Below are 104,722 nucleotides of genomic sequence, written 5' to 3'. Positions count from 1 at the left end.
TGAATGTTAACCTGTTTAAAGGTCTTACTCCCATTGACTACGGAGAGTTTGATCACGCAGTTGTCCGGAACAGCTGGTGCTCTGTTGCATGGTTCAGTGTTGCTTAGTAGGATTTGATCTTAGTCCTGTATTGATGCTTTGCCTGTTTTACAGCTCGTCGGAGGTCGTAGCGGGATTTCTTATAGATTTCCGGATTAGTGTCCTGCTCCTTGATAGTGGCAGCTCTAGCCTTTAGCTCAGTGCAAATGTTGCCTGTAATCCATAGTTTCTGGTTGGGATATGTACTTACGGTCACTGTGGGGATGACGTCGATGCACGTATTAATGAATCCGTTGACTGATGTGGTAAACTCCTCAATGCCATTGGATGAATCCCGGGAACATATTCCAGTCTGTGCTAGTGAAACAGTCCTGTAGTTTAGCATCTGCTTCCTCGGACCACTTCCGTATTGAGAGTGTCACTGGTACTTTCTGTTTGAGCAGGAATTAGGATATAGAGTTATGGTCAGATATGCCAAATGGAGGGCGGGAGAGAGCTTTGGTATGCGTGTTAGATTTCCAGATTTCCATGGGGGGGGGGGGGGGGGGGGGGGGGGGTGTAATATTAGAGATTGCGCACCAGCTGTTGTCGTGTGGGTGCTAGCAAGCAAGCAAGCTAGGTAATGCTAGGTACAGTGCCTTGCAAAAGTATTCACCCCCCTTGGCTTTTTACCTATTTTGTTGCGTTACAACCTGTAATTTAAATTGATTTTTATTTGGATTTCATGTAATGGACATACACAAAATAGTCCAAATTGGTGAAGTGAAATGAAAATAATAACTTATTCAAAAATATATATTTTAATTAAAACGATAAAGTGGTGTGTGCATATGTATTCACCCCCTTTGCTATGAAGCCCCCAAATAAGATCTGGTGCAACCAATTACCTTCAGAAGTTACATAATTAGTTAAATAAAGTCCACCTGTGTGCAATCTATGTGTCACATGGTTTGTCACATGATCTACGTGTATATACAGTGCCTTGCGAAAGTATTCGGCCCCCTTGAACTTTGCGACCTTTTGCCACATTTCAGGCTTCAAACATAAAGATATAAAACTGTATTTTTTTGTGAAGAATCAACAACAAGTGGGACACAATCATGAATTGGAACGACATTTATTGGATATTTCAAACTTTTTTAACAAATCAAAAACTGAAAAATTGGGCGTGCAAAATTATTCAGCCCCCTTAAGTTAATACTTTGTAGCGCCACCTTTTGCTGCGATTACAGCTGTAAGTCGCTTGGGGTATGTCTCTATCAGTTTTGCACATCGAGAGACTGAATTTTTTTCCCATTCCTCCTTGCAAAACAGCTCGAGCTCAGTGAGGTTGGATGGAGAGCATTTGTGAACAGCAGTTTTCAGTTCTTTCCACAGATTCTCGATTGGATTCAGGTCTGGACTTTGACTTGGCCATTCTAACACCTGGATATGTTTATTTTTGAACCATTCCATTGTAGATTTTGCTTTATGTTTTGGATCATTGTCTTGTTGGAAGACAAATCTCCGTCCCAGTCTCAGGACTTTTGCAGACTCCATCAGGTTTTCTTCCAGAATGGTCCTGTATTTGGCTCCATCCATCTTCCCATCAATTTTAACCATCTTCCCTGTCCCTGCTGAAGAAAAGCAGGCCCAAACCATGATGCTGCCACCACCATGTTTGACAGTGGGGATGGTGTGTTCAGCTGTGTTGCTTTTACGCCAAACATACCGTTTTGCATTGTTGCCAAAAAGTTCAATTTCGGTTTCATCTGACCAGAGCACCTTCTTCCACATCTTTGGTGTGTCTCCCAGGTGGCTTGTGGCAAACTTTAAACAACACTTTTTATGGATATCTTTAAGAAATGGCTTTCTTCTTGCCACTCTTCCATAAAGGCCAGATTTGTGCAATATACGACTGATTGTTGTCCTATGGACAGAGTCTCCCACCTCAGCTGTAGATCTCTGCAGTTCATCCAGAGTGATCATGGGCCTCTTGGCTGCATCTCTGATCAGTCTTCTCCTTGTATGAGCTGAAAGTTTAGAGGGACGGCCAGGTCTTGGTAAATTTGCAGTGGTCTGATACTCCTTCCATTTCAATATTATCGCTTGCACAGTGCTCCTTGGGATGTTTAAAGCTTGGGAAATCTTTTTGTATCCAAATCCGGCTTTAAACTTCTTCACAACAGTATCTCGGACCTGCCTGGTGTGTTCCTTGTTCTTCATTATGCTCTCTGCGCTTTTAACGGACCTCTGAGACTATCACAGTGCAGGTGCATTTATACGGAGACTTGATTACACACAGGTGGATTGTATTTATCATCATTAGTCATTTAGGTCAACATTGGATCATTCAGAGATCCTCACTGAACTTCTGGAGAGAGTTTACTGCACTGAAAGTAAAGGGGCTGAATAATTTTGCACGCCCAATTTTTCAGTTTTTGATTTGTTAAAAAAGTTTGAAATATCCAATAAATGTCGTTCCACTTCATGATTGTGTCCCACTTGTTGTTGATTCTTCACAAAAAAATACAGTTTTATATCTTTATGTTTGAAGCCTGAAATGTGGCAAAAGGTCGCAAAGTTCAAGGGGGCCGAATACTTTCGCAAGGCACTGTATATGCCTGTTCTGAAAGGCCCCAGTGTCTGCAACACCACTAAGCAAGGGGCACCACCAAGCAAGCGGCAACATGAAGACCAAGAAGCTCTCCAAACAGGTCATGGACAAAGTTGTGGAGAAGTACAGATCAGGGTTGGGTTAGAAAAAAATATCCAAAACTTTGAACATCCTACGGAGCACCATTAAATCCATTATTTAAAAAATGTAAAGAATATGGCACCACAACAAACCTGTCAAGAGGGGGCTGCCCACCAGGCAAGCAGGGCATTAATCAGTGAGGCAACAAAGATACCAAAGATAACCCTGAAGGAGCAGCAAAGCTCCACAGTGGAGATTGGAGTATCTGTCCATAGGACCACATTAAGCTGTGCACTCCACAGAGCTGGGCTTTACGGAAGAGTGGCCAAAAAAAAAGCCATTGCTTAAAGAAAAAAATAAACATATGGAAGAAGGTGCTCTGGTCAGATGAGACTAAAATTTAACTTTTTGGCCATCAAGGAAAATGCTATGTCTGGCGCAAACCCAACACCTCTCATCACCCCAAGAACAACATCCCCACAGTGAAGCATGGTGGTAGCAGCATCATGCTGTGGGTATGTTTTTCGTCGGCAGGGACTGGGAAACTGGTCAGAATTGAAGGATTGATGGATGGCGCTAAATACAGGGTAATTATGGATGGAAACCTGTTTCAGTCTTCCAGAGATTTGAGACTGGGATGGAGGTTCACCTTCCAGCAGGACAATGACCCTAAACATACTGCTAAAGCAACACTCGAGTGTAGAGGTCGACCGATTATGATTTTTCAACACCAATACCGATTATTAGAGGACCAAAAAAAGCCAATACCGATTAATCGGCCGATTTTTATATATATATTTGTAATAATGACAATTACAACAATACTGAATGAACACTTATTTTAACTTAATATAATACATCAATAAAATCCATTTCAGTCCCAAATAAATAATGAAACATGTTCAATTTGGTTTAAATAATGAAAAAACGAAGTGTTGGAGAAGAAAGTAAAAGTGCAATATGTGCCATGTAAAAAAGCTAACGTTTAAGTTCCTTGCTCAGAACATATGAAAGCTGGTGGTTCCTTTAAACATGAGTCTTCAATATTCTCAGGTGAGAAGTTTTAGGTTGTAGTTATTATAGGACTATTTATCTCTATACCATTTGTATTTCATATACCTTTGACTATTGAATGTTCTAATAGGTACTTTAGTATTGCCAGACTAATCTCGGGAGTTGATAGGCTTGAAGTCATAAACAGCGCAACGCTTGAAGCACAGCGAAGAGCTGCTGGCAAATGCAGGAAAGGACAAGCTAGATAAACTAGTAATATCATCAACCATGTGTAGTTAAGTAGTGATTATGTTAAGATTGATTGTTTTTTATAAGATAAGTTTAATGCTAGCTAGCACCTTACCTTGGCTCCTTGCTGCACTCGCATAACAGGTATTCAGCCTGCTACGCATCTCCTCGTGGAGTGCAATGTAGTCGGCCATAATCGGTGTCCAAAAATGCTGATTACCGATTGTTATGAAAACTTGAAATCGGCCCTAATTAATTGGCCATTCGGATTAATCGGTTGACTTCTACTTGAGTGGTTTAAGGGAAACATTTAAATGTCTTGGAATGGCCTAGTCAAAGCCCAGACTTTAATCCAATTGAGAATCTGTGATATGACTTAAAGATTGCTGTACACCAGCGAAACCCATCCAACTTGAAGGAGCTGGAGCAGTTTTGAAGAATGGGCATAAATCCCAGTGGCTAGTTGTGCCAAGCTTACAGAGACATAACCCAAGAGACATGCAGCTGTAATTGTTGCAAAACGTGGCTCTACAAAGTATTGACTTTGGGGGGGTGAGTAGTTATGCATGCTCAAGTTTTCCGTTTTTCTTTTGTCTTATTTCTTCTTTGTTTCACAATAAGAAATATTTTGCATCTTCAACATGGTAGGCATGTGTCAATCAAATGATACAAACCCCCCCAAAAATCCATGTTTAATTCCAGGTTGTAAGGCAACAAAATTGGAAAAATGGCAAGGGCGGTGAATACTTTCGCAAGCCACTATATCAACAGCTATTGTAAGCCAATCCATTAGGGGGCTGGAAGCTATGGTGCGCTTCGATTGGTCATTCATGCTGCAAGATTATGGAGAACTTGCATTAAATTCAGGTTTCCACAACTTTAGTCCCACCCTTTTCAACTCCCTCACAAAGGGGCCAGGGTTCTGGTCTGGAAGCACGCTTTTGACTGCACCTACAGTTTTGCCTGGTACTGCAGTTTAACTGAAGTATGGCCCAGAAAGACAATTCCTTTAGAGAAGACAAATCTGAAAATTCCTAATAAGACAGTTTAGTCCTCCCCTTTGTGCACAAAACATCCATTGAGTTATCCAAAATACATTTTTCCATCACTCACAACTGAAGATATTAACATTTTATATTCATGCTCTACGACATGAGCCCAAGTAGCCTGGGGATGTTCCGTTTGGCTTGTTTAGCTGTCCACGTACTGACAGAGTTGCTGGAGCATGCTTGCCGATACTGCTGTCTGTCCAGTACGCATTGAGTGCTAGTGCGCATGCGCAGTAATCCCAGTCAGAAAAATAAAAGCAACTACGAAACAGTGTATGCGAACATGAGTAGATTACGTTGTTCAATGGTCGGACATCTTGGACACAGTCTCCAAACGGGTTCCTTGGGAGGTCCCAAGTCTGACGTCACCCCATTGAAGTTTAAAACGGTTAAAGTTAGGGTTAGGGTAAGGGTTAGGGTAAATGTCACTTTTAGGTTTTTGCTAGTCAGTTTAAGGGTCAGTTGTGTCCTTATAGTCTCTCCCTAGAGTGGATAATGCTACATCCTGATGTTGCACACAGATTTCAGCCAGGGGTAAACAACAGACTGCTGAAACCTGATTGGCTGAACATCAGGAAGAAGTTTTAGCCACTTTAGCTAGCATGGTGGTGGAAAACGTTGTTTGATTAAGACTGTATGCATACTTTTCCAGCTTATTTTTTTCAGCAGCTTGCCATTTAAGCTAGTTGAGGAGGAAACCTACACCCTTGCAACCTGAATGGAGGATGTTTTATGTATGAGCTGGTTGCCCGGGGACACAAGTGCATAGCCGGCTGCATACATTCCTGTTGGACACAGATGACAAACGACATAAAAGGAATAATAGCGCCTAGAGCTATCTATGAACTAGAGACTGCGTCTAAGATGGATGCCTGTTGTTTTCAATGTAATCTACTCATGTTCGCAAACACTGTTTCGTGGTCGCTATCGGCTTCACAGAGCCTATAACGCCTGCGCACTAGCGCTTACAGTGAGCAATGGAGCAGAGAGAGTGGCAACAACTTCATCATGTCATCCAGAAATATAACAGATATTGGATGAATATAAAATGTTAATATCTGCGGCTGTGTAAAAATCAGCCTTGAGGACAATAACTTAAATAATAATATAGATAGTTTTGGCTCAAAGGTGATAACAAAAGTGTTTAAAAAAAATAATAATTTGACTTCTCTATGGGGCCGTCGATGGGAATTTTCCTTTTGGGCTTGATTTCAGCTAAACTGCAGTACCGAAAGTGCCCTCTGAGCAGAGTGGAAAGTGTGCTTGCAGACCGGAATCCTGGCCCCCTGGTTCATATACAGAGAAATAATAATAATACCCATATAACCTAGCGGTCAAACAGGGAAATGGTTCCAATCGTTTTTCAACCTTTCATTTTTTCCATTGGGGATTTTAGATACACTTCAAATAAGGGCTGTGTTTGGTGTAGGCTTACCCTGGAGTGACGTTTTGATGACCGTGTAAATCTCTCTAGGACAAGGTGAATTTATCAATATATTCGCCTGTATTTATCCCCCAAAATGAAATGCTAATTTGCAGTTTTTGTTTTGATGTCTATTTTAAAGCTAATTAGCATTTTCGAATCTGAGAGTAAATAGAGATGAATATATTGATAAAAGTCACCTTGTCAGAGATGTATGTGGTTATGAAAACATCACGCCAGGGTAAGCATACACAAAACACAGCCCTAATTTTAAGTGTCTCTAAAATCCTCTATGGGAAAAAGGAATTGTGGAAAAACGATTGGAACCATTTCCCTGTTTGACCACCGGGTTTTATGGGTATTACAGTTTTTCTCAGTCGCTTTGGTGCATTTCTTAGATCAAAAGTGCAATTCTTGATACTACTTGTACAAATTCCAAATCATCTAGTCACTTGTGCACATCATTAAAGCAATTTCTTATTCCTTTGAACAAATTGCAATTGATAATGTACAGGTGTCAGCTTTTTTCCACATTATCAATTGTTCATGTCATGTTGATCAAAATATAGTAGATGGTTCTCTGTTGAATAGTCTTACCCCTCAAAACATCTAGGCATTAGTTCCTTGCATAAGCCATTACATGCAAAATTGTTGAACTATTTGTCATAAACTGTCAAGCATAGTTTTACACATTTCTATTAGACCTTTTGTACAAAAACGTGAATTGATGAATCGTGCAGGTGAAATTGACCCTCACTCATGAAGGAATGTAAAGTGTTAGTTCAACCAACAATCAACCAGTTGTCTAAATTGCTCAAAGGTGCATCTCATGAAGAATCAATTGGCAAGCATATATAGACAGAACACATCACAGAGTTGCAATGTTTTACAGTAAAATGTGTGTTCGCATAGTTTTTGTCTATGTGAAAGTGTGCGATGCATCACTTTCCTCACATAAGACTGCAAGATTACCTCAAACCGGTGGCAGAGGACGCCTTTTCACACCTCAACAGGAGGAGGCTATTTGCACCATGGTCCTAGCAAACAATGCCATGAGACTCAGGGAAATACAAAGGACCATTATAGAAGACAACGATGTCTTTGAAAACATCCATACGGTTAGCATCTCAACCATCGACAGGGTGCTGCAATGAAACCAGATGAGTATGAAACAGCTGTACCGTGTACCATTCCAAAGGAATGAGGACAGAGTTAAGGAGCTACGGTACCAGTATGTACAGGTAAAACATATATCTATGTAACTACTTTACAGCAACATTTTATAGTGATACATAGTACAGTAAGCATAAACTGCACACATTTCCATTGCTGTGGAAGGAACATGCAATATATATGTGCATTTTATGTCACTCTTCCTTACCAAAACAAATTCAACTGTCTGTTCTGGGATATAGCGTATAATGGAGTTGGAATCAAGTGAACCCTCTCACAACTTTGTATATGTGGATGAGGCTGGCTTCAACCTGACCAAATGCAGAAGGAATATCGGATTATATCGGAATATCATCGGTCACAGAGCTACTGTGGATTTGCCAGGCCAACGGGGAGGAAATATCACCATGTGTGCTGCTATTTCGGAGCATGGTGTCCTAACTCATATCCCCCTTATAGGGCCATACAACACCCAGCATCTACTCAACTTTTTAGAGACTCTCTACAGGGTTCTCATCCCTGATGATGAGAGGGGTCTGTTTAGAGAGGATTTGCCAAAGTATGTGGTCATTTGTGATAATGTGAGTTTCCATCGATCAAACATCATAAGGCAATGGTTTGTGACCCACCCGAGGATGCTCGTAGAATTCCTCCCACCTTATTCACCATTCCTTAACCCAATTGAGGAGTTATTTTCAGCATGGAGGTGGAAGGTGTACGAGCGTCAGCCACACACACAGATGACCCTGCTGGCTGCAATGGATGCAGCATGTGAGGACACCACAGTAGACGCCTGCAGAGGATGGATAAGGCATTCCAAAATATTCTTTCCACGTTGCATTGGAAGGGAAAATATCCGGTGTGATGTGGATGAGAATATGTGGGCCGACAGACAGGAACGTCTGGATGTGTAGAGACAGCACAAAAGTGCTGCGGGCAAAGTTGTGCCTTAGGGATGGTTTCCTGTGTTTCTTTCTAATTTAGTTTTTTTTTTCCTTTGTGCCACTTGGGTTGTCCAGTCTCTTTCAATCAATAACCCACATACAGTAATATGTAAATAGTACTGTTGAAATTGATATATGCCATAGAAGTGCAGCCTTGTGCATTTTCAATACAGTAACTGTCATCCAAACTGTAGCCTAAGTTTACATCAGGTAATACTGTCAAAGTACACAGTTACATTGACAACATGCCTAAACATTTTGACGACCTTGTTCGTGAACAATGACTCAATGACTTATCATTCTGATGACACTGACATGATCATTGGCATTTACTTTTGAGAGATGTACTAAGGATTTTTAGTGACTGACTAGCTTTAGAAACATATCTATTGTATATTGCAGTTTGTACAAACTGTTCTGAGAAATGCACTTATTATTTTGCAGATGTTAGGGATGATGTGAAAAATGCACCAAAGCGACTGAGAAAAACTGTAAAACACCTCCTCTGTGTGGGTCTATACCCTGCTGCAAACATTCCAGTTGGTTGCAGATGACAACTTCAAAGGAATAATAGCGCCATCTGCCGGCTGGTTGGGCTAATACAACTCAATGATATGAAAATAAAACCGACGGAGTTCCACCTCCGACACCGCCAAAACAACACTGCAAATGTAAATTTGATTGAATGTGTCGTAAAAGGGATCATTACATTCAAGCATACCTGATTACTTTTGTCTTGATGGCTGTACTGTAGGCCTATCCCAATTGAAATAAAGTAGTCTCATCGCTTTGCTTGTATTAACTAAGCTTGTTTGAGAGACAACATGATTAGATAGCCTACACAGCCAACATGACTAGAAAGAAGTCAACCACATTATGTTCATGAGGGTATTACATAGCCCTTCACAGTTTGACTAAACTTATTTCTAAAAAATATAAACGTTTTCTCGCTTTTAAAAGACAAATGATATTGCTATTCAAAGTGCCAAACTTCTCAAATATGACCGTGGGACAGAAATTGGGCATGTTCCTCCTCACCTAACCTAAAGTAGCAGGTTAGGCCTATAAGCTATGGCTTTGCTGTGCTTTTCTCCAAGTGGCCACCACAAGCCGTGAATGTTTGAAGTTCGTATTTGAATGTTCATTGCGCTGTTAATTTCTCAAATGAATAAAAATAATATATATATAGGAATTGCCTGTCAAAGTGGTGCGTGGATAGACATTCGATGGCTTGAATAGTAGCAACTCTATAGCCACCTTAAAACTAACATTACATGATTTCAAAATCACAGTGACAATAAATGTAGAAGCAAAGCAGATGTCTAGCCAATGTTTGGAGTAACAATATTTGTTATAGTTTCATTGTGACCCCTAGTATTTCGGTCCAGCTCATATACTTCATTCCAAGGTAGGGTATGCCTACTTTCAATAGCCTATATTTTCCTTGAATTAATAAAATACTATATCGTATGGAACAATCACTGTTGGTTGATCACATCAGCAGTGCTGAGTAGCCTCAGGGGGATATAAAAAAAATGGCAAATTATTTAAAAAATGACGCAAACTTCTAATAATCAGTGGACAAATGAATTTATTCGTCTCACAAATCAAACAACAGTGAAAATAATCGATTAGCAATATTCAAATAGAAGATAATACAGTAAAACGAGGCATACTGGTAGTATAGCCCTACGTACATTATATTTCAACCAAATTGCTATCTAAAAGCCAAACAGAAAATCAGGTAAGACCTGCAGACAGTTGTTGTCTTTGGTAAAAAATAAAACGTGAATATTAGTAAACGCGTGCTTTCACAGTTCCTTACAAAATCTATTTGTTTGATTATTTACAAGTGCACGTAAAATCGAAAATAATTGCCGATACAGTCAGGCTACCATTAGATTGATAATTTATGACCAATGGTCTGGACAAGAAGAATGAAGGTAGGCCTAGGTTACTGGGTTATTACTCAAAATAGCATGGGTTTAATTAACAAAATGGGCTATCGGGACAAAATAAGACATTTGCTATGCGCACAAGAGTAGGTAGGCTACCTTGGATGAAGAGGGTCATCTATTCTAATACCTACAGCCTATGGTCTTGAAGTTAAACAATAAAATATTGTTCCTCATTTAATTTTAAATAGTCGTTGAAGTATCAAACCCACATCTCAAATAGTTAAAATGTTGGTAGTGAATTGAATTTGAAAGACAAATCCCCACCTTACGTGTACCACTAGGAAATATCGGAAAAACATGAGAGAAAAAAGAGAAACAAAGCAGCTGGAGATGTTGTTAGGGAAATGTTGTCGGCCTAAAAATGCTTTAATATATTAAATAGATTCAAATGATCATTCCAGTGGCAAAAAATCTCGACACATTTGTTCTGCTATGGAGAAAATTGGAGTCAAAAACTATGGAATTAGGCTATGTTTTCTTATTAAGTTTGGAGGAAACCTTCATGCTAGGGTCCTCCTTTATGATTGAGAATTGAGGCTATCATGTCTGAAAAACATCCAAATACATTGTAACCAGAGAGGTAGATGGACCTACATGTTTTTGCTACTTTCTTCCTCGTTCTTATGCAGGCCTACCACCTCGCTATCCCAGCCAGGATTGTCCGATATATATTCATTAATTAGTGTGCCCCTGAATGTATTGCGCAATGGATACTCTATGGTTCATAGTCGCCAGATCATAAGGTGTGTGGCCTTTGGAGTTGCACCTTGTGGCTTCCATCGTACAACCAACAAGGAGCTGGACCACATCAAGATAGCCTTCTCTTGCGGCTAGATGCAATGGAAGATTGCCATCATTGTCCAGGAGATTGACGTCTGCGCCATGATCCATCAGTACGTGTAGGGTGTCTGCATATCCATCCCTTGCAGCGTCATGAGTGATGGTGAGACCTCTGACATGGTCGCGCACGTTTGGATTTGCGTTCGCCCTCAGCAGCGCTTCGGCGATGGCGGGGTTACCAAGTTTCATCACCTGTAAAAAAATGTAAGAAAGAAAGAAAGAAGAAAAAAAAGGGGAAAATATAATCGTATATCAGAGCTGGTTGAGAGCGGAATACTTATATAGTATAGTATATGCAAAGACAGAACATGAAGGCTGTAAGAAGTATACCGTTTTAAGGAAAATATGAATTATTTAAGGCTCTGTTGCCGGGGGAGAGACACGTCTAGATGTACACCTGTTGTTTTCAAAAGGAATGATAAAAAAACGAATCTAAACCACATAACAATGTATTATGTATTCATTGTGTTAGCCTTTTTTCATTCGTCTTTTACCTAAATGATGTAAACCTATTATCTTCTAATAAATCATAGAGCCTTAGTTCGTCGTCATCATTATTAGGCATATAGAATTAATAGCCATGACATATATTTTTCATTTGGAAGAGAGGAGTGATACTAATAGTGTATTACAGTTTGTGCGTGGGGATACATGTCATACTTATATCGTTTTCTTATGTACTAAGGTAAATCTTATAGAGCACTTTGAATTTGAGTATAGGCCTAAATTGGAGTTATACATTCAACAAAAACGTGTGGTTGGGTCAATTAACCACTTTCAGCCCTTTTCATCTGCACCCTGGACCCTATAACATGGTAAGAGATTAGCCTGAAAATCTATCCAGTCTGGTCATGAACTGTCCAAATCAACAGTCTTTCACAATCTGCAATTTGCTAGTTTTACATGAGTTTGATTGTGTAATTTGAGAAAACAGTAAACTTAGTTAAATTTCTAAAGCAAACATTGCATTTGGAGATTCCCCATGTGGTCAAAGGCAGATATTCAGAGGTATGCCAAGGCGGTATAAATATAGCCTAACCAACCAAGTGATCAACCCACATAAATGTGTCATGACATAAAGAGACAGCAAATTAGTGTTTTATCTATAAGCTTAAAATTGAAGAAATAGTATTGTTGAAACCAATTACATGTTTCATAGGCCTATGTGTTTGAGTGTGCATGCTTGTCCAAAGAGTAGTGCATGAGGTCAAGCATCAAGGTCTTGACTATATTATCTTCTTTAATTATCACTATTGAGCAATGATACTTCTTTATAAATATAAACACATAATCATATTATTCAATGATTGACACGTTTTCATAATGTTTGAACCCATCCTTATCAAGATATATTAACCTGCTAAACTTTTTAGTCTACAGAATGTAAAAAATATGAATATATTCAACAACAACAAATATATAATGCATTGCAATTACAATTTCTGGTAAATCACGAATAGGTGTACATCATTATTCTAGTCTACATTGGGGGTTTTAGTGGTTCACATAATGCTACTAAATTAAGGCCTACAAGTCACTTTGCTGCACTCTCCATAAATCATACAATTTAAAATATGACACCCAGCACAGCCTATTCTCTTTATGCTACATTAAACTATTCGTTCAAAATCATTTGGATCAAGTATATATATAGTCCATGTTACAGAAAGTGTATCCTCTGGATAATTGTAACACTTTATTTGTCAATAAAGCACGCAGTTTAGTCCATTTTACATTAGGCTGTACTAACACACACATGCTAAGATGTGGTAGTTTAAGTTCAAATCGATCAAATAGACTGAATCATGAATTTATAGATTTACATGTTTATAAAATCAAATGCAGAACCAACCTGTAACGGTGTCCTGCCGAATACATTGTTTTCATTAACATCTGCTCCGTTCTGTAATAACATCTCGACTTCTGCTAAGTCTCCTCTTGCAGATGCGCTGCTCAGTCTGTTTGCCCCTCCAGCCATTCTTGGTGGACGAAAACCATAAAGAGAATAATGTTATATGATACAGGTTTCACAAGTTGATACTAAGGTATGTGTGAATGATTTTGATGGTATACGTCTTCTTGGTTGTGACGCAAGGCACTGCGAAAATGTAGTAAATAGTCTGTAGCCTGAAAGAAGTTGGTACACTGCCAGGGTCCGCCTCTCTTTTTAATACCATCCCAATGTAACAACTCGCATCAGCACGGAAAACATGGATGTCACGCCATTTCCAACTCAAATGTATGGTCATCACCACCTTCCTTAAAAATGATTTATTTTTTATCACATTGGATTGGAATGTTGGATGTCCACTTGTAGACCTAGATGCACGAAGTTGAAAAACTAAAAACAAATTCCAATCGTCCAGCCTGCAGAGTTGAGGTTTATCTTTATTCATGAACCCCGTTCACGTGAAGTTGATAACGTTTGAGATTCTAAAAGAGTGTTCAGGGATATTTCCCATGGTTAATTTATAGACCCGTGTTATTCTGAAAGATTCTATCCAACTCCACAATTTGGCTATATACTACCCTTCCGGACTGACGATACAGGTTAGCCTACAGGTGCAACTTATCTGCAACTCCAAAATGTTGGTCTGTCTCCTGCTCTCAAAAACGTAGACTATGATGTCCTGCTGCAACTGTATCCATGGAACATTGCCGTTTCGTTAGGGCTTGTAAGTTTGTAGCTTCTGATTGTCGACTTGCTCTCTTACCAGTCCGGGGCTGAGAAAGATAGTTTAGAAAAAAACATTCTGACAACGTTAAGTCATCCAATGACATTTGGAGAGATGCTTGTTCAGAGTTTTATGTACACTTCCCGCCCATTTTCAAATGACGATACACGGTCTGGATATCGTCCTTCTTTGCTTCATTAATAGTAGCCTAAAGTGTTTGTTCGGGACAGTGCGCGGGAACAGTTTAGTCATTTGATATTGACGTTATATTAGCATATTCCGCTGAGCACATTACTGTAGCAGCATTGCCTACCATCTGTTACACTGAACAGATTTACGCTACTAAACTTGTAAAGTTGAGTAAATAAATGAAATCAACCACACCATGGGCTAAGTAGTTTCAAGTTCAGTCTGTAACAGGCATATGCCGGGTAGGTGTAGCCTAATCATGTAGGAATATATCTTAACATAGCCTACACAAATGTCAATGTATAGTCTAGCCTTCATTCATATAACATTCTCCTACATACGACACCTCCTTACCCTTGCCATCATATGTTGAATTAGTTAATTCATTCGACTGGTTGGAAGTCAGTATTTGAGGAAAAAAAGGCTGTTCTTGACATCACTTTTAGCCTATTTTTCAAATACGGAATCCGAACGCATAACAGTCGACAAAAGCGAGAGGGCGGGACTGAAAACAGTGATCATCAAAAAGGCTGCAGTTATGACGATAGCGTCCTAGGCTACTTTCCCGAGTGCAACCACAAGATCACATTTTCATGACCAAAATATGCCACGGAATGTTGTTCCAGAACAGTTCATATTGTTCTCTGGTTAGGTTCGGTTGTCATGTCTCTGGCAAAGGCAACAAGTAAACTTGAGAGCACAGAAGCAGAGCCATTTTCTGCACAAACTAGTCATATCATAGGGCTACCATTGTGAGAGTGTAGGTAAGCCTACCTGTCAAAAACATGATATATTCAATCAGTTATTTTGGATATAACCTAGGCCTATGCATACAAACATTAGCATTGTGATTTTGTTATCAATGAGATCGGCATGCCTAGATTAGGTATTGAAGGCCAAGTCTGCAATTTCACAGCCTGACCCTGTCACTGTGTTTGGTAAAATGAGGGATGGGAAACATTGATCGACAGAGTAGATTGGAAAGACTGATATTCCATGAGATTGATAGTTTGACCATATTTTAAAGCTATACATTGTTAAATGACTAAATTTACAAATAAAAACAACCTAGAATTTGGGTTATGATGGGGGAAAGACAGGTGTAGGGTCTATGCTAGCTAAGTCTACTAAACTCATGCCTATTCAAACATGTTATTATGTAAGATGACCATTGGAAAGAATATTGCTTATCCCTATTTGTAAGCCTTTTATGTCAAATGAATAACTTAGGCTACTTAAATCATTATGTTAAACATTTTTAGAACGAGAGATTTCCGTCTTGTGAGACATGAGAAATGTTGGCTATAGGCCTTCAGTACGCACCGTGTGGGCCATTGGAGCTGTCCATTGGAGTTTGTGTTGTTTTCTCATAGTAGTTTATTAAACATTTGATGTGAAAGCTCAAAAGTAAGGCTAATGTTAAAACAAATGAATCCGTTATGTGGGCTATTTCTGGTTTTGTGGTCTAGTACAATTCAATACAGTAAAATATACAACAATACAGAACTTGCTTTATTGGTCCATTTTCAATTTGAAAAATCAAAAAATAACTGATCTACATTTTCTGTCTCCTTTGATGGGTTGTCCTGATAGGAATGCTTTTATTACCTTGCATATGCTACTGGTATGGAGTACAATGAAATGTATTTATCAAAGAGAATTGTCACTTTAAGAATAACAGCTGAGCTTCCTCACGATGCGACAATTTGGGCATACCGTGAAGGCGAAAGGTTCCAATGTTGCAAATAGAAAATTAAATGCATAGAATCAAATGGATTCTCAAAAAAATAGAGCCCTCCAACTCTTTGTCGACCCATTCGCGCTCTATACATTGAATGTATATGTGTTCAGAACGTTACAGCAAGATGAACCATACCCAACTTTGCGGTTGCCGTAAAGCGAAGACATAGCCGTGAATACTGACGATAACAGAGAATTGAAATTCATATAAGCTGTACAAACCAACCCAAAGTGTGGCATTTGCTCCTTAGACATCTGGCGCATATTGATGTCTTGAGTTTACTTAAGACGATATTTACATGATATCTAGTGACCCTTTGCCTGAGTGAGTGAAGCGAGATAGCAAGCAAGCGATAGAAGAAAAATAGCTTGCTAGCGTTTTAGCCAGTCACTGCGATGGCCTCTGATAGCGAAAACAACATGGACAGAGAAATTATTTTGGCTGACTTTCAGGTGGGTTCCAACTTTCCTCATGTCACAATTACAAAGCTAGCTACTTACTTAGTTTATGTTGAATCGTAACCTACATTAATAGGCAGTGTCAATGTCAACAGTGCTGTCTCGTCAGCTGACAAGGCAAACACATTTCGCTAGCTAGCGTGTTAACGCTTACTTAGCTCACGTTAGCATGCTAACAAGCCAGCTAACGTTAGCAAATTGAGCTGCACCACTGTCCCGCTTATCAATAAGTTGATGCATTTTAACAAAGTGTGTGTAAGTAAACACAGGTGCGTTTGGGGTATTTTAGAATTACATTGTTGCAGAGCATTTCCTAAAGCTGTCAGCCCCCAAAATGAGCTAACGTTCGCTGGCCAACTAATGTGGTATGCCAGTCTAGTAGCTAGATGGCTAGACGTCAGTTGCTAGCTCACTAGCTACTAGTAACAACAAAGCAGAGCACATAACTAACATGGATTTAAATATGATATAGTTAGCTTGGTGTCCTCTTTACATAAATTAGCCATGAATTGTAAATATTCAACTGACAGATGGCTGGCTAACTTGCTTGGTCACTGTTGAGCTAGCTAGTAGAGACTTGAATTTCTTATGCAGTGTGTCCCTGCTCTAGTGTTTGAAAGTATGAGCTGGAATAAGGTTGACTATCTGTAGAGTGGTGATGATTTATTAGCCAGGTAAGTCAGTTGGCTAGCTACCTAACGTTCAAATGAACTTTATATCATCCTGATAACAGGTCGTTGAATAACAAGGCCACAAAAAAGCTGAAGAACACAGTGCACCACGTGACTGAATAAGTGTGTTGTGAATAACATTGGCGTGAGCAACAATAGTGGAATCCGCGGGTCGCCTTCAAAATAAAAGTACCCAATGAAACTGATGCAAACGGATAAAAATAATGACACAATTCGACTAAATAATGTTAAACAAGGTTTGAATGTTATAATTGTCTTTTGTTGTAATTAGTTATTTGGATTTGCTTTAAAGTACATCTGTTTAGATCGCACTCTGGATATCTGAATTATTTTCAGAATTGCATTGGGGGCATACTTATATGCGACTGTACAACCAAACCTATGGATTGTGCACCCATGAAATGGTGTATCAGCCTACTCAGTGACACTCACAGAACACTATGTACAGTTAACCCAAATATTATCATCTAATTGCAGTCTGAATAGTGCTGTGGCATTCATTACATTTTCTCAGCTGGTGATTGAAATGCAAATAACTACCAGTCTCACAGTAATTGACCATTAAATAACAAACACGTTTAGCATCTCCTGGCTTCCACTCATAGCCTACAAGCCACTAATGCGGACCTTTTTAACATCTATATTTTAAGAAGGAGAATAAATCCATTTAATATAACCTACACCATCACAATAAATACATTTTATTTTAGGCTACATTTTCTTCATATGTTTCTTTAGCCTAATTTCAGAAGAACAGAATAGCATATTCTGAGTTGTCCTTATGTTAGCCCCTGATCTGGCAATGACATATGGCTGTGGGCAACACTAGTTCATTTAGCAGACAATATTTGCTTAGAATTCCATGGCATAATTTTGCATTATTTTAATAGTATGAAGAATACAGTTGAACATAGCTGAACAAAATACCATTTTTTCCCCCAAACGATTTCCCGAGGGAGTATGTACATGTGCCTATTCTGTGTTGAGCAGTTAACAAAGAAAGGGGTCCTCTTATCTGCTTAATTTAGTTATTTATGCTATTTATTTACAACTTTAGTTGTAACACAAACGTTAGGCTATATGTTTAGATTTTTTATACATTCTAAGGCTGCATGATGAGCTCTGCTCCACATGTTTCATCAGTCTCTTCACAATTTGACAAGCACTTGATAATATTCTCATCCAGCAGACTATTCTTAATTTTATCTGGTCTTTCATATCGGGGCGGCAGGGTAGCCTATTGGTTAGAGCGTTGGACTAGTAACCGGAAGGTTGCATCATCCTGATAACAAACCCCCGAGCTGACAAGGTACAAATCTGTCGTTCTGCCCCTGAACAGGCAGTTAACCCACTGTTCCTAGGTCGTCATTGAAAATAAGAATTTCTTCTTAACTGACTTGCCTAGTTAAATAAAGGTAAAAAAAAAAATTGCCTACTAATATACAATACATGACCAAAAGTATGTGGACACCTGAGGTTGGGCACAGATTTTAGACGATTAGGCCTGGCTTGCAGTCTGCGTTCATCCAAAAGTGTTCAATGAGGTTTAGGTCAGGGCTCTGTGCAGGCCAGTCAAGTTATTCCACAACGATCTCGACAAACCATTTCTGTATTGACCTCAATTTGTGCACAGGGGCGTTGTCATGCTGGAAAGGGCCATCCTTAAAATGTTACCACAAAGTTGGAAGCAGCACTCGGCGGGCCTGTTCTGTGAACTTGTGTGGCCTACCACTTCCGGGCTAAGCCGTTGTTGCTCCTAGACGTTTCCACTTCACAACAACAGCATATATAGTTGACCAGGGCAGAAATTTGATAAACTGAGTTGTTGGAAAGGTGGCAGCCAATGACAGTGCCTCGTTTAAAGTCACTGAGGTCTTCAATACGGGCCATTCTACTGCCAATGTTTGTCTATAGAGATTGCATGGCTGTGTGCAAAAATGTTATACACCTGTCAGCAATCTAGTGTGTATGTGGAATTATTTGATTTAGAATGGCCCACAAACAAAATAATCCGTAGCTTGCAATCGAATAGGGAATGGAGGTTAAGTGCGTTACGTTTTTTTATATGCAAGCATAGGCGGCGTGTCCATAAGGGGAAGCTTTCCCAAAAGTACATTTAGATTTAAATTGCCAAAATTGTATAGCCTAATTAGCCTCCTCCCGTCTATACATAAATAAATAAAATCATTCAAAATAGTCAACTAAATCATGATTTGGGCACAGAGGATCATTAGCTACTTAAATTGTGGATGGTTTTAAATCACATTGCCTACAGTCGGAAGGGAAGGCAGCGCGTGCAATTTGAGCAGATTATTGTTGATTTTTGACTGAAAAGTAGAGGCCAAGCTTATCGCAATATTTGAAAATACAAGCGCATAATTCTCAACCTAATTGAGCAAATAATAGTATAGCCTATTTTATTGGCGCCAGCGGAGAGCATCGGCAATAACCCAAGGTCGAGTGCACACCGCACATATCTACTATTTTTCATTGTTGGGGCAGTTCTTCTTAAATTCATTTATCGGACCAAAAATTCCTCCAGTTAGATGGACGTCCTATTATTTTTGTCTTCTCGTAGGCATATTGTTATTTTTACTTACAATTTTAAAACAAATGTTTACCCCTTTTTCTCCCAAATTTCATGATATCCAATTAGTAGTTAGGCTTGTCCCATCGCTGCAACTCCTGTACGGTCTCAGGAGAGGCGAAGGTCGAGAGCCGTGCGTCCTCCTAAACACGACCCTGCCAAGCCACAATGTTTCTCGACACTGCTCGCTTAACCCGGAAGCCAGCCGCACCAATGTGTCAGAGGAAACACCGTACACCTGGCGACCGTGTCAGCGTGCATGTGCCTGGCCACAAGGAGTCGCTAGAGCGCGATTGGGCAAGGACATCCCGGCAGGCCAAACCCTTTCCTTGTTGTAAAGTGGATTAATGGGTAAAAAAAATGACGATGAAGTTGAGCAGTGACTAGTGTGGGTGGACTGGAGTTCCGACGTCACAGAAAATTACGTTTTATTTTTTTCTAGATGTAATCGTTGTTTTAACAGGTAAATTGACTGAGAACACATTCTGATTTACAGCAACGACCTGGGTAAAATATGTATGTGTATATATATATGTGTGTGTGTGTGTGTGTGTGTGTGTGTGTGTGTAAATAAACCTATTTCAGCACCCAAAGAATAGCCTGCATTTACACATCACATTGATGCTCTGTGTTCTTCAGCATTTTTGTGGCTGTTATCAGTTTTTGATAACTTAATTTTATGTGATGTAGGAGCTCCAGTCTGCCCACTCTAGTCGCCGCGTCAATCATAAATCGTTAAGACTGCTATCCATGATGACAGAATTGCTTCACAGTACATGCTCTCCTTTTTAGCTCCTCTTTAAACCACATCAGGCTTCATGCAGCTAAATCTGCAGAATCCTTTCAATGTCACATTAATAATAGCTTTAGCATAGGTGGTTAGTGCAATGGAAATAACTAGTTCACTGTAACATGTCTTGATACTGATAATAACCTATTATAACTTGTCAGTCAAACCACCCAGTGATGTACTGAGTGGAGGAGCCTTATTCATTAAGGACTATATACATAGGATAGTTGATAACAGGTAATTACAGTATCATTTAGTGTTATCTACTGATAATGGTAATTTATGCAAGTAGTGTACTTTCCACATGTGTCCATTTTATTGGTGAGGCACATTTGGGAACGTGGAGCAGTTTGTAAATTAGTTAAACTCAATCTCTTAATACAACAAACAAATCTGCTATAATTGTTTGTAATGAGCTGGCATGTAGGCGTTGTGTTTTTAGCAGATGCTTTTATCCAAAGTGACTTGGCTACACAGTACAGGTCATAGTGACACACATTCAGTTGTCAATGCAGGAATCAAACCCATAACCCTGGTGTTGTCAGTTAGCACCATAGCTGCTCAATTACACTTTCTATTGGTCTTTGTTATGTACATGACCTCTGTTTCTGTTTTTCTAACAGGCTTGCACTGGCATTGACGACATTGCAGAGGCAATCACGCTCTTAGAACTCAATAATTGGGATTTAGTGGTAAGTTCAAACATCAGTAGGTCATATGAACAAGACTCAATTTTCTTCTTATAAATTGGAAGTATTTAATCTATTTATTTAGCTGTTAAAATTGTTGAACTACAGCCTTTAGTGGTGCACATACCTTTGAGTAATGTGAGTTATAGGTTTATATTTCAGTATGTGCTTTACAGTGATACTACTGTTATATGTGGTAATTTCTGGAATATAATGCCAGCATTTTTGTTGTTCAATCAACATTCAATCAATTAAATGTACTTTATTAGTTTTGCAGTTGGGAAAACTATGTAGGCTCATGTCTAGTGATGGTCCATTTACTCTGTGCTAACATACATTTATTAAATGAAGACCTATTTATATAAAATGATGGCCTAGGTAGGCTTAATTCACAATTCTCTACTCATATCCACAAAGGCTTAGTCTATATGGTGAACCTGACAAAATCAAACCATGCTACAGTACAACTGGGCACTGGTGCGTTCTAGTTACTGCAACTTTTAAGCCAGTTCAATTGACCAAATAAGCAAAAAGCATAGCCACTAAAAGCACACAGTGTGATTTTGTTACCTATTTCAGTTTGTTTTCTATTTTAACAGAAATGGTACACTTATTACTGAGATGTTTCAGCCCCTTGATTGTGACGTTTCAGTCAACATTGCCCCATCATTACCATGTCTATCCAGTTGTCAGAGACAACGTAATTTATTTTTTATTATTATTATATATTTTTTTTACAATGTAACCCTTTATCATAAAGTTTTTGTTTTTTAATGGGGGCGTGCTATATTTAGCAGAGTGCTGTTCTTGTGCTGGCAGCTATTCAGAGCAAGCAAGCAGGGCGTAAGTAGTCTGGGTACCAGTCTCTTCAGCTAATCCACTCCATGTTATGTGCCAAAGAGACTGGCTTTTATGCCGTCTTCAAATATGAACATTCTATCATTAATGAGCTCAAGGAGAACAGAGGATTTGATCACCCTCACAGCTATCCTCCAATCACAATTATTATGCAAATATATATTTTTTTTGTCCAGACGAAAGCAGTGTGTCAAGTTGCTAGCGCATGTCTAAATTCTCAAAATAATATATTCTGCAATTCCAACCACAAAATGTGTTAGACTTTGTTATAACTAATTCTATTTTTAGGCGCCACATGTTATGGAAAATGTGTTATTTCCAACAACCAATGAGCAACTCCTCCGTATATCCAGCGCATATTAAATGTTGAGATGGCCGAAAGGCCAGGCTCTTTGGCAATTGTTCCCTGTTCTAGAGCTCTCACCTCCAATAGGTTCCTAACAGTGGGTCAAAACTACTCGCTGCTAGCATTGTCCTCTTGCTGCTCTCTCAATCCTCTACAGTTCCCTAAAATGAGTTTCACAATAAATCATTTTTCTGAGGCCTACAGTCTGACACAAAAAATGAATGATCTGTTCTCCTGTGATTTGTCTTCTCTATATTTTCATATCATCCTATCTACATTGCCTTCAGCAATAATTCACACCCCTTGACTTTTTCCACATTTTGCTGTTTTACTGCCTAAACACACTACCCCAAAATGTCAAAGTGGGATTATATTTTTACAAATGAAAAGCTGAAATGTCTTAGGTCAAGAATTCAACCCCTTTCGTATGGCCAGCCTACATAAGTTCAGGAGTGAACATTTGCTTAAGTCACATAAGTTGCATGGACTCTGTGTGCAAAAATAGTTTTATTTAAACATGTATCCTGTTTGCAACTAGGCACTAACATAATACTGCAAAAAATGTGGCAAAGCAATTAACTTTTTGTCCACAATACAAAGTGTTATGTTTTTGAGCAAGTCCAAAAACGCATTACTGAGTAACACTCTTCATGTCTTCAAGCATAGTGGTGGCTGCATTATGTTTTGGGTATGCTTGTAATTGTTAAGTACTGCATAGTTTTTCAGTATAACATTTTTTTACGTAATGGAGCTAAGCACAGGCAAAATCCTAGAGAAACTTGGTTGTCTTCTTCCCCCCAGACACTGGGAGATGAATTCTCCTTTCAGCAGGACAATAACTTAAAACACAAGTCCAAATCTATGCTAGTTGCTTACCAAGAAGTCGGTGAATGTTCCTGAGTGTCCGAGTTAGAGGTCGACCGATTCATCTGAATTTGCTGATTTAATTAGGGCTGATTTCAAGTTTTCATATCAATCAGTAATCGCCATTTTTGGACACCAATCATGGCCGATTACATTGCACTCCACTAGGAGACTGCGTGGCAGGCTGACTACCTGTTATGTGAGTGCAGCAAGGAGCCAAGGTAAGGTGCTAGCTAGCATTAAACATATCTTTATAAAAAACAATCATACTTAACTAGTGATTATGTTAACTACACATGGTTGATATTACTAGTTTATCTAGCTTGTCCCGGCTTGCATATAATCGATGCGGTGCCTGTTAATTTATCATTGAGTCGTAGCCTACTTCGCCAAATGGGTGATTTAACAAGCGCATTCGCGAAAAAAGCACTGTCGTTGCACCAATGTGTACCGAACCATAAACATCAACGCCTTTCTTAAAATCAATACGCAAGTATATATTTTTTAACCTACATATTTAGTTAATATTGTCTGCTAACATGAATTTCCTTTAACTAGGGAAATTGTGTCACTTCTCTTGCGTTCTGTGCAACAGAGTCAGGGTATATGCAGCAGTTTGGGCCGCCTGGCTCGTTGCGAACTAATTTGCCAGAATTGTACGTAATTATGACATAACATTGAAGGTTGTGCAATGTAACAGGAATATTTAGACTTATGGATGCCACCTGTTAGATAAAATACGGAACAGTTTCGTATTTCACTGAAAGAATAAACATTTTGTTTTCGGAATGATAGTTTCCGGATTTGACCATATTAATGACCTGAGGCTTGTATTTCTGTGTGTTATTATGTTATAATTAAGTCTATGATTTGATAGAGCAGTCTGACTGAGCGGTGGTAGGCAGCAGCAGGCTCGTAAGCATTCATTCAAACAGCACTTTTGTGCGTTTGCCAGCAGCTCTTTGCTTCAAGCATAGCACTGTTTATGACTTCAAGCCTATCAACTCCCGAGATTAGGCTGGTGTAACCGCTGTGAAATGGCTAGCTAGTTAGCGGGGTGCGCGCTAATAGCGTTTCAAATGTCACTCGCTCTGAGACTTGGAGTAGTTGTTCCCCTTGCTCTGTAAGGGCCGCTGCTTTTGTGGAGCGATGGTTTACGATGCTTCAAGGGTGGCTGTTGTCGACGTGTTCCTGGTTCGAGCCCAGGCAGGGGCGAGCAGATGGACGGAAGCTATAATGTTACACTGGCAATACTAAAGTTCCTATAAGAACATCCAATAATCAAAGGTATATGAAATACAAATGGTATAGAGAGAAATAGACCTAAAATAACCTTAACCTAAAACTTCTTACCTGGGAATATTGAAGACTCATGTTAAAAGGAACCACCAGCTTTCATATGTTCTCATGTTCTGAGCAAGGAACTTAAAAGTTAGCGACAATGTAATTTGGGTTAGGGTTAACCCTAACCCTTAAAAATTAGCTTTTTTACATGGCACATATTGCACTTTTTCTTCCTTCTCCAACACTTTGTTTTTGCATTATTTAAACCACATGTTTCATTATTGAGTTGAGGCTAAATTGATTTTATTGATGTATTATATTAAGTTAAAATAAGTGTTCATTCAGTATTGTTGTATTTGTCATTATTACAAATAAATAAATCAAATAAAAAAATTGGCCGATTTTAATCGGTATCTGCTTTTTTTGGTCCTCCAGTTATCGTTATCGGTATTGAAAAATCATAATTGGTCGACCTCTAGTCCGAGTTACAATTTTAACTTCAATCTGCGCAAGGCTCTTACCCAGAAAGACTCCCAGCTGTGATTGCTGCCAAAAGTGAGTCGAACATGTATTGACTTAGGGGTGTGAATACTTATGGAAATGAGATATTTCTGTGTTTAATTTCCAATACATTTGCAAAAAAATTATCAAATTGCTTTGAAAATATAAAATAAAAAATCTGACCCAATTACACCCAATACCCAATAATGACAGTGTAAGCATGTTTTTAGAAATTTGAATTCAGGCTATAACCACAAATGTGGAATTAGTCAAGGGGTATGAATGCTTTCTGAAGTAATTACTGTAACGCTTAATTTGGGGATTTTCATTTTGAAATATATTAGCGGTTAGTGACTCCGCTTCTCGCATGACTGATTTCAAATGCAACCTTTTGCAGTCATTCTATTAGCAGGAACTGGCAGTAGAAAGTTATGGGGACATTTACCTACAGTAATCAGGATTTGATGTTGGAACATGCATGCTTTCAGGAATGTATTAAGTTGCAACACAACATTTTCCATGGTCTTTTCTCTCTTTACAGGCGGCCATCAATGGTGTGATACCACAAGAGAATGGGATCTTGCAAAGGTAATATGCCAGAAAAGCCTGGCTCTTCAGAAGAGTCAATCAAGTGTTCACTGTGCAAATTTTGTCAGTTGGCTTTGTTCAGATATGTGAGGGAACGGATAATAAAATGTAGCCTGTTTCCTAAACATCCAGTCCAATAATGTTGCCCATATTGCATGAAGTCCCGTAAAGCTACGGCAAAATAGAAACACCCTTTACACAGGAGGCATGCATCACCACATTCAAATCCATACTTAAAAACTGTGAGCAACAAGTCCGGTATTGCTCATGCCTCAACATTTCAATACTGCCTCAACATTTCAATATTTCCCAAGCTGTGTCCTGTTCTTACTCACTTGAAATATGTGTGTAAATGGAAATCGAGGCCAGTGGCTTAAAACTACCATTGCACACGCTCTTCATGTACTTTCTGTAAGCACAGGTGCGGGCAATGCCCTGAACATTTTGCTGACCTGAATATAGAACAATAATTTGTATGAAATTATGCGAGAGATTATAGAAATGTCATAGTATCTTATATCACCCACAGTGAAAGCACATTTTAGAGAAGAGATGGTTACTTTTTCATGCTCTTGTAAAATAAAATTGGCCTTCTCAAAAAAGCAAACAGTACCAGTCAAGTTTGGACACACCTACTCATTCAAGTTTTTTTACATTTGTTATTTTTTACTATTTTCTACACTGTAGAATAATAGTGAAGACATCAAAACTATGAAATAACAAACTCGGCAACAACAACAAACGTCCCTTTTTTAGGACCCTTTCTTTCAAAGACCATTTGTAAAAGTCCAAATAACTTCACAGATCTTCATTGTAAAGGGTTTAAACACTTTCCCATACTTGTTCAATGAACCATAAACAACTAATGAACATGCACCTGTGGAACGTTCGTTAAGACACGAACAGCTTACAGACGGTAAGCAATTAAGGTCACAGTTATGAAAACTTAGGACACTAAAGAGACCTTTCTGACTCTGAAAAACACCATAAGAAAGATGCCCAGGGTCCCTGCTCATCTGGGTGAACGTGCATTAGGCATGTTGCAAGGAGGCATGAGGACTGCAGATGTGGCCAGGACAATAAATTGTATTGTCCGTACTGTGAGACGCCTAAGACAGCGCTACAGGGAGACAGGACGGACAGCTGATCATCCTCGCAGGGGCAGACCACATGTAACAACACCTGAACAGGATTGGTACATCCGAACATCACACCTGCGTGACAGGCAATGGATGGCAACAGCAACTTCCCGAGTTACACCAGGAACGCACAATCACTCCATTAGTGCTCAGACTGTCCGCAATAGGCTGAGAGAGACTGGACTGAGGGCTTGTAGGCCTGTTGTTAGGCAGGTCCTCACCAGATATCACCAGCAAAATCACCACCTATGGGCACAAACCCACCATCGCTGGACCAGACAGGACTGGCAAAAAGTGCTCTCCACTGACAAGTCGTGGTTTTGTCTCACCAGGGGTGCTGGTCGGATTTGCTTTTATCGTCGAAGGAATGAGCGTTGCACCGAGGCCTGTACTCTGGAGCGGGATCGATTTGGAGGGGGAGGGGGGCGGTGTGTCACAGCATCATCGGACTGAGCTTGTTGTCATTACAGGCAATCTCAACATTATGCGTTACAGGAAAGACCTCCCTCATGTTGTACCCTTCCTGCATTCTCATCCTGACATGACCCTCCAGCATGACAATGCCACCACGCACAGAACGAGCAGTATGGCTGATTTCCTGCAAGACAGGAATGTCAGTGTTCTGCCCTGGCCAGCGAAGAGCCCGGATCTCAATCCCATTGAGCACGTCTGGGACCTGTTGGATCGGAGGGTGAGGGCTAGGGCCATTCCTCCCCAGAAATGTCCGGGAACTTGCAGGTGCCTTGGTGGAAGAGTGGGATAACGTCTCACAACAAGAACTGGCAAATCTGGTGGAGTCCATGACGAGGAGATGCACTGCAGTACTTAGTATCTGGTGTGGCCACCAGCTGCATTGACTGTTACTTTTGATTTTTATGCCACCCCCCCCAATTGTTACATTTCTGTTAGTCACATGCCTGTGGAACTTGTTCAGTTTGTCTGTTGAATCTTATGTTCATACAAATATTTACACGTTAAGTTTTCTGAAAATAAACGAAGTTGACATTGAGGTGATGTTTAGAGTTTAGAATCATGTAACCAAAAATAGTGTTTAACAAATCAAAATATATTTGAGATTCTTCAAAGTAGCCACCCTTTGCCTTGATGACAGCTTTGCATACTCTTGGCATTCTCTCAACCAGCTTCACCTGGAATGCTTTTCCAACAGTCTTGAAGGAGTTCCCACATATGCTGAGCAGTTGTTGGTTGCTTTTCCTTCACTCTGCAGTCCAACTCATCCCAATCCATCTCAATTGTGTTGAGGTTGAGTGATTGTGGAGGCCAGGTCATCTGATGCAGCACTCCATCACTTTCCTTCTTGGTCGACTAACCCTTACTCAGACTGGAGGTGTGTTGGGCCATTGTCCTGTTTAAAAACAAATGACAGTCCCACTAAGCGCAAACCAGATGGGATGGTGTTTATCTGCAGAATGCTGTGGTAGCCATGCTGGTTAAGTGTGCCTTGAATTCTAAATAAGTCACTGTCACCAGCAAAGTACCCCCACGTCCAAGCAGAGATCATCCGTTCACCTACTCTGCGTCTCACAAATACATGGCGGTTGGAACCAAAAAATTGCAAAATTGGACTCATCAGAACTAAGGACAGATTTCCACCGGTCTAATGCCCATTGCTCAAGTTTCTTGGCCTAAGCAAGTCTCTTCTTATTGGTGTCCTTTTAGTTGTGGTTTCTTTGCAGCAATTTGACCATGAAGGACTGATTCACCCATTCTCCTCTGAACAGTTGATGTTGTGAAGGATTTATTTGGGCTGCAATTTCTGAGGCTGGAAACTCTAATAAACTTATCCTCGACAGCAGAGGTTACTCTTGGTTTTCCTTTCCTGTGGCCGTCCTCATGAGAGCCAGTTTCATCAGCGCTTGATGAGTTTTTGCGACTGCACTTGAAGAAACTTCAAAAGTTATTGAAATATCCGGGGTGACTGACCTTCATGTCTTAAAGTAATGATGGACTGTCGTTTCTCCCTGTTTATTTGAGCTGTTCTTGCCATAATATGGACTTGGTCTTTTACCAAATAGGGCTGTCTTCTGTATACCACCCCATACCTTGTCACAACACAACTGATTGGCTCAAACGCATTATGGCGGAAAGACATTCCACAGATGAACTTTTAACAAGGCAAAGCTGTCAACAAGGCAAAGGGATTATTCTACTTTGAAGAATCTCAAATATTTGGATTTTAACACACTTGGTTGCTACATGATTCCATATGTGTTATTTCATGGTTTTGATGTCTTCACAATTCTATAGTGGAGAAAATAGTAAAAACAAAGAGAAACCCTGGAATGTTAACTTTTGACTAGTACTGTACATTTTCATAGCTGTGTGGAGCTTTAGTCCATTGTCTGTGTAGGCCTAGATGTTTTAAAGTCATTTTTTTTGTAAAGCTGCAGTAGGCCTAAACTTTGTGGCTTGATGAGGATTTCTGAGTGATGTAGCTTTGGGACAGTAAGTACCGCAACATCAGTTTTTAATGATTGTTTTCACAAGCGCACTTGACCTCTTGAAGATGTAGCTCTGTTTCTTGTACCGAGCTTGAGTAGGTACAACCTGTGACAGATGGGGAAACAATCCTGATCATCATCAGTGCAGGACATTTAGGCTTTGGATCTCATTTTCTTTAGGAAGCTCACTTTTTCAAGTTTACTCTGTTGAGAATTCAACACCAATGTAGCCCGTAAATCATGCAACCAGATTTCTAGCTCAAAGCTAGGCAATATCAGGTGAAATACTAGTATTTTTGGCGGTGGTTATAGTTTGAGGTGATTTTCAAGGTAGAGATTGTAGGTGTCATTGCATTTGAATTACTGAATTTCAATGGTAGGGAGAAAATGGAACAGACTAAGCTGTGATAGTATTTGATATGTTCTTTGAGTATACAGTAGTAGCTATCAACAGAAGCAAAATAGTGTTTTGGGAAAGAGGATAAATCCAGAAAAACAGATCTTGCCAAAAGCTGGAATTAAGAGTGTTACTAACTGAGAAAAGCCTCTAAGAGGCATTGTGGACAACGTTTTTGCTCAACGGTCAGTCAGCACTCATGAATACACTGAGCTCAAGAACAAATACATTCAGGCTGGGCACATTCTGTTAAACGGTTTATTTTGTAAGTTTCTTAAGACTTTGGGGCATGAGAACATGGTTTTCTTAAGGGCACACATAATTATGAATGGAGCCTGGCAGCGTGACTTGCAGCTAGCCCGTATACTAAATAGCTGGCACCAGGCTGCTCTCGTAGGATGGCACTCCTCCACAGTAAACGGCTCCATTGAGGTGACCAGAGCCAGCTGGAGGCTTGCTCTCAGCCACAAAGCCATGTCCTGCATCACATTGAATAGGTGGAGAGTGCCATCTACATGTATGCCATGGAACCGCCGTTTTATTTGAAACTCTCCTGACTTAACGATCCTTAGTATCAATGTGCCAAGTTTGTAGTTAAGTGTAACTACGATACTTGTTGTTATCTGAAACCTTCCATCACATTCCAAGCCTTCTGTCCATGGTGAATTTTCACCTCCATTTTTGTCACGCCATATTTATTTGGTTGTGTTGCCTGTGTGTGGGGTCAAGTTAGAAGCGTCACAATGGATTAGGTGACAGATGGGCCGGTCTCAACAACACCAACATATTCTCTGATGGATATGTATGATAAGTTGTCAGTTATGCACCAAGGTTGAAACTGAACTATCTGTGCACTCTACAGGAAGTGTAATTTGCCGTGCTTCTAGTTTCACTCTTAAACATTTACTAGGTAAGGGTGGATTACCTCAAACTGGCAATTTTGTTTTCTGAACCATTTTGTGGAGCCCAACGTTTTTAGAGAATGTGGCAGTAATTCTAATCGACCTCACAACCGCAGATGACGGGGTGTTTCTCGATATGCATACTAACGTGTGGCACACCAAGTGTATTATCCATGTATGGTGTTATGTGGGTGAATGGTTTTCTGTTGTAGGGCTGGGCAATAAATCGAATGCATGTTTTTCCTGTATTGCAGGAATTGAGATTTTGTTAATTTCCATTTTTATGATCCTTTGTCCGCTTGTTCTCATGTTGTATTTTTGGTCTCTTCTCCTTCGCTCCTTCTGTGCTGTGTGCACTGTCCCATTTACACCAGAGATCTGTAAATAATGACGAAATGCACGTCTCCGCCCAAATGATAGTCAGGAAGGGAGGCGACAAGCTTAGGTCCAAAATAAGCCCATAGAAATGCATCATGAATCGGAAACGCTGCATGAGGCAAATTGTGGTAACAGCAGATGCTGACTGGTTTTCTGATTCACGCCCCTACCTTTTTTTTGACTGATTTCCTTATATGAACTGTAACTTATTGCATTTTGTGCCTTTAAAAAAAATGTTGTTTAGTATACAAGGTCAGTTGTGCAGGTATCTGGAATACAGGTGTTTGGCCACGTGCCCTTTGAGGGTTTGACCCTTGATTATTGCCAACAGCCTCTGCTCTTCTTGAACACAATTTTCTACCTGCCCATCTGTTTCTATCTCTCCCTCTCTCTCTGCCCTTCCACCTATGATGGTATGCCTAATTTCTGGCTGTGGGTGTATCCAAGCCTGACCTATGTCTTCTGTTTACGGTATGATGACTGTTTGTAACAGTTTTCAACGTGGCCTCAGAATCCCAACGTCTTTAACCTTTTGGTATTGTAATCAGGTGGGATAAATGCACTCTTTGTGCAAGGCCTTGGCACCCTGCTCCCCCTCCCAGTGCGATATGTGCTGACCCCAGAGGAAAAGAGAAGCTTCTTTGTCTGGGTTGGGAGAGAGAAAATACATTATTTACTGCCATGTGGGACTAGGGCTCAGGGGAATTCAGGCCCTAGTCAGAGAGGGAGAGAAAGGCGTTTTGTGTCTCTGGTCTCTGCAACAAAAAAAAGACTGATTTTGCTCAGTGGAAGACAATTCAGCGTCTATAGGACCCTGCCCATATTATCCCGGGTGTGAAGCCTGTTTACACTGACTCTGAGACTATTTTTGTTGCGGCTGAGCGACCCTTATTGCCTTAGAAGGGGGTTGTGGGTATTCTTATTTTTTTGGCACGCTCCAGTTTTTGGGGTATTTTTTGTGGTTTAGGCTACTTAAAATGAAATGTGATGCTTTCCTTCAACATTTCCATGCATTGTGATACCAAGTTTTTAATCATCACGTTCCATATGTGGAATAAGAATAACGGTGTATTTTGGTGGTTGAAACGAAACAAAAGACTCCGTGATGTTCTATGTTGGTCTACATCAGTGGTATTCAAAGTTGTGGTCGAGACCTCACTAGGGAATGGCAGTGGAGTTTTACTACACATTTTTTTTAAGACTACATATTCTTATGAAATGGGATACAAATGTTATTGAAAAATAATTAGAACCATTTTATTGAGTAAATGTAGGTATTGGTTCTCTTAGAGTTGAATGTGTAATGAATTTAAAGTTATTTGTTGTTGTGGATATCAAAATGTACAGCTTTGAAGGTTGTCATTATTTATATATATTTTTAATCTCACCTTTATTTAACCAGGTAGGCCAGTTGAGAGCAAGTTCTCATTTATAACTGCGACCTGGCCAAGATAAAGCAAAGCAGTGTGACAAAAAACAACAGAGTTACACATAGGATAAACAGAAGTACAGTTAATAACACAATAGAAAATCTGTATACAGTATGTGTAAATGGAGTAAGGAGGTAAGGCAATAAATAGGCAGTAGTAGCGAAGTAATTACAATTTAGCAAATTAACACTGAGGTAATAGATGTGCAGATGATGTGCAAGTAGAAATACAGGTGTGCAAAAAAGTAAATTAAAAACAATATGGGGATGAGGTAGGTAGATGGGCTGTGTTCAGCTGCAACTATCGGTAAGCTGCTCAGATAGCTGATGCTTAAAGATGGGGAGGGAGATGAGTCTCCAACTTCAGTGATTTTTGCAATTCGTTCCAAATCATTGGCAGCAGAGAACTGTAAGGAAAGGTGGCCAAAGTGGGTGTTGACTTTGGGGATGACCAGTGAGGGATACCTGCTAGAGTGTGTGCTACGAGTGGGTGGTGTTATGGTGACCAATGAGCTGAGATAAGGCGGAGCTTTACCTAGCAGGGATGGGATGGGGTCCCCGCTGATCAATTATTAATACTACTGCTCTACATGATGCTTCGTCTGACCCTTTGCCAACTGTCTGAACCCACAGTAACTTATCCAGCGTGGCATCCCAGGCCAACATCTATGGAACTCGCAGCCAAGCAGCACCAGCGGCTCCACCAGCGGCTCCAGCAGCATCCTCCTCGTCTTCCTCGTCTTCCTCAGCCTTCTGCCCCGCCCTCCCCTCCCGACACATTGTGGAGCGGCAGCCACGCATGCTCAACTTCCGGGTGGAGTACCGTCAGCGCACTGTGGAAGTGGTCATAGAGGAGGGCAGCGTAATCGGTGAGGCGACCCTCTCACCATAGACTACTCATACTATGGTTCCTACACTAACATTCCACTATGGGCCTACACATCACATACCCTTTCTGCTTGCTTACTCTGAGACAATGTGGTGTTACTAAGAACTGAAAATATTGTCAGTTCCTGGTAAAAGGAGTGATGTTGGTCAAATTAACTTCACACTAATGTATAGTGCATTAGTTTTTAGACTTTAATCCCTTTCTCAGAATCTAGACACTTGTAACCAGTATTGGAACAGTTTCTGTTGTGAATATAATAGTATTAAGAAGTCTGTTTTTACCCAAATTAATACGTTGCTTGTAAGGGGAAAATTGTCTAAAAATTATTAATTAAGCATATATTTGCGCCCTCATGACAGAAAATACACATAATGAATTCGGTAATTTGACTGCATTAAAAACTTATTTAGGTTATTTTGTGTAACCTGTATTTTACTGCCATCTAATGGTGAACTGCTGTTGCAATTACATTAGGTATTTCTTCCTTTATTTTATCTTTGTAGGGGAAATTAAACAGATTCTTGAGACAGAGCTTCAGGTCCCCGTATCAAAAATGCAGTTGAAGGGTTGGAAGAGTGGAGACCTATCTGACAGTGTGAGTATTGCCCTCAAAATAAGATTTCTTTCGATAATGGAATGCCTCTTCAAATGAGCATGTTTAAACCCTCTCTTTGCACCATTTTTAGCTTGATCTTAATTTATTTTTCACACACCGGAGTAGTTTTCACAAATGTCACCCACACCCATCTAGGGGGGATAGATGCAGTACTGCTGTGCTTTATTCATTTGTCCCTATGTCCTCAGATCATTCTGCAAAGTTTACACTTGCCAAAGAACAACAGCCTGTATGTGCTGACCCCAGAGATCACCCCCACTGCAAGCACCAGCCAAAACAGGTAACTAACTTCACTCACTTTCACTCACTCTTTGTTTTCAGTCATGTAATCTGTAGCAGGATTGTTGTAGAATAGGCCTACCCTCACTGTTGGAGATACCATCCCAGCAAAAGCATTATTGCCTCTTTAAAAAATAAAATAAAAATAGACACTGCCACTTTTTCTGATATGGAAATATGCAGTAGCATTGCCTGTTAGTGTTGCCCACATCTAAAGGACTGGTTTATCAACAGGATTGCAACACTTTGCCAACCAGAGGCGTTTACATACATGTTGAACACTAGATGGCACTATACACCTAATAATGGTAAAATTGTTTCTGGACTATATACCATCCATTAATATTATACCATAGATTTCAATGTGATTGGAATATTTTACGAATATATTTTACATTTGTGCACAGAAGGTTTCTGTCATTTATTTTGACATTTAAAATGAAAGGCTACTGCAATAGTCTCTGTAGTGTAAATAATGATTTTCATAGCTGTATTTGTAACCATTTCAGAGCTTTTATTGAGTTATTTTCCTATATCAATAGTAAAGCAGTCTTTCACTTATGTAATATCAAGAGACATTTGAGATTCATTGCGGGGGAACCATTAAGCCACTCTAGAAGGTCATTCTACCAAGCTGTATGAATCCAAGGAGGTTTTAACAACCTTTCCATCTGAAATGTCAAACTACTCATCATTGAGCTGTAATCCCATCACAAAGGCTGGTTTTGTGTCCGATCTGATTTCTCATCTGTATCAGCCAGGTAAAGTTCATACTAATAAGGAAATCCCACCCGTGGTCATAATGCTCTCTGGTGCACCTGCTTGCCAGCGTGGCACCAACCAATAAGGATGGTCAGGATTTGGTTGAACACTTATACAATCTTTATCTGAGCATACTTTAACAACATCAGATTTAACCAAATGTAGAGAGAGAAGCGTGTGAAAGGCAAGGTACTATAGTATTGCTTCTGTAATTGTTGATGAGATGTAGTGCTGTTGGTGTTTGTCAGTGGTCTGTTGTAACAGGAGGGGATGGATCTGTGTAATTATCTTTGCTGATTAGGGAGGCAGTCGGGGCCTAGTGGGGTTGCTGAGGAGATGGACACCTGGCACTGCCATGCATTATGAAGAGCCAGTCCGGCTCTACAGCAGTCACTGTGCACCGACTTGTGTCGGACAGGAGGACAACAGTCAAATTACAACTGGTCTCATGTTTCTTCCTCCTGTGTTTCTCTCCGAACACGTTGAATCAGACGCAGAGAGACTGGCAGATACTGGCATGGGTCAAGTATTGCAATGCCTTGTTTGGATACAGTTTTGTAATATCTCTCAGATATTTAGGGGGTTGATATCCAGAAAGAAAGAATGCTGCTGCTGCTGCTGCCGTTGGCTGTGCTGCTTTGATAACCAGTAAGTAGAGGTTTGACTGTGTAGGATGCAGCTAATGGCCATTTTTTGGATAACTGCGCAAACTGCTGTGTCTCTTAGTGGCACAATTTCCAATTTTCTGAGTGCTATAGCTATAATGTTCAGTGTTAGGAGCTCATTATCTTCCATAAACTATTTTGGTGGTGTGTTGGGGAGTTAGCGGGGGTGTGTGGCGACCCTGTTGTCATCTTTGCTGCTGCGAGAGGATGACGATCACACTTCTCAAAGGAGCAGGCCTCCTGCAGGGAGGGCAGGCAAGCCGTTAGCACAGCAGCATTAAAAATAACCTTCGCAGCGCAGTCACCGAGTTGCTAGTCTGCTGCTGTCAGAGAGCTGCCATTCCCACCTCTGCCAAACCCTGTATTAGGCCTAATACTGTACCTGCTGAAACGGGAGACTGACTAGGCTGATATGGCACTACTAGCAGAGCTACCTTGGTACTTCCTTTTTTATATCACACAGTGAACAAACAAGACATACACTTATACTGAGGAGGGTACATTCAAGCCTGTGTAACTCTAATTGAAATTAGACTTTGTGGTAGGTAGCACGCTGGAAAGCCAATGAAAGAAAGTAGAAGTTGGAATAAATTGCGTGCTTTTTTTTTGGCATTAACACTTTATTTTTTTTATATTACAACTTAACTGTTTTAAGTTGTGGAAGGCAATTAGATTTGGTGGTTTATTTATTCATTAATAATCAAATTGTCTACATAATGGAATAGACCATCTAGTATTTAGTACTTCACTAATATGAACGTATGTCCATATTTAATCTACTCATTGCTTGAGTTTAAAACCTAACATTTTACTTCTGATTAAGTTCCTAGCCCTTTGTAATAATTGGGTGCGGTTTCTGAAAATGAGACATAACTTAACAAATACAAGCCACAGTAGGCAATTACTTCTAAGCCGATCTCTGCACACATTAACCAAACAAACCAGTCAAATAGTTATCCATATCATCAGGCCCACTCATTTGAATCCTGTGTTTGATAATAAATAAATTGGAGATTTCAGTCAAGCTCTCACTCAAAGGTAGTTACAAATATCTACTCCTGAGCCAAACAAACGTTTTCCGGTGTTTCCCGGTGTCTGTTGACTGACTGAATATAGGAGGGTTTCTAGATGGAGCTAATCTCTTGCATAAATAATGTAGGGTGATGAATATTTTAATGTGACTCATCTATTTCTGTTGCTTCCAGGAAGTGTGTTTATTGAAGGTTATTTTAATTTGAACTCAATGTGAAATACAAATGCATCATTAGACATTTGGTATTTATTTGCCAGGTCCCTCCCTCCCCAGTCTGTTAACCCCTCAGAGATACTCATGCCTCAGATGCTGGCTGGCCAAAAGCATTGGAAACTATTAACAATTGGTATGCTGATTAGTCTTGAGACAAAATGGCAGACCAAGACATGCCAGATAATGGGAGATTGCGTATTTCCCTTTTTGTGGAGGTAGGATGGTAATGCATGTCTGTCTGCCTGTAGTTTTGACCTCTTTAGCTCATATGTTACAGATGAGATGGTCAGTGTGTGTATTGTGATGTTCTGAAGTGAAGGAAAAAGTGTGTGTGTGTCTGCCAGGGTTAGTTTAATAAGTTCTGTGTGTCTGCTCTGTGCCTAGGGACCCTCAATGAATCAGGGAGGCTTATCTCAAAATGAAACCAATCTGTTGAGACTCCTCCTCTTCCAAAACGGTTTATTTTCTGTCTATAAATCTAAGTGACATTTTACTCAGCGCACCTCATGCCATGTCAAGTACTCCTGAGAGGACGGAGCCTGGCCCGGTGTATCCATGTATAGAGTGCACTGACTGCTGAAGCAAACACTTACGTAACCCTTAAGCCCTCACAGCAGGACGGCCTGATGGGAGTCAAGTGTAGAGAAAACAGAGCTGAAAGCACTTTGTTGAGTCGGTAGTATGACCCCAGATGCAAAGATATTAATTCTCCACCGTAGGTTCCATAGATATTTTATCTCAATACGACCGACTTGCAGGAAGCCAAATAGCTAAATTAGAGGAGACAAATTCCTCACAGTATGGACCACATAGTCTGCTCATGTTTACTGTGTAAAGCCATTAGTCACTATTATTTTTTATATTTTTTATTGCGGTCTTCACAACGGCTTATGATAACGCTACAACCCAGCTACCCACTTTTCTCTTTCGCGTTTTAGTCTGCCAGCAACAATCAGGACTGTGTCCAAACAAATCATGCCGATATTAGTTCGATCCCCTGTGTGAGTCTCTCTCTCCCTCTCTTCTCGCCCCCTCTCTCTCTCTCCCTCTCTCTGCTCAACTCATTACATATGCATCCAGTCCTTCCACACCACACATTTTCAATCTTCCCGGTTAGCTACAACAAACATAACATTTACATATTGATATCGTAGTTTTAGTCAATGTAAATATGCCGTCATTATAGTACATTTGAGCTTCTGTTAACATAAGCTGGTCCAGATCTGCGCAGATTAAGGCAGTGCTTGCATAATTAATGTGTGCTACATATTAATTCTGACTCTCCTCTTCCTCCTCACTTGGATTTGAGCTCTGATTAACTGCCTGGCTTGAACTAAGCTCCCAATTCATATTCACGAACACAGACTGAGCGTTTGCTCAAACCGCTACTTAACCTCAACATTTATTATTAGGGAAGCTTCCAAAACTTGAAGCTCTCTGTGAAGCACACAAAGTATCTCCCTCTTATGCTGCACATATCCTCAGTCATTGCTCAAAACTGCTGTTTGCCCTTAAAACCCACTGGCCAATGTATAGGTGCAGAGAAAAGACCCTCTGACAAATCAATACATGCTCTTGACTTCCAGACCAGCCATGTGTTGTTGGGGCTGTGAACAGGCTGTGTGTGGGATGTCACTGCTGTGGCCCTGTGTCCTGGCCACCCCATGCTGGGTCAGGGAGCAGTCTAGCAGGCTGCTGGGGTCTGTTGAGCAGCAGAGGAACCCAGCACCAGGCAAGGCCTGCCTGGACAGAGACCGAGGAGTGGGCACGAGCCCCAGGGGAGACGCAGGGAGCCACGTCACTGCAGGGATAAGTGTCTGACAAGTCTTTGCTTGTTCTCTGCTTGACTCTGTTTAAAAAAAATAAAAAAATGTATTCCTCCCTCTCCAGCGTCCTCCAGGAGTCGTTAAATCAGAACTTCCTGCTCGTCATCAGCCACCGTGAAGCCCAGAGAGACTACAACCTCAACTTCCCCGGCAGTCGAACCATACAGGAGGTGGGTCTCCCTCTCTCTACACATAATGTCCTGTCAGTACTAGACGGGCCTCAAGATATGGCCTACCAGTAGGATAGTTGTAAGGTTTCATAATATTACACTTCTTAGAAAACATAACTGCCATCACTGAGTAGGAACATTTTAATATTTGAATTTACTCTACAATTGCGATTGCAGTTATCGTTTATTACCAAGTTTTGCTCAGACATGTTGCTACAATAGGAATGAATATCAATATTTGTCAAGAATGCTGAAGTTTACACAATTGTTCTAACAGCTGTGGTGCATTGCGTGCTTGCGGCGGCACCTCAACAGAGGACAGGTAGAGAGAGAATTTTTTTCTAGATCTATCCATCAGGTCCACAGTGCTAGAGACTGTCTAAATGGCTTAACGCTGTTTGATCTGAGGACAAATTGGCATTTGCAGGCAACTTTGTGGGAAATGTGTTTGTGTAGTGGGGGCAGGGAATGGGGCCTGCTCATTTTCTCTATCTGAAACCAAACACTGGATTTGGTAGCAGATGATGAAATATTCATACTAGGACCACCAGCTGCGTATTTGCCCTTTCTCTTATGACAGTCTTAGCTACAGCTCGGTTTGAGGGTTGAAGGGGGTTGGGTGGGTGGACTGCCATGTAGACAACACCATCATCAGTGCATCAGTTGCTCTCTTCATCCGTTGCAGCTTTATCCTCAAGTGTTTTCACTTAAAGTGAGCTCAGAGAACCAAAACCGTGTTCTATTATGAGGATGCACCTCTTCCTCCTGTTTTAATAGCGTATACAGATAGAGATGAAATGCCTCCATGAATTATTAATGGCAGGAAGTCTCGTCCACGTTAAGTGTAACAAGCTCCCCATGGACTGATGGTGTCACTGAAATCCCTCCTCTCCAATGCGATCGATGCTGGGGTACATGGCATACTCAAGGAGTAGCCTCCTTTTGAAGTTTGAATCGGATCATACTCAAGTACAACTGTATCACCATTGTGGTAGAGTTATTTTCATGTTGTTCTGCACATGTCAATGGCAGCATTTTGCTGCTGGTGACTCTAGCGATGCCAAAGTGCCAGTGATTGGTTATTGTTTCTGTCTCTCATAATTAGCCAAACTGCAGACAGACAGTATTGTTGTGTGGTGCTGGTGCATCAGTTAGATTGGTTTCCTAGGTCCCAGCATCCCCTGCTCTCAGTGCTGCCGCCTGTATGGCGCTGGTGACCATTACTGTAATCAGCCTACTTTACGGGTTTGTAATGGTGCTAATTGAAGAGATTAATACAGCAGTGGCGGAGTGGGGGCGGCCTCTCCCCTTCCTCAGGCAGATGGTTTTGATGAGCGCCCACTGTGAACCTTAAGTGTTTCTGCTGGGATTACAAACACTGAGGAGGGGTCCCTGTTGTGAAGAGGGGTGTGAGGGGGAAAAGAAAGGAGGAAGAGGGCTGGTAGCTTGGTGGGGGAGCTGGAAAGGGGACAAAGCGAATTCAAACAGGCCTCCATGTCCTCATGCAAGCTTGTCTTTAGGCATTCTGTTGCCTCAAAAGAGAAAATGAGGCCCAGCACCTTTACCCCTGTACCACTATCTGTGGTTCACTGCTTGTTGGGCACTTATTTACTGTTTGGTCAATGTTTTTTTTTTTTTTTTTTTTTTGCATCAAAATTTGTAGAACATAAGGCAGAATGCAGGTGATGGTTACAGGTGGAAAGCTGCTATTTGTATCGACAAGTGCCAGGCCTAAATAACATCAAAGGGTTTTGGAATACTTTATAAAATTCAATTATTAAAGTAAGTAGTTCAGGGAATGATGTAGTTTTGTTCGTCTATATTAATTTACTTGCCAAGTGAAAGTACTAAGGGATTGTATTGCGGTTATGATGGAGATCTGAAACACCAAATAAGAACGCAACAAAGAAGCAACACCATATTCAAAGATGCTGGCCACTCCCATTTGCCCATTCAGTCCCCAACACCGCCACATATGGAGTCCACTGCAAACCATCTCCCCCCATCCACTTTTGTCTTAGTTGAAGATCAGCCAATGGTGTCTGCTTGTGCATATTAATGGGGAGAGAGTCCTGTCCTCTTGTTTGTCTTTTCCAAAAGCTCTGGCTTTGCCTTGTGGCTCCCAGGGAACAGCTCCCCTCGCTCGCCACAGTTCGGCCTCGGGGCTTGGGCTCTGATTGGCATTCCCAGCCAAAATGTGGGGGTACGCTAAGCTGGAGAGCAAATGTTTGCCAGGAAAGTGGCGGGTAGAATAGGGGTGGCCGACGGGTCTGGAGTGTCCGTGACCAGACGAGTTGTCCGGGGGATTTCTCCAGCCCCTGCCGTTTCTACTTTGCAGCTGGAGAGATGAACGGAGGACAAAAAAGAAAGAGGGAGAGATGGAGAGGGAGAGACTGAAAGAAAGGCATCTGGTGCTGGAGAGCTTGTGACTGTTTAACGGCAACCTTTTCTTCTCTTTGATTTTGCTCCAGCCAAGGATTACTAGTACTTGGCATTAAGAATGATTAGATCATTAATGTTTCTGTGTATATCGCCCCAAGCACTGTGATATCGAGGACATGCTGGTCTCAGCCTTAACAGCAGGGAAGGGACATTCTTTGTTATGTTATTAACACTTTATTTTTAAGATATGTGTAATTACAGTGGATAATTCATTTTCATTCTGTCCTGACAAAGTAGGCTATGTAAAATGACACAGCCGCAAAGCATTTGTGACATGAAACAATTTTTTTGCATTGTCTGCCGGTCTTTTACTGCTATTAACTTTTTATAGGAACAGCTCTCTGGTTATTACTCATACATAAAGGAGTTTAGGCTATTAGGCTATATGTTGAAGGTGCAATATGCAGAAGTCGCTCAGCCATTCCCTGGTTGCTAGAATTCTAATAGTTTGCCTAATTTCTGTTTGTGACAAAACAAGAAATGTTTATGTAGAGAATCATTGTACCATTTTAATACTGCTGTGAAATATCTTGTCAATAACCAAAAATACTGTATTTTCAGCTGTTTGACACTGGTGTCCAAAACTGAAAGTACAAGAGGCAAAAACAAACTAAAGAACGGGAAGCATAGAAATGGCGCACACAGAATAGATCTACCGCTTCTTAGACTTGCTTTCAATGCGAGTGACAGATCTATAACTCACTTTTCTAAGTGACTTTGGTCGTCAACCAAAAAGTTAAATATTGCAGCTTTTAAGAAATAGTACAACTTGTCTGTTATATTATGAAGTATAATCTGTAACAATTAACCGATATGCATCGGTCCCCGATTCAAATGTTTAAGATACAACCCCATCGGTCCCCAGATGTTTAACATTTCCAAATGTAGCATCAGTCATAAAATTAATTCAAATGTTAAGAATCGCTGATTCACTTAAATCTTCAGCTCATACTACTTTCTGCCTTCTGAAAATACCTTTTTTTTTTATTGTAATTTTTTACAACTGATGCATCCTCTACTTGAGTCGAATTTAGCATGTAACTGTGACAGTCATTGATCTACAAGTCATTTTGCATGCCGAACAACACGAGAACATGTAGCTTGGTCAAACTGTGCACTGTGCCCAGCTTTGCGAGCTGAGCAACGCGAGGTAGGCGGCCTGTGCCTGATCTTGCACATCTGCGTAGCACATTCAGCATTCAAATGGTGAAATGGCTTGCGCGATATTAGGCTTTATTAGTTGAGTGACAACCTATGCAATTTGCTAGGTTTTTGTTATATATGCACAGTTGAACATTTTTATTTTACCAGAATAAAAGTAAGCTACCGGAGACAAAACTCTTATCTGGTTTGACCTGCTGAACTGGGTTTACAATGATTTTTATTTCCATTGTTCAGGTGGGGGGGACATAAAACAGGCTACATTGCCACCCGAATGAATGTGTTGGACACCATCCCACTCCAGCCATTCCCACGAGCTCGTCCTCTCCAGTTAACGTGCCGCAAACCTTGTGTGCTAATAATCTGGTCAAATCAGACCCGAATCAAACTGCTCTTGAAAGTGAATACAATTCTCTGAAAGACAGGGGGCAGCATTAGACAGCACTGTTATCAGTGTGTTAATATCACTGGCCCAACTAGTAACGGGATGGACTTGATTTGAAAACTTGATTGTTATTCAGTGTTGGTCAGCAGTAGTAATAGTAGAATGCTTTGGTGAAAGTACAACTTTTTTTTACTGAGTTGGGTGGGGGGGTTTGTTAATGATCTCTAATTGGAATGCCCAGCAAAAGACTAGTGTATATAGAGGTCACATGGGGAATTGTGAAAGGCCCAGTGGAGTCAATTGTTTTGTATTCTATTGTACAACAGCTGATGAAACCAACACTAAAACTGTTTTATTTTTTTATCTGGGTTATTTCCTGATTGTATTTTCAACTAGCAACTAATCTACACAGGTCCTTCTAATCAGCAGGTTTGCATGGCTGGGTGTTTCGGTTTAGGCAGTAAATTGGTTAATTAACCAATAACAAAGCGTTACAAACCTTTCTGCCAAAAACAGTTTTCAGTTTTCCACTCCCCACTCAGACCACTCCGAGACAGTCTTACCAAAATTGTGGCTTAAATGTCTTAGCAAAAAACTGTCATTTTTTAAATGGACAACTGTTACAGTAAGGTATGTATGTTACCCAGAAATGATTTGATATTGATATAAAAAAATTGAATTGAATTGGTTCTTATTTTAATGTTGGTTCTATTTAGCCAGATATCAATAGTAGAGCCCGACCGATATATATTGACCGACATTATCGGCCGATATTAGCCTTTTACAGAAATATTTGTCAGTCTTTATTCCACAGATAAAGCACCAATATTCTATACATAGAATGAAGAAATGTCTACTCATTTGCGGTCATTTTGAATCTTTCAATGGCTGCCTGAAGAGGGCGCTCTACGAGCAGCCCATTGAACATCATTCAGCCCATAAGTCACAACATGAGAATGCGTGGGCATGGTGGTTTGACTGATTAGCTTGCCAGCGACAGTGTATTTGAATAAGTAAATAATCAATAGTACACTTCACAAAGTAAGCAGGCCTGTCCTCATCACATGCTCGCTGGGTTACAGTTAGCTGGCTAGCTAGCCAGCAATCTACTGTAGTTAGGCTTTTTCTAGCCAGCAAAGTAGTTAGCCTAGCTAGTAAGCAATCAATCTGTGCTACTTATATGCGACCGCTGGACTGGCGCCAATGTAAACACAGACTCATCCTTGATACAAAAATAACACTGTTACTGTCTGGGACTATTATGTTAGTGGGCTTATTTAGTTTGTTTTCTGAAACATGCAATCTGCAAAAAGCTAGACTAATCTGCGCCAATTATCTTTTAGGCCATGTGCTTGCATTCATGTGTTAAGATTGTTAGCTAGCAGGCTGGCAAGCTCAATTAGAATATGTGACTAAAACCAGTGCAGTGAGCATTTTTGTGCATGAATGTTTTCAGTTATCAGCTAATTACTTTTGCAGTTGACTTGAAATACAGTGCCTTCGGAAAGTATTGAGACCCCTTGACTTTTTCCACATTTTGTTACGTTACAGCCTTATTCTAAAATGAATTTTAAAAATATTCCCTCAATCTACACACAATACCCCATAATGACAAAGCAAAAACTGTTTTTTAGATATTGTTGCTAATTTATCAAAAACAAAAATATCAGATTTACATAAGTATTCAGACCCTTTACTCAGTACTTTGTTGAAGCACCTTTGGCAGCAATTACAACCTCGAGTCTTCTTGGGTATGACGCTACAAGCTTGGCACACCTGAATTTGAGGAGTTTCTCCCATACTTCTCAGCAGATCCTCTCAAGCTCTCGGGTTGGATCGGGAGCATTGCTGCACAACTATTTTCATGTCTCTGCAGAGATGTTTGATTATGTTCAAGTCCGGGCTCTGGCTGGGCCACTCAAGGACATTCAGAGACTTGTCCCAAAGCCACTCCTGCGTTGTCATGGCTGTGTGCTTAGGGTTGTTGTCCTGTTGGAAGGTGAACTTTCACCCCATCCCGAGGTCCTGAGCGCTTTGGAGCAGGTTTTCATGAAGGATCTCTCTGTACTTTGCCCCGTTCATCTTTCCCTCGATCCTAACTAGTCTCCCAGTCCCTGCCGCTGAAAAACACCCCACGGCATGATTCTGCCACCACCATGCTTCACCGTAGGGATGGTGCCTGGTTTCCTCCAGACGTGATGCTTGGAATTCAGGCCAAGGAGTTGAATCATGGTTTCATCAGACCAGAGATTCTTATTTGTCATGGTCTGAGAGTCCTTGAGGTGTCTTTTGGCAAACTCCAAGCGGGCTATCAAGTGCCTTTTACTGAGGGGCATCTGTCTGGCCACTCTACCATAAAGGCCTGATTGGTGGAGTGCTGCAGAGATGGCTGTCCTTCTGGAAGGTTCTCCCATTTCCACAGAGGAACTTTGGAGCTCTGTCAGAGTGACCATCGGATTCTTGATCACCTCCCTGCCCAAGGCCCTTCCAGGATTGCGCAGTTTGGCTGGGCGGCCAGCTCTAGGATGAGTCTTGGTGGTTCCAAACTTCTTCCATTTAAGAATGATGGAGGCCACTGTGTTCTTGAGGACCTTCAATGCTGCAGAAATGTTTTGGTACCCTTCCCCAGATCTGTGCCTCGACACAATCCTGTTTTGGAGATCTACGGACAATTCCTTCAACCTCATGGCTTTGTTTTTACTCTGACATGCACTGTCAACTGTGGGACCTTATATAGGTGGACCTTTTACCACAGGTGGCGTCCAAGTTGTAGAAACATCTCAAGGATGATCAATGGAAACAGGATGCAGCAGAGCTCAATTTAAAATCTCACAGCAAAAAGTCTGAATACTTTAAAATATATATATATATATTTTTTTATACATTTGTAGAAATGTCAAACCTTTTCGCTTTGTCATTATGGGGTATTGTGTGTAGATTGCTGAGAATGTTTTATTTAATACATTTTAGAATAAGGCTGTAACGTAACAATGTGGAAAAAGTGTTCACTGCCATAGATTGATACTTCTAAGTTGTACCTAAGAAGGTAAATTGAACAAGTGTTTTGTTTTATAGAGGATATAGTTCGTAACATAACAATTTTTCTAAATCTCAATTCTTCTATTTAGTTAAGATGTCATAGTTTAGAGCAGTGGTCACCAACCTTTTCTGAGTCCATATCACTTTCACAGTCAAAAAGCATGTCAATCTACTGCCCAGAAAAATATTTTTTAAAGTGTCTTAAAAAATGTAACATTAACCCAATGAAAACAGTTCTGCACGCATGAGGTTTGACCAGTAGGCTTAATACATTAGCACAGCATATTGGCTATATGCCTGGCCTGCCAGTATTGTTCTTCGCAGACCATAATATATTTCAAAATTTGCGCTTTGACAACAAAAGAGAAGGTGCTATAGCACTTGCGAGGCACACCTTAGCATAAATTGAAATAATTTGCTAATTTGACTTTTTATTTTACTGGATTAATGGCACCTGCATCCGATTGTCATTGTGCTTTCGAGGCAACAGGGATCTTGGAAAAAACGGATAAATCATGACATCAATGAACTTCAAGTCGAAGTTGGATGACCTTCCAAAACAATTTTTCCCATCTTGTTTTTTTTCCCAGTTCCCAATTGTCTGGAATGCACTAATGTCAGATTTCCAAGTCCACAGTTGTTTGCAACACGGCATTAGTCTCAGCGGAGGGAGAGAGATCGCAGCAGAGGATCCGCTTCTCACGGTCCATGCTCTCTCCTTCCTTTGGTGAGACTGACCGGAGAGAAGGGATACAGTCTTCCTCTTGATGGTGAAACTCGAGTCGCACCACATCTGCCTTAGGCACAAATTCATGTTGTTCCTATGACCAGAGAATGTGAAATACTCATTGATATTAAAATACGATGGCCTGCTCATAATAATAAAAACACAGGTCTATTGACAGGCCTAAATTAACACCTGCCACCTGCGAGTTGATTTTGTTATTGGCTGGTAAAATGTCTATTACCAGCCACTTTGGCGGGTGGTCAGGGCTCCACAGTGCGAATACATTTATAATAAAATGTTTCAGTAGCTGTTTTCAAAGTACTTGTGCTGTTTTGTTTCATAGCGGGTAAATGAATAGCACAAGTCAAAAGAACTACGAATCCTTTGTAGCCTATTGCGCTGCGCACAGGCATAACAGTTTGTCTAATTTACTTGAAACAAACGTCTGCTGAAGTGAGAATTGTTTTTATTGGCTATTTACATTGTTTTGTTCTCAAGGTTGCTTGTTTTTCTATGTTTGAGTTTCAACTGCTATGAAAGAGAAGACAACGCTTCTAGTCAGACTCAATCTCACAGGCACCAATATGACTCGAGTGTAGTGATGGGTTGTGAACGTTGGGAGCCGGCTCACATATCAGAAGAGCCAAATCTATTTATAAAAATATTTGTTAAAAAAAATATATGTAGGAATAATTTAAAATAATTTAAATGAATTGAATTAATTAATTCAAAGTGCGAAAAAAAAAAATATATATATATATATATATATTGGCCTAACTGCTCAAGTGCACGCACACATTTGTTCTGACTGTCTGCTCAGAGTAACAGCCACACGCTTAGCAGCCGAGGAGAGAGAGAGGAAGGACAGCTGTGAAAACAGCTGGAAATAGTCTGAAGCACAGTGGCATTTGGATGCATTTTAATGATGTCGACAATGTTAGAGCACAGTAGAATTTGCCAAAACAAAATCTCATATAAAGCTGGTTCTACGCACAAGCTACACCGGCATATGCGAACTGTGCACCCAACTGTGAAGCTAGCTGTAGCGGAGCTTCGACCAACTAGCGGGCCTGCTAGTGATGGTGGTGGAGCCAGCACCTGCACACGTGGAGATGTATCCACTCAGTCAAGTATGTGTACTCCGCGACCCACAGTAACCCAGTTTTCTATGGACCAGTTTATGCCAAAGTCTGTCTGTAGCAAGACAAGGCCAAATTGATATTGCATTGGCTAAAATGATTGCCACCGATTTCCAGCCATTTTCGATCGTGGAGGACAGAAGTTTTAGGAATTATAGCTATAGTCTAAATCCAATGTACACAATTCCAAGCAGGAAAACCCTTTCAAAATCACTTATTCCACAACTTTTCGAGAGCACACAGGCTTCAGTGTGGGAAAGAGTCCAAAAAGCTACTGCAGTTTGCCTTACCGCTGACTGCTGGACATCAAGGGTAACCACTTCTTAAATGTCAGTTACATGTCACTTCATTGAAGATTTTTCAATGTCTAGCTGTCTTCTGGACTGCTTTGAGTTCAGCGACAGACACACCTCAGAGAACTTGGCAGAGGAACTGTTGAGAGTGGCCAGATAATGGCATGCCTTGCCCACACAATCAACCTGATTTGTAAGATGCTCTGAAGGTGATGAAGCCCACTGTGGACAAAGTGAAAACAGCTGTGGAATACTTCCACAGGAGCACAGTAGGTGCTGAAAAACTAAAGTCTACACAACGCCAGATGGGGATGCCTGAGCTAAGGCCTAAACAAGACTGCACAACAAGATGAAATTCAGCATTTTATATTTTGAAGCGGTTTCTTGAGTCAAAGGATCTCTACCCTGGCCATTGTCAATGCACCTGTTGATGCTCTGACCCAGGAGGAATGGGAGGAGGTGTGCGGAGTCCTGGAACCCTTTGAGCAGGTCACTGTGGAAATCAGTGGAGAGAGCTACAGTAAGCAGCTATTACTACATATGTATATGAGCAGTAGACGAGAATGTAGTATTAGAAGACAAAACATGAACCTGAACTTATAAGTTACTGTTCTCTTTTTTCAGCAATATGACAGCCTCAAAAATGATACTCCTGTGTAAGGGTCTGCAACGAATCACAGCCAGTCGCCGGAGAGAAGCAAATGTAACCACAGGACGTGACCGAGTTGATGGACACCCTATGTTCATCAATGGACAGAAAGTTCCACAGAAGGGAATATAATCATGTGCTATCAGAAACTGTTGCACTTGACCCCAGGTTTAAGAAGTTAGCCTGCAGTGATGCCAGAGCGATTGAGGCTCTTCAAAGAATAACCTCAGCAGCAGGGAGGGACAGTCCCAGCTGGCTCAGGCACCCGGGCAACAGGAAGAAGAGGGATCAGATGGAGCAAAAGCACCAGCAGTAGTGCCACAAACGTCTGCTGTTTGACGAGAGAGCAACTGGGGTTGCAGCATGAAGGAATCCCTCAGCAGATGCCATAATGGATGTCCGATCCTATTTGGCGCCTCCAAATAGGATCTGCAGATCCTCTGAGCTGGTGGAAGAACAAGGCCTCGGTCTACCCGCGGCTTACTAAAGTCCTGACAGGGAGACTGCATAGTGGCCACATCCGTTCCCTCTGAGAGGGTCTTCTCGAAAAAAGGACAAATAATTACTGAGAAGAAACCGCATCAGCCCCTCAAGTGAGGCAGCTTGCATTTCTGAATGCAAATTTCTTATAAAAGCAAAATATGGCCCGCATTGCTGTATGCTGCTGGTTATAACATGGCAATAAAGAAGAGAGAAGCGGGACCAGTTTAATGTTTTAAGTGGGATGCTGCAGTTTTGCAAATGATTTTTCTTTGATATGGTGCAATATTCTATTATGCTGTTCAGATTGTATTAGTTTTGAATGGTTACATTTATAAGCACTTTGTTTATATACATTAAAAAATTATACTTTAAATGCAAATGTTTTGTAACCTTTTTCATAAACCAATACATTTTTAAATTGATAATTGAATTAGAATTGTTTTAATACCAATCAGGCAAACTGTTTGACATGAAAATATACAAAACATATATTTTTTTAAAGAGCTGTTTGGGAGCCAAAAGAGCTGTCTCTTTTTGGTGAGTTGAGCCGGCTCACTGAAAGAGCCGGAATGCCCATCACTACTCAAGTGGCGCAACCACGGTAACCCCCCGCCCTTCTTACGGCTGAAGTCCCGTTAACGGGATCGATTGGACAACAGCCATTGAAAGTGCAGGGCGCCGAATTCAAACAACAGAAATCTCATAATTAAAATTCCTCAAACATACAAGTATTATACACCATTTTAAAGATACACTTGTTGTTAATCCCACCACAGTGTCTGATTTTCAAAAAGGCTCTACGACGAAAGCATACCATGCGATTATGTTAGGTCAGCGCCTAGTCACAGAAAAACAAAGCCATTTTCCAGCCAAAGAGAGGAGTCACAAAAAGCAGAAATAGAGAGAAAATGAATCACTAACCTTTGATGATCTTCATCAGATGACACTCATAGGACTTCATGTTACACAATACATGTATGTTTTGTTCGATAAAGTTCATATTTATATCCAAAAACCTCAGTTTACATTGGCGCGTTATGTTCAGCAATGTTTTGCTTCCAAAACATCTGGTGATTTTCGCAGAGCGCCACATCAATTTACAGAAATACTCATAATAAATGTTGATGAAAATACAAGCGTTATACATGGAATTAAATATATACTTCTCCTTAATGCAACCGCTGTGTCAGATTTCAAAAAAGCTTTATGGAAAAAGCACACCATGCAATAATCTGAGTACAGCGCTCAGAGACCAAAACAAGCCATGCAGATACCCGCCATGTTGTGGAGTCAACAGAAATCAGAAATAGCATTATAAATATTCACTTACCTTTGATCTTCATCTGAATGCACTCCTAGGAATCCCAGTTCCACAATAAATGTTTGTTTTGTTCGATAAAGTCCATTTATGTCCAAATACCTCCTTTTTGTTTGCGCGTTTAGTTCACAAATCCAAATTCACAAGGTCGCAGCCAATTAGTTCAGACGACAGTTCCATTACAGTTTGTAGAAACATGTCAAACGATGTATACATTCAATCTTTAGGATGTTTTATCATAAATCTTCAATAATATTCCAACCGGACAATTTATTTTCCTTTAGAAAGGAACAGAGTTCATGGCATTCTGCCAGACACCTGACTCAAACAGCTCTTATTCGCTCCCCCTTCACAGTAGAAGCCTGAAACAAGGTTCTGTTGACATCTAGTGGAAGCCTTAGGAATTGCAATCGGACAATGTTACACTCTATATTGGATAGGCAAAGACTTGGAAACCTCAGATTTCCCACTTCCTGTTGGATTTTTTCTCCGTTTTTTGTCTGCCATATGAGTTCTGTTATACTCAGACATCATTCAAACAGTTTTAGAAACTTCATAGTGTTTTCTATCCAAATCGACTAATAATATGCATATCTTCGCTTCTGGGCCTGAGTAGCTGGCAGTTTACTCTGGGCACCTTATTCATCCAAGCTACTCAATACTGCCCCCCAGCCATAAGAAGTTAGAGGCAGTGGATTTAAAAAAAGTTTTATCTCATCTGTGATATTTGGTTAAACGACTCCGGTCACAAAAAAAAAAAAATAGCGGGCCAATAATATTTTGGCTGGTAAAAAATCTGCATGGCTGGTAGATTTGTTTCCATTTTCTTTTTTAAAAATCTACCTGCGACAGTGGCTGGTGGACCCAAACGTTAATTTGATGCCTTAGCTATGGATACATTTGGCTACTCATTAAATTGTGGCTGCAGTGTGAGTGGAAGTAGAGAGAAGCGAGTTTTGTTTGGACAACCCCTCAGAAATGTCTGAGGGAGTCAATGGTGGTGACATGGTTTGGCCAGCGCTTCCCACAGTTGTGTCAAGTTGGTCTTTGAGGTGTGGACCATTCTTGATACACACAAGAAACGGTTGCGTGTTGAAAAACCCAGCGGCTTTGAGTTCTTGGTACAAACCGGTGCGCCTGGCACCTATTACCATACCCCGTTCAAAGACACATCTTGTCTTGCCCATTCACCCACTGAATGGCACGCATACACAATCCATTGTCTCAAGGCTTAAAAATCCTTCTTTAACCGTTCTCCTCGCCTTCATCTATACTGATGATGAAGTGGATCTAACATCACTTGGTCAGTCTGTCATGGAAAGAGCATGTGTTCTTAATGTTTTGTACACTGAGTGTATAGGAGTATGAGATTGGGCTGGCCTGATAGAGTAGGTCTGGTTAAGGTGCCATGGCCTGCTTGCAGTCATCAGGACCTCTGTATGGGCATTAGTTTGTTGTTTCTCTAAGGCTGCTTTAAGCTCTGACTGAAGACGCTTCATTACAGGCTGGGCGCTAGTGTTTACGCCTGCCTGACGGTCAGCACTCGGAGGAGAAATCCCTGTAGCCCTCTGGTCAAACATGGATATTACACTCTATAATAACACTGGCCACCTAGCCTGACCCCACTGCATGTGTTTTCGACTTGCGTCCTGCTTCAGAGAAGAGAGAATGAGTTTTGAATATCATGATCCCATGTCAGTTCTTATGTATAAACTTTTACCAATGCAGGTTCAGGATGGTTCTTATCAGTTGACAACCCCAACAAAAACACTTGTCTGCAGTTGAAAAAATTAAGAAAAATAAATATGGAAAAGCACTCTACTGAGGGATGTTTGCTCCGCAATCATTTCTGAAATGGTAGTAGATGTTGGGGCTCTGTCTTATACCTTATTAACTAGCAATTTGCTTTAGATCAACTTGATATTAGCAGATTGGTCTGAAAATGTAATCGAGGCTCATTTTGAACTTGAGAGTTCACACACTCCCCATAGACTAGTGTGAGCGCTGCATGCTTTGCTTGGCATCCTCTGTTTTTGTAACATTCTTGGAGTTTCCACGTCTATGGGCACGAGCCTTCCGTCTCACCAAAGATACATCTCCCTCTGAGTGTTAGAGGGAGGATTTGGCTGTGTGTGGAGGGAGCTTTCCACCACAATGGCCAGTTTGCTCAACATCAGTATCTGCCCCCGCAGGGTAGTGCATTCTGCAGGCGTAATGCGCTAGAATCCAGCGACCAACACGCTCAGACGACGCCTGCTTTGATCACCCTTGGCCACTGCACATCAGGCTGGCGTTGGGCTTTAAACCAACAGGCCAGGGACGGTTGAGCGTGTCGCTCGGGGACGCTGCTAACTGTTTAAAAGCATGGAATGTTATTAAGTGCAAATACACCGCGCATGAATGGGAGAAGAGAAATACTGTTAATTTCAGAGCGTGGTTCTGTTGTTCCTGGGAATTAAGCGAGGCATCCGCAGAATGCAGATAACATGGGGGCTCTTTCTCTGTCCATTGTGCCCTCCCGCCATCTTTGTTATTCCCTGTGATGCTAAAGTGTGTGGCTATCTCTCGGTCTCCTGTGAAGGTGTGGAAGGAACTGTGAAAGCTATGCCGACAGCACACACTGATGTTTTGTCTATTTTTGTCTATTTACTGTTTTTATAGTCTGGTACAGCTTACTTACTGATATTTGCTGTTTAAAATTTGTTTGCTTCACGTTTGATAAACCTGAAATGATTTTCATAATTATTTGCCATTGTCATTTTTTTCAGGTGAAGAGGAATGTTTCAGACCTGATAAACATCCCAGTGCGACACCAACAATGGGAGGGCTGGCCTGCTTCGGCATCTGATTCAGTAAGGAAGAAATACACACCATGTCTCTTGGGAACAACAATTTTGTCTCTGGCCTTTTATAGCTGTTGTTCACCGACAGTCTTGAAATGCATGAGGAAAATGTGTTCCCATGTTTTCATTTCACAATATATCTCGTCAAAGATGGTCTTCCAACAGGCCCATTTGACATGTAGGTCTTTATCTGCTGAGCTGTCATGATTTAAAGGTTCAAGGCCCTGTTAGTTTTTTCCATGAAGGCTAGGCAAAAGCCTATTATTTTACAATATGTAGTGAATCCTAATTGAGAGAAACTGTTCAATGTTTTCAATGCTGAAACCATCTGCCCAGATGTTGAAACTAATGAAGTTGTCAAAGACTGTCCCCCATGTCCTTCTGTCTGTAGACATTAAAGCTCACATCATTGAGTGTCACTGACCTCTCCTGCCCGGGGTCATGGTTCCCAGCCATTCAGCTGAACTTAGTCAAAGTGCTCAGAAGCGGTCCTCACACGAAGACCTGAGGAACCCCAACCCCCCCCCCCCCCCCCCTCGTGCTTTTATTTGACAGCTTAGGCCTATATGTTCCCATGCTAATTGTATGGATGGATATGCAACTGTGCTGTTGTGCACACATTTTGTTGGTGCCTTAAATGTAATCTTTGCTTTTTGAAGTATAAGTTCTTATTACAGTATTTTATGGCATCTTCACTACACCAAACTGGGTTTGCATGATTCAAATATATAATAACATTTCTGTTTTAGATATAGTAGTACAGAGTTCAGTAACCTGTTCTGTAAGTGTCTTTTTGGTTCAGATGGGAACCCTCTCTTTTCCCATCTACACTCAAATTATATTTGACATATTGAATGAAAAATAACTGCACCGTTTTTTAGTTTATAGTGAAGCTTTTAGGACCTGCTTGGTTGCTCTCTTGTGAAAGCAAATAGGCCTACATTGCAACCATGTATTTTCCTGTAAGGCTGAGACAAAAGGTTCTACTTCCTTTTTGTTCCAAATTGTTTGCTCTTTGTGTGTCTTAAAGCTAAACGCAGTGGCCAAAGGCAACCTCTCAAATGACGTTGTAGAAAACATTAGGAACACCTACCTAATATTGAGTTGCACCCCCTTTTTGACCTCGGAACAGCCTGAATTTGTTGGGGTATGGACTCGACAATGTGTCGAAAGCGTTCCACAGGGATGCTGGCCCATGTTGACTCCAATGCTTCCCACAGGTGTGTGGTGGACCATTCTTGAGACGCGGGACACTGTTGAGCACGAAACGCCGTCTGGCACCTACTACCATACCCCTGTTTAAAGGCACTTAAATATTTTGTCTTGCCTATTCACCCAATGACACGCATACACAATCCATGTCTCAAGGCTTAAAATCCTTCTTTAACCTGTCTCCTCCCCTTCACCCACACTGATTTTGAAGTGGAATTAACAAGTGACATCAATACGGGATCACAAGTTTTACCTGGATTCACCTGTTTAGACTATTTCAATGAAAGATCATGTTTTGTACACTGTATATTTTAATTGTTATCCATCTCTTTCATTCGACCGGCACTAATAACTCTTGCTGAGAAATCAAGTCCAATCAGAAACTACAGTAAAGTGTACAATGTCACTTCCCAGAATATGAGTGAGGCTGCTTATCAATGAGCCTGGATTTGACCAAAGTGCTAAGGTAGCTTGGGGATTAATAGAAAGTGGGTGTATGTCATAGCCAGGCTATGGCAAGGCACATGCCTAAGGTGGCTCTCTGCTCCCATGTTTCCTGGGAAGAGATATTAAAAGCCTTGATTGCAATAATGGCCTTCTCCAGACCCTTATTGAACTGTCTCTCTGAGCATTACACAGAAAAGCCCTTGCATGCCAGCCTGGCTGTTTCATTGCAGATCTCATTAACCCCGCCTCATCTCTGGGGATTTGTACCAATAAACATGGCTTCAAATTACATTTTCAAGGAGTCAGAATCGATGACTACTCCTCAGCTCTGCTTTCATTATTCTCAGCGTATGCTTTCACTTATTGTTTTGTGTGTGTGTGTGGGGGGGGGGGCGCAGAATTCCCTTTTAACGTGTAATAATTTTACATTTATTCAATTTGTAGATCAATATTGTTCAAACCAAGAGGTTTTATTACCACCCGGCAGTTTTATAATTAAAGACCCAAGACCCGTTGCAATATCAGAAATTATTGCGCGAGTGTCTACGTTCAAGTGAATGTGGAGGGAAAAAATTCAGTCACAGATAAACGACATCTACATATTTGTTAGATTACAGCCGTTATATTGGTGATGGCATAGTCATGTACTGTACACTGCTGGAGCAGCTCTCTGGAGTTAAAGATCATTTCACAAGCTCCGCTGGGCGCCACCTCTGCCAGCCACTCCAACCCACACAGCCTTTTGGCAACCAATTGCCAAGAGTCACTTTCATTTAGATCCTTGTGAATGTTGAAAATATAAGGCTTTGAATTGTCTAATTATAGATTTAGCAGCTAATTGATTGACTTATTTGACCTACTTCTGTTTTATAATTGTGCTTTACGCTCAAATTGAAATGTTCTAAGATTGTTGGGTTGCTTTTCTTTTTTTTGTACATGAAAGCAAACCGGGTAGGAGCTTACTTTTGGAGAAATTAGTTATTTCTTTCTGTACTCCACGTCCCTGGTACTGTGCCTTCATTGTGTGTAGCGCCACAAAAGGTTAGCCTACATAAAAATGAAATCCGAGCAGGAAGAAACCTCTTGTTTTGGTTGGCAATGTGATTCAGTGAGGTAACTTGATATTTCAAATGGAAAGGAAGTGAAATATAATCACAGAGAGTAAAGGGAAATGCAAGCAACCTGGCCACAGAAATGAGAGGGTGATGCTCATTTGGCAGTATAAGCCTATATCCATGGTGCCTTACATTATGATGAAGCTGATGCTCAAATCAAAAGATGTTTGGGATTGGCTGGGATGAAAAACCAATAAAGGCACATTTATGAGGAAACAGTTGTTCCTTGAGGTAAAGGGCCGTTGACTCCCTTGGTGTGAAAGATGATTGGTCTGTTGTGAGACCTTCTTATTACAATTTCCTTCCTTCACATCTCTGAGAAATCAAGCCGAGCCAGGCGGTAGGCGCTCTGGCCGTTCTGATTGACAGGGCGATCCTGCACCTTTGGGAGTGATTGACAGACAGTGGGACATCCTTATTAGACTCTCTTGTTTTCTCTGCTGCCATAATTGCTGACATTTATCCAGTGTTTCATGGTGTTTGCTAATGTATTAATGCAGCCACTCTCAGAGGGCTCCGCGCCCGTCGCCGAGTCTCCCGGCTTTTAATGGATTCTCTAGTTGACAGGCCCGTGCAGGCTTATTGGGGCCTGCTGGTTGCCGTAGCGACAGGGCTCAGTGATAAGCTGAGAGAGAGCCCCCTGTGATTGCTGTCTTTAGGTGACATTCAGTGGGCCTGGACTCTGTGAGGGGGACATGAGCTCTTTGGAGGAGAGACTGTGTAGGCGGTCTCTATCCATCGCCCTCTAATGACCAAATACATTTGCTAATGCTACTTTGAGTCAGGGCTAAAAGTAAGGCGGTCTGGTACTGTGTCCCAGCAAAATAGATAGTGGGGGGTTAGGCTCATGTTTTACCGGTACGACTATCACTATAATTCAAACAAAATGTCAAAAACTGTAGGCTATTACACAATTATTTCTCATTAGTGTATGTCAGAGGCATGAAAAATGAGCGAATGGACTTGAAAATAGGTGGTATAGCCTATGCTCCACATTTTGCGAAGGCAGAGATGGGTGGCCGACAACACGCTCGCGGACAGCAGTATACGCATACTTTCTGGCCTAATGACATTTGCCAAATGTCATTACACTTTTTGGTGTTTTGTGTAACAGATGTCTTCTATTCACCACTGTTTTAGAGGATGAAATGTGCACGGGTAGCTTAGTAAAAGAGCCCTTTTGAAGTGATTATTTCACATTTGGAAGAGAACATGACTGGTTGTGTTTGCCACAATAAAAGGTAATAAGTTGTAAAAGTTCAATGTAAAATCTTTACGACCTGGCCCACACAGATCCTATGGAATTAATAGTGATTCTATATGTATTTCTATGATAAGGCCCAAATTTTTTGGGGTGCATGTGCGAGCACACACACAGGTCCCGTGCCGGGAAGACATTTAATTTACTTTCACCCCTGCATTGATTGCTCTAATACATAAAAATAAAAAAATCATCCAAAGTGTTCCTCATTATCTTGGCCACTTCTTGGATCCCCTAGTCTGTGAGCATAGTGGTAGGCATGTGACAATTATGGAATTTGGAGTAATGTGGCAAATGGCCACAGTTGCCAATTTTTTGTTTTGAGCTTGAAATGCACCTTCTCCTAAAATGGAATTATTTAGTAGTTTGACGATTTATTTGAGTTCACGGTTATTGTCCACGATTGTCGGTTATACGATAATTGTGCCAGGGCTACATGGTGGTAAAACACCCCGCTGTTGATCCAGCAGCAGACTGGCATTCCTTTCCCACTGTGACTCTCTGTGGAGAAGCCGGTGATCAGAGTTGCCTGTGTGAACCTCACACACTTGGTGCAGGACCCCTGATCCTAATCAGGAGTGACATATCTGCAGCAGCAAGGAGGAACCTGAAAAGGGACCAACAGGTGTTTAGGGTGGGGCTTCTTTATTCTTTTCTTCTCTTCTCCTCCGTCTTTATTTTCTCTTTCTCAGGCTCTGTTGTCCCCCTTCATCAAAGAGTTGTTGAACAAGGTGCTATTGGGTCTCTGGGTGCCGTCAGTGCAGCTGTCAGTGGTAATTATCTCACTCACAGCCAGAGACCTAATCCAAACACTGCCTGAAAAAAAGAAACAGAAAGAGAATAAGAGAAAGAGGGAGAGAGGGAAAGAAAGAGAGCCAGCGAGGGGGGCTGAGAGAATTATTTCCCTGCATCGCTCCCCAATGCTTAGAAGCTTCAATGCAAGTGTTAATTAAAAGAATCCAAAAAAGAGGAGCTTGTTCATTGTGTAAGGATGGAAGAGAAGGTCAGTGTGGGGGGGTTAACCTCTCCCCTATGCCTTGCGGCGTTCCGTCACAGAGCTGTGGAGCTGCACTTGTCCCAAAGCATCAGTGGAAGGCACAGGGTCAAAGCTTGGCTTGGGTGAGCGCTCAACTTTTATTCCTTTTTTTGCGCACACATGTCATCCCTCCCTTCAAGGTCCCCCATTGACTGGGGAAGTGATCAACTTTATTTCTACACATATTAGGGCCTCGGAAGAGGAAAGCCTCTTATTGTCAAGGGGGTCCACTCGGCCGCTGTTAAATTCTCACGTTTGATTGCCACTCGATTGTCGAGGCTAGAGAAAAAGAGCATGGCATTCCTTCACATCTCAAAGCCGTCGTCGCTGTCCTGCTCAATGGGTCAGCCTCTCAAACCCCTGTGTCAATCATTTTCTTTAACAGCACTTTGCTTTCTATGGTCCACTGTTTGGAAATGTGCTATTTCAAACCAACAAAGTGTGTCAACCTAACTCAATTTACAGTCTAGAATATGTCCATCCAATTCCTTTTTATTAATTAATAAAATCAACATGGCTACATAATGTCTCCACCATTTCCTATGACCGAAAACAGCTTCTTGCATCTCCGCCTGATACGGCAACTGGGGCCTAGCTCCCTGCCATCCAGAACCTCCATGCCAGGCACACATTTTCAGACTCCAGCCAACCAGGCCATAGACTGTTCTCTCTGCTACCGCAGGACCCTGAACCAACAGGACCCTGAACAGCTTCTACCCCCAAGCCAAAAGACTGCGAAATAGTTAGCCAGGTGGCTACCTGACAATCTGCATTGACCTTTTTGCAATAACTCACATATGCTGCTGCTACTGTTTATCTATCCTGTTGCCTAGTCACTTTATTCCTAGTTATATGTGCATATTTCCCTCAATTACCTCGTATCCCTGCACATCGACTCGGTACTGGTACCCTATGTATGTAGCAAAGTTATAGTTAAGCATTGTGTACTTATTACTTGTTATGTGTATATACTGTTATTACTTTTCTATTTCTCTAATTACTTTTTTTCTGCATTGTTGGGAAAGGCCTCTAAGTAAGCATGTCACTGTTAGTGTACACTTGTTTACAAATCATGTGATTTAATAAAATAAAATTGTACTTACCCTGGCACCTCCATTACCTTGTACCCCTGCACATCGACTCAGTACTGGTACTCCCTGTAAATAGCTTGTTATTCTTACTTGTTATTGTTATTAGTTATTTACTGTATATTTATTTCTCGTGTCACTGTTTGTATTAAAAAAAATATATAATAATAATCTTTAACTCGTTATTGTTGGAAAAGGACCCGTAAGTAAGCGTTTCAGTGTAAGTCTACACCTGTAGTTTAGGAAGCATGTGACAGAACGTTTTATTTGATTATACAAGGATATTTAACCCGCTAAAGAATTAGTGTGGGTAGATTTTTGTTATATGAACAATGTAAGGTAATTATGGTAAGTTTTCTACCTAGGTGTTCCAGTGCTCTTTAGTTGTCTCAGCCTAGGCCTCTTCTGCAATGTACATTTAGCTTTTAATTAGTTGTGAAAGACGAACACTATCTGCCATGTCAGTATGTGTGGGCCGTGGAACTCACAAGGCCACATAGGAAGGCCATGACTAGAAGATGAATGACTTCGGCTGCTTCTTCTACACGGCTTTTCTGCTTCTTCCCCTGGCCCTGTGCTGCACAGCAGGGAAATGGGTATGGACCACGGCAGGATATTGCTCATGATTTATTTGTCAAAGGAATACTGTGTTTTTTGCTTAGCTGTTTAGCGAGTGGGGATTTGAAGTACAATGGTCAAGAGAGAACCTTATTTCTAGCGCCAGAAGTAATTAACAGTAAATTCTCAAATGACTGATGGCTCTCTCTGATATTTGGGAATGTTGTTTTTATAAGCCAGAAAAGCATGTGGTGACCGAGGATGAGTGGTTACGCTATTTTTCTGGCTGAATCACTTTAAAAGAGATGTGGAAAACTCCAGCAGTCACTCTGCTTTTGAAACTCAATTGATGTTGCATGGAATTGGCTCCTGATTCAACAATTCCCAGCTGGTCTTTGTTGGCTATAGCACCTGACAATAGCAAAGATTTCCACCCCCTGCTGTTGACTGCCAGGGACTCTCCCTTTTATCTGTCAGTGTGTCAATCACAGCATTCTGTTTAAACCTCCAGTTATTGCCACGCGTTTCTCAAGCGGTGAACGAGTAGGTCAATACATTTTTACAGTATTAATGAACTACAGTCGATGAGTGATGACTTGGTTTGCTAATGTTGATTATGAACAGATTAAAACACAGTATTGCTGAGTAGCGATTGTTTGACAATGCTTTTATTCATGATCTTTGATATTGTCAGTGATGGTTTTTCGTTGTGGTCAGATTCAGATCGGCCTTACATGCGCTCACTTCTGTTTTAGACTGTCATACTTAAAAATGAAATAATGAAAGCCTTTTAACACATGCCGTATTGATTTATGGCTGTGATCATCCCTTTCTCGGAGGGCAGGTTAGTGAGCAACACTGAGGTAAAAAGATGGCTGCTAGTGTTGCACAGTATACTGAAACGTTTGTACCTTTTTGATACTTGAACACGAAAAACGATTCAGTATTCCAATTTGTTACTTTTGGTCATGTGTGTCACGTCGTCTACTGATTTTGAGAGAGGATCAAGTAAATCAGCGCAGCCAAATTCCCCTTATTATAACGCACCGTGCCTGCTCCACTTACTGCTAGCTCTATCCTGTCCTGAGAAACCACTGCACTGGGAGTCGGCTGCATAGAAGTTAACACACTTAAATAATGCAACATGGCATGTAGAATTGTTTAAATTGTTAATTACTGTTCACAAAACAATGTCCGTTACCGTCTAGAAACTTTACAATCAGTGCCGTATTAAGAAATCATAGGCCCCGGGGCTTTGTTTTCTTAATAGGTCTCATGCCCCCCTTTCTGGCACACCATCATTTTCGGTAAACAAATATGTGCACCAAGACGCATTTCGATGCGTGGTAAATTTACTGTTGAAGAAGAAGCCCCTTTATAATAAAGCCATCAACGTTTGCTATGTGTCGTAGGCTACAGTTGAGCGGCGGCGTTTTTACAATTTCCACACGTGAGGATGATTTTTTTTTGGGCCTGGTACAAACATTTAACACCTGCTCTTTCCTTGACTTAGACTGACCAGGTGAATTGAACTGACTGTGTGTGAATGACATTGTCTTAATGAGACCGCACACATTTTTATATAGATAATATATACAGTTTATATTGACTTTTTTATAAGGTTTTTGTACTTGTTTTTTTTGTGCTGCCTCTTGGTCCTCCCACGGGCCTGGCCCAGGGGCTTCAGCCCTGGTAAGCCCCTGCTTTAACCCGGCCCTGTTTACATTGCAAGAAGATACCAGGTTGCTTCCAGCTTTGTAGGCTAACTTTCCTTGCTACCTTACAGCTGAAGCTAACATTAATTATTGTTTGTGATATGCAAACCATAACACTAAATGTTGCTTATTGTCACCAAAAAAGTGATTTATTAATTTCCTCTCCCCGCCTCATCTCTGTCAAGATAATCTTTGCTCTAGCCTCGAACTGACTGTGTGTGAATGATGTCATAGGTCTTAGACTGCACACATTTTTATGAAGGGAGAGATGGCTTCTTCTATGCAAATGTTGTTGATCAATACAATAAAAAAAGTCCCAAATGTAGCCCAATGAAATCAGCCAAAACAAGCTCAATAACTCAATGCATGCACACACTCCTATTGAATATACATTCACCTGTATTATGAATAGGCCTCTGCTACATCTTGATTTACCCAGTTTATCAGTAGAGATTTACCATTTAAATAAATTATTACTGTTATGTTTTTAGATTTGCTAACTGTCAATTTACTGTATAATTGATTCATTAATAATGCATCTTGATGCAAAATCTTGATGATATTGAACTCAAGATCTGTCTGGATCAAGTGCCATTCTGTGACTTTGGCTAATATTATTTTTGTGGCCGTGGTATCATTTTGGTATCTCATATCGTGATACTAAACCTGGTTTAGGTATCGAAGTCAAAATTCTTAGATCGGGACAACACATGGGTAGTGGGGTACCATCACTCTCCTTAGCCTCTACCCTATCCCTTGGTCTAGCCGTATAGACCGTCTTTAATGAGTCCCACCTCTGTGGTAGGTGACATTTACAGGGTCTATAGTTAGGTTGTCCATAAACCATGAATATTTATTCCCCATAACAGGCTGGATAAACTTTGCTTTCTTCTAATCATATCAGAAAATCTAAATGATTTTTCTGTGAATGCTGAACTTGGATCTATTTCTCCCTTGACTCCTCCTTTCAGTGGGGTCCGAAATTGACACCCTTGATAAGGATGACCAAATAATTACTGTATGTAATATAAGGTTGAATCGTACTATACCGGCTCCGGCGCTTGTCCGATGTGGCAGGGCTTGCAAATTATTAGACTACAAAGGGAAGCACAGCCGCGATCTGCCCAGTGAATCAAGCCTACCAGACAAGCTAAATTACTTCTATGTTCGCTTCAAGGTAAGCAACAGTGAAGCATGCATGAGATCACCAGCTGTTCCAGACGACTGTGTGATCACGCTCTCCGCAGCCGATGTAAGACCTTTTAAACAGGTCAACATTTGCCAGGCCTCGGGGCCAGACGGATTACCAGGACGTGTACTCCGAGCATGCGCTGACCAACTGGCAGGTGTCGTCACTGACATTTTCAACCTCTCCCTGTCTGAGTCTGCAATGCCAACATGTTTCAAGCAGACCACCGTAGTCCCTGTGCACAAGAAAGCGAAGGTAACCTGCCTAAATAACTACCACGTAGCACTCAGGTTGGTAGTCATGAAGTGCTTTGAGGCTGGTCATGGCTCACGACACCATTATCCCAGAAACCCTAGACCCACTCTAATTTGCATAGCGCCCCAACAGAGCCACAGATGACACAATCTATTTTGCACTCCACTCTTCCTTTTCCCACCTGGACAAAAGAAACACCTCCGTGAGAATACTATTCATTGACTTCAGTGCAGCGTTCAACACCATGGTGCCCGCAAAGCTTATCACTAAGCTAAGGACCCTGGGACTAAACACCTCCCTCTGCAGCTGGATCCTGGACTTCCTGATGGGCTGCCCCCAGGTGGTAAGGGTAGGTAACAAACACATCTGGTAGGCCTGATCACAGTGGTAGGCCTGATCATGACAATGATGTGAGAGCCGGTAGGGAGGAGGTCAGAGACCTGGCCTTGTGGTGCCTGGATTACGACCTCTCCCTAGATGATTGTGGACCACAGGAAAAATGGAGCACCGAGTACATCCCCATTCACATCGACGGAGCTGTCAAGCTTCAAGTTCCTTGGTGTCCACATCACCAACAAACTATCATGGTCCAACACACTAAGACAGTCGTGAAGAGGGCACTACAAAGCCCTTCAGGAGACTGAAAAGATTTTGCATGGGTCCTCAGATCCTCAAAAGGTTCTTCAGCTGCACCAGCGAGAGCATCCTGACTGGTTGCATCACTGCCTGGTATGGCAACTGCTTGGCCTCCAACTGCAAGGCACTCCAAAGGTTAGTGCGTACGGCCCAGTACATCACTGCCATCCAGGACCTCTATACCAGGCAGTGTCCGAGGAAGGCCCTAACAATTGTCAAAGACGTCAGCCACCCTAGTCAGACTGTTCTCTCTGCTACCTCACTGCAAGTGGTACTGGAGCGCCAAGTCTAGATCCAAGAGGCTTCTACCCCCAAGCCATAAGATTCCTGAACAGCTAATCAAACGGTTACCCATACTATATGCATTGTCTCAGTATTTGAATTGTTTATTTTATACAGCCATTTTTGCTCCTCTTTATCAACGGTGTCAGTCATTTCGGACCCCACTGTATATTTATACTGAAATAAAATAAAGTATGTGGACACCCCGTAGTGGATTCGGCTATTTCAGCCACACCCGTTGCTGACAGGTGTATAAAATTGAGCGCACGGCCATGCAATCTCCATAGACAAACATTTGCAGTAAAATGGCCTTATTGAAGAGCTCAGTGACTTTCATCGTGGCACCGTTATAGGATGCCACCTTTCCAACAAGTCAGTTCGTAAAATCTCACTACCAAGTTCCAAACTGCCTCTGGAAGCAACATCAGTACAATAACTGTTCGTCAGGAGCTTCGGAAAATGGATTTGTATGGCCGAGCAGCCGCACACAAGATCACCATGTGCAGTGCCAAGCATTGGCTGGAGTGGTGTAAAGCTTGCCACCATTGGACTCTGGAGCAGTGGAAACGCGTTCTCTGGAGTGATGAATCACGCTTCACCATCTGGCATTCTAATGGATGAATCTGTGTTTGGCGGATGCCAGAAGAACGCTACCTGCCCGAATACATAGTGCTAACTTCAAAGTTTGGCGGAGGAGGAATAATGGTCTGTGGCTGTTTTTTGTGGTTCAGGCTAGGCCCCTTATTTCCAGTGAAGGGAAATCTTAATGCTACAGCATACAATGACTTTCTACATGATTCTGGGTTCGACTCCGGGTATTGGAATGCCTTTTGGGGGCGGCAGGTAGCCTAGTGGTTAGAGCGTTGGGCCAGTAACCGAAAGGTTGCTGGATCGAACCCCGAGCTGACAAGGTAAAAAATCTGTCCTTTTTCCCCTGAACAAGGCAGTTAACCCACTGTTCTCCGGTAGGCCGTCATTGTAAATAAGAATTTGTTCTTAACTGACTTGCCTAGTTAAAGGTTTACATGATTTGTTTTTTTAAATAATGGCTTGTTGAGATCGGTGTGGAAGAACTTGACTGGCCTTCACAGAGCCCTGTCCTCAACCCCATCGAAAACCTTATGGATTAATTGGAACGCCGACTGCAAGCCAGTCCTAATCGCCCAACATCAATGTCCAACCTCACTAATGCGCTAGTGGCTGAATGTAAGCATGTCCCTACAGCAATGTTCCAACATCTAGTGGAAAGCCTTAACAGATACCTGAAGGCTGTTAGCAAGTCGTGATTTTGTAATGAGACGTTTGACGAGCAGGTGTCCACATACTTTTGGTCATGTATTGTATAAATGCAACATGCAACAATTTCAAAGATTTTACTTAATTTCTGTTCATATAAGGAAATCGGGCAAATTGTAACCTCAACTTGTGAAATCTGTGGTATTTTGTTACAGAATTGCACATTTTATAGGGCATTCTGTTGTCCCCAGCACAAGGTGCACCTGTGTAATGATCATGCTGTGTAGTGATCATCTTCTTTATGTCAGGTGGATGGATCATCTTGGCAAAGGAGAAATGTTCACTAACAGGGATGTAAACAAATGTGTGCGAAAAGTTTAAGAGAAGGTTTTTGTGTGCATGGAATATTTATGGTATTTTTTTTATTTTTAATGCTTTACATGTTGTTTTATTTTTGTTCAGTGTATTTTAAAGGTTAAAATTGGAATGAATAGATTAAGTTCATTCAGATTTTTTATTGTAAATATTTTTTACTGATCTCAGTGATTTCTATCCCCAGATGACACTAGCTGCCTCTGGAATCAGCTACCCCTGCCATCACCTCGGTGTGTGTCGAAGGTCCTCACCAGCCAACACCCGGGAGCCAACAGAAGAGGTAGAGCGAGAGAGAGACACACACACACACACACACACACACACAGTTTATTTGGCCTTCTTTTACATTTTCTATTGTGTTTTGATAGGTCAACAATACTGAAGTGAATGTGTTTATACAGTGCGCAGATGTTCACATGGTAAGTGACAGCGAAGGGGATGACTTTGAGGATGCATCTGAATTTGGAGTGGACGAATCAGAGATGTTCGGAATGGGGACTTCTACAGGCTGTCGGAAAGCCCCCTTGAGTACGTACCTCACTGAGTGTGATGCTGCCACTCGATTCAAAAAGCTTGATTTATTGTTTATCAATCTGTTATTAAGCTAATGCTTTTTACTCTCTGCAGTGCCAGAGAACACTGAAAATGAAGTTGATGCCTTAATGCACTTTACTGCTGAATTTACCACAAGGTAGGTTTTTAGTATTGTTTTATCGTTAGCATCAAAAGGGGTCAGTGCTTCTCAAAAGATGTGGAAGTTCATGCATTCTTGCTTATTGATCTATCTCCTTTTTGTGTTTGCTGCAGGTATGGAGAATGTCATCCAGTGTTCTTCATTGGGACTTTGGAGGCTGCATCTCAAGAGGCCTTCTATGGCAAAGCCAGAGATGTAAGTAACAATACAGGAGCCTGTCTCGGTAGTATGATTTACAGGTTTACAGGACATGATACTATACGACTGTTGTCAATTCTTATTTATTTTTTAAATACTTGGATGGTTTTTGAAATAAAAAGTTGGAGTGTTTGTTCAAAAAGAGCCACCATTTGATTCCTCTCATAAAGCTCATAAAATTTGTTTCACGACAGCTGCCACTTTATTTTTAGCCCACAATTTTTCTTCATTTTTCTGCTTTGTCCTTTTAACGAGGGTTGTATCAACTGACAGCTTGTGTGGATTACTGTCTTATTAGAATGGGAGAACACAGCAAGATGTTTGGGGGGTTTTAGACCATGAGGCAGAGGCTTGGTTGGCGTCTTGCCTGTCTCCCAGCTGATATCCTCTTTGCTAAGCCAGTGCAATATGGCCCCCTCGCTGTGGATATCCTCTCTGTGGTCTAGCCGGAGACTGTACATTGTGTCAATGAAAATAAACCAATATGAAGGGACACATGCAGCTGACCCCCAGCTCTGCCTGTAGGCCTGGAGGAGATGAGACTGGAGAAACGCACACGCATTTGACTCCCAATGATGTGACCATTGGGTGTCAACTATACCTCCCCTCCCCAACCACCACCACTGTCCTCTTGACAAAATTGGTCTAAATCGCTCCCTTCTTGTCATTGCAACTAGTTGTTCATTAAGTGGATATTGGAACGGTGCACATTTCAGGAGAAGGGGGGCCGTGGAGAGATTTTGCTCAGTCTCAAAGGCTGACGGGCTAATCACTAAGTAAAACACTACATTTGATGAAGTGTTTCTGGAGGGGGAGATGCGCCTCAATCCAGCCTTAATGAAAATGCTTTGGGCTGCTGAGCCCTCCAGGGGATCAGCAGTAAGGCTCTTCAGACAGGCCACCCATCACTGCCAAGGCTCTTCTTAAATCCCCTTAACGGTGTGGTTAATCGGAGTAACCCTGCTCTCACTCGCACAAAGACACGCATCAAAATTCATAGCAGTGCCGGGGTGAGGGTTTTATCACACTCAAGTATCCTCTTAAATCCCCCGTAATTTAGCAAAAGAGCAATGAGGGGGAAAGAAGAGAAATCGATACCAGGTAGGGAAATGGATAAACATATTTTCATTCATCCCTCCCTGCTCTGGTGAAAGTGATCATTTTAGTGGCTTTTAATATTTTCATTTGTTTCTACTAGAACAGTTCCAGTCAGGTGAACTGAAGCCCAGCTGAATATTTAGACTATTAGTTTCAACTGTGTAAAGACTATTATTTTAATGCAATTCTACAATTGAATGCTATTGCTTTGTATTCACTTCATTTTTGACCCTGTTATTGCGCCTAAAAAAAAAAACATGAATTCAGAAGTGGTTAGACTAAATATAGCTATTAATACAAAATCATGTGTTTTCAATCAGTTCAATTATGTACCTACCATCTGTTAAAGCGTTGATCTGAATGTGTGTTTTCAGTGTGTGGGGTCAGGGGAGCAGTAATTTGAGGTCTTCATTTTGAAGTGTTTGCTTTTCTTGAGGCTGCTGTGGATGATCACTTTCACCCGTTTCCTCCACTCCCCAACACGGGATATAATTAAAAATGTCCTCCCACAACACAAGTACATAAACTGGCTGGCTGTCACAAATGAGATATGGTAGTGTGTTTATCAGGGGCCACAGTTATCAGGCAGGTGTATTTTTACCTTATCCTCTAATGACCCATACTACAGAAACTCATTTGTAAAACAAAACAAATGGCTGTTTTCTCACTGGTGTCGTGTTGCATTCTCATAACAATCTGTGTCTGTGTGACGTGGTTAAAGATGAGTTAGGTTCTACATTTTGTTCTCAGACTGGTCTTCATCTGCCAGTTGTCACTCTATTCAGCCCCCAGTGGAGCACCTGTGTGGGAGAATTCCTACTCATGTTGCAGATAATCATATGGTCCAGGCCGGACACAAAAAAGCAGCCGTATGTGAGTTGAGCCCATTCTGGTTGCCAGCTCCTGGCCAACGGCTACCTGGTTCACATGGCTCTGGTCTACACTAGAAGAGGAACAGACAAGAGTGAACACTGACAGGGTGCTGTGTGAAAATCACTACAGTCTGATTCACAGAACAGATCGGTTTTCTCAAGCTTCTTCACTCTCCTCCTCTTCCCCTTGTCTGTATGGTGAACAGGTGGGATGATTCACACTAGCAGCTTTTGGGTCACTTTCTAGCTCGGGTTGAACCTAGTAATTTAGTTTTACAGGCGATTTGTCCCTGCTTAGAAATGCACTACAAAAGATGAAACGTGAAAGAAGATGGGGAACAGTTAGAGAAGACCGTTTAAGTAAAACAATGAACTTTGTGATTGGGTGTTATTAGAGAAGAGGGCTTTTCCCTTTTCTTTACAGAATGTATGTTTTTGAACCTACGGTTTGTGAAAATGTCCTCCGGAGACATAGCACTTTCTATAAGTTGCAGAGGGATGAGTGTGTGCGTGTCCATGCACCTACGTGCACGTATGTATAAGATAATGAGTGTGTGCGTGTCTCATTTCGTCTTTTGTGAGAAGGAGAAAAAAAAAACTCTCCTCAAGGCTGCATTTGCTTGTCTTCTCAGCATGAGTGTTTAATCTTTTCAGGGCGTTCAATTGGGCCACTGAATTAGCCCCAAGCTCCTTCCCGCTAGGAACCAGGGAGCTTATTCTAAACCTCTAATCGCTGAGCAAACACAGCAGTGCTCTCCCACTCCTTTTCTACACAGGCCACAATATAGCACAACTTTCTTTTTACTTTCCCTCACTTTTCTGCCTGTGTGGATTTTGCTTTTGGTATATAGAGCAGATCCTGAGAAATGAGCTCCTTCGAGTGTTGTAAGGAACATAGGGGGTTAGAAAGAAATTTGAGTGAGTGTTCTGTAATTTAGAGGGCTTTATTTCCTACATCATCCAAGAGAACCTTTTGTTTGTGGCTGTGTTTGTTTTTTAATGAGTTGTCAGTGAGTCTTGAGAATCTGTGGCTCATATGGTGTCTATCCATGGATTTAGAGCATTGTCAATATTGTCCGCTCCTGCTGTTAACCTGAGAAGGCCAATGGCATTTGGTGTAAAATAAAGTGATTTTGTCTGTTTTTGTTTTCTCATTGGCCGCCTCAAAGGAAGTTTTATTTACTCCCTGTTCATTTGATTTTGTGTGTTTTGCGTTTGACTGGTTTGGCCTTGTCTGTGAAAGCAGTCTCTTTACTCGCGGTCTCCTGTCGAACGACGTGCGAAAGCTGTATAAAACCTCTCCCTTCAATGATAATATAACCAAACTCTGAGCAAGGACACTTGTCTCCCCTTTCCAGTGCTGTGTTGGGTGAAGCCCCTGTTTCAGGGTCTGGCTGGTCATTAACTCATTGGCTTCTAAATCCTCACACCTCTAATGAAATACCTCTGCTGTCCGTTTCCACAGAGAAAACTGCTGGCAATCTACCTCCACAACGACGAGAGTGTGCTCGGCAATGTCTTCTGCTCCCAGATGATGTGTGCAGACTCCATAGTGTCCTATCTGAGCCAGAACTTCATCACATGGGCCTGGGATGTCACTAAAGAAGCTAACAAAGCCAGGTATGTCTAAGTATATGCCCTCATCACATCTCAGGAATCCACTACTGGAGAACAGACTGAATATTAGAGAAACTGAGAAGTGGATAATATTCAGCCCCCAGTCGCCAACTCCGCACCACCTTCTCTTTAACTCAAGCCCCTCTTCATCGGGAAGGGGGATGTGTGCTAACAAAAGCACTTGTGTTTGCAGTATGAGGCCCCAATTGGGCAATCTTCACTAATCTGCCTCAATGGAGGGTCAGTTCGAAATGAAGCTCACATGAAGTCTGCGTTGCCTGGGAGACCATATCTATTTACCCAAGGCTGAGGGAGTTGTCTTATCAACGTGACAACAACTTTATCTCTCCTCCGTAACTTCACAACAGTTAGTTTCCGATTCACAGCAGATTCCAACTCCTTCTTTCCACCTAGGCTGTGGCTGTTCCAGTATGTGACTCCTTGTGCTTAGCATTACCCAACTACACTCTCAAGCCTTCCACTCTTGACCCCAAAGCCAGGCTGGCCTCTCCCTGGCCTTGCTCTCCTCCTCCCCTAGCCAAGGGGGAGAATGAGGTTGCGGCCCAGGTGTGATGTCTGCTGTGGGGAAGATGGAGGAGGAGAGAGGGCCCGGCCGGTAGCCAGATGGAGGTTTGATTGGGGCACAGCAGCAGCCTCTTGCTCCGCGGCAGGCCCTAGATTTTCCTTCCACTAGACTTCAGGGCTAAGCCCACCCCCTGGTAGGAGGCGTTTACGAAAAACCGGGGGTGAGGCTCAGACACTTTGACCTCACTCCTTTTTTATTTCCTTTAAGGATATTCCTTCCCTCTTTCTGTACCCTTTCTCCCTTTGCTTCTTGCTTTTTGCGCCCAGCTGAGCCTTTTTATTGCAGATTAAAGGCAAGCAACATCTGGAGCTGTTTTCCCCAAGTTCTCACGCACTCATCTCTGCACCAGTATCCCTGCACATTGTAAATATGGTATTGGATCTGACCCTGTATAATAGCGTCTCACTTCTCGTGTTCTTATTTTTATTTCTCGTATGTTTTTGTTCTGCCTAATGTTATTTTTTTTTGTGCTACATTGACAATGATTATTGCTCTGTAAGCTCTGTTGGGTTTGGAGCTTGCAAGAAAGGCATTTCACTGTGACATTAACACTTGAAACTCTTAGGTTAATCCATCACTGATGATGGGCACGAGTCGCAGTGACTAACTATTAAGAAGGTATCCTAATTTCTAGGGCCTCATAGCGTAAAATGAGCCACTTAGGTTGCCTCTGTATTATCACAGTCCTCTTAGTTTAGTTATTAATTATTATGCATAAAGCCAGATCTGCTGAAAACATGCCAATTGTCACCCATGGGAAATGTCTTTGAAATACCACATGGACACTGAACCTCATACACAGCAAATATTGAACTTATTTATGAATAAACGTACTCTGAAACGACATCTTTCATTTTGTAATCTGTTTTGCTTTTGATTCTATGTTTTGACTGCCCACTTTCGTACCACATCTCGTCTATTTTAATGCATCATATGGTGCTGTACTGATCAATAATGGAATTGAACTCATTATTCAACACATTACCAGTGAAGGTTATCGTGCAGTCATCCGACTTTTTCATAAGCTCTGTGTAATCAAAACAAGAGAATATCTGGAGAAATTCCATTTTCCATTCAACACGTCTGCACAGAAAGTGTCTGTTTTGTGTGAGTAGCATCCGGTTCCTATTCCACGTGATTGACTAAAGCACACCTGGAGAGCTTGTTGGCTGCTCACTGGGGTGGGGTGGCAGCAGTCTCTCAAGATCTCACGCATGACTGATGTAAAGACGTGAACCTAACAGTCCAAGGAAACATGAACAATTTGTGCGGAGATAGTGAGCTGATTTAGAGCCTCTTTACACTACTTTGGCGACGCCACCTACACAGAACAAAAATATAAACGCAGCATGTAAAAAGTTGGTCCCATGTTTCCTGAGCTGAAATAAAAGATCCTAGAAATGTTCCATACGCACAAAAATATTATTTCTCATTGTTGTGCACAAATCTGTTTACATCCCTGTTAGTGAGCATTTCTCCTATGACAAGATAATCCATCGACCTGACAAGTGTGCCATATCAAGAAACTGATGAAACAGCATGGTCATTTCACACGTGCACCTTGTTCTGGTTACAATAAAAGGCCACTCTAAAATGTGCAGTTTTGTCACACAACACAATTTAATTTAATGTTACTTTCGCTACCATAAGCCACCGCCAACGTCCTTTTATAGAATTTGACCGTACGACCAACCGGCCTCACAACCGCAGACCACGTGTAACCGTGCCAGCCCAGGACCTCCACTTCCAGCTTCTTCACCTGCGGGATCGTCTTAGTCCAGCCACCTGGACAACTGATTCAACTGTGGGTTCGCACAACCAAATAATTTCTGCACAAACTGTCAGAAACCATCTCAGGGAAGCTCATTTGCATGCTTGTCGTCCTCAGAGTCTTGACCTGACTGCAGTTTGGTGTTGTAGCAGATTTCAGTGGGCAAATGTCCATCTTCGATGGCCACTGGTACGCTGGAGAAGTGTGCTCTTCACGGATGATTCCTGGTTAACTGTACCGGGCAGATGTATGGCGTTGTGCGGTTTGCTGATGTCAACGTTGTGAACAGAGTGCACCATGGTGGGGTTATGGTATGGGCAGGCTGTAAGCTTCGGACAACGAACACAATTGCATTTTATTGATGGCAAAATTCCGTTAAGAGGTCCTGAGGCCCAGTGTTGCGGCATTCATGCACTGCCATCACCTTATGTTTCAGCAATGACCTGGGGGAATAGTTACAGGGGAGAGGGGATGAATGAGCCAATTGTATGCTGGGTATGATTAGGTGGCCATCCCCACATACCTCTGAGTGGTACAAGGTAAAGGCACCACATGTCCCTGTAAGAATTACCTTAATACCAGAAGACAGCATTTTTGCTCTGTGAGCCAAATTGAAAATGAAAGGCTTTCAAAATATCCAGACATTTGTGAATTATTGCATTAATTAAGAAACTGTGCAACACTATTAGCAATATGGTTTGGATGAGAAGCTCCTGTATAGTTTGAATTGTTATCCTTATTTTGTTTGTCTATACATTATGACATTTATGGTATGCGAATAGCTGCACTCGCACTTGAAACAGTAATGTTGCTTTGGCCACAACACATCCAAGGTACTCTTGGGCGATCTATCTTTTAATAGGGTATACCAAGGTATGATTTTCAATACAAAAATCTGTTTTTATTTTGGGGTGCAACAGCCTTGGAGGGACTGTTGGTGTGTTAACCTATTTAAAGGTCTTACTCGCATTGGCTGCAGAGAGTGAGATCGCACAGTTGTTCGGAACAGCTGGTGCGCTCATGCATGCTTCAGTGTTGCCTGCCTAGAAACGAGCATAGAGGGCGTTTAGCTCGTCTGGTAGGCCCTCGTCACTGGGCAGCTCTCGGCTTGGTTTCACATTGTGATAGTTTGCAAGCCCTGCCACATCCGACGAGCGTTAGAGCTGGCATAGTAGGATTCGATCTTAGTCCTTTATTGATGCTATGCTTGTTTGATGGCTAGTCGAAGGTCGTGGTGGAATTTCTTATAAGCGTCCAGGTTTGTGTTCCGCTCCTTGAAAGTTTAAGCTCTTGCCTTCAGCTCAGTGCGTATGTTTTCTGTAATCCAGTGCTTCTGGTTGGGATATGTACATACGGTCATTTTTGGGACGGCGTCATCAATTAACTTATTAATGAAGCCGGGGACTGTGGTCGTCAACTCAATGTTATCGGATGAATCCCGAAGCAGAATCCAGTCTGTGCTAGCGAAATAATCCTGTAGTGTAGCGTTCGCCTCATCGGACCACTTCCGTATTGAATGTGTCACTGGTACTTCCTATTTTGGTTTTTGCTTGTAAGCAGGAGTATAGATTTGTGATAAGATTTGCCAAATTGCAGGTAAGGGAGAGCCTTGTTTGGGGGTCTGTGTGTGGAGTAAAGGTGATTTAGAGTTTTGTCACCAAGATACACAGGTGACATGCTGGAAAAATCTGATGTTGAAGAGATGTAAATCCACCCTTCAAACCTGTAACTCTACCAAACCACCCAAAAAATACATTTCTTTAGGACCTTCGTAGGAGCGTAAATATCAGAACAGTTTCCCAAAACCATCGTTAGTGAAGTTTCCCTTGAAAACCCTTGTTATGTATTCACTGCCTCAGACCACTCATAGAACAGCGAAGTGCGTTTTTGGGTGGGTGCCTTTTTTGTCCTTCCGCGTCACTTTATACACCGAAGATCATGATGTTCATCTGTCTTTCTGTGACCACTGATGACTTCAGAACTAATGTGACGACAAATACAAAGTTGCCATTTTCTTTTGCATTTGTTCAACAAGTGAAGGAGGAAAAGATGCTTCAAATAAAAACTGTGATGACTGCATAAATAGCCTATATAAATAAGTAATATTAAAATGTCATGTTAATTCAGTTGAGTTCTATTTTGCTAATTTTAGGCTACTGTTGGTAAATTTATCTTCAATATATTTCATGTGTAACAAGGTGCGCAATGATGTACCAAATCTGGATTAGCATTAGAATAAACCACCTCAATATTTGAGACATCTCTAGGAGCTGATCTGTCGTCAATATTGTGGAATAAATCTAATTTTAAGGTAAAATTTGAATGGAGAAAGCTGATACGAGAGCAGCGCTGCATTTGATTTAAATCCTATCAGTACTGACACAAGCCTCAATGACACACTTAGCTAACATTCTGTCAACATGCGTTTCCCAAAACACCATGCCATCTTCAGCCGTTGTAGGAAAGATGCATCGTTAAAACACTCCTAATCCTTACTTCCTAGCCTGAGACACAATTTTCATCCTTTATATGTGATGCTGTGTCAGTACTTGTTATTGTGCACCATATGTAGAAACATTTTCTTCACTTTTGGTTTACAAACTCAGGAGTAAAAGAAATCAAGCATTAGCCTTGTATGGTAGGTGTAAATTTTTTTTAAAAAAAGGCTGTATTGTGTCCGATTACATAGTTGGTTCCTTGAAACAGGTTTTTACTGTTTTGGTTTGACTCCTGGGGTGTTTGATTGATTGGAACAAAAGGAGGTTGTTGTTTAAGGGAATTAAGATTGGGTTTCTCTGAAGGCCCTGATGATTGTTCCCAAGTCCTTGGTGACAGGTTAGAATTACCCCTTTCCATTCTTTTGGCCTGGCCATGGTTAGGCATTTTCAGGGCCCTCTAGAGCAGGGACAAGGGCAGGGCATGGACATCATCTTAACTTCACTGTGTCAGGGGGAGAACCCCTCGCCTTAACCACAGTAGAATGGACAAAAGACAAGTCAGCCGCATCGTCAGAACTCATGAGCAACTACATGAGCTAGTTGGTGTTGACTTAGGGTTTGAGTAATGTTGGGGTTAAGGATTGTGGTTGAAATGACCTTGTTTCTCCTGGAATGCTGATGGAGATTGGTGTTCATGCTTCCCATGGTTAAGCATTGAGCCACCGTTGTTCCATTGCACAGTTTGAAAAGTAATGCAACTAGCTCTCTCAACTTTGAATTCATGATTAATAAGTAGCAGCCACGCCCAGACCACTCACTCCATCCCTCTCCTCTCTGACCTCGTCCTCCACCCATTCCATTACTCCTCTATTTTACCAGCCAGTTATTAAAATGGATCTTATTAAAAGGCGAGTGAAAAAGCGAATCTATATTTGCATTCAGTCTATAGCGATTCATTAATATTATGACATTTACAGTGAGCTCCGAGGGCCTGCCTGCTACCCTTTTCATTCTAGTGAAATGTTAATTTAAAGTTCTGTCTTTGTAATGGAATAAGAAATCCTCTCTGCCCTATCAATTCATCACCACTGGTGGGGAATACTAATTTGTCTGCCTGGCTTATTTAGACAGGGACCTCTCCTGGAAGATAAGGCAGAATTGGTTTTAAAGTCCTTAATGGAAACCTCCACCCAAAAACTATCTTTTTGGTATTTGTTTCATTAGTCCATTGTTGACATAGTCAACCCTGTATAGGGATGATTTCATATCTTGAAAACTTGAGTGCTGATAAGCAAAACATTTGATGCAAAATGCATCGTACATGGATGATTTCATAACTTAACTTGAGTGCTGACAAGCAAGACATTTTGGGACTACGTCAACAATGGACTAATGAAACTAATACCAAAATAGTTTTTGGGTGGAGGTTTCCTTTACTGCTGTGAGCGGTGTACCAAGTGCTGTTCATTCAAGTGCTGTTCATGTGAAAAAATATCTGTCCCGTCTTTTCCTTTCCCAGACTACTCACTATGTGCACGAGGCACTTTGGCAGTGTGGTGGCACAGACGATTCGGACATACAAGACAGATCAGTTCCCCCTCCTCCTTATTGTCATGGGAAAGAGGACATCAAATGAAGTTTTAAATGTTATTCAAGGTAATGACTGCATAAATCTCAACAATATCAATGGGTTGAACAATCACATTCTGGTTGAAAATACGTCTTGGAGAGCTCTAATATATGTTCAACCAAATTACTTTGACCCTCTGACAATGCTGAAATAGTCATGTATTTGTGATTTAAAAAAATTAATAATAATTATCCCAAAAGGCATTTTAAAATTGTATTTCTTAAATGTCTTTTTTTTACTATTTCAAGGCAACACGACAGTGGATGAGTTGATGATGAGACTAATGGGTGCAATGGAAATCTTCACAGCTCAGCAGCAAGAGGACATCAAGGATGAAGTATGTATGAGAGGAACTCTGAAAGCACACAGAGGAACAGAGTTAAGTGGGAGTAGATGTTTGAAATGTAAGCCATTATTAGGCCATGGCCACTGAAATATACCATGATTTGTTTCATCACAGGAGGCCAAGAGGGAGCCAATTATTGTGCCATTTGAGCCGATCTCTTATAATTATGCCATAGTTTGTCCGGGAGCTAAATGGGGACATGCTGAGACAAATCGGAATGCATTGTGACTGCCACCAGCTCCACTTAAGGCCAAGGCAAAGAATACATACTCTGTGAGGCCCTTTATCTGGGTCAAGGGAGTGAAAGCACAATTCATTTCCCTCCCATTTTGTTTTAGTTTACTGTGCCTAAGATCGTCACAATGGGAGCAGGATACAAACTCTTCTCTCTTTCACCCTTCTCTGTCTATTGCTGCTTTAATCCAATAGAAACTTGACAAACAAACTTCACTCTGAGAAGAAAGCAATGAAACAGAGGCGGTATTCTTTCATGTGAGGACAGGAATGTGGGGACAGTATGGGTCCCTCTGTGTCAAAGACATTCACCTGACCTCATGAACGCTCTCTTTTCTGTGTCACAATGAATGGATTTATTTAACCATTCTCTCACTTTAGCAGATATTTACTCAACATCCAATAACCAAAGAAATGCATTCTTTAGGTAGTCCTCCTAAGCTGACTACACTAGACCATGCTTTCTCAGGCATATAGTTTGTGTTGTTAGTGATTACAAATGACTCCATACCCTGTTTCTTTGTACTGTATAACCTCTCATTAATCAGCAGTCTGGACGAGGTGACGTGTCATCAAGCTCAATCCAATGTGCTCAATACTTGGCGTAAACTTGTCACTGCGAGATGTCTTTGAATAACAGTACACATTCTCTCTCCGCTGACTTGTCTTTAGACCTTTCACTCTTGTTGATGGGATATAGATTTAGAGAATTAAATGGTCACAAGGTGGTTTCTGTTTCTGAGATGAAAGGCATCTGAAGCAGTGTAGTATAGTAGATTAAAACCGGAGATTGTCTCATATTCTTCAGCAGAACTAGGCCTGGCTGGCTGGCTGGCTGGTTGACTGTCTTTCTCATTCCTCGACTCTGTCACATCATATGATGAGTTAGACTCCCACGGTGTTGTAACAATACTAGTTTAGTGACCTTTCAGTGGTTGATTTAGTTTTGTTACAGCATCTCAGTCACGGGAATCATCATTAGTGTTTTGCACACAGCCAGGGGGTAACTGTACGTGAGCCGATGAGTGTTGACACTTCTGTCTGTAACTGTGATTCCCATTAGGTTCTCATTGGATGCCTACCCTTTCAGAAAAATCCTTAAGACCAATAAGAAACAAGTGGTATGTACGCTATGTGCACATGTCACCAAGCTGTATGTCCTGTGTGACCAGACTGGATGCTACAGTAATATGCTTCATTCAGAGATGTATGAATAATTGACTAACAGGTTTTCATGGGGAGAAGCTCAGTTGAATGCCTTGCTATTGTCTTCGTAGATGCAAAGCAAATATGACAGCTTTTGCTGTGAACAGAAAATCTGTTATTAAATTAGCATACCATACAATTTGATTCTTAAATGATTAAATTGGCCTTTATGGGTCAGTCTTTTAATTCAACATTCCTCTTCTTGAATAGCTTTTCAATTTGGCATATTTAGAATGTTTCTGTTCATTATAAGAAGAGTAAGTCATGTTCTGTCAGAACTGACAAGCCATCTGTCTCCATAACAGTCACTGGTTGTGATAATTACACATGCCTGTCGGGATTGAGGGAAATGTGAAGTGATAATGTCACAAATCAGGAGAACAAATTATCATGAGTGGGTAATGTACGATAGTGATTAATAACCTTAGGAATCTGCAACCACATCCTGTAAATTCCAGACCCTGTCTCTGCTGTGAGGTGAACTTGTCACTCCTAGTGCTCATCTGTTTCTCAAACATTAGAAAGTGCAATGACTTGCTAAATCACTTGACAACATGTACAATCTCATTGCTAAATATTTAACTATTTTGACACATTCGTAGGCTCAGTGTGCCTATATTAGTCAAATGCATTAGTACAGTATGTCACCATTTGGACCACATTGACGAGCGTTAAGGAGATTTTCTCGAGATATTCTAGAGCGGTATCGATTGTCAAGAGACATTATTGTAATGTAAAAAAAAGTCATTTCAAATGCTACCTCCGGAGGTCGCTCACGGCACTCGCCCGAGTGTTGCCCCCCTCCACGCAGGGCAGTGTAAACACAATTCTCTTTCAGCCCAACACTCCTACATTGTAAATCGTAATAGAGCAATGTTTTTGAAACTGATGAAATGTATAGGCATTTTCCTTATATTAGACACTTGTTTTGTTTTTTGAAATTGCACTAAAAGACGGTTAATCTGAAATTGACTCTAGCTTTCAGGGAATATCAGAACACGTCATTTATTTCAATGCAAAAGTGAGCAGGAACACAAGCATCAACTCCATAGTGAATTAACAACTTTTTCAGTTGCAAGTAGCTTTTTTTCATGTAATTATTTGCATGATATTGATGAAATGAAGCTAGGTTTGTTCCACTGGATGACGAAAAGCAATCTAGCAATTGTATCATTGGCTGACATTCGCATTCAACTAACTAGCTAGCTAACATAACCATTGTCTTACATCAGAGAGAGCGTTGATTCTGCCTACACGGTGGAGGGACAAGCGTCGGGGAGTGACGCCATCTGACGTGAGACAATGTAACTTAGCTTGCAAGTTATGTATGTGAGGATAATGCAGACATTTTGTTTAGTTTGCTATCTAGCTCTGTATAATATGAATGACTCTGTACGATAACATCACAGAACAATGAGCCAGATATTTCACAGGATGTATAAGTGTGAAGCATCCGGTTGGCGTTTCCACTCACTACCAAATATGGTGATTGAGAGGAAGCCCAGTGGCGCCAGTGGGAGAAGATGGAGCGAGATGGATTTTGGTCGACATTATGCAAATGTTCTCATCGATGAAACATTTTATCTCAATAGTTTTCTGTTCCCAAAACTATAATATGTTAGAGTGAACTACTTTTTGTGTTGTTTAGAAGGAGTGCAAGGGCGAATGGAGTTATTGCACACGTGCACTTCAGAGTAGGTGTTCCCTAATGGAAATATGCAAATCCTAGAACGCGCCAATAGGATCTCACTAGCTCAGGCTTGGCTCTGCCCCCCTCCTTGCTTCTATTGCTCACTTTGACTCATTTGTTCCCACTGGAAACAGCCTGTGCTCTATCCTGGGTTAGTTATAAAAATCTTTGATAACCGTTCTTGAACTTTAATTTTTTGCTATTTGAGAAAATTATTTTAGCTAACGTAAGCTAGCTAGCAGCTATGCCCCTTTGGCTGTTTGTCTTACAGCTAAACATATGAGTGTATGGACAAGGAAATAACCATTGAAATGCCCGCACATGCGTGTGTATTATTGCATTATTCAGTGTGTGATATGGTAGATGCTAGGGTTGGGTGGAATGCATATTTCCATATCGTCATACTGTCCTTCTCTCATCCCGGGATTTACTGTGTTACCGGTTTAGTACACAAGGGGGCACAAAAACACAATTGTGCAAAATTATCACAAGTAATAGCACATTTCCATGGAGGCTGCTAGCTAAATATGCTAACGAGTGCAAACGCAAATAAACTAATTGCAAAGTCAGGCAATCCAGCTCATAAAGTTATACATATGGAGGTAGGAGTTGTTGCATGTTGTTTATAATCAATCCTCAAGGTGTTTTTCAAATATCTATTCGATAATATATCCATCGGGACAATTCGTTTTTCAGTAGGACCGATTGGAGTAATGGCTACCTCTGTATTTTACGCGAGAATCTCTCTGGGAGCATCAGGTGACTACTTGCGCAATGTAGCCGCCTACGGGTATTCTTCAACATAAATGCGTAAAACTACGTCACAATGCTGTAGACACCTTCGGGAATACGGAGAAAGAGTAATCTGGTTGATAGCCCATTCACTGCTCAATAGGGACGCATTGGAACGCAGCGCTTTCAAAACATGAGGCACTTCCGGATTGGATTTTTTTGAGAAAAATTGAGAAAGAGATCTCCTTTATCTCTTAAAGTATTGCACAAGTTAACTGCAGGTATTTACTTACAAAGTAGCTACAAATATGAACATGTATGGAAAAACTTCAAATAAATAGTTTCTACGGTATTGACGATTGAAAAACCATCCCGTGGCTATTTCCAAATACCCCAGTTTACTGTATTTATGGTATACAGCTGTCGTGACGTGACTATCAATAATCTGACTGTTAATTTTCTCAAACTAATTGCTACATGATTAATTTAAATCAAGTAACTCATTAGGAATTTTGGACACCACGGGAAAGTTTAACAAGATACTATCTCCCGACTTAAACTCTAACGATATACAGATATCTCTTACATCAATAACAGTAAATTATTACATCAGTCTCATTCTGAACGTCGTACAATCCGTGGATACACAAGAACCCTAGCCCTTTAAATATTCAGTACTACACAAATTTATTTAATCATTTATTTAATTATTTATTTATTAACTAACACAGAATACCCATACACAATTACATGATATTAACGTCCCTAGTGGACTAACACGATATTACGGCTTGTTACACAATGGAAAGGGGGGGTGGGGAAAGATGGAGGGAGAGACAGTTCACTTTTCATTTGGAAGCAACGCTCACTGAAGTACAAATTCTTGCCACCCTAACCACTGCTCATTCGGATTAGAAATGCAATATATATTTATGCGTAGATGTGTTTCTCTGTTGAAACTAATCGTTCGGTCTATGGGTAGTGGCTCGATGTAAGTCTCTAGTTGTCCACCAGTGGTCACAATGTCCTTAGTTGTAGATATTCTCTGCTCTTGGAGTGTTCATTAAACTAGATACTTTAGATGTACCAGTGATAGTCTGAGATGGGGTTTCTTCCTTCCAACCTCGTGTCTTTAGTCAAAGTTCTAGGACAACTTTAACATGCACAGCTGATCACCTGGTCTCCTAGGTGATCATCTTCACTGATGTTTTGGTGGAACGCTTCAGAGTTTCTAACCATTTCAACATGTAGACCACCGTCATGTCTTTTGGTATCAACACCAGCAGTAACCCGGCATGTTTTGGTCTAATGTACATTTCGTTAGCGAGTCCTTTTAAGCACTCTGGCCAAAGAGGGTGTTCCATCATGCTCACATGAACTCTGAGCTCACTGGGGCGTGGCTACTGACTGGGCACAAGTTTAGATGAAAAACAGTTATCATTTAAAAGGCTAAAATCACGGTTATCTTCACAAAAGTATTGTCATATTTAATCATATCATTTTCACTACATTTTAAATGTCAACCTGATACATAGGTTGACATTTATGTGGCTCATCGTGCTCTAGAGGCTCCTTCTGGCGGGCCCGGTGCCTGCAGGCTGACTTCGGTCGTCAGTTTAACAGTTGCGGCTGGCTTCAGGGTTAAAACTTCTTGCTGATCAGTGGGACGCTAGTGTCCCATTTCGAAAACTTCCGGTGAAATTGCAGAGCGCCAAATTCAAGTGCACAAGTGCAATACATCAAAATAAATTGTTAATCCAGCCGCCGTGTCAGATTTCAAAAAGGCTTTACGGTGAAAGCAAACCATACCATGCGAATATCTGAGGACAGCACCCAGCACACAAATGCATAACAAATCATTTTTAACCAGGGAGTTGCGACACGAAAGTCAGAAATAGCGATGTAATATATGCCTTACTTTTGAAGATCTTCTGTTGGCACTCCAAAAAGTCCCAGTTACATTACAAATGGTCCTTTTGTTCAATAAACTCCTTTATATCCATAAAAACTCAGTTTAGCTGGCGCGCTTCAGTCAATAATCCACTCGTTTTCCCTCTTTCAAAATGAATCCCGAACGTTACCAATAAACTTATCCAAACAAGTCAATCAACGTTTATAATCAAACCTTAGGTACCCTAATACGCAAATAAACGATTAAATTTAAGACGGAGAATCGTTATTGTCTTTACCAGAGAAAAATACAGAAAAACGCATTCACGCGCTTGGAAACACTACAGCCAAAATGGGAGCCACCTAGAAAAACTTGAATTTCTGGCTCATTTTTCCAAAATCCAGCCTGAAACTCTTTCTAAAGACTGTTGACATCTAGTGGAAGCCCTGGGAACTGCAATCAGGCACGATTTCGCCCTATTATAAATGTGCCAGCCATTGAGATCAATGGTAGGATTTTTTTTGGGGGGGGGGGGTTGTCCTCGGGGTTCCGCCTGCCATTTCAGGTCTGTTATACTCAGACATTATTTTAACAGTTTTAGAAACTTTAGAGTGTTTTCTATCCAAATCTAATTATATGCATATCCTTGCTTCTGGGCCTGAGTAGCAGGCAGTTTAATTTGGGCATGTTTTTCATCCGGACGTCAAAATACCGCCCCCTATCCCAAGGAAGTTAAGGTTAAGATGCGCGGCTTGGTGGGTCATGTTTCGTATATATAAATAAATAAATAAGCCGTGTGTTTTACAGTACACAGCTTATAGTTTCCTTCATCATTTTGACACAACTGTCAAATCGTGGGAATTCCTATCGCTGTCCTTGGTTCTGAATTCTCTTGTAGCCTAGGCTATTTTCCTGTTCATTTGTTTACCTTTCACGTGTTAGTCACTAACAGACGATGGTCAATAGCGATGGTAGGCTAATGTTATTATAACGTTTGGGCAATGTCCAAATCCATGGCTCGAACATGCAGTGCATTGAATAGTTCCATATTGAAGCAAATAAAATAGATAAACTAGATTTGCTACATGTTTGTTATATCTAGGACTATTGTAGGGTTAGTGTATACTATATTTAAAAAACTATATTCAATTGATAGGACAAACATCCATGCCTCCTGTCAAAGAGCTCTTAGGCCTACATGTTCGCACATATAATTATGTTCATGGAACAAGAGATGCGATTTATGTTATGCTTCTGACCCAATCCTATTTAGAATTATTGTTGTTTAGTTCTAAGAAACGGATTGTTTTTGGTTAATTGGATTTACAAAAAACCCATGAACGGTGAATACGTTTGAGAATGTCCATGGCTTGAATAAAATGCCATTTCAAATTACATTTCCCTTTCTCTTTTTATTGGATCTTTGTCCTGCTCCTGTGAAACGTTTGGATGTGTAAAACCCTCCGTAGTCTAAGTTGCCTTGTCAATATTATATGCCCACGGGGAGCAATTGTGGTGCCTGTAACTGTATTTAGACACACAGCCTCGTTTTTATTAGAATTTGATTAGAATTATGCATTCTTATTAGGCCTTATCAATAGCATAGTGAATCTAATCTTGCTTATTGACTACGTTTGGCATGTCCATGTCCAGACTGCAGTTTACAGTAGGCCTAGCCCCTATGATTGCTGTAGCCTATGTTTAACCATGTATTTATATAATGAAGCAATGCAATTAGAACAATATGGACAATGCTATTTAACAAACTGGCTTGTAACGGACTAACATTCGATTTTAGAGTCGATGGCAATGCATTGGACCGTAAATACACAACTTGAAGCAACCACATATTTAGCAATGGAGCACCTTCTGATTGGCCAGTGAGGGGCCAAGCCTCGACACACCCACAACTTGTTTATTAATCAAAACCTAGTCCTTTCTCGCTACTGCACCCATAATTACTGTTGTGAAAATAGCAAAAATATTTCTGACACACCCCTGAACCGGTAATTTACCGTTGCATTAGGTGTGTTGAAATAGAACCCATTATGTACATTTCGCCCCGATACCTCTACTTTTACTCTCTTCAATGGGAGTAAGCTCTCAGGGTGTTGCTGTACTCTGACGTGAACCCAAAGCCTCCACCCATTCTCCCATCCCAGGCCGGAATGACTTGTTCCTGTACCTGATGGTCGCCCCATTGCCAGCGTTGCTGCCCTAGACGGCTTTGAACTCACACCTACTCGCTATCTGTGGCTGTCCTGCTCTGCTTTCCCACTCCTCTGTGGACAGACCCAGACACCACAGACATCTGCCAACATCACACTCACATTCCTCACTGACTGACATGCCTGGGAGGTAGACAGGAGCAGAGCCAAAAAGATACTTTCACACACATTACAGCAACCGTCACTGCTGTAGCCACGCCTACTTGTGGTTGTCTGTTTAGTTAGTTATTTTAACTGCAAATGATGTGTTCATCAGCAGGAAAACATTCAGTGTTTTATAGTGTATTCCTTTGATCGCTGTTACTTTCAGATACAGAGTAGTTGTATTGTACACCATACAATACTCTGTAGATAATTGATGGCACCATGTCTTGTTCATTGTGAGTGGTACCTCAACAGTAAAACCATAGTATTTTGTTTGTTTCATGATCTTTCATCAAAGGTAATGAGCACAATAAAGAGCGTAATCATTTACAGTAAGTGTAAGTGATCCATTATTATTTTGTACTCAACCATGATACTACAGTGTCTGTAGGATAAAGGGGAAAATGTATCCTTTTAATCTTCAGACTTCAATACGACAGCTGACCACTCCCCCTGCCCAGCGCACAAACCCCACAAATTACAATAGAGTCAGCTTTTCACATCTTTGACACAAAGTCCGGGGTTCAGAAAAGAAAATGTAGTCTCCCAAGCTCCAAAACAAATGCCAGTGCTGACACAATGGAAACAGTTATTTTTCTCTGCTTTAGAAAGCCTCTTACACACAGCAGGTAGAAAAGCAGCAGTCTGCCTCTGTACAAACAGGAGCTCTGAGGGAGAAGAAAAGAGCCCTCCGGTCTGTTAAGGAAGTCAAGGCCCGAATAGATTCCCTTCTCCCACATGATACTCTTTCAAACCTTGTGTCTGGCAGAAAGCATTCGGTTCTCTCATTCAGCTCTACTCCAATTCCTGCTGCTCTGCTTCCCAGAGTCACAGCTATTCAACACAGCACAATATTACATGTGGCAGAAGGAGAAAGCAACTTTTTGTATTTTAACAGCTTCTATTGTTATTGGTGTTTATTGTTTCGCTCCGAACTTTAAGATATTTGCCTTCTTTTCTGACCTGGTCTCTTTCTCTCTATCCAGGATGAACGTGAAGCCAGGGAAATGGTGAAGAGGGAGCAGGATGAGGCCTACCAACTGTCTTTAGAGGCTGACCGTAAAAAGGTTGGTCATCAACTACAACACCTACAACACAATGACATGGATCCATTCTCATCAGATAGATGTTTGAGGGTTTTTGAAGATCCATTTTAGCGTTATCCTCAAGTGAAATATTATACAGAACACAAGTATAAAGTATATACCCTTTTATAATCATGTTATGATTGTGGCCAATGCTGGGTGTTGTAAAAGGTTGTTATTGTGAATTTACCCTGTAAACCTGTGAACAGCCACATTATTGATTGCTTGATCACTGTTCATAATGTTTTGATGTTGAATGGCTGGATTTATAAAAATATATTTGTTTTTTCAGAGAGAAGCACAGGAGAGAGAGCAGGCAGAACAGCTTCGCCTGCAACAGATCCAGAAAGAAGCAGATGATGAGAAGGAGGTGAGAACATGAACCATATCTCATGTTTGTTTAGAGAAATAATGTCCCACTTAGCTATTGTTGTAACACTGAGAACACATGGTTAGTTTGTTTTTTAAACATTTATATTTGAGTCCGTTCCTTGCTTCATGTCAGACATTTCCATATCTTTTGTTGTTTGTGGAGTTTATACTAGCATGTGATCCCTGTGGTGGGGTCAGAGACACAGAGCAACATGTACTAAACTCTAGTGTGTACAGTAAGGCCTATCCCTGTTAAGCTTGTCATACAGAGATGTTATTGTCCTGTTCAAATGCCCTACAACACACAAGCTCATATTGAAACCAAGTGAACAAAAGCGGGAGCACAAAGCACGGTGGGACAAAGAAAAACAATTATGGCAGTGGGAACGCATTTGTGAATGCTGTAGTTATAGCTCCTTTTAGCCAGCTGATTGGCTATTTACTCAGCAGCAAACTCTACAGCCAGCAGGGATCAGGTGAACCAGCTATCTGAGATGATTTGTCACATTAGTTAAACAGCTCCGGACAAAAGCCCTGTCTGTCCAGTCTTAATTATAACACTGTAGTCCTCTAGCCCTTTGCCATGGTTTCTTCTCCGCCAACACACTGCTTGTATGCAACAAGTGTAGATATTCAGCAACATGATACCCAGCAATGAGCACGGTTCCATGCACACGATAATACGATTATGGTGGGTAGTCAGATTAATGCAATAGTTTGTTTAAAACATTTACATGCTTTGAAAGAAGAATGATTTCCCTGATGATCCTGTTTATATGGACACATCTGAAATCAGGCTACTTGATGGGACTTTTGAATTATTGCAGAAAATCAACCAATGGAAAATAATAATTATACCACAGTGACCATGTTATTTTTTTATTTTATTTTTATTTGATTCTTAGGTCGGACATGTAAAATCAATTTCTAAGATGCATACTATCAGTTTTTCAGAACTCACTAAACTCGTGCGTAAGAGGGAGGCTTGCGCTGCTGGTGCTGGCACATGTGCAGATCAAATGCACCGCTGGAACGCCGATTTAAGCAGGTCCTAATGATTTGAAAGATTGCTCAGGAAACCAGGTGTTTAAATTGGCATATGCTTACATTTATTTTGACCTTACGCCGATTTTAAGAAAAGTAAAGTAAGGTGTTTACATGACTATTTCCATGCTTGCCCTACTGTCATAATCCGTTTAATATCGATTGATTAGTGTGCATGTAAACATACTCGATGGCCCCTCTCTTGTTTACATGTAGTATGTACATGCAGTATATACCTCAGACAGGCTTACCAGGGCTTTTTTTAAACAGATAAAACTGCAACCTATGGAACAACGCGGACTGGAAAGAGACGTGAACTCATACGCACGCTAACACACGCACTCTATACACACGTGCATTGTAACGTTGTAATATAGTTGTATTGCAGTTTTATACATTTTGTATTGTAGATATGTATCGGTGTGATAATGTGTTGTATATTTTTTTCTCTAATTGTCTTAATCTTGTTTGGATCCCAGGAAGAGTAGCAGCAGCTAATGGGGATTCTTAATAAATGCAAAATGCAGGTACCTTATTGTAGCCATAAAGGCTAAGACAGGGGCAGACATAGACATTTTATTTTTTTACTTGAGCTGTGTGTGATTGTATCAGGTGTATTTTCAGCCAGTCGACTGATGTGTTTCACGGATCTGGTTGTGTGTCTGCCTGGTCAAGTGTGAGGCAGGCAGGCAGGAGGGTGTGTTTAATGATGACAGTGGAGACTGAGAGACACTCGTGGAGTCACTAATGAAGCCTCAGGGACAAGAGGGGGGCAAACAACCTGGAGGAAGACGCACAACAACACACATACCACAACCATGATCACATACAACAGTGGTGAGGTAAAGGGAGGTCTCTGTCTGTGCCAAGATTGTGTATGACAGTCTTTTAACAGGTTGTACATCTTCATAGATTACATCTAGCTATACATCATTATTACATACAGTTTGTACATGCATCAGAACTTCATGAGTCATCACTCAAGAGTAACTGGCACTGGAACATCTGTGTTTCAACAAAGCTGGAGTTCAAAACACAGATCTCGTTCCAGATTGTTTCGCTCTGTCGCCCGCTACTACAACTGTTGGTTGTCGGGTAGAAAGATGGGAGAGATTAAGTGGAGCCTGTCTGTCTGTATGGCGTGTGGAGGAAGGACAACAGCTGTCCCAACTGTTCAGAGCTGTGTGCTGCTTACCCCTGGTTGTGCCAACGCCTCATTTCTCTGACATTGTGTGTGAGTAAACAAGGCAGCATGGTGTCCCACACCTGGAGCCCAGCCAAGCACCTAGCCAGCCATTCACTCCCTCCCTCAGCCTCCCTGGCCTACCCACAGACCAGGGCCCAGCTTCACAAAACAGAAGTTTCTTAAGAAAAAAGAAGTTCGTAAGTGCAATTCCTCAACAGTATCTTAAGATTTAATGATTTTCTTACTTCTCAAATATCTTCTAACAAACCTTCTTAAGATGTTTGTTGTTAGGCAACCATTTTAGCTAGCTTTCTAGCTAGCAATGACAATCATGTTAGCATATGTCTTACTGAGATTTACTGTTCTTAAACATGTTATTGGGTTTAAAATAATCAATACTGAAACATTCGGATGAAGTCTGTGAGTGCATGTTCAAATGCTTTCATGAGCTTTTTCTCTCACTGCCTTGAGTTTAAGATGAGGGTTTCGCAATCTTGAAATGAAGATTTCCAATAACTTTCTTAACTTTTTTCTAAAGGAGAAACATAAGAAATAACCTTTTTGAGGAATAGCAACTTTGCCTAACTTCTTAAATCTATAGTTAAGAGCGGGATAAAAGAAGAAATAGCTTTTTAACAAGGTTTTGTGAATCTGGGCCCAGAACCCTCCAGTCTGCCGCGAGTCTCTGGCTGTTTGTGCCCTGCACCACCCGCCACAATACCCCGCAGGCTGCAGGAAAACAAACACCACAGTAAACACACACAAGGACAAGGGAAATGCATTCTGTGTCTTTGTGTGGAGAGGGAGGTGAATGGAAGAGGTAGGCAGAGTGAGAGAGGCAGTGGGGGGGTGGGGTGATGTCATTATTTAACACATCCAGGAGCCCCATGGTGCTCCTGTCAGGTGCATGCACTGCCCCCTCCCCCTCCCTGCCCCCTCCTGTGGTGGTGTTTCTTGGGGGGGTAATTTGGCGGTGAGCGGTGATGCTCCTGAGTGCTCTTTGTGTGGAGCGGACTCTGAGTGAGGCGTGTGCCGTGTGGCTTCAGACGCCACAGATCTCTCTGCTGCAGGGGGCCCTAGGGGCCCCAATACCAGGCCCCTACCTGGGGGAGAGCCTCCGGCACGCGCCCACTCAATGCTTGGAGCTGCTAATGAACTACTGTTGTACACTTTTATGAAATATAATTGCATTATGGTTGGTAAATAAAGCTGCCGTGTGTTGTCACAGCATATGCTACCCACTGTCAAAACAGGAACAACAAGCTGGAGGGAAAGAGCCCGCGAAAGCCACAGGTCCTGCTCTGTGACACTGGAGACCTGATTAATTTCTCTGCTGTTGATGAGGCTAGCCTTTTTGTTCTGTGCCGCTATCTAATCTACCTCGACACGAGTCAGCGTTGTACTGTATGTCTTAATGGAGGAGAGGCAAAGACTAGCCTACGTGTTTTGGAAGAACAGGTCAGAGGATTCGATGCCTTATAAATTACTCTGAATCCATATGTTGTCTCGTAAATAGTAGTTTGAGTTCCCATTTCTACCACAATTTATTAAATGGTTACAAAATCAACCCATTATTTATATCTTAACATTTAAGTAGGTGTATTGTAAGCAAATAAATCACACCTACAAATGATAAGTCATATTGTCCAACTGTGAATAATCACGGCCTTCCGTACCTAACTCTTTGTCCCTCCCCTTTGTCCAGGCCATCCGCCTCTCATTGGAGCACGCCCTGCCGCCAGAGCCTGCGGACGAGGGAGGAGAGCCAATTAGCAAGCTGCGTATCCGAACCCCCAGTGGAGAGTTCCTGGTGCGGCGCTTCCTGGGCAGCACCAAGCTGAAGGTCCTCTTTGACTTTGTGGCCTCCAAGGGCTACCCCTGGGAGGACTTCAAACTGCTCACCACCTTCCCCCGCAGAAACGTGAGTACAGCCTTCAAACACTGCAGTAAACACAGCTCACACACACAAACACAGCTCATGCACACATCAATGTGGAGGCTTTATAACAAGATAGAACCATGGTCTATAATGACTAACATTTAACTCTATGTTTAGCTTTCTTTGCTCAGTGCCTGCAGCTCCCTAACTACAGGTACTGAGCTGTCATCATCAACTCAGCAGAATGCTCAGTGGTCCTGATTGTAGTGTAACATCTCTGCAGGAGAAATCCACAGTAATAATTGGCTCATCCCGGCAAGTGGCTCGAGTTTGTTGCTCATCTCTATCCCCAGTGCCCAGAGAGTGTGACTGTTCAGATAGTTAGAGGATTGCTGTAGAATTAAAAGCCATGGTGGGCTAATGAGAAGTGTGTTTTTCATGCGTGTGCATGCGTCCACACGCAAGTGTGTTTTTGCTTCTATCCACAAGTGCATTTCTAATTTGGTGAATATTAATTAGGAGCCAGTGCACATGCACAAAAGAGCACTGGCTACTTAGGATACAATACAGTCAGCAGTATTCTCCTCAGCCATGGTGTACGGCGCAGCACCGACCGGAGTTCTTCAAGTAATTAGATCTGGTGCCCACGCTCTGCTCTGTGCTGTAGCAGGTAGCTAATGAGCACAGTTTTAACTACCTGCTTAATTGGAGTGGTGGAAACAAAATAGGATTTCCATTTGTGTGTGTGTGTGGGCCTGCCCAGACACCCTGCCATCCTGGTCTGTAGGGAACATGGGAGTACAAACACTTTTCTCTCCCTAACACTCTCTCTCTCACACACACACACACACACACACACACAATATACACATAAAAAATGTACAGGCACATACACTGAGTGTACGAAACATTAAGGGCACCTGCTCTTTCCATTACATAAACTGACCAGGTGAAAGCTTTGATCCCTTATTGATGTCACTTGTTAAATCCACTTCAATCAATGTAGATGAAGGGTAGGGGACAGGTTAAAGAAGTATTTTAAGCCTGGAGATAATTGAGACATGGATTGTGTGTGCCATTCAGAGGGTGAATGGGTAAGACAAAATATTTAAGTGCCTTTGAACACAGGGTATGGTAGTTAGGTGCCAGACGCACCGGTTTGTGTCAAGAACTGCAAAGCTACTGGGTTTTTCATGCTCAACAGTTTCCCGTGTGTATCAAGAATGGTCCCCCAACCAAAGGACATCCAGCCAACTTGACACAACTGTGGGAATAATTGGTGTCAACATGGGCCAGCATCCCTGTGGAATGCTTTCACTTTTGCTTTTTCTGAGAGCAAAGGGGTTGCAACTCAATATTAGGAACACACACACACACACACACACTACCGTTCAAAAGTTTGGGGTCACTTAGAAATGCCCTTGTTTTTGAAAGAAAAGCCAATAAAATAACATCAAATTGATCAGAAATACAGTGTTAATGTTGTAAATGACTATTGAAGCTGGAAATGGCTGATTATTTTTAAATGGAATATCTACAGAGGCCCATTATCAGCGACCATCACTCCTGTGTTCCAATGGCACGTTGTTAGCTAATCCAAGTTTATCATTTTAAAAGGATAATTGATAATTAGAAAACCCTTTTGCAATTATGTTAGCACATCTGAAAGCTGTTGTGCTGATTAAAGAAGCAATAAAACAGTCCTTCTTTAGACAAGTTGAGTATCTGGAGTATCAGCATTTGTGGGTTCGATTACAGGCTCAAAATGGCCAGAAACAAAGAACTTTCTTCTGAAACTCATCAGTCTATTCTTGTTCTGAAATATGAAGGTTATTCTATGTGTGAAATTGCCAAGTGTCTAAAGATCTCTTACAATGCTGTGTTACTACTCCCTTTACAGAACAGAGCAAACTGCCTCTAACCAGAATAGAAAGAGGAGTGGGAAGCCCCAGTGCACAGCTGACCAAGTGGACAACTACATTAGTGTCTAGTTTGAGAAACAGACACCTCACAAGTCCTCCACTGGCAGCTTCATTAAATAGTACCCGCAAAACACCAGTGGCAATTTCTCACATGGACAAGAATTTCTCAGAACAAGAATAGAGAACGTTCTTTGATTCTAGCCATTTTGAGCCTGTAAAATATACAAAAAAGTATGTGGACATCCAGCCAACTTGACACAACTGTGGGAATAATTGGTGTCAACATGGGCCAGCATCCCCGTGGAACGCTTTCGACACCTTGTAGAGTCCATACCCCGACAAATTGAGGCTTTTTCTGAGAGCAAAAGGGGTTGCAACTCCTTTTGGGTTGCAGTTCCTAATGTTTAGAGAAATATATATATACACTGCTCAAAAAAATAAAGGGAACACTTAAACAACACAATGTAACTCCAAGTCAATCACACTTCTGTGAAATCAAACTGTCTACTTAGGAAGCAACACTGATTGACAATAAATGTCACATGCTGTTGTGCAAATGGAATAGACAACAGGTGGAAATTATAGGCAATTAGCAAGACACCCCCAATAAAAGAGTGGTTCTGCAGGTGATGACCACAGACCACTTCTCCAGCATGACCGGTTTGGCGGTGGGTCAGTCATGGTGTGGGGTGGCATTTCTTTGGGGGGCCGCACAGCCCTCCATGTGCTCGCCATAGGTAGCCTGACTGCCATTAGGTACCGAGATGAGATCCTCAGACCCCTTGTGAGACCATATGCTGGTGCGGTTGGCCCTGGGTTCCTCCTAATGCAAGACAATGCTAGACCTCATGTGGCTGGAGTGTGTCAGCAGTTCCTGCTTGTCCATGTGAGAAATTGCCACTGGTGTTTTGCGGGTACTACCCCTTTAAAATAGTGTATTTAGCCATTTCAGCCACAACCGTTGCTGAGTGATGTATGAAATCGAGCACACCGCCATGCAATCTCCATAGACAAACATTGGCAGTAGAATGGCCTTTCTGAAGAGCTCAGTGACTTTCAACGTGGCACCGTCATAGGATGCCACCTTTCCAACAGGTCAGTTCGTCCAATTTCTGTCCTGCTAGAGCTGCCCTGGTCAACTGTAAGTGCTGTTATTGTGACGTGGAAACGTCTAGGAGCAACAACGGCTCAGACGCGAAGGGGTAGGTCGCACGAACCCGCACAACAGGACTGCCGAATGCTGTTGTGCGTAAAAAATCGTCTGTCCTCGGTTGCAACACTCACTCCCGAGTTCCAAACTGCCTCTGGAAGCAACGCCAGCACAATAACTGTTTGTCGGGAGCTTCATGAAATGGGTTTACATGGCCGAGCAGCCGCACACAAGCCAAAGATCACAATACTCAATGCGAAGTGTTGGCTGGAGTGGTGTAAAGCTCGCCACCTTTGAACTCTGGAGCAGTGGAAGTGATGAATCACGCTTCACCATCTGGCAGTCCAACGGACAAATCTGCGTTTGGCGGATTCCTGGAGAACGCTACCTGGCTCAATGCATAGTGCTGACTGTAAAGTTCGCTGGAGGAAGAATAATGGTCTGGGGCTGTGTTTCATGGTTCAGACTCCTTAGTTCCAGTGAAGGGAAATCTTAACCCCAACATCAGTGCCCGCCTTCACTAATACTCTTGAAGCAATGTTCTAACATCTAGTGGAAAGCCTTTCTAGAAGAGTGGACACTGTTATAGCAGCAAAGGGGGGACCAACTCCATATTATTGCCAATGAATTTGGAATTAGATGTTCGACGAGCAGGTGACCACATACTTTTGGTTATGTAGTGCCTTTGGAATGAGATGTTCGACGAGCAGGTGACCACATACTTTTGGTTATGTAGTGCCTAGTGCATTCGGAAAGTATTCAGACGTCTTGACGTTACAGCCTTAATCTAAAATGGATTCAATTGTCGTCGTCCCCCATCGATCTCCACACAATACCTCGTATTGACAAAGCAAAAACAAGTTTTAGAAATTGTGGCCAATTTATTAAAAATACCAAATGGAAATATCACTTACAAAAGAATTCAGACCCTTTACTCAGTACTTTGTTGAAGCACCTTTAGCAGCGACTACAGCCTTGAGTCTTCTTCTTCTCTGCTGATCCTCTCAAGCTCTGTCAGGTTGGATGGGGTGCGTCGCTGCACAGCTATGTTCAGATCTCTCTAGAGATGATCGATCTGTTTCAAGTCCGGGCTCTGCCTCGGCCAGTCAAGGACATTCAGAGACTTGTCCCAAAGCCACTCCTACGTTGTCTTAACTGTGTGCTTAAGGTCGTTGTCCTGTTGGAAGGTGAACCTTTGCCCCAATCTGAGGTCCTAAGCGCTCTGGAGCAGGTTTTCATCAAGGATCTCTCTGTACTTTGCTCTGTTCATCTTTTCCTCAATCCTGACTAGTCTCCCATTCCCTGCTGCTGAAAAACATCCCCACAGCCTGATACTGCCACCACCATGCTTCACCGTAGGGATGGTGCCAGGTTTCCTCCAGACGTGACGCTTGGCATTCAGGCCAAAGAGTTCAATCTTGCTTTCATCAGAGCAGATCATCTTGTTTCTCATGGTCTAAGAGTCTTTAGGTGTCTTGTCCCTTTCACTGAGGAGTGGCTTCCGTCTGGCCACTCGACCATAAAGGCGTGATTGGATGAGTGCTGCAGAGATGGTTGTCCTTCTGGAAGGTTCTCCCATCTCCACAGAGGAACTCAACTGCTGTCAGATTTACCATCGGGTTCTTGATGGAGGCTACTGTGTTTTTGGTACCCTTCCCCAGATCTGTGCCTCGACACAATCCTGTCTCGGAGCTCTACGGACAATTCCTTCGACCTCATGGCTTGGTTTTTGCTCTGACATGCGCTGCCAACTGTGGAACCTTTTTAATAGACCGGTGTATGCCTTTCCAAGTCCACAGGTGGATTCCAATCAAGTTTTAGAAACATCTCAAGGATAATCGATGGTTAACAGGATATACCTGAACTCAATTTCGAGTCTCATAGCAAAGGGTCTGAATGCTTATGTTTTTTTGTTTTTTATACATTTGCACACCAACTAAACTTTTCACTTTGTCACTGTGGAGTATTGTTTGTAGATTGAGGTGGAAAATAAACGATTTAATCCATTTTAGAATGAGGCTGTAACGTAACAGAATGTGGAAAAAGTCAAGGGGCCTGAATACTTTCCGAAAGCACTGTATATGCCTTATTCACAATTTAGGCACACTTTAACATCTAAGGATTCACAGTTTTGTCTTCAGAATTAAAACCAAAGAGAAAGTAAACAAGAGTATTAGACCAAGATAAAAATGTGTCTTAATCTCCAGTGAAATTCCAGTAGATGTGAGGCAGAGGAGAAGAAAGTACGGTAGAGTTTATTTTGTGTTCCAAATGGCATCCTGTTCTCTATATCATGCACTACTTTTGACTAGAGCCCTATTGGCCCTGGTCAAAAGTAGGGCACTACATAGGAAATATGGTGTAATTTGGGAGACAGCCTAGCAGAATGTGCCAGTGTATGTTTGTGCATCAGAACACTGTTCCCAGTTTGTCTAATCTTCCAGCTCTCCTCTCTAATTAAAATGAGCCTCAATCTCCTCCAGACGCTCCCACTGTTGCTCTGCTCGGATTAGTGGATGTACCACTATTGCATTTGTAAGGCACCACAAATGTTTAAACTTCATCTCTCCTTACTCCCCATGCATGACAAGATAATTGCCAGCAATAAGAAATCAATTTATTGCAAGATGATTAAACTGAAAGAAAGAGAAATGCGTTGCTGACTTTATACGTTGGTTTCTTTGGCTGCTTGTTTGTTATTGGGGAAGTTTCATTTTTGGTCTTGGCTTCAACATTTCTCTTCACACTCCAGCACCAGTATGTGGTCCAGCTACTTAGGCTGGCTGTGTTTACACAGGCACCCCAATTCTGATATTTGTTTCACTAATTGGTCTGTTCACCAATCAGATCAGCTCTGAAAAAGATTTGATGTGAAAAGATCTGATGTGATCAAAAGACCAATTGGTGGAAAAAAGATCAGAATTGCTGCCTGTGTAAACGCCGCTGTACCTTTTTCCAGTCATGAGTTAACCTAGCTCAGTATACCCAACAAGTTTTAGACACCAAAACATTGTCTACACTTTATATTTTTCTTCACGTTGTGCTGCTGTACTTTGTGCCAGGTTTTACCTTACCCTAATTGATGTTCCAGGTTTCTGAAAATAAAATAATGAACAGTGCCAATGTGTAGGATAATTTAGACAAAACTCAAGCTGAGGAAAAAATAAACCGTGCAATGAAATGATCCTCGTGTCCAACTGAAATGGACATCAAAGCTGCACCACTTGGTTTGTTTCAATTCTGAAACAGTGAAGTGCACAGGAAGAAATTGGCAGTTTATTGATATATTCCCAAAATTCATACTCTTAACCCAAAACTCTTCCACAATATCCTCTCCCACCTATATGACTATGTGGGGTATAGCTCCAAAGCTCCATGTAGGATTTGCTCTGATTCCTGTAACTCTCTGACCGACTTATCACACCTTTGCCTCACAGTGCTGTACATGCATACTGTACTCAGTCTCACGCTTTCTGAACTGTGTTTGTGTTGGCTCTGCTCTATGCAGCATATAGCGCTTGTGAGAGCAGAGTGCTTCCTCTTCAAGAGAAGTTAATAGCTCAAGGCCTGTTCCCCTAGGTAACGGCAGTCCCCCCCCTTCACCCTCCGTCCCTCCCTCCTCCAGGCCGCACGGCGGCCCTCTTTGAAGTGGGCTGTTCACGCCCCTGGCTCTACGTGTTGCCATCGTTCCTGGAAGCACATAATGGTCTCCCACTGCTTTTGTAATTGGCCGAATAAACACTTGACAACACAACTTTAAAACAGACAAGCTATTTGGTTTTAATTGACATAGAACCCGAATGGCTTAATTAAAAATGCGTTATTTCAGCTGCATGTTTAATTATGTTGGAAACGGACATCTTGAGACGGGTGTTTTTTTAATCTTTTCACTCAAGTTATCAAATGTGTTTCATTCATACTAATGAAGTGATTTGCAATATTTATTTTAACTTCAAGTGTTAATTATGTTCAGTCTTATGATTTCCTCATGTTTAACTTAAGACAATAACATGGAGTTAATAAATTATTTCCTGAGATGTAAGAGCAGATTGTCTCTAACGCATATAAATATGCCAAAATGTTCCTAATAGTCCTTCACTAGAGATTGGAAGTTGAGATCCAACACGATCTCAAATCAAATCTAGAAATGTAATCCCTCAAACATATACTTGCAGCGGGAGGGTGGAATCTCTGTTCGATGGTAGGAATGAAATGAATCTTGTGCGTTATTTTCTTTAAACAACCCACATATTGATGTTCACACTGAAACCTCTGTAGTCCTTGTGTAACTTGAATAAGTTGTGTACATGAGTGATGCTTATTTCGTTTTTTTTAACCATAGACCTAAATAAAGGTTTTAGATGACATTTTCAGTGGGATTAGACAACTTTGACAGGAGTTAAAAATATAAAGAAATGGAACCTTTTTATTTTAGCAGGGAAATACCATTTGAGACCAAGGCCTCTTTTTCAAGAGAGCCTTGCACGTATACTTCATACAAATGTACAACATTTACAGTAGTAGTGGATCTATCAAGCAAGTTTGCATCTCGCTTTGCTCAGTATTTGTTTGGCCACTGTGTGAGGCCTGTCAGGATGAGTGCGTGTGATAGGGTTAAAGGATTATCCACTGTCAACATCATCAAGCACTGGAGAACACACTACTGCTCCGGATTTAACCGGAATCTTCAAAACGCTCTTACAATGACCCTTCACGAACCTGTGCTGGTCTTTCATGTTGATGTGTGTCATACACCTAGTTGGTTTATCTACTATGCTAACATATGCTAACATATGCTTGTGCATTGCCTTTATCATAGAGATGTTCTTGATAAGATTGTTTTGTTAGCCGTGTCATGAATAATGTTGGAATGAATATGTTTGTGTGTCATGCGCTGCCGTATGTGTCAGTCAGGGGAGAAGAGAATTCATCGAGTCTAGGCCGAGCCAGACAGTGAAAATATGGAGCTGGTATCGCGACGCAGAGTGGAAAACGACAGCTTTGTTTGTTGACGGATGCCTCAATGCTTGTGGTCTGTTAATTGGATAACAATGTAAACAATCAGCAATAGCGCTTGTCTCCTGTGTCAGTGTGGCATCTTTTTCTCTACTTTCTTTTTAGAGTCAGATGCTCTCCCCTCCCCTCCCCCCCAACACACACACAGCCGCACCTGATCCTTCCTAAACCCTCATTTACTCATACCTGATGCTGTGGTGTCATAACACGCCTGTCAGGTTCATTTGCATAGCTGGCATTTGTGAAATACTGAGCAAAAGGTGGGGAGAAAGGCGTTCACCCGTTGGGGTGTAAGCTGTTAGCAGCACGCCATCTTGCTTTGCCCTCGCTGCGGTGTGTTGTGTAGGTTGCTGTGGCACCCCCTCCCTGTGCTGCCTTACACCCTCAGGTCATACTGGGGAGCGGAGAGCCCAGATGACAGAAGAAATTAGTATGAGGAGATGAATACAAAGAGCCTCCATTGGTGTGACATTTCCCTGTTCATCTGGGAATAGCAGTGTTTGCTGATGAATTCTTGCTCTTCTTTGAACTCCTGGCATCATAGCTTTGAAATGATGTACTTTATCTAGCTCTATTGAAGGTTAGGTTTGGGATGTCTCAATGATCATTGGAAATATAACTCATTAGGAAAGATTACTCATTGAGGGGACAATGGGTTTATTACCATATATGTGTGGTAGAAAAGAGGAGCGTGAGATGTTATATCAGGGAGTAGGATCAGCCTGTTGGCAGCAAAAGTCAAAATACATCTTACTTCAAAGGAGAACCGGTCAAGACAATTTACAACTACATGGATTACACCCCCAGTCAGAGCGGTGATTGAGAGACACATCTGTCAGGATCGTTACACAGCCAGCTCTGACTCCACGGTGAGAGGAGAGGTGGCAGTTTTGACTTGGTTTCAGCGCTCATGTTTCAGCCTCCTCAAAGGTCTCTCAGCCATTACATTACCTAGCTGTGTTTCTCCACCTAATCTGTCTTCGTGAGGATGGGCTAATCAGTGTGAGGTGAACTCTGACCTTACTGCGCTGGTTGTCTGAGGCCTGCTAGTTAATTACCACCCCAGTGATCATAATAGGAGGTCTAACCACAGGCAGCAGATAAGCCCTGGCCTGGCCCACACGTCACAGTAGACAGAGGACCCAGGTGTGGGGACGAGGACGACGGGCCTATGTAACAGGAGACCCCCAGTGATTAACCCTCATAAGCTAGGAGGCAGGGTCGCCTCATGTTAAACAACATAACCATGTTGACACACGGGTAACCTAACGAAATTAGTTGTATTATGGGTGGCAATGCATCATTACGGTCTTGCTCTGCTAGTGCGCTCAACTTGGATTTGAATTATTTTTGTGCTTATTGATACACACTATGTGTGTCACTGATACACACTGTGTGTCACTAATATTACCGTCTACCTAATGTCTTTGTGTTTGTTCATTCACTCAGTAGGGAAGGTGGTTCGTTTTATGGTATTAACACATCGTTCAATGCAGGGATGTGTAGAAACCACAGCAGTTTAGTTTGGATGGAAGCCTTAGAAAAACAGAAATGATCAATTTCTCTTGGAAATGCTGGCCACTGCAACAGAAATGATCAGATTGTTGCCTCAGTCCCAGTTTGTCTACATGATGGACGAGACTTAGTTCACGCAGAGTACATCTCTTTGCATGGCGTACATTGGGACATTGACTTTTGTGTACATATCCCAAGGTACATAGAAAGAAGTGTTCAAGGACATAAATGCTAAGAATTGGAGTAGTTGATCATTTTTACTGTTTTTATCAGCACATTATAACTGAATACTTTTCATGTAAACAAGAGATTTTTAAACTGTTTCAGCTTGAGACCCAAATTAGAAATGTACTGTCCTCCGGTGACCATCTTCCAACGACCCAATTAAAGAAATAGTGTGTTTATAGATGTATTCTCATAACTCGTAACCCACTTCGCCCATGGCCACTGGGTCCTGGCCCATAGATTAAAGGAATAAACAAAGACTTGTAATGACTGTGTCATGTAACCTGTATGAATGTGAACTAGTCTCATGGTTTTCGATTCGTTCTCTCTCCTCTGCAGATCACCCAGCTAGACCCAGCCTCGTCTTTACTGGAGGCCAAGCTTTTCCCTCAGGAGACCCTGTTCCTGGAAGCTAAAGAGTAGGACTGACTGGCCTGGCTGTGGTGGTGGGACTGGCTGGAAGAGTAGTGAAGAGCTCTAGCATGGTCCCAGTGGATCTACGGAGACCGACCACCCTCTCACACAGATGTGAACTCTTAAACACACAATACACAACATACAGTACACTACTTAGACACAAACGCCCCCACAAAATCCACATGTAAGCTTCTCTGCTCTCGGCCTGTGCATCATTCATGATTGCCTAGTGTACACGTATGTACAGAGAAGCAACCACAAGCACACAGCCAAACTCTTTCGCCCCTCACTTAATTGCAGTGTCATGGTTTTCTCTGCCCACACTCTTACAGTATGATCAAGGATATTAAAAATAAACTTTTGAGTAGAAGAAGAGCATCACGGACAAGGACTTCCCTCTACAGTACGGCTGCTATTTTAGACGTGTTGTTTCAATAAAGTAAACAAAAAAAAGCAAAGAGACATTTCCTGGAGAACGCTGGACTATCTCATCTCCACCTGCATTTGGCTTGTACCCTCTTTGCTCCCTCCACCCCCATGCACCTCCATGCACCCAGCCAGTGACGGACCCCCCCCTGCCCCCATCCAACCCGACCATCACAAGCAGCCAAAGAGGCTCAATGTTCCTGATCTGCACCCCTCCTGCTCTGCTCCGACCAGCCTGGTTTTAATTTCAAAAGGCTCCACAACCAACTGTTCCTCCTTTATTTTTCTTGATCCTTTTTAAGTTTGATGCTGTTTTAGTTTGATATACATTATATAAAATATATATGAACATGCATCTGTCTGAGCCAGCACTCTCTTGAAATGCACACAGACACACACGTTGGTTGACATTTTATATTATTATTGAGGCCTTAATTGTTTTTTTTCTTCTAATTTAAGTTATCTTAATACAGATTTGACAGGGAACATTTTGAGGAGCAGGATAGGCTATTAATTTTGTACATTTCACTTGGCACATTATTTATAGTATTACATTTATTTTGCGCCTTTGTTTTTACCATTGGGCACGTGTTCCTATGCTTAGATGTTGCTGACACATGACAGGTCTAACAATGCCTGGATAGATATTTTAAGTGTCAGCTAACCACATGTTGTAGCAATTTGTCAGTCGACGATGACGTGGCATGCAACCATTGGTTGTTGCGTCGCCTCACCTTAGCTGTGGAATGCGCCCATTATGATTTCAGGGTTTCTGTCATTGAGGCATCAGCAAACTTTCTATTCCATATTAAAGCTGTTATTATTTATGCCATTTGTCTATTTGGCCAGTAGGCTGTCCCTGTCTGAAAGATATTAATAAGAGTTCTTGTGTTTGACTGTACTGTGTACGTCTGCATGCTGTACTCAATTAGCGAACATGGTGAGCTTCCTGTGTAAAAACCAGGCAGGGGATAAGACTACATTATCATTGCCACTAAAATGGTAAATACTAGTTTGCTTTTCCTAAGAAAAGTTATTTGCCTCGTTGTCTTGTTTTACAGCAATATTTTCCAGGCATCTGGTATTATCTGCCACAAAGGCTAATTTTCTCAGTTCAGCAATGAGCTTATAGGCTTATCTCTCCATCTGCAAGGGAGTTCTTTTTGACAGTAAAAGCCAAAGTTTAAGCCGGCACAGTGGGCCCAACAGTAGAGCCCTCATTTTTCACTGAGAACTTTTATCAAAAGATGCAGGTTTCGGGAATCAGGATTAGTACTCTCAATGCATGCCTCTAATGAAATGACCAGAATAGATTTGGTGTTATTTCTGGCATTCTTATTTCTCATTTGGGTGGAGGGTCAGTCATTAAGGTGGAACAGGACCTCATGCTGTGGGTTTCAGAACAGGAGAATGTGCAGTGGGTTTCAGAACAGGAGAATGTGCATTGGGTCATTTGCAAATATGAAAATCCAGAACATCTTAATCTTGGCATATTGTGTGCATCTGACCCTTGGAGGGAAAATAATCTCTCCATCCTGAAGGCAAATTCAGCCCTTTGCAACATTCCCACCACATTCTTGGTTCTCACGCAAGGAATTTGAATGTTTAATGTGTTCATTCAGTCAGACTTCCCCAGGCTGCTGTGTGTGTGCCTGGTGAGACAGAGCTGAGCATGCGTCAGTCGGTCCCCTTCACAACCTGATCTGACACCCTGTCAGTAACTTACTGCTCAAAAGAGACACAGCATTCTAGCCCTCATTTGAATTATCCAGGTTTATACATAGAAAAAGGTGTAGGTTCTTAATTTGATCACCCTGTTGCAGGAGTACTTTAAATTGTGTAGTGTATTTTAGGTTTATGCTTCTGAAGTTTGTAATTTCCACTTTAAAATTTCGGACTTGATTTTCCATTACGAAAAATGTTTCAACCTCTACAAAAAAATGTTATTAAATGATAATCCACTTAATTCACATTTTCTTTTGCTGCAGGATGATTTTCCCGCTGTAGCAAACTGGCTCAAATTAAGATTCTACATATGTAAACGGATTCAAGTGGTTTAGCTAGTCATTACTATTTCCAATGTTTGAGAAACTGATGGTGGGTACTAGGAGTGACAAGTTGACTTCACAGCGGAGTCTGAACAGGGTCTGCCATTTACAGGATGTGGCTGCAGATTTCTAAGGTTATTAATCACTGGTACATTATCCACTCAATTTGTTCTCTTGATTTGTGACATTTTGGTGACTTCCTGATACCCTGGCAATACTAATAACTGTCACAGTTAAATTGGGAATGCATGAGGGAAGTTTTAAGGTCCCACCATTCTTGACTTGTGGAAAAAGGTCAAATGTAGATTTTTAATTGAAGGAGTTTGCTGCATGTCAGAAGTGGGCATGTCCAGTTTACAGAGTTACTTATTTTAACCCAGAGTGCCATCATGGTTGTAAAAGTATGGAATCCTCAACAGAGCTTAAGGTAGAGGAGAGTTCACTGGACGGTAAGGATTTCACTGAACATGAGCTGGGTTCACATAAGCAAGAGAAGTGCATAGTTCTTGTCAGGCCTTCCCCAGGGAACTATGTGGATTGTGCAACTCCTCTGATGTGTGATATTACAGTTTCAATCATTGAATGGTTCACTAATGCACTTGGGCATCTCTTTTGTACAGCTGCAACTAATGATGATGATGCAGTCGGAAATGCCTATTGGATATTATTTTTCTCAACTTGATCAAACTTGTCACCTGATTTATTTTTTACTGCTAGAATTGCAATGTGTTCTGTTAAAGATTTTTATTTCAGAGGATTGGTTGGTTAATGTATTGATGTGTACGTGGTTAATGAAAACCACTTCACTAAATTATTTGTCTGTAAAGGTCTAAGTTTTTAGGTGCCATTATAGTCCCCAGGACATCTGTTCTCAAGCATAATTTTGCCGTTAACTGAGGGACAACCTTTAAGACACAGGGATTGAGACATCCGAAGATGCTGGCTGTCACTCAGTCTCATCTATAAGTAAAGCCACCGCTGTTAAAACTCACATTTTGAGAATGTGGCTGTGACAATGGACTTATTCTCTAGCTTCCTGTGGCACAGATTCACTGGTGGCAACATCAGGTGCTGACTTTATTATTCCCTAACAAAAGGGAAGCGTTCAATAATGTTTAACCAGTCTTCCAGGGTCAAGAATGTTGGCCCCTAGTGAGGGAACAGAATTCCTGATGCAAGTGATCTCTCCTTTGAAGTAAGATGTGATCCCACAGCATCCAGCATTTTAAATCCACTCACCCAGCGATGGAGGGATCCCAGACTAAACTAACCTGGAGGGTCACTCAACGTTTACTTTCTCAGAGATGTTGGCACTCAATGAGCGCCAAAGAAACAATCTATGCAGCTTAAACTGTTGGGCACAAAAGGGGGCTCATTTCTCTCTGGGTTTCTTGTTCAATAAGAGAGAGGG

General features: G+C 41.5%; 2 protein-coding genes across 3 annotated transcripts; one reads left to right on the top strand and one right to left on the bottom strand.

Moving 5' to 3' along the window:
* Nucleotides 1-11,180: 11,180 nt before the first annotated feature.
* On the bottom strand, nucleotides 11,181-13,389 carry LOC139407629 (cyclin-dependent kinase inhibitor 2C (p18, inhibits CDK4)). The gene is made up of 2 exons (XM_071151462.1): nucleotides 13,198-13,389; nucleotides 11,181-11,537 (listed from the first exon to the last, which is right to left on the bottom strand). The coding sequence occupies exons 1-2, from the start codon at nucleotides 13,321-13,323 to the stop codon at nucleotides 11,181-11,183; spliced, it is 483 nt and encodes a 160-aa protein (XP_071007563.1). The 5' UTR covers nucleotides 13,324-13,389.
* Nucleotides 13,390-16,081: 2,692 nt separating this feature from the next.
* LOC139406625 (FAS-associated factor 1-like) lies at nucleotides 16,082-104,141 on the top strand. Of its 2 annotated transcripts, none has more exons than XM_071149430.1 (19): nucleotides 16,082-16,402; nucleotides 21,101-21,169; nucleotides 25,561-25,607; nucleotides 32,948-33,183; nucleotides 33,707-33,798; nucleotides 34,008-34,099; nucleotides 38,662-38,767; nucleotides 53,172-53,255; nucleotides 65,836-65,931; nucleotides 66,053-66,179; nucleotides 66,279-66,342; nucleotides 66,459-66,540; nucleotides 69,979-70,133; nucleotides 76,445-76,581; nucleotides 76,804-76,892; nucleotides 86,013-86,093; nucleotides 86,404-86,481; nucleotides 90,419-90,634; nucleotides 100,760-104,141. In XM_071149430.1, the coding sequence occupies exons 1-19, from the start codon at nucleotides 16,346-16,348 to the stop codon at nucleotides 100,841-100,843; spliced, it is 1,992 nt and encodes a 663-aa protein (XP_071005531.1). In that variant the 5' UTR covers nucleotides 16,082-16,345; the 3' UTR covers nucleotides 100,844-104,141. The 2 variants fall into 2 exon arrangements, with proteins under 2 accessions (XP_071005531.1, XP_071005530.1); XM_071149429.1 differs by having other exon boundaries at nucleotides 16,094-16,402; nucleotides 66,020-66,179; nucleotides 100,760-103,233.
* Nucleotides 104,142-104,722: the final 581 nt, after the last annotated feature.

Source organism: Oncorhynchus clarkii, chromosome 4 (assembly GCF_045791955.1).
Source record: "Oncorhynchus clarkii lewisi isolate Uvic-CL-2024 chromosome 4, UVic_Ocla_1.0, whole genome shotgun sequence".
Classification (NCBI taxonomy): Eukaryota; Metazoa; Chordata; class Actinopteri; order Salmoniformes; family Salmonidae; genus Oncorhynchus; species Oncorhynchus clarkii.
Note: the sequence above shows the minus strand (reverse complement) of the source record. Positions and strands in the feature narration are given on the sequence as shown.

Coding starts and splice junctions, on each gene's coding strand:
- LOC139407629 (XM_071151462.1), bottom strand. CDS start 13,323: ATGGCTGGAGGGGCAAACAGACTGAGCAGCGCATCTGCAAGAGGAGAC. Junction 11,538..13,197: donor TCGGCAGGACACCGTTACAG/GTTGGTTCTGCA, acceptor ATTTTTTTACAG/GTGATGAAACTTGGTAACCC.
- LOC139406625 (XM_071149429.1), top strand. CDS start 16,346: ATGGCCTCTGATAGCGAAAACAACATGGACAGAGAAATTATTTTGGCT. Junction 16,403..21,100: donor TTATTTTGGCTGACTTTCAG/GTGGGTTCCAAC, acceptor TTTTTCTAACAG/GCTTGCACTGGCATTGACGA. Junction 38,768..53,171: donor GCAGTCGAACCATACAGGAG/GTGGGTCTCCCT, acceptor CATTTTTTTCAG/GTGAAGAGGAATGTTTCAGA.